The sequence below is a fragment of the Indicator indicator genome, chromosome 24 (assembly GCF_027791375.1).
Source record: "Indicator indicator isolate 239-I01 chromosome 24, UM_Iind_1.1, whole genome shotgun sequence".
Lineage (NCBI taxonomy): Eukaryota > Metazoa > Chordata > Aves > Piciformes > Indicatoridae > Indicator > Indicator indicator.
Genome location: NC_072033.1, coordinates 16,307,460 through 16,445,806, shown reverse-complemented (window position 1 = coordinate 16,445,806; position 138,347 = coordinate 16,307,460). Strand labels below are relative to the sequence as shown.

Below are 138,347 nucleotides of genomic sequence, written 5' to 3'. Positions count from 1 at the left end.
GTTTACAGGATGGGTAAGAGTCTTCTCCTCCCCTGGATTAACATAATCACTTTAGAGCTTTCTGAATACTGAAAATGTTTGCACAAGAGGGAAGTTCTCAGCCCACCTGGAGTCCAAGCTCCAAACATCTGAATACAGCTCTGAATCCAAAGTCTGAATCCAACACTTCCAGCCAAGTCCTTGGAGGAGGTTTACCTCTAGGACCTGCTCCTTCATTTTTACCCTTTGGGGACAATGGTGTTGACAATGGTGATGCTCTGTAGGAGCATCATTCTCCTCTGACATCTGCAGGGCCAGGAGAAAGTAGCAGGCAAGGGAGAGCTCTGGAGGTGCCCGGGAGGGATGTGAAACCCTAATGCAAGAGCTCAGTGGGCCCTTGGTGGGGGAACAAAAGCAGCATTAGCAGATGTGCTCTGCAAAGGAGGACAAAAGCTGCTTGTAAACCCTTCTCTGCTAGCCCCTGGGCTGCAGCAGAGTGGCTCACCAGGGACAGTGGTGGCAACACTAATGTGTTTTGATGGATTGCCCCCAACCCATCCCCCCAGGACCACCAGCCCGGTATGGGGATCCTGCACTCAGAAAAACATCTCCTGCTGTGGGAGCTGGAGTGAAGAAATGGAAAGCTGGGCTGCAGGGATAGGTTGTGATTGCTGGTGCCAGCACCTGTCCCAGGACTGGAGACATCAAGCTGGGGACCTTAGTGTTCTCTGAAATCAGGGTCACCTGCGAGGCTGCTCCATCCCCAAGGGTCCAGGTGGTGAAAGAGCATCTGAGGATGTTGGAACAGCTCGTGCAGTTTTGGTGCCTGCTGTACAAAAAGGATGCAGACAGGCTGGAAAGCATCCAGAGAAGGGGCAGGAGAATGATCAGAGGACTGCCAGCCCTGCCCTGTGAGGAAAGGCTGAGGGAGCTGGGGTTGTTCAGCATGGTGAAGAGAACGCTCAGGGCAGACCTTCTCACCATGGACCACCATGAAGGGTGGATACCGTGATGGAGACTCCCTTTTCCAAAGAGTCCCATAGGAAAGAGAAGGGCTGATGGGGACAAGTTACTGCTGGGGAGATTCTGTACCAGGAGGCTGCTGGAACACTGCAACAGGTTGCTCAGGGAGGGAGCTGAGGCCCCATGCCTGGAGCTGTTCAAGGTGAGGCTGGAGAAGGCTCTGAGCAAGCTGCTCTAGTGCAGGATGTCCCTGCTGAGTGAAGGGTTTTGGACTGGAGGAGCTTTGGAGGTTCCTTCCAACCCAAACCATTCTGTGATTCTCTGACTATGAAAATGTTTCCCCATGAGCAGTCAGACACTGGAATCATCTCCCAAGGGATGCAGAGGAGTCCCTGCCCTGCGCTGGGCCCGCACAAGACTCAGCTCAGCAGGGTGCAGGGCCAGACTCTGACCTAGCAAGGTTGGACCAGAGGATCCTTGGGGTCCCTTCCCACCTGGCATTCTGTCCTCCTGTGATCCTTGCCCCTGCCAGTCCTGCTGCTGGGCTGTGCCTGAGGCAGTGCCGTGCTTGCAGGTCGGGCGCTGCTGCGGCTGAACGGGGAGAAGCTGCAGCGCATGGGCATCGCGCACGAGGTGCAGCGCCAGGAGCTCCTGCAGCAGGTCCTGCAGCTCCAGGTGCGCGAGGAGGTCCGAAACCTGCAGCTGCTCAGCCAAGGTAGGGCTGGAGGCAGCCTGAGCAGGGTGAGAGGCCAGGGAGCCTCAGGAAGGTTGTGGCCATCTTGCAGTCACCTGGACACAGGGAGCTGTGGCTGGGGGCTGCTGAAGCCGGAGGCACTCACCTGCATGGCACAGGTGTGGATGAAGCCTGTGCCATGGGTGAGTGGGGTGGGGAGCAGGGGGTGGGGGGCACAGGGCTGGGGGCACAGATTGTGCTGCACAGGAACAGGCTGTGGTGCACAGGATTGGGCTGTGGTGCGCAAATTTTGGTGCACTGGGATGGGCTGCGGTATGTGGGGACAGGCTGCGGTGCACTGGGATGGACCATGGTGCACAGCTTAGGGTGGATTGTGGTGCACAGATTGTGGTGCAAAAGCCAGGCTGTGGTGCTGCACAGGGCCAGGGTTTGGTGCACAGGTTTGGGTGCACAGGGCCAGGCTGCATTGAACAGCCCAAAATCCATCAGTGGCATTTTTGCACGGAAGGGACAGGATTGTCTGGGGCTGGCAGCAGGTGAGCTGGAAGGTGCCACCCTGCAGGCTGTTTATTCCTTCCTCTCCCACCTTGTTCCAGCTTCTTTTGGAAATGTCTCCTAGCTGATCCATCTGTTTGGCAGATTGCACCAACACTGTGAACCGAGCACCTCTGGAATGGGCTGTGCACCGCTGATACAAGACCTGAACCGAGCTTGGGAGCCGAAGAAAGAGCTTCCCAGCCCTGCCAGGGCTTCTCTCCCTCCCCTTCTCTCTCTTTCTTCTTTACAAACACATTTCTGTGCAGAGATGGGAGGTTTCCTCCAGCAGATGTGGCTCTTGGCTGGAGGCAAACCAGCCAAACAGCCCCTGGAACAGACAAACCTTTGCCCACCTGAGCCTGAGGGCTCACAGGGAAAGAGATAGGGAAAAGGAGAAGGCAGCAGGGCTCAGCATCATGGACACATCAAGCATGGCTCTTCCTGGGACAGCTGGAAGGACACGAAGCCTTATGCTCATGGATGACATCCCAGCAGCCACCAGCCTGTGTCCATACCTTGGAGCTTATCTAGGGAGCTTCAGTTGTGTCTTCAGCCTGGGCTGTCTTCCAGCGTCCTAGGAGGCGACTTTACCAGCAGCATACTTGACCAGCCCCCCCAAAAAAGACAACCGTGGCCCAGCACTCTGCTGGGTGAGTTAAGAAGGAAGCTGAGTCATTGGAGCTGGAAAATCCAGGAGCAAAGGCAGCCTGGAGGGTGCTATGGACTGGAGAAAGCTGTGCCAGGAGCTTGTCCTTCATCCGTCCTCGTTTGCAGGCAGACGAGGACCTGATGCAGGGCTGGGTGGGAGCAGCCAGGGATGCTGCTGGGTGGTGCTGGGTGCTGCCTGGGGTGAGGGTGGGGGTTCTTGGGTGCCAGGTTCCACCTGTCCCTGGTGCCTGGTTGTGCTCCATCCTACATCCTCTGTGTTCCCACCGGCTCTTTGCAGAGCTCTGCTCCTCTGGGCATTTACAACTGTTCATCCCAAACTCCTCCCAGTGTCCCACCTCTGGTGATGAGGGCAGGACTGTGGGGTTGAGAGGGGTCCCAAAACAACAGCACCCCAAAGGCCCCAGGGCTTTGGAGTTGGCAGGGGTGTGGAGGCATGTCAGGGTAGCCCCCCAAGCTGGGCATCCACCAGGCACTGCCCTGCTCCTCTGCTGGTAATAAACCAAGAGACTGTTACTTTAACTCACTGCTTTTCTGACTCCTCCCACACCTCACCCTGGGCCATGGGTTTAGTCCCTGCAGCCCTGCCCAGGGATGCTCAGGAGATGTCTCAGCCCCTGGAACAATCACTTCCATGGGGGACAGAGGTCTGGATTGTGGGAAAAGGTCTCAGCCTGGGGCAGGGGGCAGAGGTGTTACCAGTATTTAAATCCACCCCAGCTCCACAGAACCACTGAGAACTGAGCTTTTGGGGTTTCACTGGGCACAGTCCCCAGCTCCAAGAGCCCACTGCTCCCAGAGCCCAAAACCAGTCCTGTCCTGGGCTGATCCCCAGCAGCATGGGCAGCAGGGGCAGGGAAGGGATTCTGCCCCTCTGCTCCTCTCTGCTGAGACACCCTCTGCAGTGCTGGGGCAGCTCTGGAGTCCTCAGTACAGACAGGGACCTGTTGAAGAGGAGCCAGAGGAGGTCACAGCAATGCTGGCAGGGCTGGAAGCCCTCTGCTGTGAGGCCAGGCTGAGAGTTGGGGTTGTTCAGCCTGGAGAAGGCTTCAGGGAGACCTTCTGGTGGCCTTGCAGTGCTCCAAAAGGCTGAGCAGGAAGCTGGGGACAGACTTTTGAGCAGGGCCTGTTGGACAGGACAAGGGGTGAGAGTTTGAACTACAGGAGGGCAATTCACACTGGAGAGAAGGAAGAAATTGGGTGGTGAGACCCTCTCCCAGGTTGCCCAGAGAGGTGGGAGCTGCCCCATCCCTGGAACCATTGCAGGTCAGGTTGTTTGGGACTCTGAGCAACCTGCTCTGGTTGGGGATGTCCCTGCTGACTGCAGGGGGTTGGACTGGGTGACCTTGAAAGGTCGTTTCCAACCCAAATCACTCCGGGATTCCCGAGCATGGGTTTAGTTTCTGCCCCAGCGCTGGGTACTGGGGACAGCAGGATGAGTGCCAGGGGCTGTGGGGTGCCTGGGGGGCAGGCAGCATCCCCCAAAGCAGCAGAGGGCTGCTGAGTGCCAGGCTGTGGTGAGGAGCATCGTTAGAGGGAGATGCTGAGCTGCTCTCCGGAGCTGCGTGGGGGAGCAGAGGCTCCTGCGGGCTCAGCAGGTTGCTGGTGGTTCAGCTTGAAATGCAGACAGGGTGCAGGGAGCGCTGCTGGGGCTGCCCCTGAGCCCCTGCAAAGGCAAAGTTCCCCCCGACAAGATCCTGCTCCAAAGCCCAGCTGCCCCTCACTGTGCTCCCAAGGGTGTGTTCGGCCACAAGGCCCCCATGTGCCATGTCCACCCATGCCAGGCTCTGCTCTAGCTCCCTCCAGTTCCTCCTCTGCACAGAAGAAAGAAGACACAGAAGAAAGCAGAACCCCCACCAGCATGCCCAGCTGAAGCCCCAAAACACGGCCTCAATAGGGCCCTCTGAGACCCAGCTGGGCTTGCTCAGACGTGGCAGGATGTGGCTGGAGCAGTTGGGTGAAATGATGTCCATGGGGCAGGCAGCAGAGTGGGTCCTGTCCCACACAGTGCCCTGCCCCAGCAGGGTCTGTGCCAGCTGCATCCCAGCAAGGATGGTGAGGAGAGTGAAGCTTCCTTCCAGGCTGCCTCTGGACCGCTTCCTTTACTCTGGTGCCGTCATCTGAGGAGCACCCAGGGCCAGACTCTGCCCAGGGCAGCAGCAAACACATCCCAAGCAGCTCTGGGCACACAACAAAATCCCTCTGGATGATGACACTGAGGAAGAATTGTTTTCTCCATGGGCTCCTCTGTGAGCACCTGGGCTGGTGGGTGCTGCACCAGGACCCCTGGGTGCTGCAGAGAGGTGGACACTGGAGCTCTGCTCTGCACCAGGAGGCAGCAGGGTCACTCCTCAGCTTTTGCTGAGCAAGAATAATACCTTTCCTTTGTCTAGCACTTATCTGCCTGTGGGATTCCAGGCACTGCCCCAAGACAAACAGCAGCAGACAATGAAAGACAGATGAAGCAGGCAGAGGTTCATGCAATATTCACACCAGACAACAATTTAAAGCACACCAGAAAAACCTCAGCAGCAAGCAGGAATCCATCCCATGCAGAAGGCAGGAGGATGTGGGCACAGCACCAGGGAGAAGGGGCAGCAGCAGCTACCAGGGAGCATGAAATTTGGTCAGCTCTGATTAAGTTTTGCTGCTCAGGCTGATATTTTTTTTTCCAATAAGCAGGACAAAATACACCAATGGCAGAAGAAATCATCAGCACCTCTTCAGCATCTTCTTGTCTGCCCCTTCCCTGGAGGTGTTCAAGGCCAGGCTGGATGAGACCTTCAGCAGCCTGGGCTGGTGGGAGGTGTCCCCTGCCCATGGCAGGGAGGTTGAAACTGGATGAGCTTGAAGGTCCCTTCCAACCCAAACCCATTCTCTGATTCTATGAAAGGAAAGCTTGGAAAGCAAGAGACTAAGAGGAGACCTCATGGCTCTCTCCAGCTGCCTGAAAGAAGGCTGGAGAGGGGTGGAGGTTGGTCTCTTCTCTCTAGTGCCGGGTGATAGGAGAGGAAATAGCCTCAAATTGTGCCAGGGGAGAGTTTGGATGGATATCAGGAAAAATTTGTTTGCTGCAAGAGTGATCAGGGATTGGCACAGGCTGCCCAGGGAGGTGGTGTAGTCCCCATCCCTGGATGGGTTCAAGAAACCTGTGGCCATGGCACTTGGGGACAGGGTTTAGTGGCCATGGTGGTGGTGGGTTGCTGGTTGGACTCAGTGATCACAGAGGTCTTTTCCAACCCAAACAATTCTGTGATCCAACGAAAACTGCAGCAATGCCTTCCAGAGGTGCAGGTAGGTTGCAGATTCCAGCAAGGTTTGCAAGCAGGTGAAAAAGCAACACATTGCATGCCTGATTTGTGTGAGCAATTAGTGATCCTGGCTTGATGCTGCAGACACCTCCAGCTCTGAAATGCTGCTGATTGCATCTCTGAGTCAGGAAATGATCCCTGCTCCCCCAGCACTAGCATCCATGCTGAGCTGGGAACCCAGCCCCTGATTGCCCTGCCCACAGGGAGTGTGAGGAGCTGAGCAGGGAGGGATGGCAGAGCCTGCCATGGGCTCTGCTGAACTGAGACCACCTTGAGTCTGAGCACTGGTCCCCAGTCTCAATCTGATTAGAATCAGGGAATCATGGAACTGTTCTGGTTGAAAAAGACCTTTAAGGTCACTGAGTCCAGCTGTTACCCCAGCACTGCCAGGGCACCACTGAACCATGGCCCTCAGTACCACATCTCCATGGCTTTGAAATTTCTTTAGGGATGAGGACTCCACCACTGCCCTGGGCAGCCTGGGTCAGGCCTTGACAACCCTTCTGAGGGAGAAATTGTGGCTCATGTCCAACCTAAACCTCTCCTGAAGCAACTTGAGGCCACTTCTTCTTGTCCTGTCTCTTGATCCTTGGGAATAGAGACCAAGCCCCACCTGGCAGTTGTAGAGCCAGAAGGTCTCCCCTCAGCCTCCTTTCTTCCAGGCTGAACACCCCCAGCTCCCTCAGCTGCTCCTCACCATCCCTGTTCTGCAGACCCTTCAACAGCTTCATTGTCCTTCTCTGGTCGTGCTCCAGCCTCTCAATGTCCTTCTCAGAGTGAGGAACCAAAAACTGGACCCAGGATTAGAGATGTGGCCTCACCAGTGCCCAGTAAAGGGAGACAATCCCTGCCCTGGTCCTGCTGGCCACACTATTGCTAATCCAATCCAGGATGCTGGTAGCATTCTTGTCACCTGGACAAGGAGCCTCTCCTTCCATCAGGTGTGCAAACCCTCGAATCTTCACCTTCTTGGTGCTTTCAGGCAGCTCCTCACAAATTCGCTTGCCTTGGAGACCTGCAGGCATCCAAACACGTGGCAGCAGGGTGGTAGGTAATTAAAAACAGGAATCTCAGCTACTGGTGGCATGTGCCACATGTCAGGGCCACATGAACCCTGGGGAAGGAGAGCAGGGTGAGGGTGGTGGGAGGCACAGCAGGCTAGTGGGGCTGGATGGGTGCTGGTACAAATCAGAGCATCCAGGACGGAGTGGAGCTGGGCACACAGCAAAACAGCTGCTCCTGGGATGCTCCAGCAGCCACATCCCAGCAGTGGCAAACCTCTGGTTGCCTTATCCTGCACCCCTGGCCCTCATCTTGGCTGCTTGGTGCTGGAGGACAAGACGAGCCTTGGGGACACGTGGAGCTGTCACAGTGATCTCAGCAGCAGCCTGCAGCCCCAGTGTGTCCTCACTGCATGCCCAGGACTCATCAATCTTGATTCATTGCTAATGAACTCATGAGCAGAGCTGGGCTGGAGCAGGTGGCACTTGGGGTGAGATGGATAATGTCATTAAGATTCCCTCAAAGGCCTCCTCTTTCTCACCTTGTTAATTAAGCTGCTGTGGAGCCCTCCATACAAAATGCATAATGAGAGCTGCTGGGGATGGAGCTGCTTGGCAGCATGAGGTGGGGCTGGGGGAAACTCTGCCCTGAACCATAGGGCTAGGGATAGTTTGGCAACTCTTTGGGGGCTTGGTTCCCTCAAAGCAGCCAGCAGCTGATGTCTGCTGAGAAACCACCACATCCTCTGCTCCACAAATCCATTTGGGCCATGCAGGGCAGAGTGTGCAGGGACATGGGCATGAGACCAGATCACAGAATCACTTTGGTTGGAGAAGACCTTTAAGATCATTGAGTCCAACCATTCTCTAATTCTACCAAGACGGTTTCAGTGAAGTTTCTTCTCATGCCCAGTCTAAACCTCCCCTGGCACAACTTGAGGCTGTTTCCTCTCATCCTGTCCCTTTTTCCTTGGGAGAAGAGACCAACCCCCCCTGGCTCCAGCCACCTTTCAAGGACTTGGAGATAGTCAGAAGGTCTCCCCTCAGCCTCCTTTGCTCCAGGCTGAACCCTAGGTCCCTCAGATGCCCCTCACCAGCCCTGTTCTCCAGACCCTTCCCTTTTCTGGACCTGCTCCAGCCCCTCAGTGTCCTTCTTGGAGTGAGGGACCCAAAACTGACCTCAGGATTGGAAGTGTGGCCTCACCAATGCCCAATACAGGGAGACAATCCTTGCCCTGGGCCTGCTGGCCACACAATTGCTGATCCAGGCCAGGATGCTGGTGGCCTTCTTGGCCACCTGGGCACACCCTGGCTCATCTTCAGCCAGCTGACAACCAACACTCCCAGTGTTGCAGCTTTCCAGCCAGCCTGGCCCAAGGGGGCTGCTGTATGGGGATGCTGAGATTGGTTGTTGAGACCAAGGTTCATCCCTGCCCAGCACAGGTCAGGCACCATGGGGAGCAGGACATGGCTTGCAGAAAGCCATGAGCAGCCCCATGGCCTCAAGCAGCAGCTCTCAAGGACGTGTGGACAAGAGGATGCTGCTCCTCTCCCAGGGGCCCAGGCACGTTTGGTTACTTGGACTCTGCAGGTGACTCATGACAAGGAACTAACAGCATCCTAATAAGGGTGACAGTTCCCTTCATTAGAAACCATCAGAGCAGGGAGAATTGCTTCATTTCAGGGTTTTTTCCCTATATTACTGCTGTCATTTTGGAGTCCTCATCCTTAGCTCCTGGTTGCCTGCTGGAGCCCTCCCTGGAGCCATCCACCCTCCCTGGGCCAGTGTGATGTGGAGACGGGAAGGATGCAAAGGACATGGGGAAGGCATGGGTGCAGAGCTGCCACATGCACTGGGACAACACCAGGTGACAACAGCACCCAGGCAGGGCTGGAGCAGGTCCTTGGCCTTTCACACCAGGCTTGGTGGCACACGGGACAGCCTGGTGTGGGGCTGGGGGTCTGGCAGGGCTGGAGGAACCAGGCATAGCTGATAGGTGATAGTATCAGGTGATAGGATGGGACACAATGGCCTCAAACTGTGCTAGGGGGGCTTTAGGTTGGAGATTAGGGAAAATTTCTTTGCTGCAAGAGTGGTCAGGGATTGGAACAGGCTGCCCAGGGAGGTGGTGGAGTCCCCATCCCTGGAGGGGTTCGAGAAAGGTGTGGCCATGGCACCTGGGGACAGGGTTTAAGGGGCATGGAGGCATTGGGCTGATAGTTGGACTGGATGAGCTTAGAGATCTTTTCCAACCCAAGCAATTCTCTGCTTTTCTGATTCTACAAATAGGGAGGTGATGTTTGCAGACTGGAAACCCCCAAGAGATGACCCAAGGGAAGGCAGACAGCTTGGACAGTGAGCAGCAGGAGGGGAGCAGCAGTGACCACTTGAAGCCCAGCCCAGGGCAGGCAGCAGGGCTGAGAGAAATCATTTATCCTCCTATTAAAATATCATTTGGATCAAGCAGAGCAGCTTCCCAGCCTGGGTGCATGAGTGGCTTTGCTGCAGAAAAAAACAGCAACCTTGCAGGAAGATGTGGAAACATTCCCAGCCTTTCACTTGGACCCTTGTTGGGCAGGGAAAGTTTTTGGGCTTGGTCTAGAGAGAACATTTCCAGGCTGTTTGTTTGCTGGGGCTGGTTAGTGGGGGACTCTAAGAAAAAAACTTCAAACCCCCCAACCAAACTGAGCCTTTCATCAGAGAATGGTGTGTTGGGTTTTTTTAACCCAGGGGAGACTTGGTGGGTTTATATTTTTATATCTGTATCTATATTTACTTTTTTATTTCATTTTTTATATATCTATCTGTAGGGATGTAGTGCTGAGGGCCATGGTTTAGTGGTGACATGCCAGTGCTGGGTTATCAGCTGGACTTGACAATCTTAGAGGTCTTTTCCAACCTAACCCACTCCACATTTCTGTGATTCTGCAGCCACACAGCTTCATCACCAAGCCTATGGTCCTCTAGTCCTACCCCACATCCCTCCAGTACCCTGATGCCCCCCGTGATGTCCTGAGGACCAAGCCCCCTCAACCTGGGGCTGCCCTCACACCAGTATGACCCAGAATGCTCATAAATAGCAGGCTCAAAGCTGCTGGGGGCTTGGGTTTTCTCTGCAGCCCAAGCATTTCCCCCATTCCCCTTCCCTCTTTGCAGCCATTTTTGCTCTCTCACCATATCTAAAATTAAATCTCTTCAGATTTTCTCTCTCACTCCTTTTTTCCCCCCTTCTTTTTGCTTATATTTGCCGAGTGCATTCAAGCACAGGGAGGGGAAAAATAAGACTAATAAATAAATAAATAAATCCATGGGGATAATTGATGGTTCACCCAGGCAGCACGAGCTCCAGTTTCCAATCAGAGGCCCCAGCCTGTGGGAGGAGGGCTGGGGCTGCTCCGGATGTTGCTTTGCAAACCAGCAGCGCTTCTCTCTTTGTTCTGGGCTCGCTCTGCTCCTGCCACACCAGCCACTGCTCACTGGATGTGAGAGCACTGAGCAGGTCCCACGGACTTTGTCCCCCCTCTGCTCCTAGGATAAGAGGGGATGGAGTGAGTTTGTAGGCTCCAGACCTAGCTGTGGTGCTGGGATAAAGCCCTGAGAGAGGTGGAAGAGCTGCATCCCCAGGGAATCAGAGTCCTTTGGGTTGGAAGAGACCTTTAATATCAAGTCTAACCGAGGGCCCTCTCCTCCAAACACCCCCCAGGAGAACAGCACAGGAGCCTGTGAACCTGCCCAGGCAGTTGGAGACATACACATGGACGTCACCAGAGAAATCTGGGACCACCAAACAGCTGTTTTTTTGCCCTAAAGCACAGCCCAGGTGTAGGTTCCTGCCCAGCACCCACCCTGGATCTGGACGTTGTGGGAGATCTGCTGCTGCACACCAGCACAGGAGGCTGGAGAAGTGGTGCTGGGATGGCACGAAGGACAGCAGCACCTCACTGCACCCACGGCTTGGCCAAGGATCACTCTGATGGCAGCAGCAGGTGCTTCAAGAAGGGTCCACAGGAGAATATGGAGGTTGGTCTGTGTCTCCCTGGGGGCAGCAGATGTGGCCCCTTGGTAACACTCAGCTGTCCTCACTGAGCGGAGAAGAGCAGCAAGGCAAGGGAAGGCACACATGTGCTTGCCACAGGGGACAAAGCCTTCCCCCCTCCACTCTTCCTGAGGTCAGCATCAATTTGATTTACAGGCTCAGTCCCTTGGACTGCTTCAGCCTCTGATATCAATCACCTCTGCAGCATTTTCCCACTACCATGAGAATGGTGGGAACAGTGTCCCAGGGGCCAGAGCACTGAGGAATCACTGCTCATCACACATGGCCCTGTCCCTGCCATGGCATCCTGCTGCTCTGCAAGGTCACGCTCTAATCCCAGCTCTGCAGTGAAGAAGCCACAACCCTCTTGCTGCCCTCCCCAGCACAGCTCCTCTGCACCGGTACAGCTCTGCACGTGAAGCAAAGCTCTCCTCAGCATCTGGTCTACATTTGCTGTTCTTTTCAAGTCCATTCCTTGGCCCCTTCCCCTCAGCTCAGCAGGGCCTAAAAATAGCAGCTGTGGTTGCTGATAAATTGCATTATTCCAAAGTTTCTGTGCCTTAACCAGCCCAATGCTGGCTGCTCTCCAAGCCTCTGCACAGTCCCTGGGTGACCAAGGCTCCCCAAAACCTCCCTGTTCACCTTCACCCTGCTCCTCAAGATGCTTTGAAATGCAGAACATGAACGTGGTGGCACTTGTGCCATGCACATGTGGCCATCAGGATGCAGCAGGGACAAGTGCCTGGGCACCATTTTCAGCCTTTTATTCTCACCTGGGGAGGAATAACTCAGGGCACCAGAACAGGGAAGGACCTGGAAGTGCTGGTGGACAAGTTTGCCATGAGACAGGAATGTGCCCTCATGGCCAAGGACAGTGGTCTCCTGGGGTGCATGGAAATCTGGCCAGCAAATCAAGGGAGGTTGTCCTCCCCCTGCATTCTGCCCTACTGAGGCTACATCTGAGGCTCTCCAGTTCAACTGAGACAGGGATGTACTGGAGAGAGTCCAGCAGAGGTCAGCAAGAATGATTAAGGGCCTGGAGCATCTCTGTAAGGAGGAAAGGCTGAGAGCCCTGGGGCTGTTGAGCCTGGAGAAGAGCAGCCCCAGAGGGGATCTGAGCAATGCTCAGCAAGAGCTAAAGGAGCTGTGGGGGGCAAGAGGCTGGGGCCAGACTCTGCTCAGTGGTGCCCAGGGACAGGACAAGGGGCAATGGGCACAAAGTGGAAGCCAGGAGGAAAACAGGACGAGAAACTTGTTTGGTGTGAGGTTGCAGAGCCCTGGAGCAGGCTGCCCAGAGAGGTTGTGGAGTCTCCTTCTCTGGAGAGCTTCCAACCCCCCCTGGCCATTGTGCTGCTGGGCAAGCTGCTGTGGGAGCCCTGCTGGAGCAGGGGGGGTTGGACTGGATGAGCTCCAGAGGTCCAACCCTCACCATGTTGAGATTCTATGATGCTAAGGGGGCCAGCAGGCACCTGTAACTGCCTGCCAGCCCTAACAGGCGGCTGCCGGCCTGCCTGCTGCAGGTGACAGTGCTGGGAAACCAAAAAGCCTTGGCTGTGCCTCATTTGCTACAAAGAGGGTGGGCTGTGCCCGTCCCTCCCACCCTGCTGATCCCCCTCCACTCTGCCGCTAGTTATACCTAGCAATTACACAAAGCCTTCCCTGCTCTCCGCAGACGTTAATTAAGCTCTTTCCCTGCCATGGAGACAAAGAGTGGAGCCACAGGGAAACTCCCAACTTGGGCTGGGGTTTGGGTTTATTTTTTTTATATTATTTTTCTTAGATTTTGTGTGGCTCTCCCACGAGGCCTCCCAGTGGCACCGCGTGAGCCAGACACCAGCAGTGGTGGTGGAGGGTGGCCCCCACCAGTGACAGTCACCCCAGGATTTGCTGGCACATGGCACAATTTGCCTGGTTTCCCTTAATTTATGCAGCCACGGGATGGTGGTGCTGGATCCCAGCATGGCTGAGTGTTCCTGGTGCTGGTAACCACTGGCTCAGCCTGCAGCACCTTTCTGGCTTTATGTGTGGGATACCCTAAGTCTGGAGCTGGGAAAACCACATTGTCCTGCTCCAGCCTTGCATCCAGTCTTATCCCTCGGGGTCAGGGTGGCTTCACAAGAGCACTTGAACCTTCTCACAGCTTTCAGCACCCTGGACTAGAGGAAAGAGTGGATGGGCAGGGCACCCTACCTGCACCCTGAGCAGGATGAAGGTAGGAAGACAGGCTGGACACTATAGGAAAAAAAAAAAAAAGGTTGACAGGCAGGCCCCTCTGCCTGCAGGCTGGAGGGCAGAAAAATGTGCACGGCACCTTGCAGGGCAGGATGAACAGTCAGGACACCCCACAGGGAAGACAACAGGCAGGACACTGCCTGCACCTTGGAAGGTTGTCACCACAGACAGGACACGAGGATGGTAGGCAGGACACAAGGACGGTGGGCAGGACACCCTGGAGAAGAGTATGGCAGTCATGACACCCTGCCTGCACCTTGGAGGGCAGGATAATGGGCAAACACCCTGCTGGGAAGGATCACAGGCATGACACCCCGGGTGGAGCGACTACAAGCAGGACACCTTGAATGCAGTGACCACAGGCAGGACACCTTGCCCGCAGCCCAGCCACGCAGCGCCGTCGGTGCTGCGGGGACCAGCCGGGAGGGCTGCGCTGCGCTGGCCGCACCAGTAACCGGACAGCCCTGCCCGCACCTGCCCGGTCCGGATCGGGCCACGCCGGTCCCGCGGAGCTCTGCTCGCTACCACCTCCCCTCCCGTTCGTCCCCGTCCTCACCGACGGAGCCACACGAGCTCGGCGGGGCGGGCCGGGCCGGGCCGGGCGGGGCGGGCCGGGCCGGGGAACGCGCATGAGCCGCGGCGGCGGCAGCGGCGGGCGGCGGCGGGAGCGCGGCACAGAGCGCGGCGCCGCCGCGGGTGTGGGCGCGCCGGGGAGCGCCGTACGGCGGCCCGCAGCCGGCGGCGGGCGGGCGGGTGGCACCGCCTGGCCGGCCCCGGGGTTGGGGCGACCGGCCCTGCGCGCCCCGCACCGCGGCCCGCCAGCGCCGCCGAGGTAAGCACCGAGCCGCGGGCCCCGGCTCGGCCCGGCCCTGCCGGTACCCACCCCCCACGACCCTCCCGGGGTGGCCGCTGCCGCCGCGGGGACCCCCCCCCCCCCGTGCCCCGCCTGCCGCCGCGTCGCCATTTTGCCGCTCGCTCTTTTCCCCTCCCGCCGGCGCGGCCGGGGCCCGGCCCTCCCTGCCCGGTAGTTCGCTGGGCCCCGATCGCCTCCCGGGGAATGGTGCGGTCGGGCCCGGGGAGGCGACAGGCCGCGGGGCGGGCAGGCCTGATGACAGGCGGGCGGGCAGCCCCCTCTCAGGCGCCGGGAGGTGACAGGCCCGGGGGGCCCTGCCTGCACGGGGACCGGTGACAGCCAGGGCGCAGGGGGATGTCACGGTCAGGCCTGGAGAGGTGACAGCAGAGCAGGGCAGGGGTGGCCGTGGCCGCTTGGCCCCAAGGATGCATGGGACAAGGGGACAGCCTGGTCCCCACCTCGGCACAGTGAGATCTGGAGGGCAGAGCTGGCCGTGGCCGCTGGCCTCAGAGATGCTGGTACAAGGGCACTCCCTGGTCCCACCTCGGCACAGCGAGGGCTCCTCCTCTGGAGGGCAGAGGTGACCATGGCCACTTGTCCCCATGGGTGCCAGGGCCAGGGGGACACCCAGTTCCCACCTCAGCACGACGAGGTCTCATTGAGTGGTCTCTGCTTTCCCGCTTTGCATTTGTGCCTGGGAACAAGCGAGGAGGGTGGGACTGGCTGGTGGGCTTCAAACAGAAACTTCACACTGTCAGAATGCCTCACCCGTGCCCAGAGAGTGCCCAGACTATGGTGCTTCATGCTGAGGAGTGAGATGTTCCCTGCAGGAGAGCCTCAGTGGGGACAGCCCCCAGTTTCTGGGCTTCCCTTGGCATGGGCAGTGGGCTGCACCATGAGTCTCCAGAGCAGTCAGGACCTGCTGGGGCTTCACCTTCCACATGGTTCCCTCTTGGGGAAACCTCCAGTGAGGGACATTCTCTTCCCTCCTGAGGAAGCCTCTCCTGCAGCTTCCTCATCTTTCTTCCCAATAAGTCTCTCCACAGCTCTGGTTTGGCCTCGAGTTCACAGGAGAATGGGGACAGCAGCATCCTGTGGTGTCCATCATCCACTCTGACCCTGTCACATCGCTGCCTGCATCCTGCCAGGCACACTGCTTGTGCCAGGGCACCATGGGCAGAGGTGGGCAGCTCCCCAGCCTTTTGGCATTGCCAGCATCTGGACCATTGGTTAATTATTAATGAGAAGTGGGGCAGGTCGATGGGTGATGGAGCAGGTGAATAGGTGATGGAGCAGGTGAATAGGTGATGGAGCAGGTCGATAGGTGATGGAGCAGGTCAGTGGGTGATGGAGCAGGTTGATGGGTGATGGAGCAGGTGAATAGGTGATGGAGCAGGTCGATGGGTGATGGAGCAGGTGAATAGGTGATGGAGCAGGTCGATGGGTGATGGAGCAGGTGAATAGGTGATGGAGCAGGTCAGTGGGTGATGGAGCAGGTCGATAGGTGATGGAGCAGGTCAGTGGGTGATGGAGCAGGTGAATAGGTGATGGAGCAGGTCGATGGGTGATGGAGCAGGTGAATAGGTGATGGAGCAGGTCAGTGGGTGATGGAGCAGGTCGATAGGTGATGGAGCAGGTCGATAAGTGATGGAGGAGGTCGATAGGTGATGGAGCAGGTCAGTGGGTGATGGAGCAGGTCGATAGGTGATGGAGCAGGTCGATAGGTGATGGGGCCAGGCCGGTGCTCTCACAGTGCATCCATGACTATGGGACCAGGGCAGGAGTCTCAGCAGGAGAATTTGTGGTTAGTGACCTCCCCCTTGTAGCCATGAGGCTGCTGTGAGGCTGAGAGGTCCACAGCCATCCCAGGCTGCTCAGACCCCATCAAAGTCACTGGCGTGCCTTTAAGCCATTTCCCCTTTTCCAGTTTGTGCCCAATTCCCAGGCCATGCCCAGCCTGCAGAGCCTGACAGCTCCTGAGGAGGGGACTGTCACAGAGGGAAAGGCCCAGCTGGGGTGACAAGTGGTTGGGATGCTGCTGTCCCCTGTCAAACCCAGGGAGGAGCAGATGGCTGGGGAGCATGTGGTGGATTCCCAGGCTTTGCTACCTGCAGCCCAGAGCTTGCTCCTTGCCTCTGCTCCAGGTGCTGCCAGCTCGACTCCACTCATCCCACACAGGCTCCCATGTCAACAGGGAGGGTTTTTTTCTGAAGCTGGGGTGGGACACTTTGAAAATACTGTCACAAACTTCTCAAGAGGTACCTAAAGCTGAGCTGGAGGCATCATGAGCAAAGGCACTGCTGGCCCCAACCTTCCCATGCCACATCCTAGCTCTGCTCACAGGCAGGACCTGCTGATCCCTTCTCCTGCTGCCTCTTGCAGTGGGGGTTCCACCAAAATACAGCAAAAGCATGGAAAGGAGCAGGATGTTGCCTGGTTTCACAGTGTGTTTACTCAAAAATGAGTGAGAAGTGTGGACATCACAGAAAACACAATCGGTTGATTCCTGCTCTCTGGCCCTGGGGCAACTCCTCTGGGATCCCTAGGGTTGTATCAGTGGCCAGGGAGTGGAGTTTGACTCTCACTAAGTGGTTTATGCGATTTTTATTTTTCATGTAGCCAAAAAAAGAAAGGAAAAAGAATTCAAAGGAGTATTTAGTGTGGAAAAAGAAAAGATGTCCAAAACCTCCTAGGGTGGCCAGAAAAGATATCTTTGAGGGGACAAATGTGTTAAGGGGAATAAAAAATGTTTAGGTAGAGGGATGAGCTGGACACCCTGAGCATGGCTCTTGAAGTTTTTTTCCAGCCCAAACGATTCTGTGGTTCTGTGGTGATGGTTTTGGGCAGGGAGCAGTGAGGAGTGATGCTCAGCTCTGCCCCAGCTCCGCCCCAGCTCCTGTGCTTTGGTGTTTGTGCCCCAGAGTGCCCAGCAAGCAAGAGGTGGCAACCTGGCTGTTGTTGCATTGTCCTTCATGAGCTGTCCTCGAGCTGCCCAGCAGGGCAGAGATGGAGGTTTTGTGGTCTGTCACCCATCTGATGGCAGCCCTGCCCTGCTGGTGGGTGCCATTCAGTGGGGGGGAGGACTTCATGCTGCTCATCCCTGCCTTCTGCTGGGCTTTGTGCCTGGTCCAAGGGGTGAAGCCGCAGCAGGGCTGGGGGAAGCCCAGGCTGGTTAAAGGTGTCAGCTGTGTGGGTTTCCCCTTGGTTCTCAGCCCTTTGTGAAGTGTGGAGATAGTGTCACCTTCAGCTTTCGGTTTGCTGAGCTTTCACGAGGCTTCTGTTTCCTTTGAGCAGCTTGAGTGAGGATGGCTCTGAGGAGCAGAGGTGCTGCAGGCAGCACAGGGAGGGAGGGGACTGGCACATTTGGCCCCAGAGGTTTGGGGGCAGTAGCAGTGCCCATGTGAGTGAGAGCAGAGCAGCAACTTAGGCAGGGGCTGCAGGGACCCCTGTGTGTGCCTGCGCTGGAGACCAGCTGTCCCCAGGAAGGACCCACTGGCACTCAGGCTGCAGCTCCTCCCCAGGCCTCCCACCGAAAGAGCCCAAATTAGCCGAATACATGATCCCTGTGCTCAGCACCAAATGCCAGGGAACCTGTTGCCAAGGCTGGAATTTCTCACTTGATCCGATTAACCTTTGTGTCCGTGAGAGCAGCCACAGTTATGTCCCAGCCAAACACAAGCTGCAAGCTTTGGCCACTTCTCCTCAGAGCATCTGGGCTGCGTGCGAGCAGCAGTGCCCATCCCACACGGAAGGTCCCCAGGGGCACCTTGGAAAGAACCCTGGTGTCCCCCGTACTGGTGGCAGGGACAGCGAGCTGGGCACATGGGAGATGCTGCCCTGACCTGTGCTGTCCCTCTGGGCTTGAGGGCAAGCAGGGTGAGCCTGGATGCTGAGGGCATCAGCTCTTGTTGAATTAAACATTGCTAAACGTGCTCTCGTGGGAGGACTCAGGGCTGACAAGTCGAATCTGTGTTAAAAAGGCTGTGTGTAGGGGAGAGAAGTGTTGAGCAAAGGTGAAGAAGGCATCAGCTGCCGCTTCCAGGCACTGGAGCAGGCTGCCCAGGGAGGCGGTGGAGTCCCCATGCCTGGTGGTGGTCAAGAAGTGTGTGGCCCTGGCACTTAGGGATGTGGTTTAGTGGTCGTGGTGGTGTCGGGTTGATGGTTGGGCTCAGTGATCTTAGAGGGCTTGCCCAGCCCAAACAGTTCTGTGATTCCCTCAGTCACACTGCCAGTGCCTGGCTGAGCATTAGCATCATGTCCTGACCAAGGTCTCCAGGTCATGGTTGTCCAGGGAATCACCTCCCAGGGGCCTGGTGCTCTCAGTGTGGAGGTTTGTAGGACTGCTTTCCCTTGGGAAAACACAGGAGCAGCTGCTTGTGCAGCCCCTGCCCCAGATGGGACAGAAGGGGAGGAAAGGGCTTTTGACAGGGGCTTGTAGTGATAGGAGGAGTGGGAATGGATTGAAGCTTGAGGAAGGCAGATTTAACAGGCTGCCCAGACAGGTTGTGGAGACTCATTGACTGGGGGCATTCAAAACCTGCCTGGATGTGTTCCTGTGTGACTTGCTCTGGGTGCTCTAGTAGGAGGCTTGGACTGGATGATCTTTCAAGGTCCCTTCCAACCCTTAACATTCTGTGATTGAGACTAGGGATTAGGAAGCAATTGTTTGAAGTGAGGGTGGTGAGACACTGGCACAGGTTGCCCAGGGAGGTCATGGATGCCTCCTCCCTAGAGGTGTTCAAGGCCAGGCTGGATGAGACCTCAAGCAACCTGCTCTAGTGGGAGGTGTCCCTGCCCATGGCAGGGGGTTAGAACTGGATGATCTTTAAGGTCCCTTCCAACTCAAACCCATTCTATGAATCTATTAAACCTGGGTCAGAGCCAGCTGTGCCATGAGCTTCACCCTGACACACCAAAGCAGAGGGGTGTCCTTCTTCCCTCTTCCATCAGGAGGGAGATGAAGCCTCCTGCAATAATTCCTGATGCTCATTATGTATAGAGAAGCCAAATTGAATTATTAATAGGGAAAAAATTACAGATAACATGAGCAATTCTCCAGTTAGAACAGTTTCCCATTAATAAGGAAAATTGGAAATTTATCACTACATCTGTTCATTAAAACTCTCTGAGTTCCTAGTGGAGGGTTTTGGGGTGGGATTTTTTGTTTTGCTGGGTTTTTTTTGTTGGGTTTTTTTTGCCTTTTTTTGTGTTTTAAATGAAAATCCAGAAATAAATAGAGAGGGGGGGAAAAGGCATTTATTTGCTGCTTTCTGTAGGTAAAGCCAGCTCAGTTGGAGGGGAAAGCAGGCTCAAATGGAAGCAGCTCTTCCTGAGCCTTCATCCTCCAGCTGAGCAACAATGGTGGTGTTGCTTAACTGGAGGATGAAGGCTCAGAAACACATCCTCATCCCTGCTCTTTGTAGCTGCCTAACTTCTCTCCCTGCATCCTCCCCTCCCTTTGCTTTCTGCAGGTGTTGCTCTGAGCAGTGAATGTTAACATCTGCCCTCCTTCTTTCAGAGATGGATTCCTCCTATACCTGTAAAGGTGGAAGGAAAACTGGAGGTTCTACCAAACCCACTGTCAGCAAAGAAAGGACAGAGACCAGGATAAATCCACCTGCAGAGCTGCCCAAGCTTGGTAAGGAACTGGGGTTGTCTTGCCATGGAAGGGGATGGGGTGGATGGGGCAAGCTCAGGGGGTTGTGGAATCATGGAGTCCTTTTGGTTGGAAGAAACCATGGCCCTCAGCACCACATCTCCATGACTTTGAAACCCTTCCAGGGATGAGGACTCCACCACTGCCCTGGGCAGCATGGGCCAGGTCTTGACAATGATTTTGGGAAGAGTTTGTTCCTCATGCCCAACCTGAACCTCCCCTGGGGCAAATTGAGGCTGCTTCCTCTTGTCCTTGGGAGAAGAGACCAAGCTCCACCTAGCTCCAGCCTTATTTCAGGGAGTGGTTGAGAGCCAGAAGGTCTCCCCTCAGTCTCCTTCTCTCCAGGCCCCCAGATCAGTGGCTTGGTGAGGACACCGCTGTGTCCTGAATGCTTCCCAGATGTCACACTGCCCTTCAGGCATTTGAAGCCATGATTGCCAGCAGAGGAGTGTACATCATTGCTAAGGGGAACAAACTCCTGCTGCCTGCAGGAGAGTGTTCATCCCCACACCACATCTTCCCAGCACCTTCCAAAGTGGAAAACCCCTTTTTCATAGGCCCTTATTCTGGGTTAGAAAGCACTGAAAGTGATGAAGTGCAGTGAAAGATAGTCTGTGATGAAGATCTTTGATTGTCCTGCCTGGGAAGGTGCTGCACAGGCCTGAGGCAGCCCCTCTGTGGAGCTGGGGTTTCTGGGATGGTGAGTGCTCTGTGACATGCTCTGTGTCTGTAGGCAATGCAACCAGTGACAAAAGTGAAGGCAAGAAGAAAGGACGACCCAAGGCTGAGAACCAGGCACTGAAGGACATCCCAGTAAGGCCCCAGGCGCTCGGATCCCCGATGCCCTCCCTGCCATGCTCCTTCTGCCTTGCCCTCCACATCTTGCTGCACTAGAGGCTCCAGCCAGCCCTACTCTGGGGTTCAACCTGCCTTCCCTGTGCTTTAATCTTCAGAGCCGCCTTGTCTTGGGCTTAGCGAGATCCTTGGCCCTCAATCCCCTCCATGCAGGCACCCAGCATTGTCCAAGCCCCTGCTTAGGGAGCAAACCCACCCAAACCTCCCCTTCCCAGGCCTGTGCCTGGATGAGCTGGATTCTTTCACAGCCACCTCTGGTCTGGCTAATGATCCAGCAGCTCCAGCAAGGGGGTGATTTATTCCCCACAGAGTTGTGCAGTTTAATTCCCACATGGCAGTGTGGACACCACACAGCAGTTTGTCATGGGAGCACAAGCAGGGGGTGATTTAGTGACTAGATGAAATGTGGGGTGGTTAAATCACCCAGGCAACTTCTGGCCTGATTTATTCCCTAGCCTGGCTGGGAGCACTGTGTGTGTGCTCTTGGAGATACAGCAAGGTAAATCCCTAGGAGGAATCATTAAACCTGGAGAGCCCTGTGGCATCTGTCCCAGCACATCTTGCTGGAGGGAACATCTCTGCACTGAAACACAGCCCCAGGGTCCACTTTGTGGCTGCTTGGTGGGAGGGGGTGGGCAGGAGTGATCTGAGGTCCCATGTGCCCTCCCAGCCCCCCTTGCGATGCACTGGCACACACCCAGGCATGTCATGCTTTTTACTCAGCTGTGTCTCTCATCTCTCCTGTTCCCAGCTTCCTCTGATGAACCAGTGGAAGGATGAATTCAAAGCCCACTCCAGGGTGAAATGTCCCAATGCAGGCTGCTGGCTGGAGTTCCCCAGCATTTATGGCTTGAAGTACCACTACCAGCGCTGCCAGGGGGTAAGGAGAGCAGAGCACTGCCTGGCCTTTCTGGTGGGCAGCTCTTACATTACCATCTCCAGGGCAAAACCCCTCTCAGGTCCTAAACCCCAGGAGGTTAAAATGGGAAGGGTAGAGATAGAATCATAGAACTGTTTGGGTTGGAAGAGCCCTCTTAAGATCATCAAGTCCAGCCTTCATTCCAAGACCACCATGGCCATTAGACCATGTCCCAGGTGCCATGGCCACAGGTTTCTTGACCCCCTCCAGGGATGGTGATGCCACCACCTCCCTGGGCAGCCTGTGCCAATCCCTGACCACTCTTGCAGGAAAGAATTTTTTCCTAATCTCCAGCCTAACCCTCCCCTGGCACAATTTCAGGCCATTTCCTCTCATTCTGTCACCTGACATTAGGGAGAAGAGACCAACCCCCACCTCACTGCAACCTCCTTTCAGGGAGTTGCAGAGGGCCATGAGGTCTCCCCTCAGCGCCTTCTTCTCCAGACTGAGCAACCCCAGGTCCCTCAGCTGCTCCTCACAAGCCCTGTTGTCTGTGGGCCAGGGGCAGTCAGTGAGGTGTGGACACTGAGCTGGGGTCCCTCCAGCTGGGGTCCTGGTGGGTTCATGGACCATTGGGAACCATTTGGAAGGGCAGAAGGGTGCTCCACACTTTGTGTTCTTGCCTGCATCAGACAGAGCCTGTCCCTTCGAGGTCTGGTGTCCATGCTCACCCATCTCTCCCTGCTACACACAGGGAGCCATCTCCGAGAAGCTGACCTACTCCTGCTCGTACTGTGAAGCTGCCTTCACCTCCAAGACCCAGCTGGAGAAGCATCGGCTCTGGAATCACCTGGACAGGCCAGTGCCAGCCAGCAGAGCAGAAAACAAAGTGCCCAAGGCCATCGGGAAGAGCAGTGGCAAGAAAAGGTACCAGGCGGGGCTGGGAGGCGTGGCGGTGGCACAGGGACGGCTGGGAGGTGCCCACCTCCCTTCCCCCACCCAAGGGGAGGTGTGAGGACGTTTGTCTAACAACCCCTCTCTAAACAAGCCCTCTGTGCTTTGCCCTAGAGCTGCTGAGAGTTCAGCTTGCCCCACCATCCATCCCAAACAGGCAAAGACGGAGAGGGCCACGGGCCAGGAGCATGCCCAGAATGGGGAGTGCCCGGTGGAGAGCCGCGACAGCAAGGAGTTCCAGATCGCTGCTGCAGAGGCCATGGCAGCTGCCACCCCCACTGCCAAGTCCTCCAGTGGCAAGGAGGCCGTGCAGCAACGGGGCAGCCAGGCCTCGCTGCAGGAGGAAGACCCCGAGAGAATGAAGCACAGTAAGATTAGAGCCTGGGGCTGCGCGGGTCTGGCAGCACAGGCAGGGACGTCCTCAAGTCACAGAGAGGCTTTGCTTGGGAAAGGTCTTGGAGATGCTGGAGTCCAACCATGACCCCAGCACTGCCAGGGCACCACCAAACCATGGCCCTCAGCGCTACATCTCCATGGCTTTGAAAGCCCTCTGGGGATGGGGACTACACCACTGCCCTGGGCAGCCTGGGCCAGGCCTTGGCAACCCTCAAGGGGAAGAAATTGTTCCTCGTGTCCAACCTAAACCTCCCCTGGGGCAACTTGAGGCCATTTTCTCTTGTCCTGTCCCTTGTTCATTGGGAGAAGAGACCAACCCCCACCTGGCTCCAACCTCCTTTCAGGGAGTTGTAGAGAGCCAGAAGGTCTCCCCTCAGCCTCCTTTTCTCCAGGCTGAACACCCCCAGCTCCCTCAGGAAGGGACTCTGCCCCAGCCAGCACTGCTGCCAGTCTCTCTCTGAATTTCCCCTGCCCCAAGTTCCTTGCAGCTCCACTGGGAGCTAGAACCCAGTTGCAGCTGTGGCAGAGGTACTTCTGTAGGACCTGTGGGATGGGAAATGAGTTGAGTTGCCTCAACACAACAGCAAGCTGCTGTGTCAGTCCATCTGTCCTCACAAACCCATTCTCCTCAAGTGTTGGGACAGGGTAAGGAGGCTCCCTCTGTCCATTAGCACCATGCCAGTGCTGGGGTTGGCCCCATCATGGCTTGGGTTTAAACTGCTGGCAGCACCAAAGCCAACCACCCCCGGAATCACAGTTGGAATCATTTTGGCTGGAAAAGATCTTTGAGGTCATCTTTGAGATCATCCAGTCCGACCATACCCCAGCACTGAACTACGGCCCTCAGCACCACATCTCCATGGCTTTGAAACCCTCCCAGGGATGGGGACTCCACCACTTCCCCTTTGCTCCTGAGGCTGTAGAAACCACCTGGCTTCTGGCACTGGACAGATCCACCACTTCCAGTCCTTGATTTCTTCCTGGATTTCTCCTGGCTTTGTGGGATGGGAAGCAGCATCTTGTTACTGTCTGGTGGGTGGGTGCCTTTCAAAGACCTCCTGATGTGGAGTGTGTGCCCACCCCTTGCCCCAGGACTGCTGAAGCCCCCCTGGCAGTACAGTTATTTGACCAAATCTCTCTCTCTGTTTCTCTCTTTTGAGTCAGGAAGGAAACAGAAAACTCCTAAGAAGTTCACGGGGGAGCAGCCTTCCATCTCGGGGACTTTTGGACTGAAAGGTAATCCAGGAACAGCTCTGGGCAGCTGTGGGCTTGGAGCTTCTCCCTGGGGCATCTCAGGGAAGCCCATTCCCCAAGAGACTTCCCTGTGTTGGCAATATTTGAGAACCACCCAGAGCCTGGGCATGCTGTGCTGGAGGATATGTTGAGGCAGCAGCAGGGCTGGCATTGATAACAGTCAGGAGCCTGTCACTGGGAAATGAGGGAAGAGAGGGAAGGTTCTGGATGTGTCCAGCTGTAACACAAGGAAGCCATGAGAAAGATTATCCCATCTTCATTATCCCACCATTCTGGGATGCCATGGTGTTTCCAGGAGCACTGAGAAGGGTTTCTGCTGTGTAGAAAGGTTGGGTGGTGGCAGCCAGCCCTCAGGTCTTGTCTCCAGTGCTGGTCACCCACAGTCAAGGAATGAATTTGAGGAGGAAGAGGCACATTACTGGGATGTTTCCTGAGAGGAACCTCAGGAGGTAGCAAACCAGTAGGACTGTGGTTGTGCTTCATAAATATACCCAACTGGGCTGGAAAGGAGGAAGGAGGAAGGAGACCTGTAGCTGGCCTGGAGCATCCTGGATTCAGGCTGGCTGTGAAATAAGTTCAATCAAGGAAATAAAAAGTGGATTTCCAGGCACCGTGGGCAGCACCTTCCAGTAGGAGAGGCACTCAGGGGAGAGGCACTAAGGACTTGGAGAGAATCAAGCACCAAAAGCAGGCTGGATGTAGTCTCTGATTTGCTTCCCCCTGGCTCCTGGGTTGTCTGGGGTTGTTTTCCTTGACTTCTCCACAGAGGCACTGCTGGAGGCTGAAACATCTGCTGTGGGGTCCTCAAGAATAAGCTGATGGAGAGTGAAGACAGGGCAGGAGTTTGCCTAAATCCCCTGGGTTCAGCATGACAGTTTGCTCCCCAGGGGCACAGGGGCCACCAGCCCATCGTGGGTGCTGCCTCCATTCACACCCTGGGTTTGCAGGAGTCACAACTCAGAGGTTCAGGGGGACTGGACCTTGTGGGGCAGGTCTGGATCTGACCCTGGCCCTTATCACATTGCCTTCAGCATCTCCTATGGAAGCACAGGCACAGGGCTGAACTTCACAGGGGTTTGGGGTGCCTGAGCTCCCTCCTCTCTCCACCAACCTTTCCACAGCATCATTTGCAGGCCATGTTTTCCATTTCTTACATCAGCACAGATGTTCCTTGGTGTAAGCACTCTGCAGCCTCCCAGTGCAGCAGCAGCACCAGGAACATCTCTTACATCCTGAACTTACTGTTCCAATTCCCCTTTTTCTTGCAAAATGCCCTTTTATCTCTTCCCCAGTCTGTCTCCTCCATGCTCTGCCTTGGCAGCAGCATCCTACCCCACTTAGCCATGGTGTTTCCATAACTCCTAAGCTGTCTGCTTTGGGGAGAAATGGTTCTGTTTCTAAAACACCACAAGCTGTTATGATACTGCCTGTCAAAATTATGGACCTGATCTTACCCAGAGAGCCTTGGTAGACCCACAGCCAGCTCAGTGGCCCTGGGCTAGAGGTGAGTTGATTTGAGGGCATCAAAACAAGTAGTGAATAAAAGCTCTCTCTCTCCTCCCAGGGCTTGTCAAAGCAGAGGACAAGGCAAAAGCTCATCGAGCCAAGAAGCTGGAGGGGAACACCAGCACAGAGGAGCTGAAAAAGAAATCTCCAGGAGGCAGTGTGAAGAAGGAAGTGGCTGTGCACCTGCCAGCAGGTGAGGCTGGGGGAGGCAAAGCACAGGGAGCAGCTCTGGATGCAGTTTAGCTGCTTAACTGCCAGTTCACCACCAAACCATGGCCCTCAGCACTACATCTCCATGACTTTAAAACCCCTCCAGGCATGGGGACTCCACCACTACCCTGGGCAGCCTGGGCCAGGCCTTGGCAACCCTCAAGGGGAAGAAATCGTTCCTCATGGCCAACCTAAACCTGCCCTGGGGCAACTTGAGGTTGTTTCCTCTTGTCCTGGCCCTTGTTCTTTGGGAGAAGAGCCCAAGCCCCACCTCGCTCCAGCCTCCTTTCAGGGAGTTGCAGAGAGCCAGAAGGTCTCCCCTCAGCCTCCTTTGCTTCTGGCTGAACCCCAAGTCCCTCTGCTCCTCACCAGCCCTGTTCTCCAGTTACTTCACCATCTTTGCTGCCCTTCTCTGGACCCGCTCCAGCCTCTCAATGTCCTTCTTGGAGTGAGGGGCCCAAAACTAAACCTAGGGTTTGCAGTGTGGCCCCACCAGTGCCCAGTGCAGGGGCACAATCCCTGCCCTGCTCCTGCTGCCCACACCATTGCTGATCCGGGCCAGGATGCTGCTGACCTTCTTGGCCACCTGGGCACCCCCTGGCTCACCTTCAGCTGGCTGTTGACCAATCCCTCCAGGTCCTTTTCCAGTGGGCACTTTCCAGCCACTGTGCCCCAAGTCAGGAGCATGCATGGGCTCCTTGTTACCCAAATACAGGACCCAGCACTTCGCCTTGTTGAACCTCATCCCACTGGACTCAGCCCCTCGATCCAGCCTGGCCAGATCCCTCTGTAGAACCTCCCTGTCCTCCAGCAGATCAACACCCACAGAATTTGATGTTCTCTGCAAAATTCCTGAGGGTGCCCCTTGGTCCCTTCATCAGGTCATTGATGACAACAGATGTGAAAGAGAACAGATGTTGGTGCTTTCCTAACACCATCTCCATGCATGGTACCAGTGCTGAGCTGGGCATGACTCTGTCTTCCCAAGTCTCTGAGGTGCAGCCTACAGCCTCATGCAGGTTGCTGACTTTCCTGAGGAGCTCTGACAGCAGGAGGAACACAGGATGTGTAAGATAAACACAGCTGCAATGCTTTGCACTGCTTTCAAATTCAAATAAAGGACTCTCAGATCTCACAGCCATGCAAAAACATCCAAATAAACAGACTTGGTGGCTTTTATTCAGGCTGGGCTTCCCTTGCTGGAAGCCCAGTGCTGCTCTGCTGAGAACACAGCATGAACTCTAGGCCTGGGAGCAGGTTTTGGTCCCACATAGCTCTTATTTTGGGTGTTTTTTTAAGCTGGTCTCAGCCATTCAAATAAACACATGCCTGGAAGGCAGCACTCCCCTGTGTGTCTGCCTGGAAGAGCAGTGCCAGGGAAGCTTTCCAGGAGTGCATCCAGCTGGAGCCAAGATGCTCACCTTTGCTGCACTCCCACTGATTGTTTCTTTTGGCCACACAGGGCAAGATGAGGTGGCCAAGGGCATCATCATCATCATCATGTTTTAACCCCCTTAGTGTGAAGGACACCAGCAGGCTTGGCAAGCTTAGACAGTTTCAAGGCCTGGCTTGAGAGGGTGCTCTGGGTCATCTCATGCTCTTACTCTGCAAGGTTGGACTGGATGATCCTTGAAGTCCCTTCCAACCTGGTGTTTTATGAATCTATGAAAGTCTCCATTTTTTTTAATCCATTGACATGCCTCCAGGTCAGGTAACTCCACATAAAGTGGCCCAGTGACCCAGTTTGCTCAGGCAGCTGCAGCAGCTGTGGCACAGGCAGAGCTCCAAGTGCCTGCGTGGTTTGTGTCCAGTTTGGGCTTAGCCCATGGCAAATATTCCTCTGTTTTCAACATCAGAAGCTCTTCCCACTTTAGTGCTTTTCAACATAGCAAACCAAGGCTTATGACAGCACTGCCCTGCCCTGGCCTGGCCCAAGCAGGCTGTGATCTCTGCAACTTGGTCTCACACCTCTCTCCTCTCCTTCACCAGCAAACCCTGAGGACCAGTGGCAGAGGGAAATCAGTGAGAAGGGAGAAGTCTCCTGCCCAACCTGCAGTGTTATAACCAGGAAAACTATTGTGGGGCTGAAAAAGCACATGGATGTCTGCCAGAAAGTAAGGGCTTGCTTTGTTCCATCACTGACATGTGGATTGGGGAGGGGAATGTCTGTTGGTGCTCCTAAAAGCAGTTCTGGGCTGTGTCTGATCAATCTCTTGCAATTCCTCAGAAAGCTGACTGCCCCACCTCAGGTCAGAAGGATTTGGACACCTGATTCTCAGCCCTTCTGCATCCCTTTGTGATCTGAGCCCCTTGCCCCAGTGTTTCCAGCAGGGTTGGGTATTTCTGGTAGCTAAACAAATAGATTTAGGGCTGGGGTTGTCTCTAATCTGGCCTCTCCCTGGAGTCCTGGCTAGGGGGTTTGCTGTATGCTGTGCTTTGCAGAAGGCCAGAGAAGTTGTGGTTGAAGGAGAGCACATCTTGGGGAGACCCTGAGCTTGGGTGTGCTCGGGCAGGCTGGCAGGACACAGCAGTTCAGTCATGGTGCAGTGAGAAATGGTCTCTCTGCCACACCACCATCCATCAGGGCCTGGGATTATGTCTGCAGCCATCAGCAGGCACACTGCAGAGCTGTTGTCACAGAAAGCCAACGTGGGATTGATGCCTTCTGCTTTGAAAATGTGTGGCTCAGCTCTGCTTCCACATTCATCTTCTGTAAATGCCTCCTCAGCCTTTGCCTTGCTGTTCAGACAGCAGTTGGAGGCACTTCTCCCTCTCAAACCCCACAATGCATTGATGCCCAGCAGTCATCCCTCCTCTGACATCCTCCTGCCTTTAGTGGAGTGAGGATCTTGGCCATCCCTGCTCACATCTTCTGTGCTTTGGAGCATCTCCCAAGCCAGGCTGGCTGCAGGGGGGCTGTAGGTGGCCAAGCAGGTTCCCCAGCAGGATCTGCCAGAGCAGCCAGGCATGTTTTCCCTGTGGGTGTTCAGCTCAGGAACTGAGGCTCCAGCCCAAGGGATGGGTATCTTGTCACCCTTCCCTGGCAGGGGTAGTCCTTGCCAGGGCTGGCTGTGCTGCTGCAGGAGCTGGGCTGCTTTGCAGCATCCCTGCCAGAGCAGCCTGTGGCTCAGGGAGGACAGTCCTCAAGCTCTGGGTGTGTAACCTCCACATTTCATCTCCGAGATGAAATCTCTGGGCATCCCAGGGAGGTTGTGACTGCCCCCTCCTTGGAGGTGTTCAAAGCCAGGTGGGATGAGTCCTTCAGCAACCTGGGCTGATGGGAGGTGTCCCTGCCCATGGCAAGGTGGTCTCAGCTCTCTGCTTTAATGAATGAAGTATTTCTTAGCTCCACAATGGGAAAAGGATGTGCAGGCTCCTGATTCTCTTCTAAAACAACAGAAATTGGTTTCTCCTTTCCTTGCTTGTCACTGAGCAGTCTGCCTCACTTCCTCTGGGTTTGGAAAGGAAGTAAGGGATGGGGATGGTTGCAACATGCTTGAGCCTGAAGGAGACAAGGGCAGGTATATCCTCATAGCATCCTGGGTGAGAGGGCTCGTTAGAGTGTGATCATGGCATGTTCCTGGAGGAGTTACCCCCAGACTGGCTGGCCTTGGCCTCTCATGAATCAAGGAGCTTTTAGCATCCACCTTTTTAGGATCAAGCACTTGGGTCTGGAAGAAGACTAACCCCTGCCCAGGTTACAAGTGAGTCATTCCCAACTGGCTTCAGTGAGCTTATTCTTCCTTTGCCCAGAGCTCCAGGATAAAGAGGGATTTGCAGCTCCATCTTCATTCCCTCTCCAGCTTCTAGTCCAGGCTTGACTGAAGGGGAAGTGGTGAAGGTGGAGCAGCAGCCAGGCAGGAGGAGCAGGAGCAGCCCCAGTCATCCAGGCACCGGCTCCCTGTGGAGACATCCTGCCTCCTGCTGCCCAGAGCACCTCCTGAGGCAGTCAGTTCTGGTAGCTGCCCCAGCACAAGTCACCATCTGCTTAGTCACTCTGCAAACTGCCCCCCTGCCTCAGTGTGTGTGTTCAATGCATCTCCCCAGCCATTCAGGAGGCCAAGTTGGGTCAAGCAGCAGAGCAGTGTGAGTTGGGAAGTCTTCTGCTGTGGTCGTGTCCAGCAGAGTCTTAATTTCAATCAGCTCAGGCACCCAGAAAGCTCATTGTCCCCCAGCATCTGTCCCAGTTCGTGGGGCTGCAGCGCCCAGGCTGCTGACATGCTGGGAGATCAAAGCAGCTTCTCTTCCCTGGCCCTTGAACAGGAAGACTAAGACACCAGGTCCAGATGTTTCCAGCTGGTGAGGCTTTAAATCTGCATCCAAAAGGGAATGCTTTCCAAAAGCTGGAGCATGTGGGTTTGATAACAGCATCCAGGATACAGAGAGAAAACTCAAGAGCTGCAGGCTGGGATTGGGATGGGGACAGGGATGCTGCATTGCCTGCTGGGTGCCATCACTGGGTACTGCTGCAGCAGGAGCTGCCCATGGGGCTCAGTGACAGCAGCAGCAGCCCTTGGAAGAAGGAGCAGCAGGACTGTGGCCTCCATGGTGACTTGGCTTTGATTCCCTCAGCTGCAGGATGCCTTGAAGTGTCAGCACTGCAAAAAGCAGTTCAAGTCCAAGGCTGGGCTGAATTACCACACCATGGCTGAGCACGTCAGCAAGGTAAGAGCTGGGCTGCTCCTGTCTTGCACCTTCCCTCTTGATGCTGAGAGTGAAGCAGTCAGCAGCACACTTCCTTTGTCTTTGTCGAGGGGGGATCCACAGCATCATCTGCAGCAGCCCACTGGTGATCAGAGAGCTGGAGCACCTCCATATGGACAGGCTGGGAGTGTTGGGGCTGTTCAGCATGGAGAAGAGAAGGCTCCTTCGAGTGCCTGAAGGGGGCTACAAGAAAGCTGGGGAGGGTAGTCACAAAGTTTATCCTGAATAAAATCCAACAGGCACCAATTTTAGATGCAGCTCTTAAAAATCTGATGGTGTACATCTTCAAGATACCAGGGCAAGGCATAACCACATTTCTACCTGGTTGTGACCTGTCTTTTACCTGGGCATCAACCTCCTGCTCTTTACCCTGGCTGGTGCCTGGTCCATTCAGGAAGTGCTCCTGGCTTTTTCAGCTGCCCCTTCGGGTGCAACCAAGGGAGAGGCACAAGGAAAGGTGCAGATCTGGCACCTAAGGGTGAAGGTAGAGGGAGATACAGGTCTTCTGGATCTAACCAGAGATTCCCCCCAGCCACTGTGAGGCAGTGGTTGACCCCACACACACTCCTGGTGCAGAGGACATGAGGAGATGGATGACTCTCTCACTTCTGTCACTTCCTTGTTCCCAGCCTGTTCCTGTGGAAACTGCTGGACTTGGTGAACAGGAAGAGCGAGAGAGGCTGAGGAAGGTGCTGAAGCAGATGGGGAAACTGAAATGCCCCAATGAGGTATGAGAAGGATTCCTGTTTCTCCTTCCGGGACAGGTGGAAGGAGCAAGCCCCAGTGCAGGATGTGCTTCCTCCAGGCATCCTTTGGCATATGCTTGGTTTTTCTGCCCCAGTTCAGCCTTCCCAGTGCCCATCCAGCAGGTGTAGGGCAGGGTGAGGAGTTCTGAAGGGCAGGTTCTGTCTCCTGAAGTCAGGAAGGGGCCCAGCTAGTGCTGTCCTGGGCATAGCCTAAAATTAAACCAAAGCACACTGAGAAACAGTGGTGAGCCACAAGCAGGAGATGGAGTGTGGCAGAGGTTTGTCCCTGTGGGTGCTTTGGTGCCACACAGACAGTGCCTCCCCACCTGCTTCCCCTCCACTGCCTGCCCTGTGTCTGGCAAGCTGTCAGTGTGTCAGGGCAGGTAGCACATGGGATGGAGGCTGCTGCTGCCATCACTTTGTGGCACTGTGGCTTTTTGGGGGACAGGGGCTAGAGGGTGACCCCCCTATAGCTTGGAGGGGACAGGTTGGCAGAGCTGCTCTGCTCCTCGGTTCCTCCCTGGAGCAACAGCATCCTGACAGTTTGGCCATGGGGCCTGGACACCCCAGCCCGTCTCACCCTCCTCTTTCCCCCACCCTGCAGGGCTGCATGGCCAACTTCTCCAGCCTGATGGGCTACCAGTACCACCAGAAGCGCTGTGGCAAGCAGCTGGCCGAGGCCGACAAGCCCAGCTTCAGCTGCCCACACTGCGGCAAGAAGTACAAGTCCAAGGCCGGCCACGACTACCACCTGCGGTCGGAGCACGCGGCCCCAGCGAGCCCCCCGGACACCTCCGCGGCCCAAGGAGCTGGGCCGGCCCCCCCTGGCGGGGACTGCAGAGCTGCAGAGCCCACGGGCAGCACAGAGCCGGGCAGGGCCGAGCCGGGCAAGGCAGGTGCACAGATCGGGCCGGGGGCCGCTCCTCGCCTCACCACGCACTGGGCTGGAGCTGGCGCTGGGGCTGGTGCTGGCGCTGGGCAGGGAGAGGAGGGGAGGGGAGGGGAATGGAAGGGAGGGGAGGGGAGGGAAGGGGCTGCGGCCCCCTGCAGCTGGCATGAAATTAAGAGGGAGTGGAATGTTGATTTGCTGGAGGGTAGGAAGGATAGGCTGGATCAATGGGCTACGGTCCTGTAGGAGGTTTGATAAAGCCAAGGGCTGGGTCCTGTGTTTGGGTCACAACAACCCCATGCAGTGCTTCAGGCTTGGGGCAGAGCAGCTGGAAAATGCCTGGTAGGGAAAGACCTTGGGGTGTTGGTTGGCAGCCATCTGAACATGAGCCAGCAGTGTACCCAGGTGGCCAAGAAGGCCAACAGCATCCTGGCCTGGCCTGCATCAGAAGGGGCTGCCCCCTCTCTGGAGGTGTTCAAGGCCAGGTTGGATGAGGCCTTAAGCAACCTGGGCTGATGGGAGGTGTCCCTGCCCATGGCAGGGAGGTTGGAGCTAGATGATCTTTAAGGTCCTTTGCAACCCAAACCATTCTATGATCTTCACCCTGGAGCTGGAGAGGTCACTGCTTCACTCCTCATCCTCGCTCTGTCTCTCTTGCAGCCTCTAGAGGAGCCAGAGGTGAAGACAGAGCCTGGCCCTGTGGAAGACTTTGAAAGGACCCCGAGCGGCCGCATCCGTCGGACCTCAGCCCAGGTGGCTGTTTTCCACCTTCAGGAGATAGCAGAGGATGAGCTGGCCAAGGATTGGACCAAGAGGAGGATGAAGGATGACCTGGTGCCTGAAACAAAGCGGGTGAGAAGCTTTTATGTCTCTTTTTTTTCCTTTTGCATTAGCTGGCATGTCAGCACAGCCTCAGCTGGCTGAGGGCTCACGTGGTTCCTTTGCTGTGCCTTAAATCAATTAGCTGGGATGGGAAATTTATTGCTCAAGAGCCCACCCAGTACAGGCTGAGCCCTGCTGCTCTGGAAACTCTGGACATGCCTGACAGCAGGCAGCTTCGCCCTTTCCACTACTGGGACTCAAATCTAAATGGAACAAAATGTGGTGCTTTGTGGGCAGTGGAGAGATCAGAATCCGTCCCAGCTGCCTAGCAGAAAAGGAGCTGGGAGTATAGGTCAGCAGGAGCTGAAGATGAGCCAGTGTGTGCCCAGGTGGGCAAGAAGGCCTCCAGCATCCTGGCTTGGATCAGCAATAGTGTGGCCAACAGGACCAGGGCTGGGATCATCCCCCTGTGCTGGATGCTGGGGATCCTTGAATCCTATGTTCCGTTCTTGGCCCCTCACTCCAAGGACATGGAGGGGCTGGAGTGTGTCCAGAGAAGGGCAGGGAAGCTGATGAAGGGTCTGGAGAAGAGGGCTCATGGAGAGCATCCAAGGGACCTGGTGTTGGTCAGCCTGGAGAAGCTGTACAGCTCACCCCAGGGAAGTAGGTGGCACAGCAGCAGAGCTTCAACCAAGTGGCTTCCCACTGCCACAGCTGTGCCCACACTGTCCTGGATGCCACCTTCCTTGGAGAAGCTTGGTCTGACTCAGCTCCCAGTCTGCACACAGTGGGCAGGTGAAAACCCAGCACACAAACAAACCAGCATCTTCTTTACCCACCTTGGCACCTCAGTGAGGCAGCTGGCACAGGAGGGGATGCAGCCCTGGTGCTGCCAGCCACCTTGGAACAGAGCTGAGGTTTTAGGGCCAGAACTGGTTGCAAATTTTTATTTCCCGGTGCTTGGTGGCATCATTGTTTGGTTTCCAGATGACTTCAGCTGCAGGGCATTTATAGCATGAAAAAATGAAGCCTTACGTAGCTGTTTGATTTCAGATTCCGTGGGAGGAGAGGTGTGGAGCTCACTTCTCCCCCCTCCTGCCTCAGCACTTTTGTTTCTCTCTTTCCTCCTTGAGTTGCTCCTCTTAGTCTTGATTTTGGGCTATTTTCTCTTTGAATTGAGGGAGCAGCCATCAGACCTAGGCTTGGGCAAGGGGCCCCTGTGCAAACTGACTGCTGAAGGCATCATAAAGGTCTCTCTCACTGTCAGAATTGCTCCATGAGATGGTGTTTGGAGGGGGGAGTTGTTCATGAGGCATTTCTTGTGTTCAGAGCTGAGCTGTTTCAATCTGAGCCCCATCTCAGCACTGCAAACCAAAGAGAGGTGCTGGGAGGCTGATGGAAGCAGCTTTGCACTGAAGATGGGCGAGGGGGGAGTTGGATCAGCTCCGAGGTGACAAAATTAGGCTCTTGGGCTGGAGAATGGGGACCTGGGGTCCCTTCACAGGCTGGTTGTGCTGGCCCTGTGCCACCCAGCTGGGTTGCAGAGGTCAGTGCAGAGGGAGCAGGCAGGGAGCCATGCCTGGGGGTGCATCTTACAGTGGCTGCCACGTTCCCTTGACAGCACTATAACATGATCTGCTCAGTCTATGACATGTTTTTTTCTTGGTGAGTGATGCTGGAAGGAGGTGGGAGGCAGGTTCTTGCCCTGGGAGGCTGGTGGGAGCTTGCTGACTTCAGCAGGCTTTGTGCAGCTCTGCTGAGCAGTGTCTTGCATGGCTCAGGACCAATCTGCTTCACAACTTGCTTTACTTCAGGGTGTGGGGAAAACCCTCCTGACTGGGAGCAACTCAGACATGCCCCAGGTGCCCAGTTTGACCCTGTTACAGCCCCAAACCAGCCCTTCCTGTGGAACTGGCTTCAGCAGCAGAGGAGGCCTGGAGGGGTGGGCAGTGTCCCCAGGTCTCTGTGCCACCCAGCTCATGTGGTGGCTGTGCCCCTGGGAGGGCTGACAGCCCAGCAGCACCAGAGAGGAGGAGGACAAACACTGCTTAACCATGACTGGGCTGGTGGGACTGATGGTCCCCAGAAGAGCCACCACACCATCACCTCTTCCTCCCATGGGACATATCCTGCTGCTGGGAGCTGCCAGGCCCACAGACCCCCTTGCTGGCTTGGGCTTGGAGCGAGGTAGGACATTCTTGCAGCTCTCTACAACTCTCTGAAAGGAGGTTGAAGCCAGGTGGGGGTTGGTCTCTTCTCCCAAAGAACAAGGGACAGGACAAGAGGAAATGGCCTCAAGTTGCCCCAGGGCAGGTTTAGGTTGGACATGAGGAACAATTTCTTCCCTTTGAGGGTTGTCAAGGGCTGGCCCAGGCTGCACAGGGCAGTGGTGGAGTCCCCAGCCCTGGGGGGGTTTCAGAGCTGTGGAGCTGTGGTGCTGAGGGCTGTGGTTCAGTGGTGCTCTGGCAGTGCTGGGGTAAGGGTTGAACCTGAACTTCAAGATCTCTTCCAACCCAAATGATTCTGTGATTCTGTGTCAGGGATCAGCAGCAGATCTCAGCTGCTCCTGCACCATCCCTGGGGATTTCCAGGATCCCTCAGGGACAGACACTTCCCAGCTCCAGTCTAACCAGTGCTAACTGGAGGCTCCCATACTTGCTGCAGCACAGCAGCTGCTCTGTTCCCAAGCTCCCCACACTCCCAACAACGTGGATTTCAAGGGTGCTGATGAAGAAAGCCACCCCTCCTCTCCACCCCTTGTCCAGGCAGCAGGGCTTTTCCCAGGGGGAGGCAAGCAATCCAATGGGATGTGGGGAATCAATAGCTTCCCAGCAGCCCCACTGCAGCCCCTGCTGCCTGTCCTGTCCTGATGGCCACATGGAAAGCGGGGAGAGGGCTGCTGGGTTTGGATGCTGTTGGTGGCCCGTGGTGGGATGCCTTGCTCCTTCCCCTGGAGGATGGATTCCTTCGCACCAAAGCCATGGCAGCAGAAGAAAGGCTGCTGGCTGCCAAGGCCCTGTGCTGCCTCCACGCTGCTCTAACCAACCCCAGCCTTGCTAAATATACTCTGGAGCCTCAGCTCCTCGCTCCCATCTTTCTCTGCCTCTGGATAAGCTGAAACAGATGGGGTGTTTCACAACGGCTCTCAGATGGGGAAGGGCACAGCCCTGCTGCTTTTCTGGGAAAAAAAAAACCGAACCTTTCCAGAAGCTCCACCAGGATGATGCTGATCCCCCCCACCCTCCTTTGGCCTTTCCCTGGGCTCAGTGGCTGCTGTGAGCAGGCTTGGGGCTGCCACAGCAGGCAGAGGCCAGTGGCTTCCCAGCATGGTGGCATGGGCAAGGCAGTGGTGGGCTGAGAGGTCTGGAAGGTGTCATGGCCTTACTTGTTGTGAGGCTGGAGTGAGAGAAACAGCCTCCTGGAGGTGAGGGAAGGGGCAGCTAAAGGCAAGAGAACAGCATGGATAGCCCACAGTTGCATAGAACAGAATCCTTGGGTTGGAAGAGACATTTCACATCCTCAGGTCCAACATTACCCCAGCACTGCCAGAGCACCACCAAACCATGGCCCTCAGCACCACATCTCCAGGGCTTTGAAACCCCTCCAGGCATGGGGACTCCACCACTGCCCTGGGCAGCCTGGGCCAGGCCTTGACAACCCTCAAGGGGAAGAAATTGTTCCTCATGTCCAACCTAAACCTCTCCTGGGGCAACTTGAGACCATTTTCTCTTGTCCTGTCCCTCGTTCCTTGGAAGAAGAGCCCAACCCCCACCTGGCTCCAGCCTCCTCTCAGGGAGCTGTACAGAGCCAGAAGGTCTCCCCTCAGCCTCCTTTTCTCCAGACTGAACACCCCCAGCTCCCTCAGCTGCTCCTCCCCAGCCCTGTTCTCCAGACCCTTCTCCAGCTTTGTTGTCCTTCTCTGGATCTGCTGTAGCCCCTGCATGTCCTTCTTGGAGTGAGGGACCCAATCCTGAACCCAGGATTCACAGTGAGCTGCTTTCCCTGTAGAGATGGATGCAGGGTTCCTTGTTCTGAGGTGCAGTGAGCTTTGTGCTGGAGGTGCTGGGAGGTTGTGCTGAAACCAGGACACCTCCCAGTGTTAAACCATGACAGAAAGGATGCAGAGCTGCTCTGTGGGGTGTAAGGACACCCTGTTCACCTCCCAGTGAAGGCAGTATTGGGGTGAGGGGGTTGCTGCAGGGCTGGGGCCAGATGTGGAAGCTTCCCCTCCCTGCGGAGCCTGGTTGCCGTGTCATGGGGTGACTGGATGTGGAGTGCAGGCTGCCCTAGGCCAGTCATAAAGCTAAAGGGAAAAAAGTCATCTCCAGGCTTGAGGTTTTTTTAAGAAAATCCTGGATCCAGGATAAATTCCAGAGCAGAAGAAGCCTGGCTTGGGTTTGTCCCCCAAAACAATGGCCCTGGGATCCAGCGGGGAGCCAGGCTGAGCCCTGCAGACTCGTGTCACTGGTGGGTCAAAACCAGTCCCTGCTCCAGCTGTGGCTCAGAGTTTGGTGGGACCAAGCCCACCCTTCCTCCCCTTGCTCAGCAGCACCAGCATGGTGTGACCCAGCCACCCAGAGCCACCAGCCAGCACCCCGAGTGCATTTTGGCTTTTGCCTCCTTGCTCCAATCGTTCCACAGGGTGATGGGAGAGCAATGCCTCGTACTGGGACCTCGCTGGAGCTTTGAGGGGAGCTTGTTGGCCAGGGCCAAGGCTGCCTGCATGGTTCTCATTTAGTGCACTGTATATTTTGGGGAAGGGGAGAGCTGTCTAGGGAGCAGGGAGGATTGAAATATGAAAGCTAATGAAATAAAGCCATCAGTCAAAGCAAACGAGCCTTCCCACCCCAGCATCCTTCGATGGTTCACAGGAGATGGGCTGCAGCCAAACCCAGTTGTAGCCATTTAATGAATTGGCCATGAAGATTTTCACTTACAGGCTGTTTGAGGAAAAGAAATTGTGGGGGGGGAAATAATCAAATATTCCATGCCTGGGGCTCCCTCTTAATGGAGACATAAAGTTGACTTTGACATTCCCAGAACCGCAGTGCCCTGGGAAGACATGGGGTTTGCATGTTATTGTGCAGGGCTGCTGGAGGAGAGAGCAGGGAGGGATTTTTATTTATTTTTTTTGCTCTGGAGTGGGAAAGCAGAGCAGCAGAGTCCACATCTCTGAACATTCTCCTCCCCAGGGACACACAGAGGGAGAGGTTGTTGCTGGGGCTGTGTGCGGTTGCCGTTGATGTTTGCTCATTCATGGGATTGATTGGGGTTTAATGAAGGAGGCTGTTTGGCATCTTGACTCTCAGTATCAATGACAAAAAGGGACTCCTGTGTTCTCCCCCGGAGGTGGCATTGCCTTCCCCAGGCCAGGGACCAAGCAATTGGTAGTTGCCCCCATCCCAGGGCTTCAAAGAGCTCTGCTGGCATCTCCCCTGGCCGCGGAGCATGGCAAAGGAGCAGCAGCCTGAGGCTCGAGGGATTTTTTCCACATCCTTCCTCACCAGCCCTCACAGCTCCATTTCACAAGGCCCCTTGCCCACTCCTGCAGAGCCCAGCTCTGCCCAGCCTCCCTTCTCCTCCATCTGTGCCCCACCACACACCGAGGTGGGGGCTGCGGGGGCTTGTGGATCGCTTCAGTTTGCGTGGAAATGAGCAGTTTGTGTCCCAGCCCTCCACATCCCCAAGCCTAGGTGGAAGCTGCCCTTTGCAGGGAGGTTTGAGAGCAAAGCCTTTTTCATAGAACTGTGGAATTGTTTGGTTGGAAAAAGCCTCTAAGATCATTGAGTCCAACCTTCAACCCAACACCACCGTGGCCATTAAACCCTGTCCCCAGGTGCCATGGCCACAGGTTTCTTGCACACCTCCAGGGATGGTGACTCCACCACCACCCTGGGCAGCCTGTGCCAGTCCCTGACCAAGTCCTGTGGCAAGCTGGCCCAAGGCAGACTCCCAGATGGATCAGCATGTTCAGGAATCAGCACAGCTGGAAAACAAACTCAGCAGCTGCCTCCCCACCATGTTTTAGCCAGCAGTGCCAGGTCCTCTGGGCAGGTTTCAAACCAAGCATGGGTCTGCACCTCTCTGAGCACTGTCTGTGCCTCCTCATGGCCAGCATAGAATCATAGAATGTTAGGGGCAGGGAGGGACCTCTGGAGATCATCCAGTCCAACCCCCCTGACAAAGCAGGGTCACCCAGGACAGGTCACACAGGAACACATCCAGGTGGGGTTGGAATCTCCCCAGAGAAGGAGACACCACAACCTCTCTGGGCAGCCTGCTCCAGGGCTCTGCACCCTCACACCAAAGTCTTTCCTCATACTGAGGTAGAGCCTCCAGCTTGTACCCATTGTTCCCTGTCCTGTTAGCAGGCACCACCAAAGAGCCTGGCACCTTCATCCTGACTCCCACCCCTCAGATATTGATAGACACTGGTAAGATCCCCTCTCAGCCTTCTCTTCTCCACACTAAACAGTCCCAGAGCTCTCAGCCTCTCTTCATGAGAGGTTCCAGTCCCTTCATCATCCTCATAGCTCTCCAACTTTGAACTCTCTCTAGTAGATTGCTGTTGATGCAGCCATGCCCTGTGCCTGGAGGTTCTCACAAGGAGCAGCACTTGCTCAGGTGCCCTCACCCATAGGGTGCCATGTGCCAGTTCACCCAGCCCTGCTCCACCATGGGACAGGTTTGGACTTTGGAACCTGAGCAACATCCATCAGTCCCAGCAGAGCTGACTGGGGTGAGCTGGGAGTTGTGCCCAGCTGGAAGGAAGAGCACCTCTGTGTCCCCTGTGGCCCTTGGCCTGGTGGCACAGTGACAAGCAGAGTGCAGCCATGCAGGTAGAGCCAGGCAGTCCGGAGGCAGGGAGATGCCACAGCTGCCTCTGCGTGTGCTGAACATGCAGAAATGGAGCTGGGAAGGGCAGCCTGCTGTGCTCAACCTCAAAGTCGTTAATAAACTGGTAATTAAAATCACTTGGGAAGAGTGGCCCTGCCAGGAGGAGAGGCAGAAACACAAGAGCCTTTCATTGTTTAAGAGGTTGTGCCCATTCATGGGTGGAAGGCAGCCATGGAGGCTCTTGGCACCCATTCCCTGTGCCCAGCGTGCAGGGTTGTTTATTGTCCTGGTTATGAAACATGGCAGAGTGGCTGTGCTGTCACCATGCCCCCTCTGCAGTGGGACATGGACCCCGGAGCAGGAGCACCCCCACACCACTCCCTGCTCCTCTCCCACAGCCACCCCCAGCTCTGGTGCCACCTCACTGCTGGCAGAGCAGCAGGCACAGCCTGCCCTGTGCTCTGCAGTACCCAGGGGGGAGAGGACGTCTCTGGGGGAAGCCTCCCAACACTTCTCCTGGTGGGGGTAAGACCGTTGTGAAGAGCAGGGGGTCCAAGGAGCAGCCTGGGGGGTGCTGCCCTGCTAATCCTCTTCCATTGTTTGCAGCTCAACTACACCCGGCCGGGGCTCCCAAAGCTCAATCCCAGGCTGCTGGAGAACTGGAAGCATGAAGTGAAGGAGAAGGGTCGCATCAACTGTCCCAACAACGTAAGGCTCTGCCCAGCCTGCCTGCTCACAGCCTGCAGGAGAAACCCACCACAGCCAGGTTCCTCTTGTGACCCAGGGGAAGCTGGCAGGGATGCTCTGAGCCTTGTTTCACCTCCTCCTCTCCCTGGGCTTGTTGTGTGGCTGAAGTATGTCCCACCTCTGGGATCCTGATGGTTGTGATCAAGCCACCAGGCTTGGGGACCAGGTCACCTTCTCCTCGGGTGCCCTGGTTCAGCATTGCCAAATTAATGCTCTGGAGCTGCTTTTGGGAAGCTCCTGGGATCCAGATAGGGTGAAGGCTTCCTTCTCTATTCCTGGAGCTGCTTTTGGGAAGCTCCTGGGATCCAGACAGGGTGAAGGCTTCCTGCTCTATTCCTGGGGCTGCTTTTGGGAAGCTCCTGGGATCCAGACAGGGTGAAGGCTTCCTGCTCTATTCCTGGAGCTGCTTTTGGGAAGCTCCTGGGATCCAGACAGGGTGAAGGCTTCCTGCTCTATTCCTGGGGCTGCATTTGGGAAGCTCCTGGGATCCAGACAGTGTGAAGGCTTCCTTACTCTGTTCCTGGAGCTGCTTCTGGGAAGCTCCTGGGATCCAGATAGGGTGAAGGCTTCCTGCTCTCTTCCTGGAGCTGCTTTTGGGAAGCTCCTGGGATCCAGACAGGGTGAAGGCTTCCTTGCTCTGTTCCTGGAGCTGCTTCTGGGAAGCTCCTGGGATCCAGACAGGGTGAAGGCTTCCTGTTCTGTGCTCCAGAGCCTTTTTCCGCAGAGGACATGCTTTTCCCAGTGTAAAGCCAGGGCTGGTGTTAAACCATTCCTTTTTAAAGCCCTGGGACAGGGACAGAGACCTCGGGGACGTGCTGTGTGCACTTCATCTCGCTGCAAAGCCAGCCCTGGCCTGCGCCGGCGGGGACAGGAACTGCACCCCGGTGCTGGGCCCTTGATTTATCATCTGAAACAAAGCCTGGCTAATGGTAGTTGTGAGGCAGGCTGTCACTGCGGGACAGGCCGAGGGGGTGGCTAATGACTGTCACACACAGGCCCTTTGAACAGCCCTTGCTCGCAAACTGCTCACGCTGCTGCCTGGCTGACTCTCTGCAGCGTCTGCTGCGGCTCCAAGAACTCCTGTAAGCCCAGCAGGACCTCCCCACTGCTCACAGATGGACGTTTCCCATGGAGACGTTGAGGGGAGGCATTTTTGCAGCCCCTGTTGCAGAGGGAGGTGGCCACATGACTCCCATTAGCGCTAATAGGAAACGTGTGACCAGAGCCCTGCACGTTAGCCTCTTGCTGCTGAGCTGGGGCTGGGGGCCCTGCTGGCACAGCAGGCTCCTGGCCCTGGCACAGGGGAAGGCACAGAGATGAGGGGGGGATCGTGGCAAACCCTGCTTTGTTTGTTCCCACAGTGCTGTGAAGCCATTTACTCCAGTGTCTCGGGGCTGAAAGCTCACCTGGCCAACTGCAACAAGGTAGGGGCTGTCTTCTGCTGGGCTCAGGCTTTGGGCTTCTCCTCCCCTTGGGTCGTTTGGAAGGGGGAGCAGCACAGTTACAGGAATTGTGGCTGCTGGAGTGAGCAGTGCCACTGCCCTCAGAGTCATCACCACTCAGCCTGTTGCACCATCCCAGTCCAGCTGCTCACCCTCAGCAATGTCCTCCTGAGCAGGATCAAGCCCACAGCCACAGGCAGATCACAGAGTTACAGAACCCCAGACTGGTTTGGTTGGGAAGGGACCCTTCAAGCTCACCCAGTCCAACGCTCCTGCAGTCCTCAGGGACATCCCCAACCAGAGCAGGTTGCTCCCAGCCCCAAACAACCTGACCTGCAATGGTGCCAGGGATGGGGCAGCTCCCACCTCTCTGGGCAACCTGGGCCAGGCTCTCCCCACCCTTAGAGTCAAACATTTCTCTCTTCTCACCAGTCTGAATCTCCCTCTTTGAGTTCAAACCATCATCCCTCCTCCTGTCCCAACAGGCCCTGCCCAAAAGTCCCTCCTTGGCTTTCTGATTAGCCTCTTTAAGTACTGAAAGACCACAAGAAGGTCCCCTCAGAACCTTACCTACCTTCAGATAAAGGTAGAAGGGCTCAAAGTGAGCAGCTCTGGTGGATGGACTTGAGCTACTACCCCAACCTTAGATGAAAGGTTTTGCAACACAAATGCCCTACTCAAGAGCCCAGACCTCTGACACACCAAGTGCCTTGAAGATGGGGCAGTAGGAGCTTCACATCCTCCCACTTCAATGTCCCCATCCCTGAGCAGCCCCTGCCCAGCTGATTCCTGCAGCCTCTGAGTCCTTCACAGGCTCTCAGCTACCCAGCAGCTCACACAGCCACGCAGTGACCACAGCAGCTCAGAGCCAGCGAGCAGGCTCTTGGAAGCTGAACATCTCCCAAGGCTGAGGGCCATCAGGAGTCCTTCTCTGTTGATTTGGGCCAGCAGCTTCCCCAGCTGGAGGGACTCTGGTGGGTGCCTCCTGGGGATGGAGCTGAGACTGGAAGAGGTGTCTGAGCAGTGTCCTCTCCCGAGATGGAACAGCAGCACTGCTGGCTGCAGGGAGCTCTGATGGCCTGCAGCCTCCACAGCAGCTTGGTGTAGGTCCCTCAGATTTGGAACCAAGTGACAGCTGGTATCCTGAAACACTTCCAGCTGCAGCTCCCATTGAATGAAGCCTCCAGGAGGCAGCTCCAGCACATCCCCTGTGGTTATTAGAACACAAACTGCTGCTCTCCTCCAGTGCCTGCTGCAACATCAACCCCTAATGGGATCGTTTAGCAAATGGGCTGCAGAGATCCCCCAGAAGCAGCTGGATTAGTGCAGCATGAAAGTGCAAACACAGGAGGGCAGGGCAGGTCCTCTGCTAGCCTGCAGCATGGGCCAGCTCATCAGGAAATTTGGGAGGGACTTTTAAAGCTCATCCAGTCCAACCCCCCTGCAGTCAGCAGGGACATCTGCAACCAGAGCAGGTGGCTTAGAGACACAAACCTGACCTGCAATGGTTCCAGGCTCTCACCACCCTCAGTGTCAAACATTTCTTCCTTCTCTCCAGTCTCCAATCCCTCTTGGAGTTCAAACCATCCTCCCTTGTCCTGTCCAACAGGCCCTGCTCAAAAGTCTGTCCCCAGCTTTCTGCTCACCCCTTAAGGCCTCCAAGGCCACCAGAAGGTCTCCCTGGAGCCTTCCTTCTCTTCTCCAGGCTGAACAAGCCCAACTCTCTCAGCCTGGCCTCACAGCAGAACCCTTCCAGCCCTGCCAGCATTGCTGTGACCTCCTCTGGCCCTACTGCAACAGCTCCAGGTCTTTGCTGTGCTGAGGACTCCAGAGCTGCCCCAGCACTGCGGGGGGAGTCTCAGCAGAGCAGAGCAGAGGGGCAGAATCCCTCTCAGCCTCTCCTTGTAGGAAAATCAGAGCCCCTCGTGAGCCAGCCTGTGATTTCTGCTGTAAGATCCTGCAGAATGGGTTGAAGTACATCCCTAAGGAGAGCAGAGGATGCTCCCAGGCAGTACCCCCTCCTCAGCAGAGATCCATGTGCCAGGATGATTTTTCTATGAGTATTTCTGAAGCCAGCTGGCAGTGGGGCTGGTCCTGCCTGTGTCCTGCCTGTCCCCAAAATGAAAGACCTCTGTCTGGCTCCAGATTTACAGCCTGGAGCCAGCAGTGGAGAAATTCCCAGGGAGCCTCTCTGTCTCCTGGAGGGGCCATCCATAAAGCCCTGGTCAGCAGGGAGCACGTTTATCTCCCCTGTGCCACGAAGCATGGCGGAGCCAGGAGATCACTCATCCCCACAAGGGCTCTAGTGACAGAGATGCAGCAGTTGCTGTGTCTTGGTGACAGCCTGAAAGGAAAATGAGGTGAGTCTGTTGGACATAAATGAGATGGTGGTTGAGTCCCAGGAGATCACAGATCTGCTGACAGAGAGGAAATGGAGGCGATTGGCCTCCTGCCAGCTCAGGGACACACACGGTGGCAGTGGCAATGAAACAAGTGGTGGTGGAGCTGCACAGGCAGCAAGACCTGCAGCTCCCTGCCCTCCCAGCTCACAGGCTTCAGCACTTTGATGCCATGACAAACAGCAGCACCCAAGCTGCTGTGGCACAACCAGCAGGGGCTGAAATGGAGAGCAGAAGGTGCTGTGGTGAGCTCCTGGCCTGGGGCTGAGGGCTGGCAGAGAGCTGGTGGTTTGGAAATGAGCTTTTATTTGCTGTGGTTTCAAGATTCAAACATCAAACTCCCCTCAGGAGCGGGGAGCAGGGCAGGGGCAGCCACCCCTGCAGGCTGTTTGGCTGCAGGAGGATGCTGTGTCTTGCAGGGGGACCACTCGGTGGGCAAGTACCGCTGCCTCCTGTGCCAGAAGGAGTTCAGCTCCGAGAGTGGGGTCAAGTACCACATCATCAAGGCTCACTCAGAGGTAAGGAGATGGTTGGAGCTGGGCTGGGCTGCTCCCAGCTCCAGCAAGTCCATCCTCAGGCTGCTCCATCCACAGCAGCATCAATCTCTGGCTGGAGGGCAGAGCCCAGAGAGTGGTGGTGAATGGTGCCACATCCAGCTGGCAGCCTGTCACTAGTGGTGTCCCCCAGGGATCAGTGCTGGGCCCCATCCTGTTCAATATCTTTATTGATGATCTGGATGAGGGGATTGAGTCCATCATCAGTAAATTTGCAGATGACACCAAGCTGGGAGCAGGTGTTGATCTGTTGGAAGGTAGAAGGGCTCTGCAGAGGGACCTTGACAGGCTGGACAGATGGGCAGAGTCCAACAGGATGGCATTCAACAAATCCAAGTGCTGGGTGCTTCACTTTGGCCACAACAACCCCATGCAGAGCTACAGGCTAGGGTCAGAGTGGCTGGAGAGCAGCCAGGTGGAAAGGGACCTGGGGGTACTGGTTGACAGCAGCTGAACATGAGCCAGCAGTGTGCCCAGGTGGCCAAGAGAGCCAATGGCATCCTGGCCTGCATCAGGCATAGTGTGGCCAGCAGGAGCAGGGAGGTCATTGTACCCCTGTACACAGCACTGGTTAGGCCACACCTTGAGTACTGTGTCCAGTTCTGGGCCCCTCAGTTTAGGAAAGATGTTGAATTGCTGGAGCATGTCCAGAGAAGGGCAACGAGGCTGGGGAGAGGCCTTGAGCACAAGCCCTATGAGGAGAGGCTGAGGGAGCTGGGACTGTTTAGCCTGGAGAAGAGGAGGCTCAGGGGTGACCTCATTGCTGTCTACAACTACCTGAAGGGAGGTTGTAGCCAGGAGGGGGTTGGTCTCTTCTCCCAGGCAACCAGCACCAGAACAAGAGGACACAGTCTCAAGCTGCGCCAGGGGAGGTTTAGGCTGGAGGTGAGGAGAAAGTTCTTCACAGAGAGAGTGGTTGGCCATTGGAATGTGCTGCCCGGGGAGGTGGTGGAGTCACCATCCCTGGAGGTGTTCAAGAGGGGATTGGACGTGGCACTTGGTGCCATGGTTTAGTGGTCATGAGGTGTAGGGTGACAGGTTGGACTCGATGATCTTTGAGGTCTCTTCCAGCCTTCTTGATTCTATGATTCTAATGCCAGGACAACCTGGAGGGAACCTTCCTGGCCCCCTTTAGGTGCGCAGGCTGGTTGTGGCTGTTCATGGGATCACAGAATGCATCAGGTTGGAAGGAACCCCCAAAGGTCATCTTGTCTGACTGCAGGGACACCTCCAACTAGAGCAGGTTGCTCAGGGCCCCATCAAGTTTGACCTTGAATGTCTCCAGGGATGAGACCTCAACCACATCTCTGGGCATCCTGTACCAGCATCTCACCACCCTCCCTGTGCAGAACTTCCTCCTGATGTCCAACCTAAACCTGCCCTACTCCAGCTTCAAACCGTTGCCCCTCGGCCTGTCCCTATAAACCCTTCTGAACAGTCCCTCCCCAGCCTTCCTGTAGGTCCCCTTCAGATAGTGAAATGCTGCTCTAAGGTCTCCCTGGAGCCTTCTCCAGACTGAACAGCCCCAGCTCTCCCAGCCTGTCTTCATAGGAGAGGTTCTCCAGCCCTCTGAACATCCTCATGGCCTTCTCTGGACCAGCTCCAGCAGGTCCATGTCCTTCTTGTGTTGGTTGCTGTGCACCAGCCAGTTTGTCTGTGGGGAGGTGATGCCAGCAGGGTGTGGGCTGGGGCAGGTAGGCATGGGCCATGCCTGCCCCCAGGATGGTCACTAACCCCCTGTCACCCCGTGGGCACAGAACTGGTTCCGAACCTCCTCCGAGGCCAGCCGGAAAAAAAAAAGCAGGGAGCAGCTTTCTGCTAGCAGAGAGGAGAAAAAGAAAAGCACAAACGGGAAGAAGAGGGGGAGAAAGCCCAAGGAGAGGCCTGCAGAGCCGTCCCCGAAGAGCAGAGAGAGCCTGGCAGCAAAGACTAATCACAAGAAAGCCCTCGAGCCCTGGGAGGGCTCCCGGGGCAGCCCCGACGGGGGGGAGGAGCACGGCCCCAGGCCCCCGAGCCAGCGCAAGGGAGGAGCCCCCCGGGGGCCCGAGAAGTGAGCAGCTCAGAGACTCACCTCCAAGGATTCGTTTACAGCCCAGGGTAACAGGGTGGTGTTTTGGGGGGGGGGTCTCTCCTGCTTTTCTGTCCCCCCTAATCCCACCTGCTCTCTCCCCCCACCCCCCGCTCACCCCCTTTTTACAAAAAATAAGAGAAAAGAAAAGGAAAGAAAAAAGAGACAGAAAAATACCAATTAACCACTTCCAACAAGTCATGGACCTTGTTTCACACTGGAAAACAAAACAGGATCAAGCAAAGTGGGACCTTTCTGCACCCCCTGCCCATGTACATACCCTCTGCCCAGCAGCACCCTGCTGCCCCGCCTCCCCTCCATCCCTGTCTTTGTCCTGTCCCTGAGTTCCCTTCTCCCTCCCTGCACCAAACTGGTGATGCTTGAGCAGAAGAGAAGTGCAATAGCAGCAGGGGCCCCTTGGCTGGGGTCTCTGCAGCTGCCTGGCCTGGGGGGCTGCAGCCTCCCAGCATGGGCAGTGTCTGCACCCCAGCTCCCAGGAGGATGTTTCCAAAGGTGTTGGAGCTGTGCAGGCAGGGGCAGAGGGACAGCAGCAGGGTCTGGCAGTGGATGTGGTGGAGGGGAGCCTGGTCATGCTTTTCCTTTAGCCTTGGGCCAAGAGGGGACATGGAATAGAATCATGGAATTGTTTGGGTTGGAAGAGAGCTTTCAGATCATGGAGTCCAACCCTTACCCCAGCACTGCCAGAGCACCACTGAACCGTGGCCCTCAGCACCACAGCTGCAGGGCTTTGAGACCCCTCCAGGGATGGGGACTCCACCACTGCCCTGGGCAGCCTGGGCCAGCCCTTGATAACCCTCAAGGAGAAGAAATTGTTCCTCATGTCCAACCTAAACCTCCCCTGGGGCAACTCAAGGCCATCTCCTCTCATTCTGTCCCTTGTTCTTTGGGAGAAGAGGCCAAGCCCATGCCTCAGCAGGGCCTGGACCTGTGGTGTGTCGGCTTTGTGGCCAGCTCTGTGCAGGGCTTTGCCTCAGTGCCACGAGGTGCAGGCAGAGCAGCTTCTTGAGGGGCTGGGTCTGGCCATGGCTGCAGGACAGGGTGCAGGAGGTGTGAGCAGCCCTTAAGAGGATGGCAGAGGAGGTGTTGCTGTGGGATGGGTCAGGTTGGAGGGTTTCATGGAATGTTGTGGGAGTGGAGCACTGTGATGAGACCTCAGAGCAGGGAGGGTGACGGTGGAAGCTGTGCCCTGGTGCTCCAAGTGTCTTTGGAGATACAGCCAAACACAGGGCACTGTGTGGCAACAGCAGCACCATGAGGACAGTGCTGGTGTCAGGGTGAGCTGGCAGCCATTGAGCTGCCCCAGCAGTTGGGGGTTGGGGGCAGTTGGCAGAAAAGGCAACTCAGGTTCCCCATCCTGCCCCATCCCAAAGGTGCTGATGGCCCAGGAAGGAGGAACAAAGTTTTGGTCACCCAGCTGCAGCCATGGGAGGTGTGTGGCAGGGACAGGAGCAGCATCAAGTGACAATCATGAGTCCTGCACCTTGCATTCACCATGTCCCTGTGGGCTGGGACCCACCATGGGGTGAGTCTGGGCTCCCCCAGGATGCATCCAAGCCCCCAGCCACCTTCCCTGGGGACAGGGAGTCCCCACTTAGCTGTTGCCCTTCACTTGTTCCCTTTCCCTTGCCTTGTCTTTTCCCAATCCCATCATAACACCTCTCTCCAGCCTGGAGGAGCCATCCCTGGACTGGGATGTGTCTGTCTCCAGACCAAACCAGGCTACCTCTGTCCTTGAGAAACAGGCACGTTTCCTCTGGGTCATGGCACAAAGAACTCCACTGGAGTTGGGTTCATATCCCCTTGTGCAGAGCCAGGGAGGTGGCCTCGGGGGGAGGAGAGCTTCTGCTTTTGCTTTAATCAATTCAAACCTCAGCCCCTGGGTTCCTTCACTGCTCTTCACCTCATGGCTGGAGGCTTGGTGTCCTTTCCCTGCTCAGTAATAATTAATGTCCCTCTCTGGAGGCAGTTGGAGAGGGAGGGGATAGCACTGAAGCTGAGGTGGCTTCTTGGAGGAGCTGATGCTCCTGCTCCAGCTCCCAGCAGCTGGATGCCACCAGCAGCATCTCTTGGCGTGGTGGGCACGTGCCCGTGGGCGAGGGACCTGACTGCTTGTGCCAGGCTTCAAAGTCATTAGTGGGGAAGCTTAATTAGTCACTGCAGCTCATCCTGTGGCTGCTTGGGCCTTGTCCCATCTTTGTTTTGATGGAGTCATGGAACAACTCCTGCCTCCCCAGGGAAGGGAGGGACTTTTGGAAGCTGTAAGGGCTGCATCTTGGTCTTTGTCACAGCAGGACACAAGGACACTTCCCTGGGTGAGGGCATTTTGCTGTGCTGTGCCCACAGAGCCCTGTGCCCACTCACCAAAGCAAAGACCACCAGAAGGGCTGGCCAGGAGGGACCCCAGCACCCAACAAGGGTGCTCAAGGGGCACATCATGGCTGTTGGGGTGGGGAGGCGGGTTGGCAGTGTTAGGAGGTGGGGAGTGGGCAGAGACAGGGGCCTGGCACTGAGTTTGGCACTGAAATCTCTGCTGGATCCCCACATCACATCCCACCATGGGGGAGAAGCCCTGGCACAGTTGCCTGGCCAGGGGAGGGACACCTGGGTTTGGACCTTCTAATCCCCACCTCCTGCCATTTGGGATAGCCCAGGGCTCAATTAGCAGGCAGTTAATTACCTGCTCCTTGATTACATTCACGGCAGCACTGCACCCTGGGGTGAGCCCCAGCGTGGGGGCTTGGCTGGGAGCTGCCTTGGGGTGGAGGAGACCTGGGGTAAGGACCTTTTTTTTTTGGGGGGGGGTGGGGTGTTGGGGGAAGGTCTTTGTGGGGTCCAGCTCAAAATGTGTTCTGCAGCTTTAGTAAGGGGGGGGAGGTCTGCAAAGGAGTGGCCTGGGAGAAGCAAGGGGCAGGAGAGGGGACAGCTTGGTGGCTTTATGGGGATGGCACCACCCCAGAGTGGACCAAGGAACAGTGTAGGGGCAGGCAATGGGCTGAGGGCAGTGGGGACAGCAGTGCCAGTGCTGTGGCTGCCCCCCTTATTGCTGGGGGAGCCCCCAGGGAAGTGGTCACAGGGAAGTCTTGCTGGGCAGGTGCCATCTTCAGAGGGGTTCCCTCTGTGAAGGTCAGCTCTGAGAGGAGCATCTCCTGCTGCCACCTTCTCCTCCAGACGTCCTTTAGATTCCCACTTGTCCAGGGAAGGCTCCAGGGTGATTCTGGGAATGCTGGCAGCTGCCTGCCCCAGCCTGGCAGAGTCTGCCGGGTTGTGCCCCTTGAGTTGCTCCCCACAAGGCAGCAGCAATGGGGGGAAGCTTACCTTAACCCACAGGCTGTGGGGTGAGAAAGGGACAAGCAGGTCCTGCCTCCTGCTGTCCCCTTGCCCACAGGGGTCTGGAGACCCTCTGGTCTGGCAGGGTGAGACCTGTCCCTGAGCCTGGCACACCCTTGTGCTGGCACAGACCTGAGCCACAGGTACAAGAAAGCCCCACAGAGGGGACAGGGGTGCTGGGGGCACCCCCATGGTCCTGGCCTGGGGTGCTCAAGGGGTTGTTAGGAGCATGGCAGGTGGGGGGGTGGGGGGGTGGGGGTGTCTCTGGGGGGGCCCTGGCTGCGGCCCTGGGTGGCATCTGCCTCTGCAGCACCCTGGGGACAGTGGCACTGTCACCCCCTGGCCCCACTGTCCTGTCACCCACACCCCCACTAGAGGAAAGGGCTAAAACTTCCCTGGGGTCAGGGACAGGCAGGCTGTGACCCCAGAGGGGACAAACCTCATGGGACCATCCCAAAAAGCTTCAGCCATGGTGGGCGGGAATCCCTTGGCACCACCATGGTGAGGTTGGCTCTGCCACCCTGGCATGGGCACTGCTGGGCAGCGAGCAAGGGCTGAGTGTGGCCATGGTGGAGCTGCCTTGTCCCCAGGTATCAGCCAGGAAGCCCTTGGCGCTGCCATGATGAGGCTGGCTGTGCCACCTGGCATGGGCACCAGTGGGCAGGGAGCATCTTGTTCGTTTCTTTCTCTCCTGGTGACTGACACCCATCCCATGGCACAGCCACATGGCACAGCCAAATGCTTCTTGTCGATGGCAGTGCTTAGTGCATAGTGTGGGGAGGAAGGGAAAAGGGAACCAACAACAAAAAGAAGAAGAAAATGGGGGGGAAGGACACAAAAAAAAGAAAAAGGAAAAAAGTCAATAAAGAAAAAAAACAACAGGAAAATGGACAAAAGACACCAAAAATAATAATAAAAAGAAAATGGACAAAACCCACAAAAATAAGTAATAGAAAATGAACAAAAGACAGCAAAAAATGATGATAATAATTAAAGTGGACAAAAGACACAAAGATAAAAAACAAAAATCAACAAGAAAACGGACAAAAGATACCAAAAAAACCTCCACCAAACCCCAAGAAAATGGACAAAAGACCTAACTGATGAATTAAAGTAAGAAAAGACTGACAAAGGACACCCTAAATAAGCAAATAAATAAATAGACCAACAAGAAATGGACAAAAGACGCAAAAATTAAATAACTGAATTAATAAACCCAAGAAAAAAAAGGGACAAAAGACACAACAATTAAATTAATAAATGAAACCAACAAGAAATGGACAAAAGACACACAAATAATAACAATAGGGGAAAAAAATTGAGAAAACCCACAAAAATAAATGATAATAATAAAGACCAAGAAAATGGACAAAAGACACCAATAAAACCCAAATAATAAAAAAAAACCACAATGAGCAAAAGACAGCAAAGTTTAATTAATAAATAATCCAAGAAGAAAATGGACAAAGTACACAAAAAATAATAATTAAACAGAAGAAAATGGACAAAAGACACCACCAATAATAATTACAAAGAGAAAATGGACAAAGTACACAAAAAATAATAATTAAACAGAAGAAAATGGACAAAATACACCAAAAAAATAATAATTTTAAAAAGGACAAAAGACACAAAAAGTAATTTAAAAGAAACAACAACAAATGGACAAAAGCCACCCAAAAAAAAAAAAGACAAGAAAAGACTTTTCAGTTTATCACTTGTAACCATATATATAAATATATAAATATCTATATTAAAGAAGTGTTTATTTGCAAAGGAAAAGTTAAGACTCCTGTTTTAACAGTAAAAGCTTCTCTCCTGGTGACCTCCTGGCTCGCTGAGTTGCTCTTTGCTTCAGCCCTGGCACGTCCTGGCTCTCAGGGCTGCTGTGGGAGCAGCTCCAGGGGGGGCTCTGTCCTGGATGTGTCAGCCACAGCTGTACCCAATAAATGGCTTTGGATTTTGTACTCTCAGCCTGCAGCTCCTTCTTTAGGTCAGGGAAGGGACCTCCGAAGCTCACCCAGCCCAACCCCCTGCACTCAGCAGGGACATCCTCCACCAGAGCAGCTTGCTCACAGCCTTCTCCAGCCTCACCCTGAACAGCTCCAGGCATGGGGCCTCAGCTCCCTCCCTGGGCAACCTGTTGCAGTGTTCCAGCAGCCTCCTGCTGCACAACTTGTTCCTCACATCCACTCTCAATCTGCTCTGCTCTCATTTCAAACCCTTGCCCCTGCTCCTGTCCCTGCAGGCCTTTGCACACAGTCCCTCTGCAGCCTTCTTGTAGCCCCTGCAGCTACTGTCAGGCTGCTCTGAGGTGTGCCTGGAGCCTTCTCTTCTCCAGGCTGAACACCCCCAGCTCCCTCAGCTGCTCCTCCCCAGCCCTGTTCTCCAGACCCTTCCCCAGCTTTGTTGCCCTCTCTGGACCTCCCTCAGCCCTTCAGTATCTTCGCAGTGAGGGACCCAAACCTGAGCACAGGAGTCAAGGTGTGGCCTCAGCGGTGCCCAGCAGAGGGCGACAGTCACCTCCCTATCCCTGCTGGCCACACCATTGCTGCTCCAGGCCAGGCTGCTGCTGGCCTTGGCCTCCTGGGCACACTGCTGCTCACCTTCAGCCAGCCAGCAGTCAGTACTCCCACGGCCTTCTCTTTCACGCAGCTCTCTTCACCCCAGTGGTGCCCCAAAACCGGGGGGTACATTGGTCTTCATGCCAGCAGAGCCCCCCCAAACCAGGAGAACTCAGTTCTCCATCCCATTGCTGCCTCTAAGCCCAGGGGCCACCTGGTTCTGCATCCCAGTGATGCCACAGAACTGGGGCATGGTACCCAGTGATGCTTCCCATGCTGACACTCAGCACAGCCAGTCCCCAGTGCCCACAGCCCAATGCCCAGCATCTCCCACTCCCACAAAAATGCCCCCAGAGCTGCCCCCACTCCATGAGGAGCACTCAACATCTCCCAGCACCAGGGGCCACATCCAGCATGAGACTTCTTCCTTTCCTCTCTGAGCAGCTCATCAGGACTGAGCACCACTCAGGCTGAAGTTGCCACACAGCACCCACCTCTGCCCACACCACTCCTCTGCATCTCACAGCAGCCACCCCTGCTAACAGCACCCACATGTGCCCACACCACTCACTTGCATCCCACAGCACCTACCCCTGATAACAGCACCCACCCCTGCTGACACCCATATAGTAACAGCACCCACCTATGCCCACATCACTCCTCTCCATCCCACAGCAGCCCAAATACACCCAAGGCACCCTCCTGCCCTCCACAGCACCCACCCACACCACCCACTTGTCCCCACAGCACCCATCTGGCCCCCAAAGCACCTGCCCCTGTTCACAGCACCCACGCAAGGCCAAAGCACCCACAACACCCACCTGCACCCCACAGCCTCCACCCACACCCAAGGCACCCACCTCCCACCCCCTCAGCACCCCTCTGCCCCCCTCACCATGCTCCCGCCTTCAACCTGCACTCCTCAGCACCCACCCACACCCCTCTGCCCCCACCCAGAGCAGTCACCCCTATCCAAACCACCAACCTGCACCCCATAGCACCCACATTGACCGCCACACTCCCCATCCACCCCCAAACCACCCACTTGCCCCCCACCCCACTCCCCCTATACCCCCCCCCATTTTTCCCCCCCACCCTAACACCCACTCCTACCCATCCTTACCCTTACAGCACCCACTTAATCCCCCCTATAGCACCCATTTATGTGTCCCCTCCTCGCCCTCACCCCATCCCGTACTACAAATCCCGGGGAGCTCCGCGCCGGGACCGCCTCCGCCGGTTCCATCTCCGCCTTTCCCCCGGTAGCACCATGGCCGCGGCCCCGGTGGCCGAGGGGGCTCCGGAGGAGCTTCGTGACAGGTAAGAAGCAGCAAGGACCCCCACTCCTCGCTCCTTCACCTTATCACCATTCCTTGCTTCCAGTAGAAACCATTTCGCTGGGACGGGACCGGGATCGCAACGCCCCGGAGCCGCCGGTCCCGGCGGCTCCGGGGCGTTGCGATCCCGGTCCCGTCCCACGATGCCACTTCCGCGAGTGGGGCCTCGCTGATGCCATCCTTCCTTCCTTGTTTTAACCCCCACTAAACCCCCATTTTTATCCCACCCAGCTGTTTCCCATCGTTTTTCCTAGTTTTCACCCCAAACTGCTCTTATCTCTTTAATTTTCCCTTTTCCTTTTTTTTTTTTTTTTTTAGTGGTCGTTTTCCCTTTTTTTCCTTCTTTTGTGGCATTAAGTGGGTAGTGGGTGCAGTGCAGCTCCATTTCTCATCCCACTCTGTAGCTGCTTCCCATCGTTTTTCCCTATTTTCATCCCAGGCTCTTCTTATTCCTTCTTTAATTTTCCTTTTCCCCCTCCTTTTTGTGGTTGTTTTCCCTTTTTTCCTTGTTTTTGGCATGAATTGGGGAGTGGATGAAGTACAGCACCCACTGTGGGCACAAGGTGCAGGTGAAGTGGGGGAAATGGTGTTTACTACCCCAAAAAAAGCATGGAATGGGTTTTGGGGGTGGTTGGGAGGGACCTTTAAAGGTCATCATCCAAACCCCCTTGTTCACCACAATCCTCAGGTGTGGGGGAGAGTGCCCCCAAACATAAATATCTGGGAATTGGCTCTGGAGTATCACCAGAGTGGAGGGAAACCTGGTCACAGGATTGTGAACATCTCTGGCTGTGGGGTTCCAGCAGCACTAGAGCAGGGGCAATCCTGGCTGTGATGTGACCACCCCTGGCTGTGGGGGTTCCAGCCCCACCATGGAGCAGACACGAAGCTGGTTGTAGAGCTGTGAATGTGCCTGGTTGTAGTACACCACCACCTGGGTGTCCCCACAGCACCATCCCACCCCAGCTCTGCCTGAGTCAGTGCCAACCCCAACCCGTGATGGCTGTGAGTCAGCGGTGGGAGGATGAGGATGAGCAGGGGAGGAAGGAGCCATCTCCAGTAACAGTGGTGGGGCAGGAGCTGAGTAAGGAGGTTGTGTAACCAAGTCCCTGGCACTGCTGCCCACTGGGCATAAACAGCAGCCAGGGCTTGGAAAAGGGAAGCGTTTGTGTCTCTGTTGTTGGGAGCTGGAGTCGTTCCTGGAGCTGGGATGGAGGTGGGGGAGTCAGGCTGCTCAGGGATGCTCCATCCTGCTCCATGGTGGGAGACTCTGGCCAAGGCAGTGTGGTGGCAGAGCTTGGGGAGAGGCTGGGGAGAAGCAGGTGGGACGTGCAGTGGGGTTGCATGGCATGGGTATGGCAAGATGGGGCTGCTGGGCAGTGTCTTGGTACCCCTGGAGCTGCTGGCAGTGGGGTAGGAAGTGGCTTCCTCCCTCCCATGGCTAGGTTCCTCCATCCCTTCAGTAGGTCTCTCCTTCATCCCTTTCCTGGCTTCTTCCATCCCGTGGCCAGGTTCCTCCATCCCATTCTGAAGCCTTTCCTCGTGGACTCCCTGAATGAAACTCACCCTCCAGCCTGGCTTGCTCACAGAGTGGTGGGATCCAGCCCCATCTCACCCTGGTCTTTGGAGAAGGGGTTCTTGGTGCTGGTCTCCATGGTTTCATACCAGACAGCTGCAGTGCAGCTGCTTTCAGCTGGAGTTCCAGATGCTGTAGGGCAGGGAAGTCCCAGCTCATGGCTGGCTCATGCAGGTCGGGCCCAGCCAAGACCATGCTCAAAGATGGAGGGAAGCAGGTTTGGCCTTCATGCAGCCATGGGTTCCCAGGAGTTCAGGATGTTCTGTCTGAAGATGAGGAGAAACTTCTTTGCTGTGAGGGTGCAGAGCCCTGGAGCAGTCTGTGGAGTCTCCTCTGAAGAGCTTCCAACCCCCCTGGCTATTGTGATCCTGGGCAAGCTGCTGTGGGTGCCCTGCTGGAGCAGGGGCTTGGGATGGATGATTTGGTCACTTCCAGAGGTGGTGTGGGCAATCCCAACTGGAATGCTGGGTGAGGTGCTGGGAAAGTTGCTCCCATGGCTTGGACATTTTGAACAAAGGCAGGAAAAGCAGCACCAGGGAGCGTGGGAGCAGGAACAATGTGGCCAGGGCTGGGGCTCAGGCTGCTCACCGCCAACTTCCTCATCCCTTTTCTTCTTGAAGAAGAATAGAAATGGCTGCGGAAGAGGATTTTATTTTTAAACTTCAGAAGGAGCTTTGAGAGGGAGAAATGAGTCCATGCTGCTCTCCCAGGCTGGAATAGGTCCCTTTGATCATGACTCACTTCATCAGTATTGCTGGGACAACAGCCCTGGCTGAGTGGGGACAGGTCACCTCTGAAACCCTCCTGTCCCCATCCCACTCCTCTCACAGCCCCTCCTCAGGAATCAGCCCTTGGCTTCCAGCCCCGCTTTGGGGACCAGTCCCATGCCCCTGGTTTCCAGCCCTTGTTTGAGGACCACCCCTGTGTCCCTGCTTTCCTACAGTGCTGTTTTCATCCAGACATGTTTTGGAGTGATGTTCTCCTCCACAGGTCCCATTGCTGGGCAGGAGGAAGGGGCTGTGTTTGGTGTCCCACATCTTCAGCAGGGGTTTGCTGAGGACACCAACATACAGCATTTGTCCCCCACCTCTGGAATAGCCTCAGTGCTTTGGGGAGGAGGAGAAAAGGTCTTCTCCTCAGCTCTGGTCCCCTCTCCATGTGTTCAGCCCTGCTTGGTGCTAAGTGCAGGAGGAGCATCCCCCCTGTACCCCCTTGCAGTGGTTGGACTGAAGCAAAGCTCTGGTTTCACCATGCTGGGATGGGCTTGGGGCTCAGTTGGTGACCTCAAGACCTCATCATGACAAGCCATGTTCCCTCAGACCCTGCTGCCTGATGCTCTTGTGTCCCCTCTGCTACCTCCTCCCTTTCTCAGCACCCATCATAGGTGCTGCTCTGCCCCACTCTTTATGCCCCAGGACTGGCCAGGACCCCTTCACCACAGTGCCCAGCCATCTGCTATGCCTTACTGGGCATCCTGCCCTTCCACTGCTGCTTGGCTTCCCCTGAGGGCTGCTAGGCACTGGGTACCCGGGCTCCTTGCCCTCCCTGGCCAGGCTGGTGCCAGGGAGAGGAGCTGAAATGGCCGGGAGGGGACAGGGGGCAGCTGGCAGGGGGAAGGCTGAGGGAGCAGGTTGCAGGGCCCGGGCAGGCAGAGGCTATTCTTAGCCACCCGCAGCCACCAGTGTTGAGTTTCACCTACTTGTTTACTTCAGGACCGAGGGGACAGCGAGGGGCAGCTCTTCCCTGGGGAGCTAAGCAACTTTGGGGGGCTCACAGCAGGGCCCCCTGCCATTGGGACCTATGGGATGGGGGACAAATCCTGCCCCGGCAGCCGAGACACAACCAGCAGCACCCCAACCCCTGTCCCTGCCAGCTCCACTGGCTGCAAGTGGGATGCCAGCTGGGCCCCCCCTCCATCCCTGTCCCAACACCATCCCCTCTGCCTCTCCAGCAGCCCCTTTCCCGCTGGGTCCCCTCTCCATGCCTGTCCCTGCACTGTCCCCACTGCCCCCCAACAGCCTTCTCCCCAGGGTACTGGGAGCTCGCAGCCGCACACTTACCGGCGGAGCCCCCACGGGCCCCCAAGCTCCGAGGAGTGCCCAGGTCCAAGGTGGCCAAGGGGCCAGTGTTTATTGCCTGTGCGAGGGGCGGTGAGGGGAGGTGTCGGCTCCCCCGCTGCCCCCCCAGCCTCCCTTTAATCAAGGCAGTGCTATTAATATCAGGTAATGAGCGTAATCTCTGGGCTAAGTTATCCTCTTATGTGCCCTGACCGCTCCGCAGCTCCCGGCACAGGACACTCCCCTGCCACTGCTCTTTCCTCCTTCCTCCATCTTCCCGGCCCAGCCCCCCACCCCCACCCCCCTCAAGATCTGCTGGGGGTGTTCCTTGTCACCCCCGGAGCCGCAGTGCCCATGCTGGGGGGCACGGTGCCGTGCATGGCTGCTCGCCGCGGGGCGCGCCGGAGGACCCCGGTTGGCACGGCTGCCCCCTTGGCACGATAGCGGCAGGAGGCTGGGGGCTAGGAGCTGAAGCGTGAGCTGAGGGTGACACCCCCCTGCCCACCGTCACCTGCAGCATTGTGGGGGGGAGATGAGCAGCCCCCCAGCCTTCGCCAGCGTCCGCATCTCTGGCTGCTGGGCCCTGGGGCCGGATCCTGGGTGAGTTCCTCCCTCTGCCTCGGGCCGTGCCTGCCTTTTCCCCTCTTTCCCAGCGCCTGGATTTCGGTCCCTGCTCGCTGGAGCAAACCCTCGCTGGCCTCAGTCCTGCTCCTTCAGTTTCGATTCCCAGCTCCTGGCTGGCTGAGGGCTGTGAGAGCACAAGGAGCAGCTTCCCACGGGACGAAGCCAGGGACAGGATGAAGCCAGCCCTGTGCCTCTGCAGGCTCTGGGGACACCGTGGGGAGGTTTGCAGGTGCCTGGTTGTGTTGTTTACAAGCTGCTGAGGACAAGCTCTCCAGTTTGCACAGTTCAGGTTTGGGGCTTTGCCAGTTTGGGAGCTGCTGCCTTCCCCCTTCCCAGCCCAGCACGGGTCTGGGATGATTGCGGGTCTCAGGGAGCAACAGGATGTGGGAAACCTCAGTATGGAGGGCACAGGGGTCAGAGTGTGGTGGGGAGGGGAGCCAGGTGCCCCTCTGATCCCAGTAAATCCATGCTTGGGGTAAGCAGGAGGAAAATACTTCCTTCATCTGTGCCAACACGTCCATGGGGCTGGAGAAGCCCTTTTGGGGGTGCGGAGCTGGGAGAGGAGCACAGGCATACTACAAACATTTCCCTTCCTGTTTGCCTTGCTGTGGCATTATGCTGCTGAGACTCGGGGAGCAGGGGGAACACTCTGCTTGGGAAGGCTGGAGGGGGGAGGTCTGACTGGGACAAGGACTGTCCTTGGGTTATGGCAATGGTGATAACTTCAGATAGAGGTGGGGAGTCCCCTTCCTCTGGAGGCTTTTCCTTGTGGATAAGGGCATGGCACAGGATCTGTGGCTGCTGCAGAGAAGGAACAGCAGTGGGAGATGGCTTTGAGGTGGATGGGATCAGGGATCAGCCATTCCTTTGGAAACAGGGAGAGTCCCTGCTGGCAAGGGCAGCTGAGGAAAACATCTACAAACCTTCAAGTGTAACGTTAGGAGAAGAAGTGTGACCTTTGGAGGACTCCAAGACAGTGCCAGAGTCCTCCCCATGGCCCTGCTCATCCCAGAGGAACGGGAAAGGGTGATGGAGGAGGTGTGGAGGCCTCTTGTGTAGGTGCAGGTGGTGCAGACCTGGTATCTATAGGAAGAGTTTAGGTGAAGGTGCAGAGGTGTTTGGATGGGAAGAAGCCAAGCAGGGCAGCTTGTGGAATGCTGCACCAGGGGGGAGGATGGCTCCGTTCTCACCGAGGGCTGTCCCTCTGCCAGCCTGTCCCACATGTATCCCTGTGTCCCACAGTGATGCTCCAGCATGGAGCTACTGGGTGTCACCCCCTTGGTGTGCTGCAGCTGCCCTGGAGTGGCACACAGGGGAGCAGGATGTCAGCTGTGCCTGCAGCCTGTGGAGTCCAAGCAGAGAGGTGGTGGAGTCTTCACCTCTGGAGACATTCCAAACCCACCTGGATGTGTTCCTGTGGACTTTCTCTAGGTGACCCTGCCTTGGCAGGGGGCTTGGACTTGATGATCTTCAGAGGTTCCTTCCAACCCCTACTATTCCATGAACCTCAGCCAGGAGCTGGGTTATGTTGGGTTATGTTGGTGATTGAAGGCACTGCAGAAGTCCTTGCAGAGGTCAACCCCTCACATGAGTTCAAAAGCCAAAGTTTTGCCCAATTCAGAGTCATTTGGGGAATCATGACCACAGCATGCAGATCATGGTCTTGGCCACAGCATCTTGTGGGCTGTGCTTGGGCTCCACTCCAGCTCCAAAAAAACCAGAGTTTTGCCCACTTTGGAGTCATTTCAGGAATGGTGCCCTCAGTCAGCATCACCGTGGCCTTGATCAGCATCAGAGCATGCAGACTGCCCAGGGAGGCTGTGGCTGCCTCCTCCCTGGAGGTGTTCAGGGCCAGGCTGGCTGAAGTCTTGAGCAACCTGTGCTGGTGGGAAGTGTCCCTGCCCATGGCAGGGGTTTGGAACTGGATGATCTCGAAGGTCCCTTCCAACCCAGACCATTCCACGAACCTGTGAATCGTGGTCCGAGCGTTCTGAGGCTGGCACAGGGGAGCTCAGCATTGCCTGCCGTCCCCAGGCGCTCCCCCGCTGCACGGAGCCTGCTGGGCTCCCGGGGGAGCGGCGGCTGAGCAGCGCCGGCGGCAGCGCTCTTGAGCAAGCCAGGTCCCAGGAGAGGAGCTGGGACGTGGATGAAAGGAGCTGTTCGGTTTGCTGGTAAACAACTGCGTGCCTGTCATCTCCTGCTTGGATGGAGACCCAAGGACTTTGTTTGTGCAGCGACTGGTGTCAGCCCCGCGCTGGGAGCCAGCGCTGGCTGATTGCTGCCGAGGAGGAGACCAAAGCAACCCCGCTGGGGGGGCTGCTGAGGTGGGGGTGGTCTCTTCTCCCTTGTATCAGATGATAGGGTGAGAGGAAATGGCCTGAAAATGTGCCTGGGGAGGGTTACGCTGGAGATGAGGAACAATTTCTTTGCTGCAAGAGTGGAACAGGCTGCCCAGGGAGGTGGTGGAGTCCCCATCCCTGGAGGGGTTCAGGAAATGTGTGGCCATGGCACCTGGGGACAGGGTTTGGTGGCCATGGTAGTGTCAGGTCAATGTCTGGACTTGGGATGAGGACTCCACCACTACCCTGGGCAGCCTGGGCCAGCCCTTGACAACCCTCAAGGGGAAGAAATTGTTCCTCATGGCCAGCTTCAACCTCCCCTGGGACAACTTGAGGTCATTTCCTCTTGTCCTGGCTCTTGTTCCATGGGAGAAGATCCCAATCCCCACCTGGCTCCAGTCTCCTTTCAGGGAGCTGTTGAGAGCCAGAAGGTCTCCCCTCAGCCTCCTTTTCTCCAGGCAGAAGAACCCCAGGTCCCTCAGCTACTCCTCCCCAGCCCTGTTCTCCAGACCCTTCCAGCTCCATCCTGGCTCCCATCAGGGCCTCAGCACAATCAGGGAATTGCTGTCCCCATACCCTCTCTGCAGGGATGTGCTGCTGTGGGTGCTGGGGATGCCATGCCAGGGGATCCCACCATGCTCTGCAGGGTTCCTGGGTGGCTTTGCATGCAGATGGCCTGTCTCAAATTTTGATCTTTATCTAAAACTGTTCCAAAAAGGGCTGGGGCTGGGAGTGGAATTAATCTTCATACCAAACCAGCTTAAAATCCAACTGAAATCTGTAAAGCTCTGCAGTTTAAACCCTTTCAGAGGGTTCAGAGAAAAAAAAATAATAGCAGAGAGGCAGCAAAGCCCAGGCTGAGCTGCACCAAAGCCCAGGCTGAGCTGCACCAAAGGTGCTGCTGGCTTTGGTGCCCAGGGTTCTCCTCTGACCTTGCAGGGGTTTTGTTTCCAGCCTGGTCATGGTTGAGAGAGGGACAAGCATGGGCAAGGAGAGCCCTCTGCACCTTCTCACAGGGAGGAGAGTTGCAGAGAGGGTCAGGAGCTGGTATAAATAATACCCCCCAGTGCCCACATTGCCCGGACACACAGGCTGCAGCTTATCTCCTGGCCGGAGGCCACTTATCACCTCCCAGCCACTGCTCTCCTGCTGCCAAGCTTGAAAGGGCTCCAAGAGTGGTTGGTTCCTCTCCCTCCCTGGGGCTGCAGTGGGAGGAGAGATAAGAGAGAGGCATTTAGACTCCCAGAATTATAGAATCTTTGGTTGGAAGAGACCTTTAGAATCATCCAGTCCAGCATTACCCCAGCACTGCCAGGGCACCACCAACCCATGGCCTTCAGCACCACATCTCACAGCTTTGAAACCCCTCCAGGGATGGGGACTACACCACTGCCCTGAGCAGCCTGAGTCAGCCCTTGACAGCCTTCAAGGGGGAGAAATTGTTCCTCATGTCCAACCTAAACCTGCCCTGGGGCAACTTGAGGCTGTTTCCTCTTGTCCTGTCCCTTGTTCCTTGGGAGAAGAGACCAATCCCCACCTGGTTACAGCCTCCTTCCAGGCAGTTGTAGAGCCAGAAGGTCTCCCCTCAGCCTCCTTAGCTCCAGGCTGAACAACCCCAGCTCCCTCAGTTGCTCCTCCCAGCCCTGTTCTCCAGACCTTTCAACAGTTTTATTGACCTGCTGCAGCCCCTGCATGTCCTTGGAGTGAGGGACCCAAAACTGGGGAGGAAAGGGATTGTGCATGGGGGAATGAGGATGGTTGAACTGTAGCCCATGTGTTTGACTTTCATCCCTCAGAAAGGTCCCTCAGCACAGCAGGATGTGTTACAGCAACTCCCCTCAGTGCTTGGGAGACCCCTCTGGAGTGTTTACTCAGGGTGGGTATTCCCCAGGCAGCAGGGCTGTAGGGAGTGACCTTGTGCTGCACCTTTTCCTGGTCACGACTGGTGCTGTGTGAGCCTCTCTCCATGCTGCCCATGCCCATGGTAGTGCTGCATGGGGCCATGGCTGCTTCTCCCCTTCTTCCATTGCCTCCCTCACCCACACAGTGTGGAATCTCCTGGAGCTGGAGCCCCCCCTGCCATGCAGTGGGACCATGCCCCCTTCTGCAGCAGCAGTAACCCAGCTGCTTCCTCTGCCCATGCCCAGCAACAGCAGTGCCGAATCCTTGGACCGGCTGTACCCTGCCGTGGGCAGCACCAAGCCTCCCCGCAAGCGGACCACCAGCCAGTGCAAGTCTGAGCCCCCCCTGCTGAGGACCAGCAAGAGGACCATCTACACAGCTGGGCGCCCCCCCTGGTACAACGAGCATGGCACACAGTCCAAGGAGGCCTTCGTCATAGGTAGGGGCAGGCAGCACCTCTCCGGCTCTGTCCAACATCTGCACTTCATCTCCAGGGGATCCTGGTGAGATCCATAACCTGGAGAGGAGAAGGCTGAGAGGGGATTTAATCAATGTCTATAAATATCTGAGGGCTGGGTGTCAAGAGGGAGGGGACAGGCTCTGCTCACTTGCACCCTGGGATAGGACAAGGGGCAGTGGACCTGCAGCACAGGAGGTTCCACCTCAACAGGAGGAGGAACTTCACTGTGAGGGTCACAGAGCACTGGAGCAGGCTGCCCAGAGAGGTTGTGGAGTCTCCTCCTCTGGAGACTTCCAAGACCCATCTGGATGTGTTCTGTGTGACCTGTGCTGGATTTTCTGGTCCTGCTCTGGCAGGGGGCTTGGACTGGAAGATCTCCAGAGGTCCCTTCCAACCCCTAACATCCTGTAGCCTGTGGTAACCTCTTTGGAAACTTGAGGTTGGCTCCAGACTGCAGGCTGCTCAGTGTGGTCGGGAAGCACAGAATCATAGAATCATAAAATTGCTCAGGATGGAGAAGACCTTCAAGGTCCTTGAGTCCAACCATTGAGCAGGAGAGTCCCCATAGCTGTCAGGGTGAGCTGTGGGACTGGGCAGAAGCTGAGAGCCTGCAGATGAGTGATGGATTCTAACAGGCACTGAGCAGACCACAGCCCTTGCTTGTTCCCTCAGCCCTTGCTGCCTGGCTTGTCACAAGCTGCCAGGGATTTAGGCCTGGCTGGTTCTCATGCCAGCTGTCCCCTTGTTGCACAACCACCCCAGGAAGGATTGCCCAGCTGGACACATTGCTGGCAGCTGCAGTAGGTGGTGCTGGGCGTTTTCAAGGGTGGTCTCTCCCTTGCATCTCCCTCTTTGGAGATTCCTCCAACTCAGTGCAACCAAGCAGGAGCTGGGCTCCAGCCTGTGGTTGCAAAGGTAGGCTCTGGGCTGGGGGCTTCATCCCCTTTTCCTTGCAGGCCTGGGAGGAGGCAGTGCGTCTGGGAAGACCACAGTGGCCACCATGATCATTGAGGCTCTTGATGTCCCTTGGGTGGTTCTGCTGTCCATGGACTCCTTCTACAAGGTGAGGCTGCACATGGTACTGGGCCAGGCTCTGTGGATAGTCTTGGCATAACTTCTGAAATGTGGTGTTAGTGATGGCCTCCTGGGTTCCCCTTCAGGTGGTTCCTGGGGCAGGAGAGAAGTTGCTGAGCACTTGGTGGGGAGTGAGGCAGCTGGTGAGGTCAGCCACATGCACTAAAGCTCTCCTCTGTGAGCAGGTCCTGACCAAGCAGCAGCAGGAGCAGGCAGCCAGCAATGACTTCAACTTTGACCACCCTGATGCCTTTGACTTTGACCTCATCATTGCCACCCTGAAGAAGCTGAAGCAAGGCAAGAGTGTGAAGATTCCCATCTATGACTTCACCACCCACAGCCGGAAGAAGGAATGGGTATGGAACAGAGAGGGGTGGGACAAGGTGGAGGGAGTGCCAAGGCACAAGAGGGGGCTGCCAAGTGGCCCCCTCCAGCCCCTGCCATTTGCAGTTGTCCTTGGTTCTGTGGCTGGCTCGGGGCAGTTTTTTGGGTGAGCTGTGACAGTCACTAAGAACCCAGAGAGGCTGCCCAGGATGGGGCATCTCTGAGCACAAGTTGTGGGTCTGACCACAGCCCTTTGCCTCTGCAGAAAACCCTGTATGGTGCCAATGTGATCATCTTTGAAGGCATCATGGCATTTGCAGACAAGGAGCTCCTGAAGGTGAGCAAGGGCTCAGAATTGCCACTGGTGAGGCTGCACTGTGAATCCTGGGTGCACTTCTGGGGCCCTCACTCCAAGAAGGACACTGAGGGGCTGCAGCAGGTCCAGAGAAGAACAACGAAGCTGGGGAAGGGTCTGGAGAACAGGGCTGGGGAGGAGCAGCTGAGGGAGCTGGGGGTGTTCAGTCTGGAGAGAAGGAGGCTGAGGGGAGACTTTCTGGCTCTACAACTGCCTGGAAGGAGGCTGGAGCCAGGTGGGGGTTGGTCTGCTGACAGAAGCCAAGTCTGCTGTGCTCCTGCTGTGCAAAGCCTGGTGTTCCTAGGATGGACTCATCCAGCACTCCAGGCTTTCTTGGTAATTATTTGGACACGTGAGAAATTGTGTAGGAGGGAGTGAGCCATGCTCAGACTTAGTCAGGCTCAGGCTAGACCTTTTCCCTTTCTGCCAAGCAAGCATTTGAGTTGCACTTTCCTGGAGCAAGGATGACCTCCAGTGGACAGCTGAGTAAATCCTCCAGGAATTTCCTCTGGGCAGCCCTGCTCTTGGCTGTCACCATTAAGGGCATAGTTTTGAGGGGAGCTGCTGTGCTTGGCCCCTTCCAGCTTTAAGGAGCCAACACTCCTGTTGATCCGTGCCCTGGGCATTCACTTCTCTGCTCTTCTCTCTCTTGAATAACACCCAGCCAAAGTGCTGGAGCTGCTTAGAAGTACTCCAAACCCTGCTTAGACAGGAGCTGGAGCTGGGCAGGTCTCAGGAGATGTGAGAGTCAGGGGCAGGTAAGGGACTGGCTGCAGCACTGCTCTGCCAGTTCATGATGAGGAGCAGCAGAGGCAGAGCTCCCTGCATGCTGGAACAGAGCTGAGCTCTGGCACCGTGCTGAGCACAGGGCTCAGCCTTCTGCTGATGGCTTCACAGAAACATTCAGGTTGGAAAGGAGCCTCAGGATCGCTGAGTACAACCCAGAACCCTACTCTACAAGGGTCACCCCTAAAGCATAGCCCCAAGCACCACAACCAGACCACCTTTAAATACCTCCAGGGTTGGTGGCTGCACCACCTCCCTGGGCAGCACATTGCAGTGCCTGCTGGTGGTGAAGCTTATGTGGTGGGGTTTGTTCCCTGGCCTCTTGCTGCAGCTCCTTGACCTGAAGATCTTCGTGGACACGGACTCGGACATCCGGCTGGTGCGGCGGCTGCGCAGGGACATCAGCGAGCGGGGCCGGGACATCGAGGGGGTCATCAAGCAGTACAACAAGTTTGTCAAGCCTGCCTTTGACCAGTACATCCAGCCCACCATGAGGCTGGCAGACATTGTCGTCCCCAGAGGTACTGCCCAGCCCTGCCCCCACCTGCCGGCAGCCTCGGTGGCACCACAGAGACCTTCCCCCTCTGCCCTCGGCTCTGCCGGCCAAGTCCTGCTGCCCCCCCAGTGCTGAGGACAGGAGGGTGATTGTCCCATGCCAAAGGGAAGGTCCCTCCAGCTGAGTGTCCACAAATACTGACTGAAAGCAGATTCCCAGGGGAAAGACCTCAGCACAGCACAGACAGGGACCTGTTGGAGCAGGGCCAGAGGAGGCCACAGCAGTGCTGGCAGGGCTGGAAGGGTTCTGCTGTGAGGCCAGGCTGAGAGTTGGGGTTGTTCAGCCTGGAGAAGGCTCCAGGGAGACCTTCTGGTGGCCTTGCAGTGCTTAAAGGGGTCCCTCAGAAAGTTGGGGACAGACTTTTGAGCAGGGCCTGTTGGGACAGGACTCAAAGAGGGAAATTCAGACTGGAAAGAAGGGAGAAATGTTTGAGAGGTGGGAGCTGCCCCATCCCTGGCACCATTGCAGGTCAGGTTGTTTGGGGCTGGGAGCAACCTGCTCTGGTTGAGGATGTCCCTGAGGACTGCAGGGGGTTGGACTGGATGAGTTTGAAAGGTCCCTTTCCACCCAAACCATTCCCTTGTTCTATGCCATTTCCCTCAACCAGTCTCCTGCCCCACCAGCTCCTGCAGCTTAGCAGGTCAGAAGCTGGAGGTCACCTGCAGACAGCCAGCAGGAGATTGCTACATGAGAGCAGGAATGAAATGGATGAATGAATGTCTCCTGCTGCATGGTGCTTTGCTGGGGAAGGGATGTTTGGGATGTGATGTGAGGAGCTTGAGGAGGCAACGTTTCCCAGACACTGCTGTCACTGTGCTCCTGACCTGGCTGTGTCTCTTTTGCTTTTGGTTCACTGCAGGGAGTGGGAACACAGTGGCCATTGACCTGATTGTCCAGCATGTTCACAGCCAGCTGGAAGAGGTAAGAGGCTTCTCCTCACCTGGGTTAGTGCTGGGGTTGGCCTTTGCAGCTGTGATGCTGCAGGGAGCAGCACTCTGGATGCTGAGGTGGCTTCTTGCTGTGTGAACCATGGGGCTGTCCCCATGAATCTCTCCCAGCCCTGCTCCCTCCATTGCAGTGAAGGAAAGGCCTTCTCCTTCTGCTCTGGTCAGTGCCAGGCTACTCTGCAAGCTGTGGTCCAGCAGCAGCCTCCTTCTCTTCCTGGGAGAGCAATTCATCTGGGGACAAATCAACCACCCTGGAGTGATCTGAGGGATGTGCCCTCCCTGCCTGCAGCCCTCCCAGGGCTAGCAGCACCCCAACCCCTGCAGTACTTCAGCTTCTCCTCTGACTCCTCTTCTTCACCCCCTTGCAGACACTGCTGCAGAGCCTTGTCAGTCAGAACCCCACTTTCCCACTTGTTGGATGCAGCCCATGGGTTTCCAAACCCAAAGTCTTCTCACATTTGGCACCCAACCTGAGCCCTGATCCCAGCAGGTGTTCCATCACTTCCCCATCAAGTCTTCTTCTGTGTGTCCTGGGTCAGTCCTTGACCAGTGGTTTGAGCCAGGAACCCTTCAGATGACACTGCTGTGTGGTGCTCTTCCCTGAGGAGCACAATCTCCTCCCACCCCTTGGCTGTTTGAGTTGTGGAGATACTCAGAGTGATGTCCTGGGAAGTGGAAAAAATGGATGCCCCTGAAAGGAAAGGGCTTGATTGCCAGAGGCCTCTCTGAGCTCCTTGATGGCAGGAGCCAGGACCCAGGATGTGGAGCTGTCATGGGACAGCATTTGTCCCTCAGGAGTGCCCACTCTGGTGCAAAGGTGTGGTGGAAAGCATCCCACTCTCTGCAGGGCTGTGGTCAGGGCTTTCTGCCTGCCCTGATTTACAGCACTCAACTCTGGGCACGTCAGGAAGTTGGTTTCTAAGCCCTCAGTCACAGGAGCAGGGAGTAGAGCCCAGGCAGCATTGCTGGTGCCAGGCCAAGGAAGGCACTGAGCAGCAGGGACGTGGCTGTTTGTCCCGGTCCTGGGATCTGGCTGGGAAAACTCCTGGCTGGGTGCTGCAGTGAGGCAGGCAAGGGATTGGCCTGGAGTTGGGGGGGCTTTTATTTACTTGGGGAAGGGGAAAAGGGGGAGAAGGCTACCTGGGAATGCAGGAAAATATTCCTATTTTTCCTTTTCTTTTGTCTTGAAAACGCCCCTGGTGTTGGCAATGCTTAATACCGGTTGCATTGTGTCTTTGTGTTACTGCTGCAGCGTGAACTCAGTGTCAGGTAAGAGCCCCTAACTGTCCTGTCTGTGCAGCCAGAGGCATTTCCAATGCCAGGCACTGCTTGGCCTAACCCTGCCCTGCAGTCCAGGTGCCCTCATCATGCTCCCAGCTGATGGGAGGTGGCCTCCTCACTCTCCAGGCTGATGGGAGGCTTCCTTGTCCTTGGCTTCCAGACCAGCAGGGACAGGGCTGCTCCCCAGGGATGTATTCATCCCATGAGGGTCCCATCAGCTGGAGTGCAGAGCCCTCAACTGAGACAGGGCCAGGTTGGTTGGGTGTCTGCAACAGGAGAGGTTTTGCATCCTGGGAGTCATGGAATCATGGAAAGTATTGGGTTGGAAGAGACCTTTCAAGCTCATCCAGTCCAAACCCCCGCAGCCAGCAGGGACATCCCCAACCAGAGCAGGTTGCTCCCAGCCCCAAACAACCTGACTTGCAATGGGGCCAGGGATGGGGCAGCTCCCACCTCTCTGGGCAACCTGGGCCAGGCTCTCCCCACCCTCAGTGTCAAACATTTCTCCCTTCTCTCCAGCCTGAATCTCCCTCTTTGAGTTCAAACCATCATCCCTCCTCCTGTCCCAACAGGCCCTGCCCAAAAGTCTGTCCCCAGCTTTCTGATTGGCCCTTTAAGCATTGCAAGGCCAGCAGAAGGTCTCCCTGGAGCCTTCTCCTTTCCAGGCTGAGCAATGCCATCTCTCAGCCTTAGTTCCCTTTTCTTTCCCTTCAGCCTCTAAAAGAAGCAGTTGCTCAGAGCTACTCTCCCTCCGTGGTGATTAAACATCACTCAACAGCAGTTTTTAGATGAACCAAAGCAGCTCAAGGGTGCTGAGAGCCCTGGGTCCCTTGCTGTGCCTGATGGCACCTGAGAGGAGTGTGGCAGATCCAGCATGGTGAGAGGTCCCCAATTCCCTGCAGTGTTTGAAGTCGAGGCAGCAGCTCCTGGGGACTAGGAAAATACTTAACCCAGAGGATTTGGAGTACCTGCAGGTGGCTGCTGTCAAGTGGGTGTTGACTTATTTGACCTCTTCAGCAGGTGGATGCAGATGGGACTTGAGCTCTCTGGCTTCCATTAAGCAGCCAGGGGGGGTGGTAGGAAGCAGCAGGGTTTGCAGTTAGACCTCCATCACTGCACAGAATCACAGAGCTCTTCTGCTTGGACAAGATCTCCAGGATCAAGTCCAGCCATCAAACCATGGCCCCAGGTGCCATGGCCACAGGGTTCTTGAACACCCCCAGGGTGCCCACCTCCCTGGGCAGCCTGTGCCTAGTCTGGGCATACTTTTAGCTCAAGTCACCTTAAAAATCTACATTCAGCACACAGCAAGCTGTTAAAACACCTGAGATGGGCAGAAGGAAGCTGCTCCTGATTTATTTCTGCTGAAGCCATTCCTGTCCTAGACTAAGCAACAGGGAGATTAATTTCATTTCATTTGTGCTTCTTTAGCACCATGGGCCTGATGCTTCCATACAGACAAAGAAAGCTTCCTGCTGTGTCTGCAAGTTCAGGTGGGAAGAGCTTTGGCTTGGAGAGAAGGCTGTGGTGGTAAAAAATGGCAGGAATAATGCTAGCTGGAAGAACAATGTGTGTGTGGAGATCTGTGTGTGTGCACAGGGAGAATTCCTTTGTCTCCAGTGGTTTTCCTCTTTAATCCAGGTGGTACTCAGTACAGGTGATCCCAGAATCCCAGCTGGGTGGGGCTACAGAGGGATCTCTGGAGCTCATCCAGTCCAACCCCCTGCTCCAGCAGGGCACCCACAGCAGCTTGCCCAGGAGCACAGTGGCCGGGGGGGGTTGGAAGCTCTGCAGAGAAGGAGACTCCACAACCTCTCTGGGCAGCCTGCTGCAGGGCTCTGCACCCTCACACCAAACAAGTTTCTCCTTTTCAGGTGGAACCTTCTGAATTCCATTCCTGTCCCTGGGCACCACTGAGCAGAGTCTGGCCCCAGCCTCTTGCCCCCCACAGCTCCTTTAGCTCTTGCTGAGCATTGCTCAGCTCCCCTCTGGGGCTGCTCTTCTGCAGGCTCTCAGCCCCAGGGCTCTCAGCCTTTGCTCCTCACAGAGCTGCTCCAGGCCCCTCAGTAGCTTTGGAGCCTCTGCTTACTCTCTCCAGCAGTTCCCTGTCTCTCTTGAGCAAGGTGAAGTTGATATTTGTCTGCAGCTTAAAAGCCAAATGTTTGATAACACCTTAAGAAAGCCTCAGTGGGTTTCTGAAGGGAAGGTAACTCTAACCTCCAGAAAACTGTGGGATAACCACAGCCCCAGGAGCTTTGGTCTTCTCTTTAAGGCTCCTGCCTTCCATTTATGCTTTAGCAGGAGGTGTGGATGAAATTTCTTATTGACATTCCTGATTCCCAGCAGCTTTTCCTGCTGCTGTGGGTCCCCAGCAGCTCCTCTGCAGCTCCACACTCACCAGAGGAGCAAGGCGGATGAGGAGAGCTGTGCCAGATGAGGTGTGCTTGGCCAGTCTGGGGCTGGGCAGCTAAAACAGTTCCTCATCCTGCTGTCTGGAATGGCTCCATCTAAATGCCATGGCTGTGGGTTTGATGTCATTGCCCTTTGGCAGCCATGGGGATGCAGCAAGGCCCTCGGTAGCTGACAGAATAAAACCTGTATGCTTAGACCTGGCCCCAGCCCAGGGTCCTTCCCTGCTCCTTGTGCTCCAGGCTGCCCAGCCTTGTCCTCCTGTATCAGCTGGCTGCTGAGGAGCATCACTGCTGCCTTCTGCAGACTCTCAGGTCAGACCCTGAGGCTGGGATATTTCTTGTCCAGCTTCCCACCTGTTTCACCATGCTGGAGGTGTAATTCCATACAGGAGCTCCTTGTTGAGTATTCCTTCTGGAGCTGCATCAATGATCCCATGTGGGCTGAGGCTTGGGCTCCCAGCTCAGCCTCTTCATAGAATGGTTTGGAAGGGACCTAGAGGATCATTCAGTTCCAACCCCCTGCCATGTGCAGGGACACCTCCCACCAGCCCAGGTTGCTCAGGGACTCATCCAGCCTGGCCCTGAGCAGCTCCAGGCAGGGGGCAGCCACAACCTCCCTGGGCAACCTGTGCCAGTGTCTCCCCACCCTCACTCTCAAGGATTTCTTCCTCATCTCCAGTCTCAGTCATGTTCTCCATCCCTTCTACCACAACACTTCAGCAGCCAGCCCAGCTCTTGGAGCCAGCCAGTGCTCTTTTAGGGCTGAATTCCCTGCACCAACCAATATTCCCCACCCCAGGTCTGCATCAGCTTGGCATGCCCTTTGCCAGTGGTGTTTTTAAATGTCAGCCTGTGGCAGGGTTTGACAGCCCTTGGTTGAAATGTCAGTCCTGAGAGGCAGCTGCTCCACCTGCTTGAAATGCCTGGACTGCAGCAGCTCCTTTGTAGCTGGGTGTCTCTTGTCTGCTTCCTGCTTGGTACATGCTCCACAAAGGGCTGAGGAGCATCCCTGAAGCCTTCCTGAGACACGGTCACCTCTTTCTGTCTCTCTCTCTCTCTCTCTCTCTTTCTTCTCCTTTCCTCTTTGATTTTTGTTTTTTGGTTTTTGGTTGGTGGTTGGTGTTAGTTTGCTTGGCTTTTTTTTTTTTTCTTTAAAGCTTTTGTTCTGGAGGGAAAAAATAAGTTCCCAAAGTTTTCCTGATGTGCTGATGGCCACCTGTCTGACTTTTCCCTCATGGGGAGGGGACAGGACACATTGTTCTTATTGCTGTCACCCTGTGGGTCGTGGTGCCAGGGACCTGCTCCCTCCATCCCTCCCACTGGTGCCAGGAGTGCTGGAGAGGCTGAGCTCTGCTCTCTGCAGCCTCCTCTCCAAGGGATGGTGATGCCAGGGCAGGCCCAGGAGATCCTGGGGTCAGGCAGTGAGCAGTGATGTTGAGCTCAGGGTCAGGTTTCTCCCTGTGCTCCCACTGCTCTTGGCTTTCTGGGCTCTGAGAGGCTTGAGCAGATCCTGGCTGCAGTGTGCAGAGGGTAGGCACCATTGTGAGCCCTTGCATGGGGGGGGAGATAAAGCTTGGCCTTGAGCACTGGCACTTGCTCTGGGCTTGCAGCAGAGCCCTGGGTGAGGGATGGACATTTCTCTGTGGGCTCCCAGAGCTGCAGCTGGTGCTGTGTTGTGGTACCACCTTGGACAGAGACAGGACAATATCCCCCTGCCATGCCTCTGGCGTGGTGAGAGTAGGTGCTGCTGGTGCAGCTGTGACATTGCTTGGTCACCAAGAGAGGAGGGCTGGGGTCTGCCTGGCAGTGGCCTGGACACTGGGCAGGTCCAACAGCCAGAGAGTCAGAGATTCACAGGATGGGTTGGGTTGGAAGGGATCTTAAAGATCACCCAGTTCCAACCCCCTGCCATGGGCAGGGACACCTCCCACTAGCCCAGGTTGCTCAAGGCCTTATCCAGCCTGGCCTTGGACACCTCCAGGGAGGGGGCATCCACAGCCTCCCTGGGCAACCTGTGCCAGTGTCTCCCCACCCTCACTGGGAAGAATTTCTTCCTCATCTCCAGTCTCAATCTGCCCTCCTCAAGCTTCAACCCATTGCTGCTCCTCCTGTCACTCCCAGCCCTTGTCAAAAGTCCCTCCCCAGCTCTCCTGTAGCTCCCTGCAGGTACTGGGAGGCTGCTCTAAGGTCTCCCTGGAGCCTTCTTTTCCTTATGATCAGTGAGGGTTTTCCCCCTGGCACTCTGACTAATGACAGTGCTTTCTCCTCTGTTTCATGTCACCTTTGTCCCTCTGCCCTTAAACTCTGGTGTGTGCTGTCTTGTCTGCCCTGACCACCCCTCGGTGACCAGAGGAAGCTGCGCTGGGATATGTGAGGAGACCACCACTGCTGCAGGGCTCTGGGTGACACTAACTGTGTGAGCCATGCTACTAACCCAGCCAGCCCCCAGGCTCCTGCTCTGCTGGGGCTCTCTGGGCCAAACTGGTGTGGGACCACTTGAGAGAGCATCTTCATCCCCACCCCAAAAATGAGACCTGCTCTTGGCCCCCTAGAAAGCTCTGTGGGGACAGCACTAAGAAGCTTGTTGGGGACAGAGACCCTCCTGTCCCTGCACTGGTGTCACCTGAAGGTGTGGGAAGCTCAGTGACAAATGGCTGAGAGCATTTCACTGTTGGCAGCTCGGGGTGCAGGGGAGGTGTTCCCAGGAGCACCTGCTGGCAGCTGTGGCAGGGAGCAGGAGCCAGGTGACACCATGTCTCACCAGCAGCACTGCAGACAGGGCAGGAGGTGTGGTGGTGATGGGGGGGAGAGAGGTGCCCAGACAAGCTCAGACTTGTGACCAAGGTGAGCTGTGGTGGGCTACAAGCCCAACAGCTCCTCCAGTTTGGGGGAGAGCAGTCTGCCACCTTGCAAACCCAGCTGGGGCCATGAGTGGGTGTGTGGCATGGTGCTGGGAGGCTGAGCTCTTCCTCTCCTAGAACAGTGTCTGCTAAAAGCAGAATCACAGGATGGTGGAGGTTGGAAGGGACCTCTGGAGATCATCCAGTCCAACCCCCTCCGCCAGAGCAGGAGCACCTAGAAAAGGTCACACAGGAGCATGTTCAGGCAGGTTTTGAATGTCTCCAGAGATGGAGACTTCTCTGGGCAGCCTGGTCTGGTGCTCCATCACCCTTAAAGCAGCTGCTCCTCAAGATGAGATTGAACTTCTTGTGTTCAAGTAACCCCTTGGACTGTCACTGGGCACCACTGGGCTCAGGTCCTCCCATCCTTGGGGTGAGGAGGGATTTAGGCAGGGCTGTGCCTTCAGGATCTGTCCTGGGCCAGGTCTAAAAGGAGGAGGAAGGAAGGACTGTGAGGACAGAGCTGCTAGAGCAGGAGCATCTCTGAAGGCACCTAACCCAGGCTGTGGTGACTAACAGTGAGCCTGCTTCACTGACAGGGGCCCCAGGACCTTGAGGGCTGCTTGTCCCAGACATGCAGTGGGGTCTCCAGGCAGCAGGAGCAGCCAGGCACAACCCACCCCACAGCCTCCCAGCTCCTGGCAGCTCTCCCTGCACAGGGCCTCTGTAGAGCTCTGCAGCACCAGAGCTGGCAGCAGCAAGAAGCAGCCCTTAGGTACCTACAGGCCTTGGGAATGTCTCATTTGGTGTTGGCCAGCCAGGACCAGGAGATGGCTGTGTGGATGGAGGTCTCAAATCCTCTAGCTTTGCCTTCCTCCATTCCTACCCAGTCATCTTCTGTGTCTTCTGCTCTGCTTGTGTGTCTCTGTGTGCAACTGATGCAGGTTTCTGCTTTATTTGAAGTCTTCATCAGCTGCTGCTTCTGTTTGTTTGCTCTTCTCCTGCCCCCCAGCATCTCTCTGCTGGGATGCAGCCCCTGGCACCTGTGTGATCTGATGTGTGGCTTTCAGACCCCAGCCCTCCTCCCAGACTCAGATGCTTGTCCATCCTGCCCAGCCTTTTGGAAGCCCAGAGGGATGTGGCCTTCATCTCATACCTGCTGCTCTCAAAGAGCAGGGTGACTAATGGGGCTCCATTGTGCACTTCCCCATCAGTGGTGTTCCCTTGAGCCAAGAATAGCTCCCAGCCCCCCCGTCCTGTGCAGATGAGTCACACAGAGCCAGGCCTGCCCAGACAGAAAGTCTGGAAGCTCTTTCCCAATTTGCTGTGGATCTGATTATCCCTCAATGGGGCAGGCACCCTCTGAAGTGGTCTCCTTGCAGCCTGACTCCACTCTGAGCCACGTGCCAGGCTGCCTGTCCTGTTCCTGATGCCACTTGTAGGTCAGAGACAACCACCACAGCTCCTCCCCACCCACGAGTTCAGGCTCCCAAGCAGAAGGTTTTGATTTTATTTTCCATCTTCTTCCCAACCATTAGAAACCAAGATGGGCGAACCATAGGTCAGCTGCCCAGCAGCTGCAAGGTCCCCTGCCTCCACTGGCCACTCACTCCCTGCCCTGTTTGCCATGAGCAGGCAGGGCTGGATGGCCCTGGTGTGTGCTGGCAGTGCTAGGTGACATCTGGGAGGATGGCTCCGGCCATGTGCTGTGCACCAGCCCTTGGGCAGCCTTGTCCTGGGACCTTCTGACCATGGGTTTGCTTTACAGGGCCGCCTTGGCCTCTGCCCACCAGTGCCACCCTCTTCCTCAGACCCTCAGTGTGCTGAAGAGCACCCCTCAGGTGAGGGGCATGCACACCATCATCAGGTAAAGCTCCCACACCATGGCCTCGGGGGTGGGACAGGGCTTGGCTGCTGGAATCATCATGGAATGGTTTGAGTTGGAAGGGACCTTCAGAGTTCATCCAGTCCAACCCCTCTGCACTCAGCAGGGACATTCCCAACCAGAGCAGGTTGCTCCCAGCCCCAACCAACCTGACCTGCAATGGGGCCAGGGATGGGGCAGCTCCCATCTCTCTGGGCAACCTGGGCCAGGCTCTCTCCACCCTCATTGTCAAACATTTCTCCCTGTGATTTCAAACCATCACCCCTTGTGCTGTCCCCACTGGCCCTGCTCAGCAGCTGTGTCTGCCCTGCTATGGGGCCATGGGACAAGGCAGACCCTGCAGGCAGGAGCTGTGCTCCGTGGTCTTGCCAGCCTCGAGCTGCTGGGTCCCAGGCACTGAGACTTGCAGGGACAGGGCTTGTCCTCCCCCACCCAACTCCTGAGCTCTGCCAGCATCTCCTGAGGCATGTTTTGGTCCACAGCTGATGCTGCTTTGCTTCCCCTGCAGAAACAAGGAGACCAGCAGAGATGAGTTCATTTTCTACTCCAAGAGGCTGATGCGGCTGCTGATCGAGCACGCACTCTCCTTGCTCCCCTTCCAGGTGGGTTCAGCTCTGCTTCCTCTCCAGCTCCTAACCCATAACTACCAGGAGGTCCTGATGCTTCTCCTCCAACCTTCCTCACATGGCCACCCTTTCCTCCTAGAAGTGCTCTCCCAGGCCATGAAGCAATGACCTGGCCCTGGGTGACAGCTCTGTGTCCAGCCTTGGTCTCCAGGGGTCCAGAGCAGCCCACAGCTGGCTGGCTTCTTGGTACCAGGGATCACCTGAGGGCCGTGGCAGAGCCCCTGGTGATGCTTCTCAACTGGCTTTTGCAGAGTTGCACTGTCCAGACCCCACAGGGACAGGACTACGAAGGGAGGACATACAGTGGGAAGCAAGTAAGTGGAAGCTAAAGGAACCTACAGCTGAACTTTGCCCCATGGGACTCTACTGAAAGCTTGTGGCTGCAGGGGGAGGACACTTTGGGCTTCCTAGGACTTCCATCAGGCCTGGGTTTGGTTCCTGCTGCCACGAGTAAATGAGCTGTGCAACTGGGGTATGTGGCAGGTCATGGAATCACAGGATGGGGAGTGGGAGGGGACCTCTGGAGATCATCTAATACAACCCTCAACCTCTCTGGGCAACCTGTTCCAGTCTCCAGCACCCTCATAGTCCAAAAGCTTTTCCTCAGGTTGGTGGATGGGGTGGCATCAGCAATGTCACTGTGCCACTGCTGCCCTGCCTTTGAGGGAGGCAGCCTGGACTGGGAGCAGCACAACCCTCTTGGAAGGGAGGGTCTTCAGGGCTGCCCACTGAGGCCCAGTGCCATCTTGGGGTGGTGAGCAGCTCCTGCAGCAAGCCCTCTGCTCAGCTGGCTGTGTGTGGCAGATCACTGGGGTGTCCATCCTGCGAGCAGGGGAGACCATGGAGCCAGCACTGCGAGCGGTCTGCAAGGACGTCCGCATCGGCACCATCCTCATCCAGACCAACTGCAACACAGGAGAGCCAGAGGTACAGCCTCAGCCCTGGGCTGCTGGGGGCATCTCAGGTACTTCCTGAGAGCTCTTCAGCAGCCTGAGAGTTGGGCTTGGTGGGGGGTAAGTGCACAGAGTGCTCTGAAAGCTTCTCGAGTGGGCTTTACCAGCGTGCTAGTGCACATGGGGGCTGGGTTGCTCTCTGAGCTGCTCTGCAGCCAGGGTTCCAGAGATGGAGATGCATGAAAGATCCTTCACCTCTGAAGTAGAAGGGCTCAGGCTGCTCCATTCCCCTTCAGCCTGCAAGCCTTTATGCTGACCTCTCTTCCTTGCTGCCCAGCTCCACTACCTGCGGTTGCCGAAGGACATCAGCGAGGACCACGTCATCCTGATGGACTGCACGGTCTCCACGGGTGCAGCAGCCATGATGGCAGTCAGGGTGCTGCTGGTAGGGAGCAGGGGGGCTGCAGAAGGGGCCTGCAGACGGGGGGCTGCTGCTCTGCTCCCAAGCCATGCCCAGAACACCAGCCACAGCCATGCCCAATGGGCTTTGTGCTCAGAAGGAAGGTGCCATGGTGGCTGTGGTGAGCTGTGGTGGCTTTAACCAGGTGATGATCAAGTCACCCTTCCCTCTGTAGGACCAGCCTGGGTGTGGCTGACTTCTTGGTCCTGGGGACAACACAGACCGAGCTGACTCCAGAACTGGGGTCAAGTCCCCAGCTGGTTTCTTGGTTGGCCCCCAGCTGGCCAGAGAGTAGGAGGGGGAAGAAGTGGCTCCAGGGAGGTCCTTTAGTGCTGCTCCTGGGAGGCATGGGCCAGAGCCTGCCACAGACACCTTCACCCTGAGCTGTCCCTGTGCCTTTCCTGCAGGATCATGATGTCCCAGAAGACAAGATCTTCCTGCTGTCCCTGCTGATGGCAGAGATGGGTGTGCACTCCGTTGCCTATGCTTTCCCCCGGGTGAAGATCATCACCACAGCTGTGGACAAGAAGGTGAACGACCTCTTCCGGATAATCCCTGGCATTGGTGAGTGGCTGGCTGGGAATGGAATCAGGAATCCTTGGTTCTGACTCACTCACAGAGGAGGTGAAGCCCTGGTTAGCAGCAGCAGCTTAGGCCTGGCCTTATTTTACCCAGGCACCTGCTGCCTCTCCTGGGTCCCACATGGATTTGGGGATCAACATGCATGCCCTGAGAGCTGTCAGGCAGCCAGATCTGGCTGGCAGAAGGAGCCATGCCACGTGCCCTGAGCCTTCTCCAGCCCCAAATGGAGAAGCTGGGCTGGGACTGCTGGAGCAGACCTGTGCCCACCTCATTCCTTAAGCTGCTACCTTAAACAAGCTCATCGAAAACAAGTTGTTCTGCTCTCTCACCTCTGCTGTGCCAGGAACACCCTGGCCAGGAGGTGCTAAAACAACCTCCAGGCTGCTCCAGTTTTGAGTTTTGGAGCTGTTCAAGCTCTTGAATAGAATCATAGAAAATTCATTAAGTTTGGAAAAGACCTTTAAGATCCAACCTTCAATTTAAACCATGTCCTGAAGTGCCACATCCACATCTTGAACACCTTCAGAGTTGGGGACTCCACCACCTCCCTGGGCAGCCTGTTCCAATCCCTGACCACTCTTGCAGCAAACAAATTTCCTAATATCCAACCTAACTCTCCCCTGGCACAACTTGAGGCTGTTCCCTCTTGTCCTGTCACTTGTTGCATGTGAGAAGAACCCAACCTCCACTTTGCTCCAGCCTCCTTTCAGGGAGTTGCAGAGAGCAATAAGGTCTCCCATCAGCCTTCTCTTCTCCAGGCTGAACAACCTCAGTTAGTTACTTGGGAGAAGAGACCAACACTGGCCTCACTCCAGCCTCCCTTCAGGCAGATCCAGATAAATTTCCCACCTGATGGAGCCAGGCCAGGCTGGAGGGCATGATCTTGGATGTGAGGATCAAGTTCTTTACCACGAGGGTAGTGAAACACTGGAATAGGTTGTCTGGGGAGGTGGCTGGGGCCTCATTCCTGGACATATTCAAGGTGAGGTGGGACAGGGTTCTGGGCAACCTGATCTAGTGGAGGATGCTCCTGCTTGCTGCAGAGGGGGTGGGACTAGGTGGGCTGTGATTGCTGTTGCCCCCTGCAGGGCTGCACCCTGCCCATGCCTCTCTTTCCCTCCCCCAGGGAACTTCGGCGATCGGTACTTTGGGACGGACGCTCCTCCGGACTGGAGCGATGACGAAGATGCTCTTAGCACTTAGCTGGCTGTGGAGATGCCAGCAGCTCCAGGCAGCCTCAGCACTGCACCTTATCCCCTCTGTCCATTGCAGATGTCTCCTTCCTCCTCAGCCAGCATAGATATTTTTTTGCAAACCTGCCACCAAAGGCAATATTTTTTCAGAGAAACCACAAGTCCTAGGCGCAGGGCAGTCGCCTGCCCCAGCAGAGCCCACTTAATTTATTTAATTTAAATATTTGCCTCTATAACTTATTGCAGATATTTTATAAAGGAAAAGAATAAATTTTTTTCTCTGGTTTTCTTGAAAGAAGCTGGTCTGTGTCACAGGTGGCCAGAAGGAAACACTGGGTCCAGTTCTGGGCTCCCCAGTCCAAGAGAGAAAGGGAACTGCTGGAGAGAGTCCAGCAGAGGCTACAAAGCTGCTGAGGGGCCTGGAGCAGGTCTGTGAAGAGCAAAGGCTGAGAGCCCTGGGGCTGAGAGCCTGGAGAAGAGCAGCCCCAGAGGGGATCTAAGCAATGCTCAGCAAGAGCTAAAGGAGCTGTGGGGGGCAAGAGGCTGGGGCCAGACTCTGCTCAGTGGTGCCCAGGGACAGGCCAAGGGGCAATGGCCATGAAGTGGAACCCGGGAGGGGTTTGGTGTGAGGATGCAGAACCCAGGAGCACAAGGCCCAGTGGAGTTGAAAGCTCTCCAGAGAAGACGACTCCACAACCTCTCTGGGCAGCCTGCTCCAGAGCTCACCAAAGAAGTTTCTCCTCATCTTCAGATAAAACCTCCTGGGTTCCACTTTGTGCCCACTGCCCCTTGTCCTGTCCCTAGGCACCACTGACAGGAGTCTGGTCCCAGCCTTTCACTCTCCACCCTTCAGGTATGGGTGAACACTGAATTAAGGATCTGACTAAGCACGATTCAGAGCACCAAACCTACATCCTTGTGCTGGAGATAAACAACCCAGGAGGAGCAAACCTGCCCCTGGGCTGGGTGACCCTGGCTGGCAGCTGACTCCTGAGGGGAGCAGCAAGGAGAGAAGGGCCAGGAGGGGGATGTTCTGCCAACCCCTTGCCAAAAGTGGTGATAACTCAGTGTGGGCTCAGGTGTGATGAGCCCAAAATAGCTGCTCCTGCTCTGCAGCAGGTTGTGTAAATGCTCAGCTCCAGCTCAAAGGAGACACAGGGCTGAGTTCCTGCGAGCACTGGGCACAAGCAGTGAGCCCTGGGCTTGAAAGCCACACTCAGAGCCAGCACTGCCTCTTGATTAGTGCCTGCTAAAAATAGCTCCTTGTGTGGGTGGAAGGAGAGCTCAAACACAGGAGGAGAGGCAGACACAAGGGGCTTTGACTGGGGCACCAAGTGAGCAGCGCTGGGGACAATGGACAGCAGCATCTCCAGGGCCATGTCTGCAGCCAGAGTCCTTCCTCTGGGCTGCAGCTGCCAGTGCAGGAGCTCAGTGCTGGAGATGCTCAGTGCTGGAGATGCTCAGTGTTGTCTTTCTAGCCTGTGCTCAGCCCCATGAATGAATGGATGCCATCATCCTCATCTTTCATGCTCCAGCAGACCTTGTGTAAGCAGTGCTGTTGGCGTACTGGAAGACGACAAGACTCTGTGTGGTTCTTGAGCAGGGTTTGCCTCTGGGGCAATGCCTGGGAACCCTTTCTGGGCAGAAATTTTTCTTAATAGCCAACCTGAAACTCCCCATGCACAACTTGAGGCTGTTTCCTCTTGTCCTGTCACTTGTATGTGACAAGAGACCAACCCCCACCATGCTCCAGCCATCAGGGAGTTGTGGAGGGCAATGAGATCTCCCCTCAGCCTCCTCTTCTCCAGGCTGAACACCCCCAGCTCCCTCAGCTGCTCCTCCCCAGCCCTCTTCTCCAGACCCTTTCCCAGCTTCCTTGCCCTTCTCTGGACATGCTGCAGCCCCTCGATGTCCTTCTTGCAGTGAGGAGCCCAGAACTGACTTCAGGATTGGCGATGTGGCCTCGCCATGCCGAGCAGAGGCTGACAATCACCCCTACACCACTGCCAGCATTCCCCTCACCCCCAGGCAACGGCACCATCCTGGATCCCCCTCAGCCTCCCATGGCAGTGGCCTGTAGGGTCCACCATGCCCCTCTCTACAGAGGGGCTCTACAGAGCTGAAGTTCTGTTGTTTGTGGCACAGTGCTGGTGGCAAACACACCGTCTGAAACACTGCGTGGGAGGCAGGCAGCTCCCTCCCTGCCTCTGCCCTGCCCTGCTGGCTGCTCACAGCCCTGGCTGGGGTCCCATCCCCAGGGACCAGTCCCTGGCTGGGGACACACAGCCACCCTTATGTCCCCCAGATAAAATGACTCCTTTTGGGTTTGTTTTTGCCAAGATAGAGCTCTAAGGCTTTCGTAGGCAGCTTTGGCCATGAGGTTCCATCGCAGCACCGTGGCTGATGTTGACCACAGCCCTCAGCAGTGCTGCTGCTTCTCACCAGCTCAAAAAACCATCAAGGGTCACAGCATGGCTGGTTTCAAGTGGATAAAAAAGAGTAAATGTGGTGCTCTGTTGAGCCATGGAGCAGTGCCTGGCTCCAGCCCTGAATCTGCATGCTCCAGCTCCAGCTCCACCTTGCTGACTGGTTAGGCATAAAGAGAAAATTCTTCACCATGAGAATGGTGAAAGCCTGGAACAGGTTGCCCAGAGATGTGGTAGAGACCCCATCCCTGGAGACACTCAAGGTCAAACTTGATTTGGGCCCTAAGCAACCTGATCCAGTTGGAGATGCTAACAGCAGTGGGGTTGGGTAAGATGACCTTTAAGGGTCCCTTCCCACCCCCTGTATTCTGTGATTCTACCAGTGTGTGACTCTGCTGCCCAGCCATGGTCATGCAGGACATGGGGACATCTTGGAGGGTAGGGACCACATGGAGGACATCTGGCCTTGGGGAAGCCACAGCCACTTTCCTGACAGAATGCTCCCAAAACATGGTGCTACTGGAGAAAGAGGGGGGGGGAAATTCCCTTGTTTCCTCCTTACACACCCAGGCAATGCCATCCTGCAGCTCTGCCTCTAGAGCAGCCAAAACCCCCTCCAAACCCCAAAAGCCATTGGAATTACTCCCATCACAAGGTGCCCACTGGCAGGCTCAGCTGCAGCCCCCCCGCCATAGTCAGGGCCCCACCCATCCCTGGTCCCAGCAGCACCCAACACAGCACCCATCACAGAAGTGGCTTTGCTTCACTTCCTGTCCTGTGCTGCAAAGCATCTGACCAGCAGCAGAGGCTCTTCTGCACCATCCTCCTGTCACTAAAAATAGAGCAGAGCAGTTGAAAACCCCAAAACTGCACACAGAAAACCTGAGAACAGTATCTGTTTGACCAGCAAAGAGCACACACCCGAGGCAGCAACACCCCAGAGGAGGACTTTCAGCTTGTGTTTTCTCTTTCTGCAGCAGATGGGTTTGGTTTGCTCTGAAACAGATCCAAGTGGCTGATTGCCACAGCATGAGGGAACTGCCTGAGGTGTCTCCAGGGCTGATGGCTGCCCCATTAATGGCCATGGGGGGGCTGGAAAGCAGCCTGGTGATCAATAAGGTCACAGAACCATAGAATTGTTTCAGCTGGAAAAAAAAATCCTCTGTGATCATCCAGTCCAACCATCAACCCAGCACCACCATGGCCACTAAACCCTGGCCCCACATGCCATGGCCACAGGTTTCTTGAACACCCCCAGGGATGGGGACTCCACCACCTCCCTGTTCCAATCCCTGACCACTCTGCAGCAAAGAAATTGTTCCTAATCTCCAACCTAAACCTCCCCTGGCACAACTTGAGGCTGTCCCCTCTTGTCCTGTCACTTGCATGTGAGAAGAAACCAATCCCTACTTTGGTCCAGCCTCCTCTCAGGGAGCTGTAGAGAGACAGGAGGTCTCCCCTCAGCCTCTCCTCCAGACTAAACAATCCTAGTTCTTTCAACTGCTCCTCATAAGACTTGGGCTCTACACCTTCCACCAGCTTTGTTGCTCTTCTCTGGAGATGCTCCAGCACCTCAGTGTCTGGTAGTGAGGGACTGAAGGTCAGAATAAACAACTCATTTTCCTTCTGAGTCTGCTGCCCTCCTGCTTCCCATTAGCACAGAAAGAGGCAGAACTGCTGCAGTGAAACCCAGCACTCACCTGAGAACCTGGCAGGAGTGGGGTCTGCAATGAGCAATGTGTCACAGCTCTCTGGACCTGTCAGGTCCAGCCCACAGCTCTTCAGGGTCCAACCTTGGCCAACTGCAACCATAAAAATTAAAAAAAAAAAAAAGGAAGAACTTAATTCCTGTGTATAATAAAAGGAAGACATTTGTTGCTAGCAGTGTTCCCATGCAAGCCTCTCCTCTGCTAGGAGGGGTGGTTTGTCAGGGGTGGATGGTTCAGCTGCTGGCTGATGAGCACTGAGAGGACACTCAGGTGATGCATCCCACACCTGCTGTGGCTACCTGCTGCCACTGGAAACTTCTTCCCCCACACCTCCAGCTCAGGTCATGCCATCTCTTGCTGAAAGCCAGCCTGGGGCAGACTCAGGCACCAAAGAGACCTCTCTGTGAGAAGCAAAGGCTGAGACCCTGGAGAACAGCAGCCCCAGGGGGGATCTGAGCAAGAGCTAAAGGAGCTGTGGGGCAGGCCACAGGGCAATGGGGACAAATGGGAACCCAGGAGGTTCCATCTCAACAGGAGGAGAAAATTTCTTGGTGTGAGGGTGCAGAGCCCTGGAGCAGGCTGCCCAGAGAGGTTGTGGAGTCTCCTTTTCTGGAGAGCTTCCAACCCCCCCGGCCATTGTGCTCCTGGGCAAGCTGCTGTGGGTGCCCTGCTGGAGCAGGGGGTTGGACTGGATGAGCTCCAGAGGTCCCTTCCACCCTCCACCCCGCTGGCACTCTGTGTGAACAGGACCTCTCCACCTCCTCAGGGCCAGGGAATGAAGAAGCCAAAGCAGCTTTCTAGCCACAGGCACTGCAGGATGCTCAGCAGCTCCCACAGATGGGACATTCCTCCTCACCTCTCTCTGTCAAGCAGCAGCCAGGAGCTTTCTCATTCTCACTAAAAGACAGAATTGGGTTTTTACTTGGTTTTTGGCTTAGCTTTTTTTCTGCTTTTTTGCCCTTTGCTTCATCTCTCTTTGCCGCCCTGCCTGTCCAGTGTGTCATGGAAATTTTACCACAGAGGCTCATGATGAGCAAACAGGAAGCCAGCAAAGAGTGTGGCAAGGTGCTGTGGCCTGGCTCCACTCAGTGACAAGAAGGGCCATAAAAGCCAGTGTGGGGGTGGCAGGTGGGAGAAGATCCATCGAGAGAGAACAGGGCCAGACTCTGCCTCACCTCCCCAGAAACAAGGCAGGTCCACAGGTAAGGCAGATCCTGCACCTCCTTTCTCTCCCTTTCTGCAGGTCTCTAGCTGTGGTTGGGAGTCATGGAGTCATAGAATTGTTTGGGTTGGTAATGATATCTAAGCTCATCCAGCCCAACTGTCACCCAACCCCACCATGGCCACTAAACCAGGGCCCCCAGTGCCATGGCCACAGGTTTCTAGAACACCTCCACCACCTCCCTGGGCAGCCTCTTCCAGCACTTGCCCCAAGTGCCGTGACCACCTCCCTGGGCAGCCTGTCCCAGTGCCTGCCCCAAGTGCCATGACCACCTCCCTGAGCAGCCTGTTCCAGTGCCTGCCCAACCCTTTCTCTTCTGGCTGCAGGTTTTGAGGCTGTTTCTCGTTGTGTTTCTGCTCAGCTCCTTCTCACAAAGAGGCCAAGAGGAGTCTGCTGCTACCTTATTCTGTCCCTAACTTAACCACGCTCAGAGAAACTCATTCTAGTTAGCTTTTGCTCTTTTTTCCTTTGGATTTTGCAAGCCCATAATTCACAGCTTAAAACCCCCCAAAGCCAATCACAGATTCCCAGTAGAGGTATTTGAGAAGCTCAAGCTGTGCTGTGGCTCTGCAACACCCTTGGCCCCTACCTGAAAGGTTCTTCTTTCCTTTGCTCCTGGGCAAATCCAGAGTCACTCTGCTGAAATAGTCTTGGCTGCATATGGGGAACCCAGGAGAGCATCTGGCTTGGTCCATAGCAGACAGGTGGGAATGTGCTAGGACTCAAATGAAGCAAGAAACCCAGAAAGGAGCTGAAAATGGATCACAGGTTCCTCTGTGCCTTTTCCTGAGAGCTTTTTTAGGCCAACTCACCTCTTGCATGGAGCTTCTCAGTGCTGAGCTTGGAAAACCCTTCCCTTTGATTTTGTGGTTAACCAATGAGCTTTGAACCATTCATTTTCCCACCTTTATGGCAAATCACTTTGCCAGGAGGTTGGCAGAAACAACATCCAGAGATCCAGAAAGGATGGAGGGTGAGCTGCCAGGCTGCTTCAGGCAGTGTGCAGGGATTCAGCCCTGCCAGGGACCCATTTGCCTCCACAATAGCCTTGGCCCAGGGGAAAACAGCCTGCCAGGAGCATCACTTTGGGAAGCAGCTGGTCCATGCAGAGCCCAGGAGTTGAGCTGGGATGAAGAGCAGCTGGAAGTGCTGTGGTAGGAAGACAGAACCGGGGAACTGCTTCTCTGCTTTCTCTTCCACATTCATCAGAGACTGCAGGGTCTAGGAAAGCACAGGACATGGGACACAGGACACATGGCATGGGGGTTGGCAGCTGCCCACGTGAGGGGCATCTTGAGTGCTGTCTAACCTGAGAATGGTGAAACTTAAGGCTCAATCTCAGGTTCGTCAGCCCACGAGATGCCTTCCCCAGAGCGGGATGGGCAGCGCTGGCCTTCAGCAGCACCACGGCCACCCCCTGGCACCCAGCAAGCAGTGAGGAGCAGAGGGGCACCACAGCTTTGTCTGCAGCCTTCCCACAACACAGGAGTGCAGCCCAGCAGGGCTGTTTGTGACAGTGGGGAAGAACCAAGGTGGGTGCCAGTCCCCAGGGAACAAAGGGAAGAAAGTGGCCTTCAGTTCCTGAGGAGAAGCTGCTGGAAGCTGGGCCACGCTCTGGCACCGCCGCCGCCAGGGTCAGCGAAGCCATCACGAGACAGAAGGCTCCAAGTGCTTAATTAGGAGCCCCTCTGACTCCAGCAGCTGTGAGGCCCCAGATCCATGGCTTTGCCAGCCAGGAAGTGAAGCTGAGAAGTGAAGCTGAGAAGTGAAGCTGGCATCCCTGGCAGCATCATTAACACATCACTGCTCACGTTCCTCCTTAGAGGGAGAGACATCAACATCCCCGATCGTGGTGATAATGAATCCCCAGGCAGCGTGCAGGGCCCCCAGTGCTGAATGTGTCAGTGGTTTGTGAAGGCAGCAGGGAAAAAAAGATTTAATTTTCCAAGTTGGGCTTCCTAAATAAAAGACAAGTATGAGACTCCTCTGTTGGATTCACCATCAGCCCCTAAATATCTAATCCTAAAGCACAAGGACCAAAAGGAAAATGGTCTAAAGCATTACCAGCCCCTTCTGCTGCAGTTCTCACCCCACAGCCTTTCCAGGTGTTACCTCTGTAGAGGATTCCCAAGGGATGGGACAAGAAAGAGTTTTGCAGAGGTCCCAGCCCCATGTGCAGCCAAAAATTACTGGGATGCCTGGAGACAGTCACTGCAGAGCAGCCCTGAAACATGGCAGCTCCCTGCAGGGAAGGCTCCCTGGCTGGCACTGCCCTGAGTCATCTACAGGCACACAATCCCAGCATGGTGGGGTTGGAAGGGAACTCTGGAGCTCATCCAGTCCAACTCCCCTGCACCCACAGCAGCTTGCCCAGGAGCACAATGGCCAGGGGGAGTTGGAAGCTCTCCCGAGAAACAGACTTTACAATCTCTCTGGGAAACCTGCTCCAGGGCTCCAGTCACTGATGGAGCCTCTTCCTTGGATTTGGGGGCTGGAAGGGGTGTCCCATTTGTCTTCAGCATCCACCAGGACTGGGTGATGCCCTGGGAGCCGCAGGCAGGGCAGCAGCAGCCCCCAGCCAAGGGTCCTGCCAGCACTGTTTGGGGGGGAAACAGGCTGAGCCCCTGGCACAGTGGCAACACGGGGTCAGGTGTGGGGCTCTGGGGGGGACAGGCTTAGGTGGAGCTCTGGCAATTGCAGCAGCTCTGGATGATTCCGGGAAGAAAGGAACTTGCACAATGCATGGTGCACAAAGCCCGCGGCAGGCAGATGCTCCCTGCAGCCACTTCACCTCTGCCAGGAGATATTCTGCACTTGAGGGGGGCCTGGGGGAGCCCCCCACTCACCATAAACTCCCTTAGCTTGGTGAGCTTCCTGAAAGCAGCTGAGGCCTGGTTGCTCATGTGGCTGCTGAGCTGGAGGGGTGCCGGGGGGTTCTTGCTGTTCATTCAAGTTCCATTTAACGGGAGTTGCAGTTTGGATTTTTTCTCTTGATTCTTGGTTTGGTTTTGTTGTTTTTCCCTTTCCTCTCGAAATGTTTATTCCTCACGAGGGAATGTTAATTCTAGAGGCAGCAGCACTTTTGCAAGATGAAGTGATTGCTGATGGAGTGATGGAAGCTCCAGCAGGGAGGGAGGCGCAAGGCAAATGAATCACAAAGCTGAAGCCCTTGGCCGCCCAAGTGCCGTGCGGGGTCCGTGCCCGCGCCGGGCGCTGGGGCCGGGGCAGGACTCTGCCTTTTATCCTCCTGCAAAGGAGGGGCCGCTGGGCTTCGGGAGCACACCGAGGCTTCGGAAGCGGAGTTTTCATCTGCAGGAGGCCAGGATGAATCACCCGGGGGAACTGGAGCTGTGTCTTCGCTGGGCACCTTCTGAAGGAGCAGGTGGAGAAAACTCTGCCAGTGGCGAGCTCGGGGATTAAGCTACAGACCTCTGTGAGCCCCTCTGCCGTGGGGACCATCACGGCCCGGGGGGTTGGCAGGGCACCGAGTGCGGTTTTGTGCCCCGGTGCCTGGAAAGCCACCCCCAGTGTGACATGGGGGGACTCGGCTGGTGCTGCTGCACCCCGCAGTCGACTGTCACACACGGGGGGTCTGCACATACACCCCCGAACTCTCCCACCCCTCCGGCACACACAGGAACACCTCTCAGCCCACTCGTGCCCGTGGGCATGCACAGCCCTGCACACCCCACACAGTCCCCCAAACCCTCCCACCTATCACCCCCACATACTCCTGTACCTCCAGACTCTAACGTCTAGGAGCCCCCTGTATCCCCCCCCACGCTCTCACCCTCCTCCACTCCCCTGAGCCCCTCCAGATTCTCACTTCCATGCCCCCACACTATCCCCCCTCCCCCCCCAGGCTCTGACCCCTCTCACCTCCATATACTCCCACGTGGCCCCCACATTCTTCCCCCCTCCCCTCAAGGAACACAGTGTACCCCCGGATTCTCACCCCTCCATACCCCCGGGTACCTCTATGTGCTCCCCCCAGACTCTTTCCCCGTTGTACCTCCACATCACCCAGACTCTGCCCACTGTGTACCCCCAGACTCACACCACTGTAAACCACTCTGCCCCCCCAGACTCTTACCCCCTCTCTTCCCCACGGTTCTCGTGTGCCCCTAGGCCTTTCCTCTCCTCCAAGTATCCCTACGCCCCCCCAGTTCTCCCCTCCTCTCCCTTGAATACTCTTGTGCTCCTCCACGTGCTCCCCCCGACTCTCCTCTCCGTGATCCCCCGTATTCCCCCCCGGACTCTGTCCCTTCTACTCCCCACCCCTGTACCCTTGTGTGTCCCCCCAGACTCCCACCTCTGTCATCCCCCCTGATCCCCCCATCACACCCCTGTCCCCCACTGTGTCACCCCGAGTCGCCCCCCAGGACCCTCATCCCTGTGTCCCACCCTGTTCCCCCTAGACCCTCTCCCCTATCACCCCCTGTGTCCCGCCGTGTGTCCCCCAGCCCCTCACTCCTGTCCCCCCTGCTCCCGATGGGTTCAGCACCGCGGACAGCTGGGGGGGGGGGGGGGGGGGGGGAGGCTGTGTCCGGCTATAGCGCGGTCACGTGGGCCCCGCCGCCCCCTTTATAGCGCGGAGCCAGGCGGGCGGCGCCCAGCGTCCTGCGGGCAGCGGCGGAGAGAGCGGTGAGCGGCACCGGCACCGGGCGTCCCGTCCCTGGGGGGGATCCCGTCCCTGGGGGGGATCCCGTCCCTGGGGGGGTCCCTGGGCAGAGAGGTACTGGATCCCGTCCCCAGGGACAGGAGGGTTCCAGGGGGGTCCCGTCCCAGGGGGGCAGAAGGGTCCTAGAAGCAATGGTGTCCCGCGTCCCGGTGGCCCACAGGTCCCAAGGGAGTCCAGATCCCCGAGGTTCCAAGGGGTCCCACAACCAGGAGGCAGGAGGGTCCCGGATCCCGAGGCGGGGGTCCCAGATCAAGGATGGGTCCCTTCCCCTGGACAGGAAGATCCCAAGGTCCCCAGGGGCGGATCCCGGGGGCAAGAGGGTCCGATGGACCCTAGATCCCGGGAGCAGGAAGTTCCCGGATCCCGGGGGTTCACAAGTCTTGGGGAAGTCCATCCCGTGGACAGGAGGATCCCAGCTCCCCCAGTGGGTACCAGGTCTCGGAAGGTCTCATCCCGGGGGCAGGAAGGATCCCAGGTCCCGGAGGTCCCAGCGGCCAAGGGTGTCCCATGTGCAGAAGACCCATCCCTGGGGCTTCACAGCTGGGGGGCTCCAGCCTCTGGGGGGCATCCTGTGGGGACAGAACCTCCTGGGGTGGAGGGTCCTGTGCCAGGGACAGAGGAGTGGGGGTTCCATCCCCGGGGTTCCCATCCTGAAGGACTCTATCTCCAAGGGGTCTCATCCCGGGGTGGGAGTCCCCCCGTGGTGTGAAGGCCCTCGGGTGCCCCCTGACCGCAGTGGGGGGGATGTGGGGGGTCCGGGGTGGGCTGGGGGGGCTCTTGCAGGTGTGTGGCCCTGGAGCAGCCGCGATGCGGGTCAGGATGATTTCAGCTGCCTCTGTCCTCGTCCTGCTCTTCCTGCCCTCGGAGACCTGCTCCCCCCTGCACTGGCCCCGGGCTCCATCCTACCGGCTGGCCCTGGCCTCCCAACCCACCTGGGAGCCCTGGCCGGGATCCCCACAGCCTCCGGTGCCCACCGCCGGCCCCCTGCCCCAAAGACTGTGCCCAGCCCAGGGGGCAGAGCCCACCACGGCCCCCCGCAGCCCGCGGGCTCTGCAGGGCGGCAAGAGGCGAGACGGCAAACCCAACTCCTTGGACCTCACCTTCCACCTGCTGCGAGAGTTCCTGGAGATGTCCCGGGAGGAGAGACTGGCCCAGAAAGCCCTCAGCAACAAGCTCCTGCTGCAGAGTATAGGAAAATGAGGGGGGGACGCTGATTTGAGAGGGGAAATGAAGGAGACTGACCCCCCAGCTCCCTCGCTGGGGGGTGCTGCTGCCCAGGTGAGGGCTGGAGCCATGCCCAGGGCTTGCCCTGCAGGGTCCTCATTGCTGTCCCCCACGTGTGTTGCTCTCACTGCTGTCGATTAAATTTGACCTCACACCTGCCCCACTGATGTGCTCTTGAGGTTCTGTCCCTTCCCCCACTCCCTCCCTGCCCCTCAAGTTCCACATGGGGCTGGTGTCCTCAGGAGGGGGTGTTGGGGACATTTCTCTCTGGAATGTTGTGTTGGGGACAGCAACTGGTGGCCCCTGCTACCCCATGAGGGCCCTGGCACCATCCATGGGCAGCAGCAAGCCCTGTGACCACAGAGCCCTCCTAGAAGCTTTCCCAAAGGGGGTTTGCTCCAAGCCCCAGGCTGGGACTTGCACCCCAAGACCCACCACGCTCCATCACTCAGCACCCCACGGGCAGCGTGGCCAGAAGGTGCCTGACAAGAGGATGCTGTCCCCCAGCAAAGGCAATGAAAACCCCAAACTGGTCCCTGCTCAGCTCTGTCCAAACTCGGGCTGCCAGCAGGAGCGTTTGGCTCACTCTGCCCTGCCAGGCACCTCCAGCCATGGCTAACCCTCACCAGGCTATGGTGGGACCTCTCCCATGGATCTGCACAAAGCCCCCAGCATGCCATGTTGAGGTGGCTCCAGGACATGGCTTGGATTTGGCTTGAGGGGAGGGTGGTTGGAGGCAGCTGCCCCAGGTGAAAGGTCACCATTCTGTGTTTACCTCCTTTCCTTACCTTCCTCTGGTGCATCTCTCTCACATGAAGATTCAACCTCTTCAAAGGATCCTTCTCCAAGGGATCCAGTACCTGAAAGGGCTACAGGAGAGCTGGGGAGAGACTTTTGACAAGGGCTGGGAGTGACAGGATGGGGACAAAGACTTTGAGCTGGAAGAGGGCAGACTCAAAGTGGAGATTAGGAAGAAATTCTTTCCAGGGAGGGTTGGGAAGACACTGGCACAGGTTGCCCAGGGAGATTGTGGATGCCCCTTCCCTGGAGGTGTTCCAGGCCAGGCTGGATGAGGCCTTGAGCAAGCTGGGCTGGTGGGAGGTGTCCCTGCCCATGGCAGGGGGTTGGAACTAGGTGGCCTCTGAGGTTCCTTCCAGCCCAAACCATTTTATGAATCTGGGATCACATGATCACAGCATGGTAGAGGTTGGAAGGGACCTCTGGAGATTTGAGTCCAACCCCCTGCCAACGCAGGGTCACCCAAAGGTGGCCACACAGGAACACATCCAGGTGGGATTCCTGACACCCACCCCTCAGATGTTGGAAAACATTCCTGAGATCTCCTCTCAGTGTTACCCAGAGGACAGTGGGAGAGACCTCACCCAACACCACACACAGGCCCTGGGCTGCAGAGGGTCCATCTCTGGATCCGGGTGTTGCTATGTGACCTGCTTTAGGTGATCCTGCTCTGGGAAGGGGTTGGACTCAATCGCACAATCACAGGATGTTAGAGGTTGGAAGGAACCTCAAAAGATCATCCAGTCCAACCCCCCTGCCAGAGCAGGGCAGGTCACACAGGAATACATCCTCCACAACCTCTCTGGGCAGCCTGCTCCAGGGCTCTGTCACCCTCACAGTGACAAAGTTTTCCCTTCTGTTCCCACGGCACCTCCTATGCTCCAGCTTCCCCCCGGCCCCAGTGTCCCTTGTCCTGTCCCTGGACATCCGTGAGCAGAGCCTGGCTCTGTCCTCCAACACATCTTTATCGACAGGAATGAGGGCACCTCTCAGGCTCCTCTTCTCCAAGCTGAAGAGCCCCAGCTCCCTCAGCCTTTCCTCATCAGCTTTCCACTCCCTTCAGCATCTTTGTAGCTCCTCCTGACACTCACCCAACAAATTTCAGAGATCCCTTCCAATCCCAACCATTCAGGGATACCTCAGAGGAGGGAAAAGAAAACCCAATCCAGGGAGCATTTCTGCATTGAAAACATTTATTTTACAACAGTGGTTCTTTTGTGTTAGTTTGTTGGGGTTTGGGTTTTTTTTTGCAGATAACTTAGCAATCTTTTCTTTTTTTTTTTTTCCTTTTTTTTTTTTTTTGTTTAGTTTATATCCAGACATAACAAGACACAAATCACCATGCTAGAAACAGAAAAGAACTCCTTCTGCTGGCACCACGTCGTTATGTACAGGAGCTCAGTAGGAATCCAGTGTCAAAACACTCCAAAAAAGTTCAGACAGCCACAGCTACTTTACATACAGCTCAAAGTATGGTCCTTTAGAACATAACAAAATAGATATATGTCTATATTATAATCATTTTCCAGATGCAGTTTTTTATACCTCCATTCTGGGTTGGTTTGGGGTTTTTTTCTTCTTTTTTTTTTTTTTACATTTTTGTTTTGCTTTTCTAGTTTTAAAGATGGCCCTCCCCACTCCCACCCCCTCCTCCCTTTTCCCATGCCCTGCCCCTTCCTCATCCCACCCCACCCCGCGTTTGAAGTGCAGTGCAGAAAGAGCCTCCCCAGCAGCTTCAGCTCCCCCAGAGGTCAAAAAAAAACCACCCAAACCCCACCATAAATTACAGAAATCAGGGCCTTGCCCACATGCAAAAGGAAGAGAAACCAGCGAGGGGGGGCTGTGGCAACACAAACCGTGGGGCACCCCCAGCCCTGGAGGTGTGGCAGGGGTGGGGCTGAGAGGAGGGGAGGGATGGCATCGATCGGCTCCGGTGAGGAGACAGCAAGAGTTTGGCAAACCTCAGAGGCTCCCTGCTGGGCTGGACACAAACACAACTGCAAACTGCAAGAGAAAGGAATCCTCCCTGGTTTTCCCCCACTGCTGCACAGAGCAGAGCCCTGTGGTGCTTTGGGTGGCAGGGAACAGCCCATGGAAAGAAAAGGCTCAAGGAGGGATCAGCTCTGGCTCTGCCCAGAAGTGATCTGGTGGTTCTCACACACCCGCACACTGGCCACAGCCATGGTGCCCTCACCCAGATCCTGACCTTGGCCACAACCATGGTGCCCTCAACCAGATCCTGACCTTGGCCACAGCCATGGTGCCCTCACACAGACCACCTGAGCTCAGCTTCACACCCTGCAGTGACTCCAGGTCCTCACAACTCAACCCACAAGCAGTCTAAATGGAGAAGACCCAGGCTGGACCATGCCAACCCCATCACACTGTTCATCTGCAAGCTCCCTGGAGCAGGGAGGGGAGAATGAGGAGGAAAGATTTGCTTCTCCTTCCCAGCCAGCTCAGCTCCTCCTGCTTGCAACACCCTTTTATTTACACAACAGGATCCTTCATCCCCAACCACTTCCCTTCACCAACAACTCTTGTTTGGTTTTTCCTGCAGCTGAAAAGAAAAAACAAACAAACAAACAAACAAACAACCCAAAACAAAAAGACTAAAACACAATTCTGGACAGACAAAACTCAGCCAGGCTGGCTGAGAGGTCAAATTTATCACATTTTTACCACCAAAGGAAAGAAAAACACACAGCAGCAAGAAGGAGGTGCAGCCCTGTTGTATCAATATATACATATGTGCATATATACAGACACACACACATGATGCAACCCAAAGCTCCCAGCAGGGCTTCCCACCTCACCCTGGGAGCTCAAGAGTCCCACTCTGCAGAGTGCAACATGGTGAAAACCAGTACAAGGGAAGCCCAAACCACCAACCCCAGGTCCCCACATTCTGCCACGCTTCCACCACCTTCAAGCCCCCCACGTCCCAGCCTGCACGAGTCCGAGTGGCTCCAGACATGGCCCCTGATCTCCCTCCTCATTTCCCTCCTCCCATGGCAAGCTGGAGCTGGCACAGCTCAGCTCATCTCAGAGGGGCTGGGGACAAGGGGCAGCTTGTGGAATTCAAGTAAATTGTGGAGTTTTTGACAAGCAGCTGCTGACAAACTGCAGAAGTCAGTCCCCAGGGCCGGCTGGGGGGGACAGGGAGCAGAGGAGACGACAGACCAGGGGAATGGTTGGCCATTTGCTGTGAGAGCTTCCTCTACACAGACACACAGGTAGGGAACCACCAGCAATCCCCAGCTTTTCTTTCCTGCTGAACTCTGACAGCACTTGGCTTCTGCCTGACTTCCTGCCACCTTGTCAGCACTCAGTTATGTTCCTCTCAAGGTACCTGAAGCAGTTGTTGGTGCAGTGATGCATTACACACCAAGAGATCTCCACTGGCAGACAGAGAAGCAGCAGCAGCTGATGAAGCAGGTTGAGTTTACACCAACCTTACACTAGAAACACTGCCACTGGGGGGGTTCTTTCTCAGTGCTCTAAGAGCAATGTGAACTTAAACAGCATCCAGCATTCTAGACACGAGGTGGGGGCTGCAAAAGCCTCCCTCAGCCCCTGGCAAAAGCCTCCTGTCCCACACAAAGCTGATAGTGGTTGCAGTGGGTAGGGAAAAAACTGCAGCACAAACACACTTGACAGCCCCAGGGTTCCACCCAGCTTTCCCCAGCCAGCTGGAAATGCCAAGAACACCAAAGGGCACCAGAGGGACCAAGGGCACAAAGCAGCTGAGGAAAGCAGGTCCCCCCGCCAGGCAGTGCATAGGGACAGATGCTCTGATAGAAACACCCCAAGGGGCACACTGGTGTCCCTCTGCACCACCACAACCACTCTAGGGGTGGGACAGGAGTGTCTGCTGAGAAACACCACACCTGTAGTGTTTAGCAGCTGGCACAAAGGTGTTTGGCCTCCCTGCCACAGGACTTGGGGTGTTTCTTTCTTTATTCTGACTGCAGGTCATGCTCCACACACCCCCCAAAACCTCAGAGCATCACATTTTGAAGAAGACAATGAGCACTGATATCCAAAGCAGTTTAAAAAGGTTACAAACCTAAAAAAGGAGACTAAAAAGGTGACTAAATGGCTCTAAAGCATCACTGTGAGGAATCAGCAGAACTCTCCTCCCACCCACTCAGACGCCAGGGAGGTCGACAGCAACAAATATATGTACAGATAAATAGGTAAGAATTCCCTACAGACATCACCAGCAAAAGGGAACTGACATTTCTTGGGGGCAACACCCCTTCATTCAAGTTTGTCCTGACAGTGCACTTGGGGGATCCCCCCACCCCCAGAGAGGATGGGGCTCCAGGTCCAGCACCACCTCCTTTCTCAGGAGGGTCGGTACCTGAGCATGCTCCACAGCCAGGCAGGAGCTCTCCCTGCTCACCCCTAAGCTATGAACAGCTTCTCTGAGGGACACAGCTCAGCAGTGGAGGCAGTGGTCCTGAACACCAGCCACCAGCTCTCCAGATCAGCTTCTCCCCTCATCAGGAGGAGCTGTGAGAGGTGCTGAAGAGGTCTGATGGAAGGACTGAGGCAGAGCTCTCAGGCAACTTGTAAGAACAAATACGATACAACTTGTAACAGAAAAACAAGAAAAACAAACAATAATAACCAAAGTTTTAACCCTGGCAACACACTGAAGAGATCAGAGGTGCTCAGGGTGAATTTGGAAGGAAACATTCTGCAGGTAAAGCGAGGGAAGGGCTGTGGTGCCTGCAGTGAGCCTCTGCAGCAGGGTTTTCTCCCTTCTTTCCAGCACCACTCTGCATTTAGCAGGGTACCATCTGGAAGTGCAACTCATGTTAGAGGCCAGGATTCTCTTGCAGCTCACCTACAAGAGCAGAAAAGAGTGGGCAGGAACCCACTTACCTTTTGCTGACACCAGTTGTGGTTTGGAGGGGCCATGTTTGAGCAGATGCAGGTCAAGAAGAGCTGTATCAATAGGTAAGGATCTGCAGTGCAGGGACTGGAGATGGGCAAGCTTCAAACAGCTCCAGGAATGTTCATCTAAACCCCTGTTTTCCTGCCATTCCTTCTCACTGGGATATCTCAGAGTGGTTTCTGCTGGAGCATCATCTCTCAGCAGTGTGCATTCAGCCCCCACAGCCCCAGCTGAAAGGAGTGTGGGCTCTCAGACTCAGGCCTTGCTCAGGGAGGACTAAACCAGCAAAGGTTGTCTCCTGGCACAGAATGCAGGCAACAGCATCTCCTGGGACCCTCACCCCGGTTCTGATGTTGGAAGTCACCCTTGGTGCATCAGACACCAGAGCCACAACCTCCTGCCAGCCTTTCCAGTTCAGTGGGAGTAGCCCAGAGGGGTTAAGAACTGACAATTCCCAATTAACAGCAAGGATGAGCCCAGAGGGGTCAGACCTGCTCCACAGCAACCACAACCACTGGCTTTGTGTCACCAGGGTGACATTGAGTGTAACAAACTACAGCACACAGGGGAACAGCCTCTTCCTCCTGCTCCTCTGACCCATCACAAAGCTCCACCCCACCCCACCCCCCAACACTTCAGCCTTTTTAACCAAGAACATCATTTGCACAGCAATGAGGGATGTGAACCACTGGCATCTGGGGCTCAAAGCTTGCAGCTACCCAAGCACAGGCTGCAGGCAAAGTCACCAAGGACAACTAATGTGACACTCATTTTGAAGCCTAAAAGATTGCTTTTCAGGCCAAGGGGTCAAACAAAGACTTTGAATTAAGTAAGGCTCCCTCCCTGGAGGTGTTCAAGGTCAGGCTGGATGAGGCCTTGAGTGACCTGATCAGGTGGAAGGTTGGCAGAGGGCTGGAATTAGATGATCTTTAAGGTGTCCCTTCCAACCTAAATCATTCTATGAACCTATGAAAGAACCTTGAGCCAAACCATTCTGTCCTCCAGGCCACCCAGGAGAGCTTCGCAGCTAGGAAAAAAAAAAAGTGAAAAGTTATCTCCCAATAATCCATCAAATTTCAGGTCTGGAAGGACTGTTGGCAAGGGAGGAACAACTGAACAAGGGTGCTACTGAAATCCAGCCAGCTCCTTAAAAAGAACATTTCCTTTTCAACTCCTGGGACCTGAGGTGGCATCACAGACATCCTGATCTGCAACAAAGTCCTGTGCAAGCAACGACCACGCTGGTACCAACAGCTCCAGGCAAGCCGGGTGTGCAGATATCCTTCTCCCCAAGCACTGAGCCCATGGCCAAGAACATTCTCCTCTCCCCAGCAGATTTTAACACTGCTTCACATCAGGCTTTACAGGCTTCATCATTTTCAACTCATGCAACAGCAGCATGCAAATCTATTTGGAATGATTCTCTGGCAGGTTAAGTCCCTTTCAAGTGGGTTTGTCACAGACTGAAAGTGCTTAACGCCCCTCTAAAACAACACCAGGGCCTTGAAAAACAGCAGCAAAGAGCAGGTGGAAGCTGTAAAGAGCCTCTCATGAGAAACAGGAGAGAAGAAAAAGGGAGGGGAGGGACACTAGAGGGGAGGGGAAGGACACCAAGCAGAGGCTTGGTGATACAAACCCACAATGATCAGAACAATACAGGCTGTAATTAAGCACTGAAAGTCTAAGATCTCTGGGAGCTGTTCTAGATCCTGGCTCTGTAACAAGGATTATTAACAACAAAATAAAGACCAATGAGTCAACAGCTGCCCCCCAAAAAAAGCTTTTTAAACAGTTACATCTCGGTTTCTAGAGCAGAATCCAAACACAATTTGGTTTCACTCTAGTGCAGGAAGCCTCTCAGTGGTGTCCCTGCAGTCACTTCTGAGGAAGATATTGTTGGGAACAAATCTAAAGGCAAGGAAATGTGCAAATGATACAACACCAAGACAAAAAATACAAGGTGGTTTGTTCTTAAACATCCATTTGAGTACTTCACAGAGAGGTTCATGAGAAAATTAAAGGGTTGGTGTATGATGAAAGCTGGAACAAAAGACATTCCAGACCCCATTTATCTATTAAACTCTCAAATTAAGAAGACACATTTTTAAAACCCAATGATTTTTGCCCTTACTATTGGTGCTGTTTCCTCCTTGCCTGCATTTCACACCCTGCAGAGCTCAGCCTGGTGCAAACCACCAGCCCAGTTTCAACTGTTAAGTTTCTCATGCACCCCCCCAAGAAACAAAAGGAAACAAACTGCCATTTGGCCTTCAAAACACCCAAACTCAACCCAAAAGAGGATTGTGTTTGAAGGGAAAACCCCAACAGCCACCACCAAAGCTGGGTCTGTGGTTACACCATCCCTGCAGGTCACCTTACAGGTAAGGAGCTGCTCATCAATTGACTCTTCTAAGATCCCAAACTCTCCCTTTTTTGTTTGTTTGTTCGTTTGTTTGTTTGTTTCTCAAGGTAGATTTATTTCAGCTGAAAACCAGCAGCAAGGAGAACTCCAGCTCTGCAGGACTGGCATTCTTTTTTTTTTTTTTTTTTTGGTTCTTGGCTTTGTAAACTTGTGGAGATAACAACAGAGGAATAGGAGGAGGAATAAAGGATTTGGTTGGTTGCACTCAAATGAAAACCTCGAGGTCTTCAAGAGCTCAGCTGTACAGAAGAATTGTGACTTCTGGCAAATTTTATACCTCTTTTGGGTTTTGGTTCTGTTTTTTTTCAGGTCAATAGCACTGCTTAAAAATGCAGAATGTCTCCATCACACTGATATTGGACAACTCAATACATTACACCACAGACATTGAACAGAACTCCAGACATGCTAGAAAAAAAAAAAAACAAAAAACAAAAAAAAAAAAACGAAAAGAAGAAAATAAAACAAAACAACCAAAAAATAAACCCCAAACCAGGGGGGGAAATAAAACAGGAACCAAATAAAGACCGTAGCTAAACTGCTTTAAATACTGCATGCTACAGCACTTCAGGTATCATCAGGAGACATCACTGGAAGGTGACAAAAGGCTGAAGGGATTACAAAAAACCTCTTTTCGGCAGGTTGGAAAGCTGCCGCCTTACTGTGGCAGAATTAATTCCCTCCCCCCCTCCCCATTCTCTACTTCTAATGTTCATGATTCTAGTGTTGAGTTGGCCATAGAATTTTGAATAATAATAATAATAATTTCTTTTTTTAATCCATTCTAATGAGAGTGTTTCCTTAACTTAATTAAACCCGTCGGTGTGGTAGCTGGGGTGCGAGTCAGCTGTGAGCTGGGTTGTCTCTGTGGCTGATGCTGGCTGTATCACTATAGGTGTGTCTGAGGCCTCTGGAAAGGGAAGACAAAAAGGTTTAGGACACCAAGGAGAAGAAAACACAGAATCAAAGAATGGTCATCCAAGGGCAACTTCCCTGCCAGGGCAGGATCACCTAGAGCAGGTCACAGAGGAATGCACCCAGGTGGGGCTGGAAGCTCTCCAGAGGAGACTCCACAACCTCTGTGGGCAGCCTGCTCCAGGCCTCCAGCAGCCTCACACCAAGGAATTTTCTCCTCCTGTTCAGATGGAACCTCCTGGGTTCAAGTTTGTGCCCCTTGTCCTGTCCCTGGGCACCACTAACAAGAGCCTGACCCCAGACTCTTGCCCCCACAGCTCCTTTATCTCTTGCTGAGCATTGCTCAGATCCCCTCTGGGGCTGCTCTTCTCCAGGCTCTCAGCCCCAGGGCTCTCAGCCTTTGCTCTTCACAGAGCTGTTCCAGGCCCCTCAGCATCTTTGTAGCCTCTGCTGGCCTCTCTCCAGCAGCTCCCTGTTGTGTATTTAACTCTTGTGCCACAAGCAATCCCTCACCATCATCCACAATCCAAGACCTGTACTATCTCGATTATCAAGCTCCTCAACCACCACCCAAAGCCCTCAGTCAGAACCTGAGGATGACTCCAGAAATTCCATAGCATCACTTACCCCTTTCATCTGACTGCAACTGTGCCTCCAAGTCCTCTGGAGAGACGTAGTACTCCTGCTCCTCACCTTCAGGAGGTTTAGGTTTACACTTCCCACAGCAACAATTACAGCAGCAGCACAGACAGCAACAGCAGTAGCAGCCTGTGATGAGCCCACAGAACACAAACAAGGCCTGCAGAGGACAGGAGACAGAGAAATGGTTGTAAGCTGTGACCACTGAGTGTGTGAGACTCAAGAGATGGAAACCAGAGACCAGAAATGCAGCCAGAGAGACAGAATTTACCAGCTACAGTTTGCCACTCCAGCACCAAGATAGACAGGAAAATATGGGCAGAGCTGGCTGTGGGCTTGGTTAAGCTGAAAACCAGCAGCAAGGAGAACTCCAGCCCTGCAGGACTGGCATTTTTTTGGCTCCTGGCTTTGTAAACTTGCTGAGATAACAAGGCAGGAATAGAAGGAAGAATGAAAGAATTGTTTGGTTGCACTCAAATGAAATAATGAAGTGAGATCAGAATCAAAATCAGGTTTGCTTTGCAGTCAGGGAGTAGATATTAGCAAGGAGAATACTCCCAAACCCTCTTGCAAATCCACTACAAGGTCAAAGCTTCTCTGAGAAGTGAGGACTCTGGGAAGTCCTTCAGCACTGAAAGGTCACAGAAAACTATTCTGAACTAGAAACTGCAACACAGTGAGAGAAGGGTCACAGATTCACAGATTGGATTGGGCTGGAAGGGACCCTCCAAGGGCATCTTGTCCAACACTCCTGCACTCAGCAGGGACATCTCCAACTAGATCAGGCTGCTCAGGACCACATCAAGTTTGTTCTTGAATAATCTCCAGGGATGGGGCCTCAAGCACATCCCTGGACAATCTGTTCCTGAGTTCCACCACCCTCACTGTGCAGAACTTCCTCCTGGTGTCCGACCTAAACCTCCCCTGCTCCATTTTCAAACCCTTGCCCCTCATCCTATCCTCACAGCCCCTTCTGAACAGTCCCTCCCCAGCCTGCCTGTAGCTCCCCTGCAGATATTGAAATGCAGTTCTGAGGTCTCCCTGGAACTTTCCCTTCTCCAGCCTGATGAGCCCCAACTCTTTCAGCCTGTCCCCATAGCAGAGGTGTTCCAGCCTTCCTGATGATCTTTGTAGCCCTCCTCTAGACCCTCTCCAGCAGATCCTTGTCTCTCTTTGTTGGGGGTTCCATAGCTGGCCACAGTTAGTTATCAGAGGCTAGAAACTCAGCATTTCCAAAAATCAGCCTGAACACAATCATCCAAGGGAGCTCTTTACTTTTAATGCCAACCCAGAGCAACTTCTCCTTGCCCTTTTCCTTACCTTGGCCCACCAGCTGGACAGCACAAAGTAGGTGTTCACATTTTCTTCCCCAAACTGCTCTGCCACATAGAGCCCCAGAGAGCCATACTTGTCATAAATGTTTCTCTTTGTGGCATCTGTCAGGATGGCATGAGCATTGTTGATCTCTTTGAATTTCTCTGCTGCCTCTGGATTATCAGGGTTTTTATCAGGGTGGTATTTCAAGGCCAGTTTCCTGCAGAAAGAGATAAGAGATTGCTAGGAGATTAAAAATTGGGATTTGGGTTCCTGGGGTTTGATTATTTTTCTTTTTTTTTTGGTCAGTTCTGTTGCCTGCCACTCAAGTTCCAGGTGGTTTCCTTCAACTCTGATTCAACTTCCCTGATGATTTTTCTTTAGATGATAACAAAAGGCTACCGCAGTGTCTTGCTTAGTTCACAGGCTTCAGACTGGCTCCATTTGGCCTTCAGAAATCCAATGGAGGAAAAAAAAAAAAAGGCAAAGAAGAAAATAAAACCTTTTTTTTTTTCACCCCTCAGATCTAGCAATTTCCACCAGGGAGTTTTGCTCTGCCAAAGCAAAGACCAAGCTAACAGGGACAAAGAAAGAAAGCCACACCACAAGTCTAAGATATAAAACCGAAGACTAAATAAAAGTCACAGCTCCTCTGCAGTGCCTGAACACAAAAATATAACAATCACTTGTGGTTTATTCACCAAGCCCTGGGCAGGAAGAAAGGACTTTTCAGATCCAAATGCCTCAGAGTTTTGAGAGGTGAGTAAATCACAACCTCCCCAGATCCTGCTGGATCTCTGACAACTAAATGACAGCAGTTAGCAGTCCCCAGTCCCTACCACAGCACCAAACAGTCAGATGAAGCACTGATAAATTGGCTAGACCTGCCATGGCTGAGGGCAATGGCTAAATTCTGACTTCTGACTGCCAAAGATTTTTATCATTTGCCATTTTCCAGTCACTGACAGCACTTTCAGAAGTGTGTTTCCTTTAGTCAAGGAGTAAAAACAGCACAAAACTACTCAGGGGATTAAAAGTGAATATTAGGGATGAAACCCTTCTGTGATTCTATGAAACATCTTCAGACAAGAGGACTCAGGAAGAGCTGAACAGCTGTAAGCTAATCAGGTGCCCAACTTGTAAGGAATATTTTCACATTCTGGAATGTAAAATGTTTAATATTTGCTAATCTGAAAACTTACTTTAGACCTTGAACTCTGAGTTTTCAGAGAAATCATAGAATCCCACAATGGTTTGGGTTGGAAGGGACCTCCAAAGGTCACCCAGTCCAACCCCCTGCACTCAGCAGGGACATCCTCCACCACAGCAGCTTGCTCACAGCCTTCTCCAGCCTCTCCTTGAACAGCTCCAGGCATGGGGCCTCAACTCCCTCCCTGGACAACCTGTGGCAGTGTTCCAGCAGCCTCCTGCTGCACAACTTGTTCCTCACATCCAATCTCAATTTGCTCTGCTCTCATTTCAAACCCTTGCCCCTGCTCCTGTCCCTGCAGGCCTTTGCACACAGTCCCTCTGCAGCCTTCTTGTAGCCCTTCAGCTACTGTCAGGCTGCTCTGAGGTGTGCCTGGAGCCTTCTCTTCTCCAGGCTGAACACCCCCAGCTCCCTCAGCCTGTCCTCACAGCAGGGAAAAACGTTTGAGTAAATGTTAAAAGACTGAAAGAAAACAACTGAGGAGTCAGAGGAGCCTCATGTAAAGGCAACTGCTGACCTCTAGTTGTCATCTTCATACACTGCCACTTCAGAAAGCAGTCTGCAAGACACTAGATCATGCTGAAGGTGAAGAACCAACTGCACTGAAGTAGATTTTGGATGAATGTGGAAAGAGAGGATGTTAAAATATTCTTTTATTTTTTTTTGGCTTTTATTTGGTCAATATGAACCAACTTATGTGTCCAACTCAACCTGAAGGGCTACAAGAAGGCTGCAGAGGGACTGTGTGCAAAGGCCTGCAGGGACAGGAGCAGGGGCAATGGTTTGAAATGAGAGCAGAGCAGATTGAGATTGGATGTGAGGAACAAGTTGTGCAGCAGGAGGCTGCTGGAACACTGCCACAGGTTGCCCAGGGAGGGAGTTGAGGCCCCATGCCTGGAGCTGTTCAAGGTGAGGCTGGAGAAGGCTGTGAGCAAGCTGCTCTGGTGGAGGATGTCCCTGCTGAGTGCAGGGGGTTGGACTGGGTGAGCTTTGGAGGTCCCTTCCAACCCAAACCATTCTAGGATTCTAAGGGCAGTACTGCACAGCTGTGGTGCCTGTAAGGGGCAGGAGCCCATGTCATAGGAACAACTTAAAACCCACTCTGCTCAATTTTAGACTTTTCAGCAGGCCACTGCCTGCCTCATTCCTAGAGGGAGGATGGTAAGATTCATTAGCACCCCCAGCCAAAGCCCAGCTAGCTTTCATGCTGATTCTCACAAGCAGGCATGTTTTCAGCCAGTTTTGTCACCAGAGGTTTAAACCAACCAACTCAAGCCTAGTTCAACTGCTGAACACTTGATCTGAGGTGATGTGTGCTGTTGGGTAAGAGGGTTAAAACGTGCCCCCTCACCTGTATGACTTTTTGATGTCATCTGAAGTGGCATTCTTGTCCAAGCCCAGCACGTGGTACAGTGATTCTCCAGAGGTCGAGAGCGAGCGTTGCCTCTGGTCCGCCATCTTCAACTAACTGCAGAGACACCACTGGCCCCTGCCAAAGGAAAGACAAGGGTGAAGAAATGCTTAGGCAATGAAGAACACAGAGCTGAGTCACCAAATCACCCTCAAAGGTAGAGTTTGTGTGGGAGAATTTATCTTGTATAGGGTTGAAATGTGCTCTGAAGAGGCTCAGTGGATAGGGAAGTTCAGAAGGTACAAACTTCAGGGAATTATCAGGGAAAGCCATTCTTAAACTTCCAGCAAGGCACACAAGAGCATCACTGCATCAGCTCAACCCTTCAGCACCCAAGAGCTGAGCTGTAGCTATGCACAACACAACACAGTCCTAAAGCCACTTCATCTTCTACCTTAGTCTTAATAAAAACTAGGATCAGGTGACAGGAGGAGAGCAAATAGCCTCAAATTGTGCCAGAGGAGCTTTAGGTTGGAGATGAGGAAAAATTTCTTTCCTGCAAGAGTGGTCAGGGATTGGAACAGGCTGCCCAGGGAGGTGGTGGAACACCCTGGAGGGGTTCAAGAAATGGCCATGGCACTTGGGGACATGGTCTAATGGCCATGGTGGTGGTGGGTTGATGGTTGGACTGGATGAGCTCAGAGCTCTCTTTCAACCCAAACAATTCTATGATAATTTGTTTGTGATAGCACCTCTGAAAACACAGCAAGGCTGCTATTATGTCCAGGCTGGAGCCAGACTCTGCTCAGGGATGTCCAAGGACAGCACAAGGGGCACTGCGGGCAATCTGGAACAGAGGAGGTGCCATGGAAACAGAAGGGAAAACTTTGTCCCTGTGAGGATGCAGAGCCCTGGAGAAGGCTGCCCAGAGAGGTTGTGGAGTCTCTTCTCTGGAGAGATTCAAACCCACCTGGATGTGTTCCTGTGTGACCTACTCTGGGTGATCCTGCTTTGGCAGGGGGGTTGGACTGGATCATCTTTTGAGGTCCCTTCCCACCCCTTCCGTTCTGTGATTTCCATTTCCTATTGCAGACATTGTGCTACATTAAAAACCCTCAAAGCTCAAACCTCCACACACCTCCCAAAACCCCAAACCCCAGCCTCCCACCTTATCACTGAGCCCAGTCCAGGCAGACTCCTTTGGACAAACCCAGTTTGAGTCATGTTGTGCAGCCCATGATGGAAGAGGAGACACTTGCCCCCTTAGAGACATCTTGCTTCTCATCATTGAAAGCCATGGATGAAACATTTAGCATCTCTTCTAGTTACAACCATGCTACGTGAGCATGGATTAACCTGCTCCAAATTCAGATGTGACAGACCCCGGAGGTGGCCCCTGTGCCACAGCACAGCCAGCTACGGGCAGGTCCTGAGGAGATTAGCCCTTGCCATGCAGCACTGCAGTGAGGATGAGCACTGAGGAGAAGGCTCCTGGCTATTTTTGGATCATGTCATTACAGTTAGCCTACACCAGCTTAGGGAGTCTTTGAAAAAGATATTTAAAGCACCAGACCCTTCTAATTTAACCCTTTATCTTACATAACAAAGTTAATAACTTCAGCTTTTCAAAGGCTACCTGGAAGAGAGACTCTCAGACACACATCTTGCACTGCCTGGTCCTTGGTGTGACCTCAGAATGTGAAACACTTCAAACACTCAGTTCTGTTTGTAGCAACACATGGGGATCAGCATGGCCAAGGCTGACTTGGTGACAAGGAAATGGATGGAGAAACTGCAACCTTCTTGTTCATCTCAGAGCTCACTGGTAGCTACTCTCCCATGTTTGGCCTCTCCAGTTTTAGACCAGCTTAACCCTGGACACTATGTCCAGCTTCTCTGAGTGCAACACACCAGCTCAAGTAGAATGGCCTAGGTTGGAAGGAACCTTAGAGATCATCTCCTCAAACTAGGAGCCAGGAGAGATCATCTCCAAAGTAGGAACTAGGAGAGACTATCCACTGCAGACTAGGAACCAGGAGAGATCATCCACTGCAGACTAGGGACCAGGAGAGATCATCCACTGCAGACTAGGAACCAGGAGAGATCATCTACTCCAGACTAGGAACCAGGAGAGATCATCTGCTCCAGACTAGGAACCAGGAGAGATCATCCACTCCAGACTAGGAACCAGGAGAGATCATCCACTCCAGACTAGGAACCAGGAGAGACTATCCACTCCAGACTAGGAACCAGGAGAGATCATCCACTGCAGACTAGGAACCAGGAGAGATCATCCACTCCAGACTAGGAACCAGGAGAGATCATCTGCTCCAGACTAGGAACCAGGAGAGATCATCCACTCCAGACTAGGAACCAGGAGAGATCATCCACTCCAGACTAGGAACCAGGAGAGATCATCCACTCCAGACTAGGAACCAGGAGAGATCATCCACTCCAGACTAGGAACCAGGAGAGATCATCCACTCCAGACTAGGAACCAGGAGAGACTATCCACTCCAGACTAGGAACCAGGAGAGATCATCCACTGCAGACTAGGAACCAGGAGAGATCATCCACTCCAGACTAGGAACCAGGAGAGATCATCTGCTCCAGACTAGGAACCAGGAGAGATCATCCACTCCAGACTAGGAACCAGGAGAGATCATCCACTCCAGACTAGGAACCAGGAGAGATCATCCACTCCAGACTAGGAACCAGGAGAGATCATCCACTCCAGACTAGGAACCAGGAGAGATCATCTGCTCCAGACTAGGAACCAGGAGAGATCATCCACTCCAGACTAGGAACCAGGAGAGATCATCCACTCCAGACTAGGAACCAGGAGAGATCATCCACTCCAGACTAGGAACCAGGAGAGATCATCTGCTCCAGACTAGGAACCAGGAGAGATCATCTACTCCAGACTAGGAACCAGGAGAGATCATCTGCTCCAGACTAGGAACCAGGAGAGATCATCTGCTCCAGACTAGGAACCAGGAGAGATCATCTACTCCAGACTAGGAACCAGGAGAGATCATCTGCTCCAGACTAGGAACCAGGAGAGATCATCCACTGCAGACTAGGAACCAGGAGAGATCATCCACTCCAGACTAGGAACCAGGAGAGATCATCCACTCCAGACTAGGAACCAGGAGAGATCATCCACTCCAGACTAGGAACCAGGAGAGATCATCCACTCCAGACTAGGAACCAGGAGAGATCATCTGCTCCAGACTAGGAACCAGGAGAGATCATCCACTCCAGACTAGGAACCAGGAGAGATCATCTGCTCCAGACTAGGAACCAGGAGAGATCATCCACTCCAGACTAGGAACCAGGACAGATCATCCACTCCAGACCAGGAACCAGGAGAGATCATCCGCTCCAGACTAGGAACCAGGAGAGATCATCTGCTCCAGACTAGGAACCAGGAGAGATCATCCACTCCAGACCAGGAACCAGGAGAGATCATCCACTCCAGACTAGGAACCAGGAGAGATCATCTGCTCCAGACTAGGAACCAGGAGAGATCATCCACTCCAGACCAGGAACCAGGAGAGATCATCTACTCCAAACTTTCCAACTAGGAAACTAGAAGTACTTCAAGTTGTCATTGGCAGCTCTGGTAAGTTTTAATTATAGGCTGCCTAATAAGAAAGCTACACATTATTATTATTAATTAATAAAAGGTCTAAGGCCTAATGCTTTGGCTAAGAGTTTAAACTACAGCCCAAATCTGGAAGGTTCGTGGGCAGAGAAGGAAAATCTTTTCTTTTCAAGGCTTTTCTAGCTGCCAAAAGATTTTTGTAGGAGAGGAAAACCATTTGAGTGCTGCAAGACAGAACACAAATGCCTCATTGAGCTGGGCACAATTTAATTCAGTGAAAGGACAGAAATCCCTCAGGCAGGAATACAGCAGGCACAACTCTCCAGGAGAGCCTTTTCCCACCCCCAGCCTGCTCCCAGCCCCCTCCACCCCAGCAGTCCAAGTGCTGAGGTCAAAGACTGATGATCCTGGAGCTGCTAATCTAACTAATCACACAGGCCTGCTCTGCCTGCAGCTCTGCAGCTTCTCCTGCTCTCCAACCACAACCACAACCACCACTGCTTCCTCCCAGGACACTCTCAGCAGCTCTGTCACATCAGTCTCTCCCCCAGGCAGCACCCAGCCAAGGACAGGGTGTCCATCACTACTGCTCTTTGCCAGGGACCTGGAATATTAATCTCAAGTCAGGAGGGAAAAGTGATTCTGGCTGAGACTGGACATCTTGGTTCAGCTCTTCCAACGGGGCTGCTTCCAGCTGCAGCTTTCAGAGCATTATAGGATCACAGAATGGGTAGGGCTGGAAGGAACCTTGAAGATCATCCAGTTCCAACCCCCTGCTATGGAGGTTGTGTCTGTCCCCTCTCTGGAGGTACTCAAGGCCAGGCTGGATAAGGGCCTTGAGCACCCTGGGCTGGTAGGAGGTGTCCCTGCCCATGGCAGCGGGTTGGAACTGGATGAGCTTGAAGGTCCCTTCCAACCCAACTCATTCTGTGATTCTGTGAATCCGGAGGCCAGGGAAGCAGGGTGCTGCTTGTTCTGAACTGGTATGAAATGGCCAGGCTGGCCCTGGCAGAGGAGGGGAGGACAAGGTGGCAATGGGAATTCATTTGGGAAGCTTCTTATTTCCAGGAACAGAAGAGGATTATTACAAGGAATGCAACCTTTGGCTTCTCAGATCTGAAACAGACAATACAGATGCAAGATGTTTAAGTTCAGAGTGCTCCATCAAGTAGAATATTCTGTCTCCTGCTGTTTGTACAAGTGCCTCTAATCCACAGCACTGAAAGCTGCTCTGTGTTTGTGGAAAGTGGTGTGGTATGTTCAGCAGCAACAAGCCATCTGCTACTGATTCAAACCAAGCAGGATGCCCTGCAGAGGTTTCTCTGTGAAGGCTCTGAAGAAAAGTAATCCTCTGGATTAAACAGCACAGTTTTTAACCATCTGTGTGCCACAATATCTGCTGGTGGTCAGCTTTCAGCACTGAACAGAGGGGTGAAGCACTGGAACAGGCTGCCTTGGGCAGTGGTGGAGTCCCCATCCCTGGAGTGGTTTCAAAGCCATGGAGATGTCTGATGGAGAGGGTCCAGAGGAGGGACGCAAAAACACTCGGGGGGCTGGAGCAGATCTGCTACAAGGACAGCCTGAGGGAGCTGGGGGTGTTCAGCCTGGAGAAGAAAAGGCTCCAGGCACACCTCAGAGCAGCCTGACAATAGCTGAAGGGCTACAAGAAGGCTGCAGAGGGACTGTGTGCAAAGGCCTGCAGGGACAGGAGCAGGGGCAAGGGTTTGAAATGAGAGCAGAGCAGATTGAGATTGGATGTGAGGAACAAGTTGTGCAGCAGGAGGCTGCTGGAACACTGCCACAGGTTGTCCAGGGAGGGAGTTGAGGCCCCATGCCTGGAGCTGTTCAAGGAGAGGCTGGAGAAGGCTGTGAGCAAGCTGCTGTGGTGGAGGATGTCCCTGCTGAGTGCAGGGGGTTGGACTGGGTGACCTTTGGAGGTCCCTTCCAACCCAACCCATTTGTGATTCTCTGGTTTAGTGGTGTCCTGGCAGGGCTGCATTAAACTTTGGACTTCATGATCTTGGAGATCTTCTCCAACCTTAATGATTTTATGATTTACCAGAACATGCAGCTTTTTTCAGCACAACCAGCTAGGGATCATTAATACCACCATGATGAACAGACAGATTAAACCATCTCATTAGTGCTTTATTATACACCTTTAGGAAGCACTAATGTGTTCCCCTCCCTGGAAGTGTTCAAAGCCAGGTTGGATGGGGCCTTGAGCAACCTGATTTAGTGGAAGGTGTACCCTGCCCATGGCAAGAGGTTAAAACTAGAATTTTAAGGTTCCTTCCAACCCACACCAGTCCACTCTGGCCCGGTCTAGGAATAATTTGCACTCTGTAAATCTTTTCTGGTTGCTATGTGGTGAAATATAATGTCAATTAAATTCCAGGTGATTCTATCAAAGATTTCCAGTGCAGCCCAGCTACAGGGGTTCACCTTCAACTACATTATTCTACCTCAACCAGTATTTACTGGTAAAAGTCTACATAAAAACACCAAGGCAGAAAACAGTTCAGTTAATATTGACTGATCACCAAAATGAGAGAGCACCACTGGCCTCCACCTCCTGTCCATCTGTCTAAGACTCATTTAGAGTTGTTCTCACAATCTGGTATTTTCCAAGGGTGAAAAAAGGTCATTTTTTTAAAAGAGAGAGGAGAGAAACTTAGCCAAGGTTGTATGGTGAAGAAAAAAAAATGAGGTGTTTTAAGCTTGGCATTGTGGCATATGAAGAGGTTTCTCTAAGAAACTCTGAACTTGTTTCTTCTGCATTTTTTTGCAATTAAATGAGTGGATTTTTTAATTTTAGCTAGAACAAATCAAAAGATACAGGACTTACCTTAAAATATTGGAACTGGACAGCAGGTCAGTGGCAATAGTCTCCACACACCACTAAAAGTGAGTCTCCTAGAGACAAAGCAAAAAGGAAAGCAGTTGGGTCAGCAGCTCCTTGCAAAGTGATCACATTATTGTCTCACACCACTCCTTTGGAACCTGCTGAGGACAAGAGGGAATGAAAGAGCAGTGAGGTGACCTCCTGCACCTCTGCAGGCTTTTCAGCTAAAGCAGCTAAGTGTGAAGAGCAGCAGGAACATGGAGCCATCTTGCACTTTGGGTGTGTTTCACAGGCACCCACCTGCCTCCCACACAGCAGCTGGCACCACACAGCACATCTGAAAGGCTCTGGTGCAGTATTTTCATTATGCTGTCACTCAAATCATGGAATCATAGAATGGGTTGGGTTGGAAGGGACCTCCAAAGGTCACCCAGTCCAACCCCCTGCACTCAGCAGGGACATCCTCCACCACAGCAGCTTGCTCACAGCCTTCTCCAGCCTCACCTTGAACAGCTCCAGGCATGGGACCTCAGCTCCCTGCCTGGGCAACCTGTTGCAGTGTTCCAGCAGCCTCCTGCTGCACAACTTGTTCCTCACATCCAATCTCAATCTGCTCTGCTCTCATTTCAAACCCTTGCCCCTGCTCCTGTCCCTGCAGGCCTTTGCACACAGTCCCTCTGCAGCCACCGTGTAGCTCCCTTCTTAGGTCTGCCTGGAGTCTTCTCTTCTCCAGGCTGTATTGAAGTAGCTGAGAGAGTGAAGAAAATATTGCTGCTTGCATCCAGAAGAAGATAAAAACACTTTTCTCTGTATTCTGAGTTGAATGCACTCTGAGTTGGCTATTCTGAGGCTCCTCTTTACCTACCTGGCAGCTCAGTTTGCTTTGCCAGCTGAACCGAGGGGTTACCTGCTGGGTCACCTTGGGTTCCCTTCCTTCTGCACTGACGTGAGACCTGGCTTTTCTCTGGGGGATGTGCTTCAGGATGAGGGAATGTAAATAGGCTGGGAATGTGGGTTTGTGGATGGAAATCTGCCCTGGTTCATGCTCTACATGAACCAGGTTCATGCTCCACATGAACCAGTCTTGATGCCAGGCAGGGTGGCACTAATGGTGACACAGTGGCACTGAGCTGCTCCATGCACTTTCACATCTCCATCTTAGTGCTGTTAATAACTTGTGAAGAAAGCTGCTGGGCAAACAGAACTCTTTTCTCTATTGCAATTACAAAGCCCAATAACCTTTAGGTGTTGTGAAAGCATCTGAACACCACCAGACCTCTGTGGGCTGGGGTCAGAGCCTGACTCTGTGTCTCACCTTGCCTCTAGCTCATGTGCTGGAGCTCCCAGCCTGCTGTGTCAGCTAAGCTGCTTTAGCAGTCTCTCTCTAACAACATCACAGATCACCAAGACTTGAAAAACACACTGAGTTAAAATAGCCCATAAAATAAAATAACCTGAGTTAAAATAGCCCAGAGTCTTAAACAGCTGAGGGTTCTTAGAGTTCCTCTGTCACCAGTGTCTTTATTTCAGACAAGTGCCTGGGAAGAGCCTGGAGAGAAGAGGCTGAAGCTGCAGATAAAAGCAGAGAGCCCTTGAATAATCTGTGCTTTAAAACAGTTATAAGTGACTTTGACAGGTAATCAATTCTGAAGAGAAGTACTTACATTGTGGAGACTAGTGTGAAATATTCTGGGCAGGAGAAACACTCAGGTTTTATTCTGGATTTTCACATCAAAGAGTCACTTTGCACTGCTGAGACCTCACCTGCAGTGCTCTGTCCAACTCCGGAGCCCTCAGCACAGGAAGGAAATGTAACAGATGGAGAGGGTCCAAAGGAGGCCACAAAGGTGGTCAGAGGGCTGGAGAACCTCTGCCATGAGGACAGGCTGAGGGAGCTGGGGGTGTTCAGCCTGGAGAAGAGAAGGCTCCAGGCACACCTCAGAGCAGCCTGACAGTAGCTGAAGGGCTACAAGAAGGCTGCAGAGAGACTGTTTGCAAACAGAGCTTTGGAGGTCCCTTCCAACCAAAACCACTCTAAGGTTCCATTCACAGCAGCAAACCTGATTCACAGCTGGAAATAACCACAGGAGATCAGAATAAATCCCAGAGGAAACTACTTTTAGTAAGAATTAAACTACATGACAGACCCCTGCCAGGTATTTCACCTCACCACATCCTGGCAGCACCCTGCCCATTGCAGCCTTTGCTGGGCTGGGTCCTGCTGCAGCTGGCAATTCTTAATTTAGTGACTCAGGAATGTTTTGATCTTCCAACTCAATCTCATTATTCAGCCAGCCAGATCCACTGACCCAGAGCTCTACATAATACCCAGAGCTTGTAATTCCCTGTAAGTATCTTCCCCTCTTATTGCAAGACATTCAGGATACAAACAAAACAGGAGAAAATGAAAGGAAAAGGAAGCATTTAAAAATGGAGATCAATGGATGGTGCCCAGCTTCAAAACCACCAAGACTCAAAGTAAAAACAGGCTGGGGAAAGGAAAATGTGGTAGAAAAATACATCTGTGTGTGTGAAAGTCCTAAGAAAAGGTTCAAGAATGAAGGGGAGCAACAAGAAAGCTGGGGAGGGAGTTTTGGCAGTAGATTGTAGTGACAGCATGAGGGCAAATGGCTTTGAGCTGAAAGATTGAGACTGGAGATGAAGAAATTCTTTCCAGTGAGGGCAGGGAGACACTGGCACAGGCTGCCCAGGGAGGCTGTGGATGCCTCCTCCCTGAAGGTGTTCAAGGCCAGGCTGGATGAGGCCTTGAGCAACCTGGGCTGGTGGGAGGTGTTCCTGCCCATGGCAGGGGAGTTGGAACTGGATGATCTCTGAGGTCCCTTCCAACCCATTCCATGAAGATAACAAAAACAAGGCCACAGGAATGCAAACTGAATCCAGAAGCACATCAAAACTGTGCAAAGTTTGTAACACAGAAGAAGAAAGATGCTGAGGAAAGTTTGGGGTTTTACCCATTCTGCTCACCCCCCCCACCCAGCTCTTCCAGCCCCATCTGCCCTGCAGGTTTGGATCTGATTTATCTCACAACATATTTTCCCCATAAAGTGCTCAGCACTTTTTCCCTTTCTAACCCCCAGACACAAATCCTTTTCCTTACAGAAATTCAGAGTTTTCTCAGCTCTTTTTGATAGAAAGCACAGCTGTTCCCTCTGCCCACCCTGACCTCCTCTGCTAGAGGCAGCAGAACTTCTTTATTTAACAATTTATTATCAGGATTGTCACCATCCAGCTCCTAATGCTGTTGACAAAGGGAACTATCTTTAGGATGCACTGCTGCACAATCCATCTCTGTCCTGGACCTGAGCTATACCACAGCTATCGAAGGAATAATGCTGCAATTAAGGCAAAGACAATACCAATCATTAAATAAATCCCCAACCCAACCAGAAGCTCCCAAGTCTTTACTTTCACATCCTGAGTCGTTCACACCACTTTCGAAATGAATCAGCATTGGAGAAGTGATGTGAAAAGGCTGAAGGCAAAGCAAACTGCTTCATGACTGCACTCAACCCACTCCTATCTCCACACTGACTCACAGGTTGCTAGGGGTTGGAAGAGATCACCCAGTCCAACCCCCCTGCCAAGGGTCACCTAGAGAAGGTCACACAGGAACATGTTCAGGTGGGTTTGGAAGCTCTCCAGAGAAGGACACTCCACAACCTCTCTGGGCAGCCTGCTCCAGGGCTCTGCAGCCTCACACCAAAGTTTCTCCTGTTCAGCTGGAAAAATCCCATTGCTTGTGTCTACAGCAAGGCTGTCAAAGCATTAAACCTTTACCACAGAGAAGGATTCTTGGAACACAGAGATGAGTTCTCTCACATAACAATGGGATTTGCACTGTTGGGTCACACCTCCAAGTGTGACAACAAAAGGTTTATAAACAGTAACCGAAGAAAAAAGATGTCTGTTGTCTCCTGGGGCAGAAGGCTCAGACTGGATCAGCTGTCAAGATGTGAGCACAGAGCCCTCCAGAGCTCCAAAGGCTGCAAGTTGGGACCAGACTGGATGAAGCAGCAACTGCTCCATAAACATACAGGGATCAAAATAACTTCAGCAACAGGTTGAGGAGACAATGCTGCTCTCAGCATTACCTTTTCACTGCACAGGCAGCTTTGCCTGCTCATAAAGATGTGTGAGGTTACAGAGGACATCTGAAATAGCCACAGAAGCAGTCTGAGAGGCAAAGACCATGCTGCAGTGATCTTCTCATGCATGAAAACCTCCCAGGTGGTTGGCAAAGGGAATAAAAAAGGTTGCCTGAAAAAGACTGAGTCTCTCTACAAGCATGCTGGTGTTCAGGCTTCTAGCTGCAGTGAGTGTTCGAGCCTGGCACTTGGTGTGGAGGGTGAAGGAGACACCTGTGTCAGGTGTGACCAGGTGAATTTTCTCTTAAATTTGGTAGCTGAGCTGAAGGATGAAGTGGCTGAGCTGAAAGCGGAGGTAGCAAGGCTCAGGACCATACAAGAATGTGAAAGGGAGTTGGATATGTGGGAACAGGCTTTGAAACCCCCTCCAGCTGAGGGGAGCGGTGGAGGATGGATACAGGTCCCTGTCAGGGGAAGCAAAGGGAATGCACCCCGACCCTCCTCCCCTCCCCCGCCGCCCTTGAGCAATAACTATGAGACTCTGCAGGCTGAGGGCAATGTGGATGAGAGTATTGTAGAGGAACCAATCAAGGAGACGCCAAAGACGAAGCAGCCCCCCCAAACCTTAAGGACCAGTGCTACAAAGAAAAAGAGAAAGGCTATAGTTACTGGAGACTCTCTCTTGAGGGGAACAGAGGGACCCATATGCCGTCCTGACCCATCCCATAGGGAGGTGTGCTGCCTACCTGGGGCCCGGGTGAGGGACATCACCCAAAGGTTACCTAAACTAATCCAGCCCTCTGACTATTACCCATTGCTGGTAATCCAGGCTGGAAGTGAAGAAATTGAAATGAGCAGCACCAGGAAGATTAAAAAGGAATTTAAGGCCCTTGGGAAATCGATTGACGGGGCAGGAGCTCAAGTGGTGTTCTGCTCAGTTCCCTCAGCAGCAGTGGTGTACACTGAGAGGAACAGGAAAACCCACACCATCAACAGTTGGCTTAGGAGATGGTGCCAGCAGTGGAATTTTGGCTTCTTTGATCACGGGGCAACTCTTACTGCACCCGACCTGCTGGACCAAGTTGAGTTGAATTTATCTAGAAAGGGTAAGAAGATGCTGGCACTGGGCTTGGCAGGACTCATTGGGAGGGCTTTAAACTAGGTCTGAAGGGGGTGGGTGTGGAAACCAGTCTCCCTGGAGAAGAGGGAGGACCACACAAACTGGTGAAATCAGCAGCCCAGCTGAAGTGCATGTACACCAATGCACGCAGCATGGGCAACGAACAAGATGAACTGGAACTCTTGGCTCACCAGGAGAACTATGATGTAGTTGCCATTACAGAAACATGGTGGGATGATTCTCACAATTGGAGTACCGCACTGGAGGGTTATAAGCTCTTTAGGAGAGACAGGCAAGGGAGAAGAGGAGGAGAGGTGGCCCTGTATATTAGGGAATCCTTTGATGCCTCAGAACTTGAGGTTGCAGAAGAAAGGGTTGAATGCTTGTGGGTTAAAATCAGAGGGAGGCCGCACAAAACTGACATCCTGGTTGGAGTCTGTTATAGACCACCCAACCAGGATGAGGAGGCCAATGAGATATTCTATAAGCAGCTGGAAGCTGTCTCAAGATCATCAGACCTTGTCCTTGTGGGGGACTTTAACCTACCAGACATCTGCTGGGAACTTAATTCAGCAGAGAGGAGACAGTCCAGAAGGTTCCTAGGGTGCATGGATGACAACTTCCTGATGCAGCTCTTAGGTGAACCTACCAGGGGTAAGGCTCTGCTTGATCTGCTGTTCTCAAATAGAGAAGGGCTGGTGGGAGATGTGATGGTTGGAGGCTGTCTAGGGTGCAGCGACCATGAGATAGTGGAGTTTTCAATATGCAAGGAAATAGGGAGGAGCAGTAACAGAACCCTCACTTTGGACTTTCAGAGGGCAAACTTCAGGTTGTTCAGGCAACTTATTCGGAAAGTTCCCTGGGTAACAGCCCTTAAGAACAAAGGGGTCCAGGATGGTTGGACCTACTTCAAACAGGAGCTCCTAAAGGAACGGGAACTGGCAGTTCCCACATGCCGTAAGACGAGCCGGCGGGGAAGACGACCGGCCTGGATGAGCAAGCAGCTCCTGAAGGATTTAAGGGAAAAAAAGAGGGTTTATCGCCTTTGGAAAGGGGGGGAGGCAACTAGTGATATGTTTAAGGATGTTGCTAGATCATGTAGAAGAAAAATTAGAGAGGCAAAAGCACAGTTAGAAATTAAACTGGCCGCTTCCGTGAAGGACAACAAAAAGCATTTTTATAAATACATTAATGCTAAAAAGAGGGGCAAGAGGAGCCTCCACTCTTTACTGGACGTGGAGGGTAACATTGTAACTAAGGATGAGGAGAAGGCTGAGATTCTAAATACCTTCTTTGCCTCCATTTTCAACAGTAAGGCAGGAGGACTTCAGGATAACTGGCCTCCTGAGCTGGTTGATGGGGTCAAGGAGCAGTGTTGTACTCCTGAAATCCATGTGGAATTAGTTCGAGACTTGTTGAGTCACTTGGATATTCACAAGTCCATGGGACCTGATGGGATTCATCCTAGGGTGCTGAAAGAGCTGGCAGATGAGCTGGCCAAGCCTCTCTCCATCATTTGCCACCACTCCTGGCTCACTGGAGAGGTCCCAGAAGACTGGAAACTGGCCAATGTGACACCCATCCACAAGAAGGGACGGACAGAAGAACCTGGGAACTACAGGCCTGTCAGCCTGACCTCAGTGCCAGGGAAAATCATGGAGCAGATTGTCTTGGGGGCAATCACTGCATACCTGAAGGATGGCCAAGGAATCAGGCCCAGCCAACATGGATTTAGGAAGGGCAGGTCCTGCCTCACCAACCTGATCTCCTTCTATGCTCAGGTGACCAGCCTGGTGGACGTGGGAAAGGCTGTGGATGTAGTCTACCTGGACTTCAGCAAGGCCTTTGACACTGTCCCCCACAGCAAACTCCTGGCCAAGCTGGCAGCCTGTGGCTTGGACAGCAGCACTGTGCGCTGGGTTAGGAACTGGCTGGAGGGCTGAGCCCAGAGAGTGGTGGTGAATGGTGCCACATCCAGCTGGCAGCCTGTCACTAGTGGTGTCCCCCAGGGATCAGTGCTGGGCCCCATCCTGTTCAATATCTTTATTGATGATCTGGATGAGGGGATTGAGTCCATCATCAGTAAATTTGCAGATGACACCAAGCTGGGAGCAGATGTTGATCTGTTAGAAGGTAGAAGGGCTCTGCAGAGGGACCTTGACAGGCTGGACAGATGGGCAGAGTCCAACAGGATGGCATTCAACAAATCCAAGTGCCTGGTGCTTCACTTTGGCCACAACAACCCCATGCAGAGCTACAGGCTGGGGTCAGAGTGGCTGGAGAGCAGCCAGGTGGAAAGGGACCTGGGGGTACTGGTTGACAGCAGCTGAACATGAGCCAGCAGTGTGCCCAGGTGGCCAAGAGAACCAATGGCATCCTGGCCTGCATCAGGAATAGTGTGGCCAGCAGGAGCAGGGAGGTCATTGTACCCCTGTACACAGCACTGGTTAGGCCACACCTTGAGTACTGTGTCCAGTTCTGGGCCCCTCAGTTTAGGAAAGATGTTGAATTGCTGGAGCATGTCCAGAGAAGGGCAACGAGGCTGGGGAGAGGCCTTGAGCACAAGCCCTCTGAGGAGAGGCTGAGGGAGCTGGGGACTGTTTAGCCTGGAGAAGAGGAGGCTCAGGGGTGACCTCATTGCTGTCTACAACTACCTGAAGGGAGGTTGTAGCCAGGAGGGGGTTGGTCTCTTCTCCCAGGCAACCAGCACCAGAACAAGAGGACACAGTCTCAAGCTGCACCAGGGGAGGTTTAGGCTGGAGGTGAGGAGAAAGTTCTTCACAGAGAGAGTGGTTGGCCATTGGAATGTGCTGCCCGGGGAGGTGGTGGAGTCACCATCCCTGGAGGTGTTCAAGAGGGGATTGGACGTGGCACTTGGTGCCATGGTTTAGTGGTCATGAGGTGTAGGGTGACAGGTTGGACTCGATGATCTTTGAGGTCTCTTCCAGCCTTCTTGATTCTATGATTAAATCTGTGGACAGACTTTTGAGCAGTTCCTGCTGGGATGGGACCTGGGGGGAATATTTTTACACTGAGGGTGGGCACAGCCTGGCCCAGGTTGCCCAGAGAGGTGGGAGCTGCCCCATCCCTGGCACCATTGCAGGTCAGGTTGTTTGGGGCTCTGAGCAACCTGCTCTGGTTGCGGATGTCCCTCTGACTGCAGGGGTTGGACTGCATGACCTTCAAAGGTCCCTTCTGGGATTCTATGATTTATTAGAGATTAATCAGTAACCTTCTCCTGCCCGTGCTCAGTACAGTAGCAAGAGATGGAGAAAAGAATGTTCCCATTTTCTTTTGCTATCAGTTGTGGAGGCAAATGAAAGGTAAATAAGGACTTCCACCTCCAAAATTAAACAGTGTTTAAATGTTTTGCATTATAAAATGTTACAAATCATGTAATAATGTTTTACAATTTGCAAAACAGACCAAAGTTATTTCACCACTCCTTTATGAGCAGAATTGTTTTGTTGACAAATAAACACTCTCAGCAGCTTCAATCCTGGACACTTGTTAATGACTTTGAAATGGTTTATATTAATGGACCAAAAAAGCAGAAATTTATCAGAGAATGGTTTGGGTTGGAAGGGACCTCCAAAGCTCACCCAGTCCAACACCCTGCACTCAGCAGGGACATCCTCCACCACAGCAGCTTGCTCACAGCCTTCTCCAGCCTCACCTTGAACAGCTCCAGGCATGGGGCCTCAGCTCCCTCCCTGGGCAACCTGTTGCAGTGTTCCAGCAGCCTCCTGCTGCACAACTTGTTCCTCACATCCAATCTCAATTTGCTCTGCTCTCATTTCAAACCATTGCCCCTGCTCCTGTCCCTGCAGGCCTTTGCACACAGTCCCTCTGCAGCCTTCTTGTAGCCCTTCAGCTACTGTCAGGCTGCTCTGAGGTGTGCCTGGAGCCTTCTCTTCTCCAGGCTGAACACCCCCAGCTCCCTCAGCCTATGCTTGCAGCAGAGGTGCTCCAGCCCCCTGAACATTTTCATGCCACCAGGAGAAGAGAATTCACTTATCTCCAACCTGATCTTACACCATCAGCTTTGATGTTTTCATTTGAGAAACTTTGCCTGTTTTCAAGTTATTACTCTCTGCCACTTGGGTTTTTAACAGTTCTCTCTTCCCCCACCTAGCAGACTAATTTTCCTCTTCAAGAGTTATGAATAAAAAAAGCCAAATGTCAGAACTGAACACAAATTATGAAGCCAAGTTTCCAGCAACCAGCATCCAATAAGCCTCCTAAGCTCAGGAAAAGAAAAGCTAAAGCACCTTTATAGGAGTACCAGGAATCCAAGGTCATTGTCTCTGTAACAACAAAGTCATTCTTTTTGCTTCACAGAGTAATTTTCTTCCCACTTCACAGAGTACTTTTTATCTACCAGATTTTACTCTTTTGTAATCTACCAGATTATCCTCTAAAAATTAAGCTTCCTAATTTAATAATACAAACAGAAAAGGAACCTCCCCCCCCCCCCCGGTTTACTTTTACCTCATACATCCAATCAGGTTCTGCCAGCCCAAGAAGGTCCCAAATTGTTCAAGCAACACTCAGGTAAGTTGTGGAGGCTTCAGATCCAAAGATTTTTGTCTTTTGCAAAGTGAAGTGTACCTAAAATCCCTTTTTTTCTCCTAACTGCTCAACTGTGTTTCCCCAAGTTTTGCAGAGAGAGGGGAGGAGACTTCACTCTTTTGCTATTTCACTTCCTCACAGAAACTGCCAGGAGAGAACAATTTAATTTCCTCCTGCAAGAAAAAAAACAACTAACAAGGACTTCTAACATAGATTCAAAGACTTCTTTATGAGGCCATAAAGAAACAAAAGCAAAACCAGCACAACAGATTCGTCTTCTTTTCAGATGAGCCTGAATGCTAATTAGAGATGTTAAAAAGCCAAACCCCACCCAACCAAACTCAACCCAACCAAACCCCACCGAGCCACCGCTCCTTTTCCTGTCCTGACTGCTAGGGCTGGATCCAACAGCACCAGAAAAACCAGCAGAGCAGTCACAACCAAGGGGAGCCGTACTTCTGAGCAAGCACTGTGCTGCTGGGCATGCCTAGCAAGGCCAGTCCCAAGCCAATAACGTCCAGCTTTAAGGACAAGCTGCACTGCTCAGGAGGTTTCATGCTGCCACAACTTCCTGATGCAGAGCTGGCAGCCCAGAGGCTTTGCCAGCACAGCTTCAGGCTGAGGCACCTCAAGCTGTGACAACAGCTCTGGAATCCAGGTCAGCAGAGCTACAGCAGTTTCAGGTGACAGGTTCCTGGGTGTAAAGGGACCGATTGTCACCATGCCCTGGCAGCCAAACCTCACACACGCAATGAGATGCTGCTCCTACAGGCTTGCAGCTGAGGAAAACAGGCGAGCAGAGAGCACTGGGGGTAGAAAGGATGGTTTAAGGTTGAAAAGAACTTTCAAACCTAGCCTCAACCTGCTGCTTTCAGGAAACTACAGATTAGAAACATAAGCACAGCAATAACATTTTAATTGGAAGCTCTTTTTCACCCTAGAAGCAGCAGACTCTGCAGGAGCTGAAGTGCTGGGAGCAAGCTGCAATACTGACCTGAGTAGTGCCTGCTGGACTGCACCATTCAGATGAGCCTCAAAAACCCTGCAAAAAAACCCAAAATTAACACAATAAACCCCAACAATACATCACTAGGGGCAAGTGGTCCCCTTAATATCAGCTCCAACCCCCTGCCATGGGCAGGGACACCTCACACCAGAGCAGGTTGCTCACAGCCACCTCCAGCCTGGCCTTAAAAACCACCAGGGGTGAGGCTTCCACAACCTCCCTGGGCTACCTGTGCCAGTCTCTGACCACCCTCATGGGGAAGAATTTCTTCCTAACATCCAACCTGAATCTACCCATTTCTAGTTTTGCTTCATCCCCCTCTATCCTATCACTTCCTGACACCCTCCCCAGCTTTCAGCCTCCTTCAGATACTGGAAGGCCACAATGAGGTCTCCTTGAGCCTTCAGTCTGTCTCCATAGCAGAGGAGCTCCAGCCCTCTGCTCATCCTCATGGCCCTTCTCTGGACACGTTCCAGCACATCCATGGAGCTCAGCCTCTGTGCTAGGGTGAAGGGGTGAGCACAAACCCAAGCTCATCAAGCCCCTCCACACAGACCAACACTTCTCCAAGGGGACCAAGCAGACCATCTCCAGGCCCACAGGTAAGTCTCTGTCGGCCCCCTGAGCATCTTTGTGGCCTCCTCTGGACCCTCTCCATCAGGTCCATGTCCATCTGTGCTGAGGGCTCCAGAGCTGGGCACAGCCCTGCAGGTGAGGTCTCAGCAGAGCAGAGGGGCAGGATCCCCTCCCTCAATCTCTGGTCATGCTGCTCTAGACGCAGCCCAGGCTGCCATTGGCCTTCTGAGCTGCAAGCTCACACTGCTGGCTCCTGTCCAGCTTCTCATCCAGCAGCACCCCGAGTCCTTTTCTGCAGGGCTGCTCTCAATTTTACCACCCTCCAGCCTGGATTGGTATCTGGATTGCCCTGACCTAGGTGCAGGACCTTAACACTTTGCCTTTTTGAAACTCATGAGCTTCTCCTCAGCCACCTCTGCAGCCTGTCCAGGTCCCTCTGGCTAGCACCCATCCCACCCTTCAGACTAATGCTGTTCAGATACAAGGTCAAATGCAACCAGAAGTTGGCAGGACATACAAAATTTGAAAGTATGGTAAAGGCATCTTCCACTCTCCCATGAAAAACCTACACATCAAGAATGCACTGAAAAACCCCCACAGTTGTGATGATTTTTTTATTATTTAGCTCCTCTGTGAACACAAAAATTGTTTCTGCTTTGGTAGCTGCTATCACTTGGTTTAAAATATTCAAACAATCTTTTGAGGCACTTTTTATTCTGGAATGTGGGGTTTTTGGTATCAGTTTACACTGCCTGAAATAGGAAACAAAATGAGTTGGAAGCTAACCCAAAATATTTTCTAACAACTCTGGGGTTTGTGTTTGTTTTTTTTTTAATTGATTAAGAAAACTTCTAAGTGCATCTTAAGATGTGGCACCATTCAAACTCCTCTCTTCCAAGATGAAAAGCAGTCACTGGGTCACCCAACCAGCATCAACGATGAGTACCTGACAGGCTAGCAAATCCAAGAGAAAAAAAAAAAGCATTAAAACAAGAGTAAGAACTCACAAACAGCTCTACAAGTGTTGGCAACCTGCTGGCAGCCCATGTTGAGCACGTGTCCCAAGTCTGCTCCTCAGCTCCCTTCTTATCCTTCAGGTTTGGTCTTTTGCAGATGTCCACTCAACATCATCCTGGATGTGTGGAAGAACTTTGATGCCCAGGACAGGTAGCCAGAGAGTTTAAATCCCTAAATCCTAGCATGGTAGGGTTGGAAGTGAGTTCTGGAGATCACCCAGTCCAACCCCCTGCTCCAGCAGGGCACCCACAGCAGCTTGCCCAGGAGCACAATGGCCAGGGGGGGTTGGAAGCTCTACAGAGAAGGAGACTCCACAACCTCTCTGGGCAGCCTGCTCAAGGGCTCTGCACCCTCACAACAAGTTTCTCCTCTTGGAACCTCCTGTTTTCCACTTTGTGTCCACTGCCCCTTGTTCTGTCCCTGAGCACCAGTGATAAGAGCCTGGCCCCAGCCTCTTGCCCCCCACAGCTCCTTTAGCTCTTGCTGAGCATTGTTCAGCTCCCCTCTGGGGCTGCTCTTCTCCAGGCTCTCAGCCCCAGGGCTCTCAGCCTTTGCTCCTCACAGAGCTGCTCCAGGCCCCTCAGCAGCTTTGGAGCCTCTGCTGGACTCTCTCCACCTACCTAGGCAGAGGAAACCCCTCTCTGGTGCTGCTTTGTTTTCCAGCCAGGCTGGGAGACCTGGAGGAGAAAGGCCATGAGGAGCAGAGCTAAGCTGGATCTGCAAGTTGTCAAAGCCATATAAAGAAGACTTGCACTGATCAAGCTGTGAAGGAAATCAGTTAGTTTATTAAAATTACCTTGAATTAGCTCCCATGGCTTGTGTGTTAGATGGGAGAGCAGTGCAATTGCTGGCAGATGCCATTTTACACACTCTGGGGAGGATGTTGGGAGTGCTCAGTCCCATGTAGAAGCTTTTCTGCCAACCACTTCCCTTGCCAAATACACCCCAAAAATATACTCTGGTTATTAACACTAATGATTACAGGCCAGTTACAGTGGTGCTGTCCTAAGTCAAGTCATTCCATGGACAAAGAGGATTTGCAGGACCACCTGGAGAGGATATTCTGGAATTCTCAAATTCAATAAAAAGAGTGACATCAGCACCTTCAATTCAATCTAAACCATCATTTTCTTAAGTCATCCAGTTAGGCCTCTGCCAGTGTTCACTGTCAAAATGCTTAAACACAGAGAGAAAGCCTCCCTGAAGCTCACCAAGGGAAGAAGCCTGATGACGAACACCATCACTGCAGAGAGCCACCACCTCCCTGCCAGCAAAACCTGCACAACAGACCAAGAGACTCCAAATCAATGCTCCTGCTGTCAGGTTCCCAACTCATGTTGTGATACCACTCATCTTCTTCTGAAGTCTGAAGATTCTAACTCTATTGACTTGATGGACACCTCCATACAGCACAAGGAGAAAAGCTGGTCCATGCCACAGCTGCATTTCGACCCCCTGCTGCAAAACACATCCCTGGCAGGCTCCATCCCTCTTGGGTGACCTCACCACCAAGGCAGGTGGGTGGCTGTGCCAACTCAGCCACAAACCACATGAACTTACTGCAACCCAACCACAGAACAAGGCACAGCACCATGAGCTGAGCAGGAGGTTGGCATTGGCATTTAGGCATGCTTGGCACTTAGGGAAGCCTGGAAGAGTGTTTATAGTCCTTGGGAATCATCAACAGGGTGAGAAGCTGGGAATCATCGACATGGAAAGAAGTTTTACTCTAAGAGAAAAAAACATACTACAAAACCATCACTTTTTTTCAGACACTGGCTGATAAAAGATGGATCAATATAGCATGCAGCTACCCTGTGAAGCTGGGAGACCTCTGCTTTGGTTTTCCTCAGCACTTTGAACCTGCAATTTATCAATAGAATCCATCAAAAATTTAGAAGGAAAACGACCACACTACAGCATCTCCCTGTGATTTAAACACTGGGGCTAATCACTAAGATGAAATAAAGAAAGGAGGGAAAGAAACATTTCTTTATGCTTAGAAAAAGGTGAAAATCTCATCTCTAAACTCAGGGTTATCCATAAAGCAGTTTCTGCACAGCCAGCATCATGACCAAAGCAAATCATGGCCTAGGCTCCAGCCTTCTTGATTCTATGATTCTAAGAGGAGTGTGGGCAGCAGGGCAAGAGAGGGGATTCTGCCCCTTGACTGCTGAGATCCCACCTCAAACACTGCCTCCAGCTCTGGTGTCTCCAGCACAAGAAGGACACAGAGCTGCTGGAGAGAGTCCAATGGAGGGCAACAAAGATGATCCCAAGGCTGGAGCAGCTCTGCTGTGAGGCCAGGCTGAGGGAGCTGGGGGTGTTCAGCCTGGAGAGAAGGCTCCAGGGAGACCTTAGAGCAGCCTGCCAGGACCAGAAGGGATCCTACAGGAAGGCTGAGAGGGACTTTTGATGAGGGTGTCTAGAGACAGGACAAGGGGGAATGGCTTGAAGCTGAGGGAGAGCAGGGTTAGACTGGAGCTGGGGAAGAAGCTCTTCAGTATGAGGGTGATGAGACTCCGGAACAGGTTGCCCAGAGTGGCTGTGGAGGCCTCCTCTCTGTTCAAGGCCAGGTTGGATGAAGCCTTCAGGAACTGAGTCTAGTTGAGAGGTGTCCCTGCCCATGGTGGAGAGGTTGGAAGAGATGATCCCTTCCAACCTGAGCCATTCTCCAAAGTCCTTAGAGCTGGAAAACCACAGGAAGCTGCTCTAATAAAAATAAACTCTATATATTAAATTAATTTTCTCTTCAACTCCAGCTTTTGCCTCTCTTCTCCCTTCCAGAGCAGAACATACTTGAATTATCAGAGGCAATTCATCAATGCAAATGAATTTGGTATTTGTTTCTCAGGCTCCCTCAGTCAGATTAGGACTCTATCATTTCCCATCCAAAGCAAACCAAACTGCAAGCACCGACCCTCCGAAGCCCAAAACCAACAGCTGCCCAACAACTTGAAAAAAAAAAAACAAACAAAACCCCAAACCTTTAACTAAAATTGCAGGCAAAAGAAGAAATTCCACCTAAAGGTGGCTGCTGCTATTCCAGCATTTCAAGAGCTCCAAATCCTGACGCATTTCATAAGGAAATCCTTCCAGCTCTACAGACTCCTGAGAGCTTCATGCAGGCATGAAATGGGTGAACCACCACCGGGCAGCCACTGGGTGAATGCGGCCTGCAAGTGGCTTTGCTTCGACAGCAGCCAACTAATATGAAATTTAAACACAGAAGGAACATTTCCTTTTCCTTAAGATAAGCCAGCACCAGGGCAGGAGGCAGGGCATCAGCTCAGAGAACTATTCCAAATACCAGTGGAAGATGAGCTACCAAATTGATGCCTTTCAAGCTTTACCGCAGCAAACAGAACATTAAAGCCTCCACAGCTCTACAGTGCAGGAAAAATTAATACCTTAAGACAAAACCAACCTTAAAAAAAAAGATAAAAACCTTTGGCTTTCCTTTCTTTGCCCCACAGATGGTTTTCACCTTGCCCAGCAAGGGAGAAACGGCTCCAGGAAGGTAACAGGCTCCAGTCATAAAGCCAAAGGGTTTGTGTCACTATGTCTATGCCAGCAAGCAATTGATAAAGCAGAAAACCAGCAGCAGGCAGTCATCAGGGAGCTGGTTGCCCCCGGTTTGTCCAGTGGTATTCCCTGCCACCCACTATTACCTGCCTGGAATTCTTAATTCCAGAAGCAGAAGAAGCTGCAGGAATGAATAGAATTCTGCTGTCTTTGCAAGTTTCTCCTGAGAAAGGCAGGATTTACTTCCCGGTGCTTAATACGTCATTCATTAAGCACATCATAATCTGAGCCGCTGGAAATTATTGTGTGGGAAAAAAAAAAATTAAGGGAACAACGTCAGGAAAGGGATGTTAAAAAAAATAAAATAATAAATTATCGTGCTCCCCCCCCCAAAAACCCAGTCATGGTGAATCACGGCCCACACACATCACAAACCACTTGCACTTACAATTCACCTTTCCAGACCTTTTTCTTTCGTATTGAGGTAGATTTTTTTTTAACCTTCCTCTCTCTCCGCCCTCCCCCCCCCCCTTAATTTCCCCAGCTGGGAGGCAGAGGCCGCAGGCCCCAAGCCCCTGAAGGAATGCGCATGTGGGTGGGAAGGCAAGGAGCGGGAATCTCCACCCCCCAGCCTCAGCAGGAGCTTCCCGGGGAGGGGGGACACCGGAGCGGGGATGCTCTGCAGAGCCCGCCTGCCATAGCCAGGACCCCCGCATCCTCCCCGGGGACATGCCGCCTAGTCGCTCCCCTCCTTTCTCCATCTGCCCCCACTCCAAAACGCTCCCGTTCCGCCTCCCTGCCCGGGTCCCGTCCCCCGCCTTGCCGCCGGCAGCTCCATCTTGGCCTCCACCCGCGGGCCGGGCCCGGCCAGGCCCGGCCCAGCGCCGCTGCTCTCACCTGCGACCCCGCGGGCGGGCGGGGGCCGGGCAGCCCCGGCCCCACGGTGCGATTCTGGCTTGGTTTCCTCCCGGCGTCAAACGGACTCCGGTCGCGGCGGCGTCCCCTCAGCCGCTACCACCGCCGCCGCCAGACACCGAGCAGGACCCGGCGACGCCGACGGCGGGCGGAGGAGGGGGAGGCGAGCAGAAGGCGCCTGCGCACCGAGAACCCCCCGCACCGCACCGGAGAGCGACCGCGGTGCGTGGCTGTGGGTGCGGGAAGAGCGGCTGCGTGGAGCAGAGGCGAGGTCACCGGTGACGGAGGGAGGGGAAGGCTGTAAAAGAGAATGCGAGAGCGGGAAAAAGACAACTTCCCTGACCGGGAATCGAACCCGGGCCGCGGCGGTGAGAGCGCCGAATCCTAACCACTAGACCACCAGGGAGGGTGACAAAATGCTTCCCGCGTCACAATTCCAGCCTCGCCTTCAGGTCTGCAGCAAGGTCAAGGACATCAGAGAAGGGGGCTGCAGAGCAGGTGCTGCAGTGGGGCTGGGGGCTGTAGAGTGGGGGTGTGCAGCGGAGCTGTGGCATGGAGAGCAGTAGGGCAGGGGGCTGCAGAGCAGCGGCTGCAGCGGGGCTGTGGCACACGGAGCAGAAGAGCAGGGGGCTACAGAAGAACAAGGGGGGTGCAGGAAGGCAGGGAACACAACCAGCACATCCCCTTTGGGTTGCAAACTCGGCAGGTTGCTGCCTTTGTGGGTAGTGTCCGGGGTGCTCAGCCCCCGGGTTTGTGCAGCACCCTCACTCTCTGTGCCACTCCTCGAGGTGCTGCACCCAGGCTGCCACCAGGAGAGGCTCTGTCGTGCCCCAAGAGCAGCGTGCTGAGCCCGTTCCTTCCGACGAACACAGGAGCGCTGACAATTAGAGGAAAACAGGTTGTTTTAAGCTCAGCCTGAGTGTTTTTCGCAGTTGCTCCAATTTTCCCAAACTCCTGGCCAAGACTATTTCCCCCTGGCAGGTGAAAGTCTAACTTCACACTGGGCTATGGTCGATGGGGGGGGGAGTGAGCCTAGTGCCGGTGTGGGAAGGGTGCCCAGGTACCACAGCTCACCCCAGCTGGCCCTCTGGCCACCCCAGCGCGGCCCTGCTGCCCTGTGATCTCCCCACATGGCTCCATCGGCATTTCCCGGCTGCTGCCTCTGACTCAAGTCTTAAAGAAATGAACGATGATGAATCCCATTTCCCCACAGCATCATCTCCAGCAATCCCCCACCTTCTCCTTGCTCCACCCCCAGCTTCCTTCAGAAGCTGCCAAGTCCCCATCCCCAAAGAGGACTGAAAACTGCCCAGGACAAACCCCCTCGCCAAGCTCCATGGCACCACCAGGCCACCCCCCAGAGAGCCTCTGAGGCTGTTGGCAGGGTTGAAGAGAAGAGGAATGTTGCTGTCAAAGACTTCTCCCCAGTTACAACAGAGCAGGTGGGTGCTCACAAGGCTTCTAGAGCTTTGTGGGCTCCTGGTCCTGGTTTTTTGCAGGGAAGGAAGCCTTACCTCCCTGTCCTTTGCACAGGACATGGCAGTCCACAGCCCAGCACTGAAGGAAACCAGGTGCTTGGACCTGTGAGTGCTGCCAGGAGCACGCTTAGAAACCGCAAAGTGACAAAAACACTGTCAAGCCTGTAACCAGGAAGAGAAGGCTTAATCAACCTTCTTCCAAAACACCCCAGGCCCCTCGCTGCAGGGACTGGGGAGGTGGCAAAGCATCCCCAGAGAGCTCACAGTCCCAGCAGTTCCAGGATGACCCCTTTGCAGAGATGTAGTTTTATCTATAGAAGCAGAGTAGCAAAAAGAAAAAAAAAAAACAAAGCACCAGATGCTTCAAACCTAGCTGGGGATCCTCCCTGTGAAAGCACAGCAGGCTGAGCGGTTCTGCTGGCTTCTCTCACAGCCTGCTTCCCTTTGAAAACCAAGACTGCAGCTCCCAACTCCAGTCATGGCACAGAACAGGACATCCACAGGGAAAGGAAACATCCACTCACATCTATTGGGTAGGAAATATCAGGCTGTAAAGATTTAGTACATCCCTTCATGAGAAAGCATCCTGAGAACTGACATACAAACATCCCAGAGGGATGGGACAGATTTCAGTTGCTTCTCACCAGCAGCCACTGCAGGCAGCTGGTATTCACCTGGTAAGTTCACACTAGCCAAGAGCAGACTCCAGCACTGTGAGAGACAACAAAACAAGATCCACCCCGTTTTTCTCCCAAAGGAATGCTTTATTAACAAGTTTCCTCACTATTTATCTGTATAAATAGTTCAACACCCAAGCCCCAGCAGTCCCAGTTGCACTGGCTCTGTTGCTTGCAGGGAAACCAGTTTCAAACAAGGAGCACCAGTAAAGGACACTCCACACTCCGCCCAGTACAGCTGCCTTTTAATGTCAACCTGTCTGCAGGAGGGGAGCAGGGGGGAAGGGGTTTGTCAAGCAGGCAAGTGTCAAACTTGCTCCTCTACAGAAGGGTGAGAGAGCAGGCTGTCTCTCCAGGGTGATAACCCACTACAACTACCCCACTATGTACATCAGCAAGTCTAAAGACCTGAGTAAGTCCCACTTCGCCTCTAAGGCACAGAATTGCTCACTCTAGGTACTTCTACTGGAGGCACCTCTCCTAGAATAAGATCAGGCCTCTAAGAGAACACTCAGAATCCTCCAGCTCCTGAGCAGTGAAGTTGGACATCAAAAGAGCCAAACATGCAGCTCCTGAAGGAACTGGGTAAGCTCTGTGACTCTCTTAGCCACTTGGGTAACCCAAAAATTACAGCTGGGGCCTTCAACAGAAAACACCCATCCCATCCTGGGCAGGTAGAGGGGCTAGAGGAGTCCACAGAGAGCAGAGTCCCTCCAACAGTGTCCATATTGCTAGAGACAACATTGGCCTTGTTAAGGTGGCCCTGTCAGTAGCAGCCCTCTGCCATTTCTCCTCCAGGAACCAAGGTGTGAACTGAGAAGGGAGAAGCAAGTTTCACAGCTCAGGAAGCAGAGTGCAGCACTGAATTGAACACAAGGACTGGCTCATAAGCATGCTGCTGGGGGATGATGCAAAACTCCAGTGCTCAACACTCCAGCTTCACACCCTCCTCTAGAGACAAAAACACCTCCATCAACAAGTAAAGCATAAGGTGATATAAGGCTTGCAGTCCAGTTTCAGAGTCCAAGAGAACACTACCCTAAGACGATGTCAAAGCTTCTTTTTTATTTTTTTGGTTGTTTTAATTTATTTTAAGCTTTATTTCTTTAAAGTTCATTGCATTTAAAAATAAAGATTTTTAGTTTTAAAGCTAGAGCATTAGTGTAACAACGAGGCAGCTGCTAAGTGAAGTTTCCCTATTGGGAGCCCAGAAAAAAAAACCAACACAAACCCAAACACACCACCTCAGCTGTCTACCCCATTTACCCGACTGCTCTCATTAAGAGCCAGAGAAAACAGTAACAGGAGAAGCCTGGGAGCTCAGGGAGTAGCTGCATGGCATGTTCTGGAGGGAGAAGGCAGCCAGAAGCTGAAGCTGAGATGCTCATGCACTTGGGCTTCTCCAGTAACTGCCCTCCTCACATTGCTCAGTATCTGTTCCAAGTTATGTCAGACAAGAAAAAAAAAGAAATTAAAAACCAAAGCTGATTCTTTAGCAATGGCATTTCTGAGCTACTTGAAGGAAACTATCTTAGATGCTCTCCCAAAAGGACAGCAGTGATACACTTCATCTACAAACTTTAGTGTAAAATATCATTTGTGTACAAAACGTTGCATTCTTTGACATAGATCCAGCAGCAGTGTCTATGAATGGGTGATGGATCTCTCCAGACTGGCTCTCAGCCCCTTCTTGGATTTGCTGTGTTGTTGCTGTTGGGCAGATTTGGGAGGGAGGGGGCTGGCTCTCAGCTGTGCTCAGCCCTGCAAAGCCAGGTTCTGGGTCTAGAAGGGAGTGTTGTCCTGTGGAGGCTTGTCCCCAGCCCCCGACGGGGAGTGGAGGCTGTCAGTGCTGTTTTCCCTGCTGCCCACCACTCTGGACTGAAAAGAGAGAAAAGAGAGTCAGGATAATGAGAAAGCAGCACTGAGAACACCAGGTCAATTCCCCTTGTCAAGGTCACCTACTGCAGCCAAGACCTGACATACCTGAGAGGTCACAGAATGGGTTAGGTTGGAAGGGACCTTAAATCTCATCCAGTTCCAACCCCTGCCATGGGCAGGGACACCTCCTACCAGCCCAGGTTGCTCAAGGCCTCATCCAGCCTGGCCTTGAATACCTCCAGGCAGGAAGGAAATTAAAGTTTCTATATCACACTATCTTTACAAGACAAAGCAGTTACCTTTATAGTCCCAACTCTATCTTCAAATGACTTGAAGGTTGCAGAATTCCTTGAAAGAGAGAAGAAAACAAACAAATCAATGAGAACAAATGAGGCTGCTGCTTAACTAAACCAAACCACACAGCATGACTGGGCTCTCTGACCACTCCCAGGCAGTGACAGCAGCACCCAGAACACTTCCAGCTCCTCACAGCCTTTGGCACAGATGTCTCAGGCACACCAGCCAAGGACACTACATAGCCAGCTCTGAAGGCAAACATTCACACCATGTGCAATCCACTCCACTGCTCAAGCTAAAATGGTGAGGGAAACAGGTCCCTGTTCACAAGGGAATCAACACAAGCAGAGAAGAAACCACCTCTTAGTGTTGCAAGGCTTTCAACCAAAAGTCTGTTGCCTTAAATAATGGAAAGGAAAAACTAAAAAGGGTTTAAAACAAAGGTTTTGGTTTCCCAGGTTACATCCCACCAGGCTGGAAGAGGAAGGGCTATGTGCCTGCACCTATGGGCAGCTCCCTGAGCACAGGAAGGCTGGCTGGCATCAGGAAAGACTCCCAAACCCCACTGTGCAATGAATTAATCAGGATTTCATCCTCCTAGCAAAGAAAAGCAGGTCAATTGTTTGACAAGCTGGGAAGCAGCTCTGCCCCTGTGAACAATTCCAGGGGAGTGCTCTGCACTGAGCCTGCAGACCAAGCAATTACTCATCAGGAGCTGCTCTCCCCAGGCTAGGCTGCAGGAGCACTGGGAGATGACTCGCTCAGCTCAGCTATTTTTGTTCCACAGAACTGCTTTGTATTTGTGTCCATAAAATAACCTCTGTTGATCTGCAAGGAGGTGAACACAGGCAGGGCTTCTGTGGGCCTCACAGAATCACTTTGCTTGGAAGAGCCCTCAAGATTATCAAGTCCAACCCTTACCCCAGCACTGCCCGGGCACCACTAAACCACAGCCCTCAGCACCACATCTCCATGGCTTTGAAAGCCCTTGAGGGATGGGGACTGCACCACTGCCCTGGGCAGCCTGGACCAGGCCTTGACAGTCTTTGAGGGGAAAAAACAAAAAATTCTTCCTTATGTCCAACCTAAACCTCCCTTGGCACAACCTGAGGCCATTTCCTCTTGTCCCAACATTTGTTCCTTAAGAAGAGACCAACCCTCACCTGGCTTCAGCCTCTTTTCAGGGACCTGTACAGAGCCAGAAGGTCTCCCCCCAGCCTCATTTTCTGCAGGCTGAACAACCCCAGGTCCCTCAGCTGCTCCTCACAAGACCTGTGCTCTAGACCCCTCATGCAGCCTTTGCAGGTGTTCCTCCTGCAGGACACCTCCACCTGATGCACCAGGACATGGCAAGAAGGGTGCTGAGCTTCCAGACCGGACACAGGGGGTTCAAGTCAGGATTCATTCTGACACTGGCACTGCCCATGCCACACACTGTAGTAGGAGGAGGACCTCTGAAAGCTGAGAACTTCAGTGAGACTTTGGCACAGCTGTGACCCTGGGCTGAGGGCAAGAACAACAGAGGTGCTAACAACCACACCAAGAGTTTGGGTTCAAAAGAGCCTGAATTGCTCCAACTGCAGGACACGGAGACTCCACACACTGAGCGGGGCTGCTTAAGGATGGAACCAGTTGCAGACCTAAGATAAACCCAACCATGATGGAGTCAGCTGCACTCTCCCACCAACCCCCTCACAGACAGGTGTTGGCTACATTACCTCATGGCTGGCATACTTATGGAGTGGCGGATGGAGTAGCTGCTGCTCGGAAGCGTTCAGAATAAGGAGGAAAAAGGTAAAATGACCATTTCATACTGACACAGACAGCAGAGCCCAGGTTCTGAACCACTGACTGTCCACACAGCCTGCTGTGGACAACCACAACAGTGGGAGCCAACCCTCTTTTCCCACACTGAAGAACTGCAGCCCAGAACTTCAGTTTTCCAGACATTTAAAGACAAAGGTTAACATCAAACTGCAGCTGTGACAGAAAAGTCAATTTCAGGGTCAATTTTGGGGGAGGTTTCCCAATCTGTGTCAAAAGGGTAGGCGAAGTTTAAATCATCAGCCTCCCCTTCAACATCTGCAAGAGTCTGGCCAAGAAGCAAATGTCTTTAGGAGTCCTCAAGAGTGTCTTACCTAAAGGAGTTGGAGAAGGGGTGAGCCCTGGGAGACACCACAGGCAGCAGAAAGAAAAGGGAAGCAAGAGTCAGACACTTGTGCAAATCTCAACACTAAATGCAGGGCAGCTGAGGAGGAATGTGGTCATGGGACAGTAAAGCCAACTACCAGGAAGAAACCTCAAAATAAATTCCAGAGCAAGCAAACCCCAGGTACTTTTCATGAACTCGAGACTTTCAGGGAATAAAAAGCACCAAGAGTAACTCAGAGGCAGGGTGCTGGGGAAGGAAAGGTTGTTGAACACCCACCCCAGCACCCAAACCATTTTACCATTGCTTCCACAGGACTTTGTGGGGTTTTTGAGTATGTTTTAGATTTAGTTTAGCAAATTAACAAGTGTTTCCTTCCCCCATCTCCCCCCCCCAAAGCTCTCATGCAAAGACAGCATTGCCAGGACTCCTGGTTGAGAACTTCTATAACAGGAACCCACAATGGAGACTTGCACCAGGCCTGCAGATCTGCAACTTACTGCTCAGAGAACAAACACCTCTCAGCATACTACAGATAAGAGCATCTGGAGAAAAAGGATCCTCTTTACCCCACAACCTGCTTGCCTATTTTGAGGTTTCAAGGCAAACTATCCCCCAGCAGGTGACCAGATTTCCACCTGTGATTTTGCAAGGCAGCAACATCTCAGCAGTTTGAAACAGATGAAGCTTTTCTACCCTACAAGGAAGATCAAGATGCTCTCAAGGGGCTTCTCCTACCAGAAGCAGTGTTTCATTCTACTTAAATACAAGTTTTGTCTCTGCAGCAGGAAGCAGCCACAGTGAGCTGGATCTGGAGGACTTGGCAAAGAGCACAAAGGCTCTTCCCTACAGCCAGAGCTAAACATTAGGCAGTGTGGTTTCACTTCTCCATGCATCCAAGTCAGCTCTTTGGCAAGGAGGCTCCTTCAAATGCTGTCTTTGCATGCAAAATACATTCACTTTCCACTTACTCTTGCTTGAAGGAGAACACAGCTAACACGCATGCAGCATGCTGCTCTGCATGCAATACCACAAGCAGCAGTTTGTTGTTCAGTATCTTGACCTGGATCTAGCAGAAACCCTTCTCCTTTCATGAGGGTTTTAAAGTTTACCTAACTTCAGGGATTTGCAGGTACCTTTGAAGCTCAGGCTACCATTTCATAATGGATTTGCTTGTTGTATTCTGCAGAGCAAGCTAAAGAGAAGTGTATTTGGGACACAGAACCAGAGAGCAAGCTCTTGTCACCAAAAGAAAGCTCCTTCCATTTGGCAGTGTGCTGGGCTCAGTAGAATGCTAGGCCAGAATATCTAAAAGCCCATTTATTTTCCATCTAAGTGGGGATAAAAGGAAAAGCCAAAACTGGCCAAGATTTGGTACCCCATCTGCTAATTAAGGTGCATTTTCTCCATTCAAGGCAAGCTGAATGCAGTTAGTGCACCTCTTAACTCACAACATCTCACAAACCACAGCTATTAACACTGTAAAATTAGTTTGACCAGAACACAGCAACCCTAAAGATTTAACCCAGGGACTTGTACTCCACAGCATTTTTCCTGGCATTCTGGCTGCACCCTCTGTGTGTCAGAGGCATCAGTGCCATTCATCATTGCTTTCCTTGTATTTATCAACCACTGAGGGCTGACTAAACAAGGAAATCCCTTCTGTTATCTCAACACTTCCAGTGATGGAAAATGAGCTTGGTTTACAAGTGAATTTGTGGTGTAAGAGGGGGGAAAAAAAAGTCCAGTAGCAGAGGTTGCAGTGTAGGCTATGAGGCTTTGTAACAGATTCTCTGGGGACAGAGATAAGAACTCTGAGATGTGATCACACCACCACACCAGACTTCACCCCTGGCCAGCACTGATCACACCTCAGAACACCAGTTTCACCTGGCAAGGGTGGGAAGTGAGACAGTTCCTGCAGGAACTTATGCCCAGAGTTAAACCTCATTCAAAAAATCACAGATTTCAAGACCAGAGTGCAGCACAGGAGACAGAAGTTTGTTTAGATACACACAGAAAAAAAGTGAGTCTTAAAAAAACCACCAAACTTCAATCAATCATTACTGTGTTCCCCCACAGAGATCAGGCAAATCCTGCTGGAGTGATTTTGGCAGGGATTCCCAAGTGGTAAGAGAGAAGCTGCCTCTATTTCCTAACAGCCCCTTCAAGATATTAGCTATAAAAAGAGATCCAGTTGTTTAAATTGGTGATTAATGCTGAGCAGCAGTGCTGCAGAGGCCAGCTGACTGCACAGCCAGCTCTCACCACCACTTTGTCACCAGAGGTGACAGGCTCACTCCTCACATGGCTGTGCCTTCCCTCCCTCACCACCTCGTCCTGGGATGGGCACAAACATTGCTGCTGCTGCTGAGTGGTGAACTAGATTTTCCCAGCCTACAAACAAGCAGGACCAAGCCTGTCCAAGTGGTGGCAATGTGGGTTCAGGAGTTCCCTGTTTGGTCCAATAAAGCAGTTCCCATCTTTTTGGCACAACAGCCTGAGCAGAGTGCAGGAGTCAGGCACCAATTTTTTTTCACTTACAGAATCACAGAATGGGTTGGGATGGAAGGGACCTCCAAAGGTCATCCAGTCCAGTCCCTTGCACTCAGCAGGGACATCCTCCACCACAGCAGCTTGCTCACAGCCTTCTCCAGCCTCACGCTGAGGCATGGGGCCTCAGCTCCCTCCCTGGGCAACCTGTTGCAGTGTTCCAGCAGCCTCCTGCTGCACAACTTGTTCCTCACATCCAATCTCAATCTGCTCTGCTCTCATTTCAAACCCTTGCCCCTGCTCCTGTCCCTGCAGGCCTTTGCACACAGTCCCTCTGCAGCCTTCTTGTAGCCCTTCAGCTACTGTCAGGCTGCTCTGAGGTGTGCCTGGAGCCTTCTCTTCTCCAGGCTGAACAAACCCAGCTCTCAGTTACCACTTTAGTTGACTTCCCATTAATTTAGCAAAAGGCATTACCCACCCCCACCTTGGGCTAGTATCTAATCTGCTGGGGTTACAGCTAACTCTTCCTGCATATTTAATCAGTTTCCAGGAAAGAAAAGTTAAAACTCAAATACTGGAAAGGGCAGAAAGCCAGCTACTCCTCTGCCAAATTCAGAGAAGTGAGCTACTGAAAACACCAAAAATTACCCTTCAGGAACACAGTAAATCACTCACAGAGGACAGAGCCAGAATAAATCAGCACTATGTGATCAGAGGCCAACGAGTTCTTACCACTTGGATACTCCCAGCCACAGTGGAATAGGAAATTCCCTACAAAGAACCACAGCTACCCATTCAGACCAGGGTCTGGTACATGATGTTAAACACAACAACACTTCCTCAGTGACCTATGTTCAGAATCAAGTCCCAGTTCCAAGGAAAACATGGTCAGGGTACTGTGCCTGGAAGACCTGGATGCCACCATAAAGGGGAAGCAATCTTTAGCTTGAATCTGAAGAGCAGGTACAGCACCAGTTTAACCCTGAACTTTGTAGAGCTGAGAAACTCAGAGCAAGAAGCTCAGCCAGCAACTCAGGGAACCACCTCCCCATGTTGCAATCAGAGAGGTTTACATTTGCAGTCACCTCAGTGGTCATCTCCTTGAGCAATCTAGACAACCACCAGCCACAAGAAGCCATTTCTCATGCTGTCATGGCCTTCTGGAGCAATTCCTATCTTCCAATCTCCAGGACATAACTGTGCCTGCAAGGCATGCTCTAAAGTTGACACCCAGGGCTGGAACCTGCATGAAATACAGCCCCACTGGAATACAGAGCAGAGCACAGAGTGATGACCTCTTGCCAGTCCTAAGCAGTAACACTGAGGAACAGCCCTCCATAATCCAGTCATGGAATGGGTTGGGCTGGAAAGGACCTCTAAAGGTCATCCAGTCCAACCCCCTACACTCAGCAGGGACATCCTCCACTAGAGAGCTTGCTCAAAGTCTTCAAGCCTCACCTTGAATATCTCCAGGGGTGGGGCCTCAACTGCCTCCCTGGGCAGCCTGTTGCAGTGTTCCAGCACCCTCATGGTGCAGAGCTTCTTTCCCAGCCATGAATGGGAAAGGTAAACTCAAATCTGATTTCTTATGTATGATGTAAAAGCTGCAGTGAAACCACATGATAGGAAAAAGGGGGAGGCTGATAAGAAACAAAAAACTTTGTCAGTTCTCAGACAA

At 54.0% G+C, this 138,347-nt stretch overlaps 6 protein-coding genes and 1 non-coding gene across 19 annotated transcripts in view; 4 read left to right on the top strand and 3 right to left on the bottom strand.

Annotated features, from left to right (window-relative positions):
• The window catches only part of SAMD10 (sterile alpha motif domain containing 10), a 9,472-nt gene extending 7,144 nt beyond the window's left edge, over nucleotides 1-2,328 (top strand). The window contains exons 5-6 of the mRNA XM_054392055.1: nucleotides 1,517-1,657; nucleotides 2,276-2,328. Coding sequence (XP_054248030.1) covers nucleotides 1,517-1,657; nucleotides 2,276-2,328 — 194 coding nt within the window. The remainder of the gene's footprint in view (nucleotides 1-1,516; nucleotides 1,658-2,275) is intronic.
• Nucleotides 2,329-19,793: 17,465 nt separating this feature from the next.
• Nucleotides 19,794-47,157, top strand: ZNF512B (zinc finger protein 512B). Its single transcript, XM_054391857.1, has 17 exons — nucleotides 19,794-19,911; nucleotides 20,663-20,742; nucleotides 21,536-21,664; nucleotides 22,398-22,570; nucleotides 22,712-22,965; nucleotides 23,520-23,521; nucleotides 24,154-24,229; nucleotides 25,812-25,946; nucleotides 27,953-28,077; nucleotides 30,536-30,628; nucleotides 31,297-31,395; nucleotides 32,018-32,305; nucleotides 32,963-33,154; nucleotides 40,568-40,669; nucleotides 42,070-42,132; nucleotides 44,969-45,067; nucleotides 46,861-47,157. The coding sequence occupies exons 1-17, from the start codon at nucleotides 19,794-19,796 to the stop codon at nucleotides 47,155-47,157; spliced, it is 2,325 nt and encodes a 774-aa protein (XP_054247832.1).
• An 11,428-nt stretch (nucleotides 47,158-58,585) lies between these two features.
• UCKL1 (uridine-cytidine kinase 1 like 1) lies at nucleotides 58,586-79,852 on the top strand. 5 transcript variants are annotated; one of them, XM_054392086.1, is made up of 15 exons: nucleotides 58,586-58,653; nucleotides 63,170-63,357; nucleotides 64,335-64,441; nucleotides 64,638-64,808; nucleotides 65,042-65,113; nucleotides 66,249-66,438; nucleotides 67,333-67,394; nucleotides 73,463-73,482; nucleotides 75,721-75,819; nucleotides 76,346-76,439; nucleotides 76,715-76,777; nucleotides 77,268-77,390; nucleotides 77,694-77,801; nucleotides 78,224-78,380; nucleotides 79,525-79,852. In XM_054392086.1, exons 1-15 carry the CDS (start codon nucleotides 58,586-58,588, stop codon nucleotides 79,599-79,601), a joined length of 1,599 nt encoding a protein of 532 aa, XP_054248061.1. In that variant the 3' UTR covers nucleotides 79,602-79,852. The 5 variants fall into 5 exon arrangements, with proteins under 5 accessions (XP_054248061.1, XP_054248062.1, XP_054248059.1 ...); XM_054392087.1 differs by lacking the exon at nucleotides 73,463-73,482 and adding an exon at nucleotides 68,673-68,689; XM_054392084.1 differs by having other exon boundaries at nucleotides 63,164-63,357.
• Nucleotides 79,853-90,424: 10,572 nt separating this feature from the next.
• Nucleotides 90,425-90,829, top strand: LOC128975279 (corticoliberin-like). Its single transcript, XM_054392089.1, has one exon. It carries the CDS (start codon nucleotides 90,437-90,439, stop codon nucleotides 90,827-90,829), a length of 393 nt encoding a protein of 130 aa, XP_054248064.1. The 5' UTR covers nucleotides 90,425-90,436.
• Nucleotides 90,830-99,764: 8,935 nt separating this feature from the next.
• On the bottom strand, nucleotides 99,765-104,515 carry DNAJC5 (DnaJ heat shock protein family (Hsp40) member C5). The gene is made up of 4 exons (XM_054391969.1): nucleotides 104,409-104,515; nucleotides 101,854-102,067; nucleotides 100,522-100,693; nucleotides 99,765-99,889 (listed from the first exon to the last, which is right to left on the bottom strand). The coding sequence occupies exons 1-4, from the start codon at nucleotides 104,513-104,515 to the stop codon at nucleotides 99,786-99,788; spliced, it is 597 nt and encodes a 198-aa protein (XP_054247944.1). The 3' UTR covers nucleotides 99,765-99,785.
• Nucleotides 104,516-128,031: 23,516 nt separating this feature from the next.
• TRNAE-CUC (transfer RNA glutamic acid (anticodon CUC)) lies at nucleotides 128,032-128,103 on the bottom strand. Its single transcript has one exon. It is a non-coding gene; the product is annotated as a tRNA-Glu (tRNA).
• A 2,506-nt stretch (nucleotides 128,104-130,609) lies between these two features.
• Nucleotides 130,610-138,347, bottom strand: part of TPD52L2 (TPD52 like 2) — an 18,415-nt gene continuing 10,677 nt past the window's right edge. For 5 of the 9 annotated variants that reach the window (XM_054391730.1, XM_054391729.1, XM_054391733.1 and 2 more), the window contains 2 exons: nucleotides 132,030-132,078; nucleotides 130,610-131,730 (listed from right to left, as the gene is read on the bottom strand). In XM_054391730.1, coding sequence (XP_054247705.1) covers nucleotides 131,635-131,730; nucleotides 132,030-132,078 — 145 coding nt within the window. In that variant the 3' untranslated portion in view covers nucleotides 130,610-131,634. Of the gene's footprint in view, nucleotides 131,731-132,029; nucleotides 132,079-133,745; nucleotides 133,788-134,165; nucleotides 134,193-138,347 lie in introns of all 9 variants that reach the window. The other 4 variants (XM_054391727.1, XM_054391731.1, XM_054391728.1 and 1 more) reach the window with 2 other exon arrangements.

Coding starts and splice junctions, on each gene's coding strand:
- ZNF512B (XM_054391857.1), top strand. CDS start 19,794: ATGGATTCCTCCTATACCTGTAAAGGTGGAAGGAAAACTGGAGGTTCT. Junction 24,230..25,811: donor GGGGACTTTTGGACTGAAAG/GTAATCCAGGAA, acceptor CTCTCCTCCCAG/GGCTTGTCAAAGCAGAGGAC. Junction 28,078..30,535: donor ACATGGATGTCTGCCAGAAA/GTAAGGGCTTGC, acceptor TGATTCCCTCAG/CTGCAGGATGCCTTGAAGTG.
- UCKL1 (XM_054392084.1), top strand. CDS start 58,586: ATGAGCAGCCCCCCAGCCTTCGCCAGCGTCCGCATCTCTGGCTGCTGG. Junction 75,820..76,345: donor GGCATGCACACCATCATCAG/GTAAAGCTCCCA, acceptor CTTCCCCTGCAG/AAACAAGGAGACCAGCAGAG. Junction 76,440..76,714: donor TCTCCTTGCTCCCCTTCCAG/GTGGGTTCAGCT, acceptor TGGCTTTTGCAG/AGTTGCACTGTCCAGACCCC.
- LOC128975279 (XM_054392089.1), top strand. CDS start 90,437: ATGCGGGTCAGGATGATTTCAGCTGCCTCTGTCCTCGTCCTGCTCTTC.
- DNAJC5 (XM_054391969.1), bottom strand. CDS start 104,515: ATGGCGGACCAGAGGCAACGCTCGCTCTCGACCTCTGGAGAATCACTG. Junction 100,694..101,853: donor TGTCCAGCTGGTGGGCCAAG/GTAAGGAAAAGG, acceptor TGTCCTCTGCAG/GCCTTGTTTGTGTTCTGTGG. Junction 99,890..100,521: donor GTTGCAGTCAGATGAAAGGG/GTAAGTGATGCT, acceptor TTCCCTTTCCAG/AGGCCTCAGACACACCTATA.